The sequence below is a fragment of the Accipiter gentilis genome, chromosome 3 (genome assembly GCF_929443795.1).
Source record: "Accipiter gentilis chromosome 3, bAccGen1.1, whole genome shotgun sequence".
Classification (NCBI taxonomy): domain Eukaryota; kingdom Metazoa; phylum Chordata; class Aves; order Accipitriformes; family Accipitridae; genus Astur; species Astur gentilis.
This window is the reverse complement of record NC_064882.1, coordinates 38,051,536-38,154,948: the sequence shown is the minus strand read 5'-3', so window position 1 is coordinate 38,154,948 and position 103,413 is coordinate 38,051,536. Positions and strand designations below refer to the sequence as shown.

The window sequence follows — 103,413 nt, the reverse complement described above, 5'->3', positions numbered from 1 at the left end:
GAAGCTCATCCTCCATATTTTTCTCCTCCCTTTAAGTGCTTATCGCTTTGGTTAAAATGAAAATCCAACTTCAATTTACTAGTGAAATTTTATCTGATATTTTTCCTAACATTTATATTGAAATTGAATTAGAATGCAAAGCCAGTTGAACAAACACATCCCTAATTCATTATGAAACGCACTTAAAGATGGTTTTATTAAATTATATGTTATTCCATGCAAACTGACCAATTCAAAGGGAAGAAAACGCAAACATCTCAAAAAGCCCTTCTATTATGCTATTGAAAGAAAAAATGTGCCGTGGTGCTGTTTAAAAAAAGCTGAAGAACTAATTACCATCAAATAAGATACGGTAGGAGTATTTTTAGAACAATGGACTCTAATTAGCCCGTTGCTCGTTGAAATAAATCTGAGGACATCATTAACGCATCTTATTCCATTAATTGTAGCTGCTCCGGGTTTGGTGTAAGTGGGTTGTTATCCTGTGACAGTTGCCTTGCAGAGAAAGGAAAAAAAAAAAAAAAAAAAAAAAGAGTATTTTTATCCGGGGTTGTTGGCTGTATGTCTTCTGGGAGCCGATGGGAGCAGTAATTACACTTTTTGAAAGAGAAGTTTGAGCGTTACAAGGAAGCCGCCGGTCCAGGGGCGCGGGGAAGGGGCTCTTGCGGCCCGCCGGCGCCAGGCCCCGCTCCGCAAGGGCAGAGATCCGTTCCGGGCTTTCCCTCCGCCCCGGGTCGCAGGGCTGCCTCGGCGGTCAGCCGTAAAGCCCGGAGCGGGATCGGGGCGGCGCCCGGAGGAGACCCGCTGGGGCGGCTCGCGCGGGGCTGGGGGGCTGCTGCGGGCGGCGCGGCTCGCGCCTCCCGCCACCGAAAACCTGAAGGGAAAAAAAAGCCAACCCCAAAAACCAAACAAAAACCCCCAAACACAACATCCACCCCAACAGCGCGATAAACGACGTGAACAAAGAACCAGTGCAGAGCTTCCCGGGACCCCCTTTCCCCTCAGCCGGAAGGCGCCCCGGCCACTGCCCGGCCCCCTGCCCTGCCCGGCCCGGCCCTGCCCGGCTCGTCCCGTCCCGGTGGGGCAGGGGGTGCCGGGGAGGGCCGGGCCGCGCTGGCCGCTCGCCCGCGTCGCTGCCTGTGCCCGTGCGGGGACCTAATAAAGCTATTTTGAAAGTGACCCCTTCGGGCAGAGCGCGGGGAGGGAAGCGGCGAGCCGGGTGCAGCTGTCCGGAATCATGACTGAAGATGACGGATTCCGTGGTGGTGGAGGGTCACGTCAAGTTGAGAGATGGAAAAAAGGTCCCCGCTCCCGGCGCCCCTTCGGCCCGGCCCCGCGGTGGGCCGGGGGTCCCTGACCAACGGCCCCCCCCCCCCCCCCCCGCTCCCCAGGAGGGGAGAGAGCCCGCTCTTCCCTCCTCCGGCCCTGGCTAACCCCTCTCCTTTTGCCTCTCGTTGCAGTGGAAGAGTAGGTGGCTGGTGCTGCGCAAGCCCTCCCCGGTGGCAGGTGAGAGGGGGGCCCGTTCTGTGTGTGTGTATGTGTGTGTGTGTGTGGAGGGGGGGGAAGGCAGGCGCCGGGGCGTCCCTCCGTCCTCCGCCCGGGGACAGGGCTTGGGGCCCGGGGGGCAGGGAGCTTACAGGGCTCCCCTCCAGGGTGGCAGCCGCTGGAGATCACCCTCGGCGGGGCTCACCTCAAGCCGTCGCTGCTCTTTCATTTTAATTTTTTTTTTTTTTTTTTTTTTAATCGGGGTAGCGGGCCATAAATTATCTGGCAAGAGAGCAGGCGGCCAAAAATAGGAGGCGGCCTCTGCCGGAGCCCCCCGAAGCGAACTGGAGAGCGCGGAGAGGAGCTTGCGGGGGCTTCGCGTCTCCTCACGGCCCCGGGCTGGCGGCCGTTAACGGCTTTAACGGCTCGGGGCCGCTTTCTCCTCAGCGGAGGCGAGGGCGGTCACGGGCCCGCCGCCCCCTCAGCGTCTGGCGGCGGCCTGGCGCCTAACGCCGAGGCCCTTAGGCCGGTCCCCGGGCGCCGTGTCCGGCGTCGGAGCGAAGGCTTCGAGTAGCTTGATACCAGGCGCTGACTAAAACTGGTGGGAAAGGTGACTTCTCAAGGCGCAGCTAGGTGGTTTTGGTTCCCGTTTAAAATGCAATTTCTTTCCTTCCCCCCCCCCCCCCCCCCCCTTTTCCCCTGAAAATTATTATTATTTCTTCAGGGTGATTGGTGGCTGTAAAAAAAAAGCTGGCACTGTAAGCTCAGTAGTTATTTTTGATCAGTGTTTTGACATAAGATATCGCTTCAATTTAAAAATAAAATGACATTTTGAATTAAAAAAAAAAAATCATTTCTGTGCTTCTGAAGAGGAAATTGAAAATGTTATTCAGAGTTGATGTTTTACTGCTGGAGAGGGAAAAGTAGATTTTGGGTTGCTCCATCTATTCCTAACAGGGAAAACATTTGGGCCCCAAAGTGTTTCTTTCCAGGGCTAAATGTTGCCTACACACAGAAGACGTGAATCTGTCTTGCTGCAGAATGGATCATGGCATCTTTTCTCGGTTGTTGCTGGTAGATGAAAGGATTCTTATCAGTTGAAGCTTTTCAGACCTAACTCTTTGTTACTTCAGTTGTTACAGTTATGTGTTAGTGTCTTAGATGCCTGTATCTAGGCTGAATCTCTTAAACTTCTCTGAGTGAATGGGCATCTGTTGATCCTATAGCTAGTACCTAGACATGTGAATATGGGCCTGGATTTCTAATATGAGTAAGTGAGGTTTGAAGGAGGAAGATGAAGGAGCTTGCTTTGAAAACTTACTGAGAATGTAGCTTATTCCTCAAAAATAGTATTTTTATTCTAGCTAAATTAGTCAGGTTTACTAGAAAAAAGGCCCCAGTGATTTGCTTTTCTTGGTCTGTAAACCATAACTGTTCTTTCTTCAGACACACAACTCTATTGTGGAATGCTTAAATATCATAGTTGCAGCTGTTTTTGCTAACAGGTGCACAAAAACAATTGAGAGTCCATGCAGAGCTCTGCTTTAGTTAGCAGACAGTTCAGTCTTTCAGTCATTTTTCACCTCCTTGGAGATTTGCCAGTCCTTTGCCCAGCTGAGAGCCACAGGGCACCTTGCCAGGCCTCAGAGCACCACACCCCAACATTCATAAAATGGTGCACAGGGGGCTTTCTCCTTTGTGGTATGTAGGTCAGCTTAAGCTGTGGATGTTGCAGCTTTGATATTGACCATTAATTTCATTTACAACTGAGTGCTATGTGATAGGAAGGGAATGTGGGGGAAGAGGAGTGCTCTTGTTATAAATGCAAAAGGTGGGAGAGGTATCTCCCCTCTTTCTTGTCTTTTGGGTTTGCTTGTGAAACCTGCTTTTCCCATGGGACTGTGGCACCTGAATTACTTTCTTCCCTTGCATAGTTACTGTGTAATAAACACCTCTAGGAAGCGGTTAAAAACAAAAGGTGACAAAGGCAAATATTTTTTTTTTAAAAAAATGTGTGGCAGATAATGATTATTTAGCAATGGCTACTGTGTAACATTTAACTAGGAAACCTGAGCTGACACTAACAGTCTGGCAGTGCAGTCTGCTCACCATTTAGTAGTTGAGTAATCTGTGAACTACTGTAAGAATTTAATTTGTGGTTCAGTATGTTCTAATGGAAATATAGATGACAATAGCCTCTCAGTCTTTAGTGTTTGTAATGTGAACAGCTATCATAGTGTAACTCCTAATGTTCAGAATTAATGAGTCAGTCCTTTCCAGACCCGTAAGAGTATCTGAAAAACCACTGGATTTTTGAAAAGTAAAACAGGGAAGACTTTTTACTTACCTACTTATTTCTGAGCCTGCAGATTACCCTTGAAACATGCCTTCCAATGTTTGCTCCCTGAAAACAAGGATTGCAAACTACCCAGGGGTGGGATGGGAAAAGGAAACTGAGTTCTTACATTATACTTGATCAGACTGACCCTGCAGTTGTCTAAAGCACCTTTGTGTTGAATCTGAGTACTGAGAAATGTGTTACGTTCTATGTTCTGCCTCATCATCTCTGACAGTTTTGCTTCTTTTAGACTGTTTGCTCATGCTGGTATACAAGGATAAATCTGAACGAGCAAAAGGGCATAAGGAGAGGAGCAGCATGACCTTAGAAGACATCTGTGGCTTGGATCCTGGGCTCTCCTATGAGGGCTTGAATCACACGCTTGCAATCATCTGTCTCTCTCAAGTTGTGATGCTGGGATTTGAGAACAAGGAAACAATGTATGCGTGGGATGTACGAATCCGCTACAGTCTGGGGGAAGGTAACCTTTGTCTTCTCACACTTTTTTTTTTTTTTTTCCCAGGGCAAAAAAAGCAGAGAAAAGCATAGCTAAAATGCAAATAACAAAGTACAGTTAAGGAAAAGACTGTCACTCATTTGAGATGAAGAGACTGGTCTTTCCCTTACATCTTGAAGCAGGTGTCCCTTATGATAAGTTTTGATTACAGTACTGCCCAGTACTGATGGCTAACTGTGAGAGCTCTTAACTTAGTTTTTGATTTTGGCAATGAAAGTGTGTAGCTTTGAAACAAAGTGATCAGACTTACACTTCTGTTCCTGCAGTTTATTTGGGGATTTTGACAACAGCATTCAGAGGGAGCCTGAATTAAGAGAAGCAGAGTCCTGAGTAGAACTTGAGTAGTTCAATCCCAGTTTTCTGAGCTGCCTACTAGGTGTTGCATTGATACTGCTTATTGCTGCTGGTGTCCCCTTTCAGGAAGAGACATCTTGCAATAAGGAGTGTCATCAGACACAGTCTTTCCAGCTAACTTCAGTTTTCCAGCTAACTTCAGTTTTTTTCCTTTTATTTTATTTTCTTGCTTGGCAGCTCTAAAACATACAGAGGTGAACAAAGACAGATAATATTGGTAATCTATAGTATCTGTCTTATGTTTGTTTAGTTGTAACTAGGAAAGGAGGGTAGGTGTGTGGGAGACGCACATTAGCCATCTTAATCATTTGTTACATATGCTTTGCCATCTGTTGCATTTGTGCACTCGTTCCTTCGCAGTACATACATAGAAAGATGGCCTGGGAATTTTACAGTATAAAAGGTAGAAGTATCAGAAGAGAGATGTATGGATGTACCACTTGGAGCTATCAAATATGAAGCCTTGCATAAGGGGGAAAGGTTAGAGGGGGTTTCTGAACAATACAGGCATGAGTAGCTGGAGTAGGTACGCTTTGATGATGCAGCTGTATTGTGTTCTGGTTCTATTTTTTTTACTAGATTTGGGATCTATATACAGCATAGACTTGTCCTAGAACCTGAAGGAGAATTTGAATTTGATAGGGTAGGTCTGGTTTTCATGATCTTGCACTGATGCAGTGCTGGGATGGAAAGAGTATTAAACCTCACATCCAGACTGAGATTAATGGTTGTGGTAGGAGGAAACGCAGAAGCAGGGAAGAGTTGGTTTTTGTTTTTTTTTGTTTTGTTTTTTTTAAAGGAAAGCTGTGAGTGAGGTAGGAATAGAGCCTATTGGATGATGATATCTGCAGCCATGGAGTAAAGATGGAGTGGGAGAGAATGTGTGTGGAGGTGAAGAAATGACAGAGTAAGAAAACCAGTATAATTGGTTGTACTGGCAATAATTTGTAGAATGGTAACTGCAAAAAGCTTAGGGGAAGGAGGATAGACCAGAGTATAGAAATTTTTTTCAGGATTTTATCTTTCAGAGCAGGTTCAGTTAGGAGAAAAAAGTCAAATAAAAGTGAATCTAGTTTGAGTAGACAGCAAAGAACGGAGACTTAGATGAAGAGAGGATGGTGACTGGTGGGTTTTGGTTTTTGGTTTGTTTTTTTTTTTTAAAGTGTAGTAAGGGTGCCTTTGTGTGCCTTGGAAGTAAGGTGGCTGGATGATAAAAATAGACTATGGGTAGATGACCTCAGAGTCTGGGAAGCAAAAAAAAAAAATAAATGAAAGCAGTTGATGCTGTTCATGAATGAGGCCCACAGAATGGAGGCATTTGCACTGGAGTTCCCAGTGTTTTCTCTCCATTTTTAGCAGATGAGGTGGATGTGTTTCCTGGAATAAAAGAACCAGGATTAAAGAAAACAGTGGAATTAAGTGAGTTGAGGTATAGGTCAGGTATGAGAAGAGTGCTTGAGCCCATAACTCATTCTGAGGAAGTTAGCATTCTGCAGGTCAGGGAATAGCTGTGAAGAGGAAAATATTAGCTAAAGGAAATGATGAACTTAAATAGTACCTTTTGTTCATGGGTATATTCAGCTCTGTATCTTATTAATTTTTTTTTTCCAGAGCAGGAGAAGTAGATGGCTGGGGAGAATTTTGAAAAAAAATTCCAATTTACCAAGAAGGCAGCACATGGCAAAAGCTTCATGTCCAGATCTGGTTTTTCCTCTACTTTGGCTTTGTTCAGATTTGGCTATGCTTTTTTTTAAAAACTAGAATCTGAGCTGCAGCTCTCTGTTTTTGGCAACTGTTGTAGCTTGCAACTGATTGTGTGGAGTGTGTGCTCCATTCCTCAGTTATGAGGCAGAAAGAACCCTGATGTTTCCACTCCTGTGGTTTAATTGCCAGCAAAGTACTGGGCAGAGAGGGGTCCAAATGATGTTAAAGATTCCTTACTGAATGTTATTCATCAAGATGGTTTTGGTATCTTTTTCATAGTTTATGTTTAAGCAGGTTGTGTAACAACTGTGTGCCCAAAAGGGGACATCGTGTGACTGTTGATTTGCTCCCTAGCAGTACCACTGGCAAAGCTGTAAGTAGAGCTGTGGTTAGTTAGATCTATCTCTGTCTCCTTGCACATTTCACTTGAATGACTTTGTGGCTAATTCTGCTGGAGCCTTAAGGAACTTACCAAATGCACGTCATAGATGAGGAGTTGACTTACAGCTAAGATGGTAACTAAGAATATAGCCAAGTATTTAGATGAGAAGCAAGACTCGGACCTAGCTGAAATTCATGATGCTTGAAGAAGCATAGGCAAGAAACAGGGAAGAGTGGCTGTAAGAAGTGAGACTACCTGGAAGTTACCCTGTAGATTTCATAGGCAGGTAGCTGTTTGTATAATCTTTGATGGATAACCAAAAGCTAAATCTATGTGCTTCTTGATAAATGCTCCACTGAAAACCGCTGACTGGAAATGTAACAGTCCTGATGCTTCTCTCTGCCAAGACAGATTTTTTTTTTTTTCTTTTTTTGTCTAATCACAAGATGAAAGAAACTAGAGGAGTAGTAGAGGTCAAAACAGTTGTTTGAGGATTAGGTGCTTGCTCACTTAAATTGCTCCCTTTGAAACACTGTGAGATTTGAGCCCTTGAAGTGTTCCCAATAGCTTATTATTCAGAATGCAACAGCTCTGGAGGAGAAGGTGGGACATCAGCCTAGAATAGCTGCTACTTTAGGTAAAGACCTTTGCAGTATAGGGGATATTGGATTTGGGATTTGAACCTGAATTTTGTAAACTTGAATGAGACAGGCATTCCCTGCCCCCCCACTCCCCCCCCCGGCCTTTCTGAAGTTTAGGCTGTGAAATATGAAGAAATAACTGACATTTAAGAGTGTTTACTACCTACAAATCACTTAATTTCTTAGTCATTTTATATGTCTGGGCATCTACCATCACCAACTCCCAAAAGATTCACAAAGGTGGGAAAATGTAATTTTCCCCATTTTACTTATAGGGAAGAAGTGAAGCAGTTTATTAAAGGTTGCAAATGAGTCAGTGACAGAGCTCTGGTTAGAACTTGCCTACTTCTTTGAGCCTTGGCTTTTGGTCTTCTTGGGCACTGTGTTATATGTGTGTATGTGCTTGCACGTGGGAAAGGAGAGGCACAGGGTATTTAGAGGAGGAGACAGAAAGAAACCCATGTAGTAATGCAAGGATGGAAGAGGTAACTGAAGTGTGGGCTGAATAACTAATTTGAGATAGGGAGTAGCCTGGAAGACTTAGGATAAATTAATGTAGCGTTACAACTTAATCATTTGTAGCATTAAGCCAAGATATGTTTTCCCAAACCTAAACTGGCATAATAGAATGTAATGAGCTTATAGCTACTCACAGGGGGCTGTCTGGGCTCGACATAGACTCTTTATGCTAGAGCCTCATGGTGTGGGCAGGTGTAGGTCCACATACTATGGCTGAACAGAATGACTTATGTAATATAAGTCATGGTACCTTACTTCTATTTTCTATAGTAATTTTTGTTTCTTCCTTATCTGATAGTTCATAGATTTCAAGTTTTTGTAGCACCTGGCACTAAACTAGAGAGTGGGCCTGCTACCCTGCATTTCTGCAATGACATTCTCGTCCTTGTAAAAGACCTTCCTCCTAGTGTCATGGGGCAATGGAAGCTCTCAGATCTGCGTCGGTATGGAGCTGTCCCAAATGGATTCATCTTTGAAGGGGGTACCAGGTGCGGCTTCTGTAAGTACAAATGGAACCTGTCTTCTAAAAGTCATTTGAAACCTTTTGTAGAAATGTAAATGCTAGCTTCATTCAAAGTGGAGATTGCAGAACCAGCTGTGCTGCTTTGTCATACAGGCAGCCTCATATCAGAGGGTCTGTTCTACTGAGTAGATTTCTGCAGGCTTCAACCCTGACGTTCGGTAAAAAAGTGACTATGTGGAGTCCTGACTGAACATTGCCCTGTGGCTTTCCAGAAGATATTTACTCAAATGCTGTGATAGGACACAGAGCAAAAATAAAGGAATGAAATTTTATGGCTTGTGTCATGCAAGAGATGAGGCAAAATGGTTTAATATTCAGATTATTAAATTATGATTAATTATTTTGTTGTTTCCAGAGGGGAAAATGATATGGAGCTTTGAAGTTACAGGCGGCATCAAGGCTCTCATAGTGTAAATGCTAATGTCTAAATCCCATACAGGACTTCTAGCTCCTAAAAGTTAGGAACTTCTGTCTGTTCCTTTCCCTGTTAGTAGATTTGTCACTTTCTGGGACTATGAAATGTATAGAGTCACAATGCAAGCAAGCAAGCTGAAGCTAGTTGCTGTAGCCTAGTAGCCAAGATGCACCTTTAGATGGAGAGAAATCTCTTGATCCAATGTCCAGTTTAGGACTTCTCACATTCTCACTTCAGATAAAATGCAAAGCTCCTATGCAAGTGCTGAAAAGGAAAGATAATTAATGCAGTGGTATAATATCATATACATCATTAGAAAACATAAGGTTTTAACTTCAAAAGCAGAGTTTGAAGCCATGCTGAATTGATGACCTGTGAGTGCAAGTGGGCATGCAGATTGACGGTTTGGATGTGAAGTTGTTTGACTTGCATACTGAAATGTGAAAGTAATGGATTTCTTCAATTACCAAACTGAAAAAACAGAAGGTTTCACAGCCGATCCAAATCCAAAGATATTGTTCCTTGGGACTTGTGGCAAAATTTGGGGAGGAAGGGGAAAGAGATTATTTTGACTGTTTTACTCTAGTGAGGGATTTTTGTTTTGTCTATGGAAAATTATAAAGCTGAGTTACAAAGATGGTAAGTATGGACTCAACTGATTCCTGATTTAAGACACTTGTTTTCAATGTGGAAGATTCTGGTTCAAATCTTTCCCTTCCTAATTCAGTGGTTGGGGTTAAAGAAGGGTTTTCACCATCTGAAGGAATGGGTTATAGGTACAGCCTGTGAGGAAACAAATCCATTTTCTTTTAAGGTTATTCTGTTTCAGTTAAAAACTGGCATGTGAACACAAGTGTCTTGTTTCCTATTGGTGTGGTTTAGACTGTGAGCTACGTAACTGGTTATAGAGTATAAGAGGGAGTCAGCACAGTCACCTTTTCCCTCTCTCTTGTAAATAGTGCAATTGATGCAGGCTAAACTTGAATCTGCAGCTTAGTGTAGGTCTGCCAACACCTGCAGTTTTGGTCTGAACAGCTTTTTTCTCCATGCAGAATAAAGCAATTGTTCGTTCCTGTCTCTGTGTGCTAGTACCACTTTAAATGCAAGTGGCACTTATAATAAATGTGTGTACTGCTATGCTGACATAATTTGGGTCTGCTTTTTGAATTATTAACTGAAAATAGAAAACTTAATTTTGAACTATACACTTCAGAATGCATACAATGAGAGAATTTCCCAAAGTTGAACCACAGTGTGTTTTTTCCCATTTAAAAAGCTGCTACTCTTTCTGGAAAGCTTGTGTAGAGTACTAGTTTTTGAACTAATGAAATCTGAAATAATTTAACTATGGAAAACTTATATTTAAAAAAAATATAGAGAGAAATCTGAATATAGCATCTCCACAGGCACTCTTTTGATGTCACCTAACTTCCAAGTATTCAGCAACAAGGCACTTAAGATATAAGCGTAAAGAATGGAGGTATATTTCAGTAGGATCTAGCTAACATTTTATCCTAAATTATTGTGCTTAATAAAACCTATCTGTCTGCTTCATTTTGTTTTGTAATGAAATGTATCTATATTATTGACTATGTACTGTTATGATCTGTATTTACAATTGGAATGGAATATATTAGATTACTAGTATATCACCCTACAGTTCTATGTATTCCTCATGTTATGTTGTTAGATATATACTTCCCCAAATAAAATCGGACCAGTAAGTAATATGAACTGTTTTTATGGGATATAAAAAATATTCAGTAGCCCGTATGGTGAATATAGACCACCTCAGTTTGTGCATTACACTTCCATTACAGTGTTTAGGCAATAACACTTTCAGTCTTTTTATTCTTAATTAGGTTTCATACTAAATGCTAACATATGTTATAACATTACTAATATACTAGGAACTTTGATTTACTGTTAATTGATTTAAAAGAAAACGTTATGCTTTAATATATGGAATATCACCAGTTCACACTAATGCTCAAATTTTGAAAGCTAGCAAGAAAATGAACAAAAATATTAATCTGAAATAACGTTCTGTCAGTTTTTCCGTAGTAGTTTGGTAGTACAAATGAATGGTTTAATTTATTTTGAAAGATTAGTGGTGCTTTAGTATAGAGAATTTGCTGTAGCAGTTGTGTTATTTAAGTGTTGATGAGACACTGCTAATCTGGTTATGCAGCAGCGTTATAGAATGCTAATTATTAAGTTTCTACAATATAGTAAGAAGCCAATTTTTTTAGAATGAGATCAGAAAGAAACTTCCAGTTTGGATGTCACAAATGCCTAAATATAACAGAATGCTTGAGGTTAGGAGGGACTTCTGGAGGTTACCTTGTCCAACTCCCCTGTTCAAAGTAGGGTCAGCTACAACAGTTTTCCCAGGACCATATCCAGTCAGGTTTTGAATATCCCCAAGAATGGGCACTCTGCAACCTCTGTGAGCAACTTCTTCCCATATTCTGGTGTATCAGCTGCTCCTCCCAATTTTGTATCTTCTGCAAGCTTGCTGCGGGTACACTCTTGTCCCATCATCCAGATCCTTATTGAAGATGTTAAACAGCATTAGCCCCAATGTTGAACACTTGCGTATACCAGTAGTGATTGGCCTCCAGCTGGACTTCCCACTGCCAATCGTAACTCTTTCAGCCTGGCAGTTCAGCCAGTTTTCAGTCTACCTCACTGTTCACTAATCTAGTCTGTACTCGATCAGTTTGTCAATGAATATATTATAGGAGCTGGTGCTGAAATCCTTGCTAAAGTCAAAGCAAACAGTATTTACTGCTTCATCTACTAAGCCAGTCATTTTATCAAAGACTATCAGATTGTTTAGGCATTATTTCCTTTCTGTAAATCTACACTGACTACTCTCAGTCAGCACCTTGGAAATGGCTTCTAGGATTATTTGCACTATCATCTTCCCTGGTCTGTGGTTCCCTGAATCCGCCTTCTTGTCCTTCTTGAAGATAGAAGTGACGACTGTTTCCCCCCATCCCTGTCCGCCTGGCTCCAGACCTCAGGCATGCCATTCCACCTCCCAGTCTCCATGACCTTTCAAAGATAATAAAAAGTGTCCTTGCAATGACACTAACCAACTCCCTCAGCACCTGTGAATGTATCCCTTAAGGCCCCACGGGCTTGAGTGTGTTCAATTTATTTAAATGTTCCTTAACCTGGTCTTCTTCCAGCAAGGGAAAGTTGTTGTTTTTCTAGATTTTTTCCAACAAGTCTCAAGGGCCTGGGATTCGTGATGAGGGAATTGAATCTTGTGAGTAAAGACCAACGTGAAGAAAACCTTGACTACCTCAGACTTTTTCATGTCCTTTGTCAACAGGTCCACCATTTCATTTAGCAGTAGGCTGAAGTTTTCTCTAGTTTTCCTTTTGCTGCTGATATGGTTGCAGAAGCCCTTCTTGTTGCCTTTCACATCTCTCCCCAGACTCAACTTCAGGTAGAGTTAGGCTTTCCTAACCCTATTCCTGTATGCTTTTACAGTGTGTCTGTATTCCTCCTGTGTCATCTTGGTCACCCTACTTCTACCCTATGTATGCTTTCTTTTTATGTTTGAATTTTGTACGGAGTCCCATGTTCATCGATGCAGGCTTTCCTGCCACATTTGCTTGACTGGAACTTGCAGGAGGTCATCCTTGAAAATCAGCCAGCTCTCCTGGATCCCAGGACTCGCCAAGACTGTATCACATGGGATTTTTCTAAGTAAATTCATGAACAGGCCAAAGTCTGCTCCTGCAGACCGATTCTAGGAAGTGGGAGTGAAGATATTATGGGTCCTTAGGTAAGCAGTTATAAAACACAAAATGGGAATCTTTTTCCAAGTGTGTTGCCTAACTCGAGAGGACACTCTAAAACACTACTAGAAAAGATGAAGTGGTGGTAGTGTTACTCTTCATGTCTTTTCTGGTTGCCATACTTCTGTGAAGTGGGAAACCTGGGTTCCTGGCCTACTTCAGCTTGCAGGGCTTCGCATCTTTGTTTTCCTCCTGAGGAGTAGTTGGTGCCCACAGAAAAACAGCCCACTACAAGGCCTGGAGGCTGCCTCACTGGGTAACCAGGCATGCAAATACCACTGTGATCAGAAGAGAAAAATGGATTATGTGTCTGTAGCCTTGAGACTTGGAGCACAACTGCAGGGACAGACCCTAGATGCTGGTCACTGCTCCTAAGCTTAAATATTTAGTTCCCAAACTTAGACCTTAGTTGTAAAAGAAAGCCCAGAAATAATGGGGCATATAAATAGTCCTTCATTTATGTTCTTTAGTTAGATTTTGACATTTCTTCTGTAGCTTGTTCCAGATTTGATGCAATTGCTGTGCTCCAAGAATTTAAACTGATTTGGGCTTAATGAGTGTTGCTATATCTTATCTCCGCATTGCAGAAAACCTTAGTGGTTCAATCCATAGGCTAGTGTGTCAGGTGCATAAGGAACGTGTAGTATGACATGTGGATGGATGATACAAATGTGAAACTGTAGGTGATGGAGCTTGAAGCATCTGAATTACTTATGTTATGCTTCCCCCTCACCCCTTAAACTTACGCTAATTTCTGGTGCAAAATGATACAGGTGTAAAAAGGAACAAATATGATCCCCTATCTTTCAAGGGGAACTTTGCTGGTTCCAGGAAGATATTCTACATTTCTTGATATACCATTAATTAAAATGGCCTTTGAAGTTGTGGTGAGGCATATACAAATAAAGAATCTGACTTCTGAATGACTGTCAACTGTTTCTGAAGGTCCAGCACTGTTTTGAACACTGGTGTTGTCATGACTCTCTAATCCTTTAAAAAGAATCAAAGTGTGATTACGCTTAAACTCTGGTCTTGAGTTTTGTAGATCCTTTTATATCTATGATCTTTTTGATCTTTTTAAAATTCCAATCTAAATTTATGTGTTCTTTTATCCTAGATTGCTGTTGTACCAACATTGTTTTTTAGTATAATGTTTTTTCTCTCTCCGTCATGCTTACCTCCCTAAATATTTATAGAGCATTTATTTATGCTGTCATTTTTGCTATGTTAAACTCAGCTGTTTATCTTCCCGGTAAGACACAGGAGGTCACCAGTAGCTATCCTGTATATCTGTTTTTTAAGTATGAATTAATTATTTTTTTTTTAGTTATAGGCAACCAGAATTAATGACAAGTACTTTGGAAAGGGTCCCACTACATTGTTGAGCATTATATTAATGTTGTGGGCTTTTTCTAAAAAAATGTCTTGAGAGCTGAGAACCTTCAGTTGCCATGAAAGGGTGTTTTTGCCTCTTACCCCACATGTGTTTGTTCAAAGGGAAGAACAGCATATTCATTTTGGTACAAAATAGCCTGCCACGATTGGAAACTCTTTACATACCAAGTTCAAGCTTATCTTGTTAAAGGAGCTGTTGCTCTTAACTGAGCACTTAGACATATCTGCAAGCATAAAAATATTTAAATATGTTTAGTCTAAATATTTAGTACTGCCAATAGAAGAAATTGCTTTTGTAAATGGGACCTAAATAAAAATATAAGTCTGATTATTCTTACTAGAAAAGTGTTGGTAAAGGGAAGGATCATCTTTCTTCAGCTGATTCTTTTACCTCATTCCTCTGAAATTCTTGAGGAGCAGGACAAACAAGTAGTGTTCAGGAAAAAACCCTGATATTATTACATGAAGTGTTTTAATCCCTAAATGAAAGAACTCTCCATTACCTTGTTGTAGAAACATCAAATAATATTATGCAGACTCTATTATTAATGTTACTTCCTATAGGTTAAACCATGTCTTTGCTCACATTCTTCCTGTGAAGCTCTGAATGCAGATGATTAGTGAGTTGAAGTTTTAAATACCACTGTAGTAAATACCTTACTAAAAGGAATTGATGAGCTTGTGGTTAGATTACCTTTCCTCTCCATAAAAAAACCCATGAAGGCCCAAACACAAGCAGACCTTATTTTTGGATATTTCTCTGGTATAACTGAAGTCTAAAAGGATGTGAATGTTACAGCTTTCTGTTCCTTGCTTTCTCATAATTTTTTTCATAAATATAAAATACTTAATTAAGTTATGTTTTTGAATTAGTTGCGCAGTACAGGTTTTGTTCAACTTTGAAGGTTTTTGTGCTCAATCCAAGTAGAGGGAAACCATCTGAGATAATGCTGAGATTTTGAACATTAAATCTAGGTGCATTTTCAAGACAGTTAATACTAGTTTATTCTTAAATAGGAAAAATCATTTACATTTTAACTTCTCTTGCTCTTAACATCACAATTGTACTGCTAGAGATAAGAAAATTCTTTCTTCGGCTTTTGACAGCTGCAAATAAGTTACTCTCTGGGACAAAATTTGGCTCCTCCTGCCCCAGCCTCTCTGTACTGAAGCTTAATCACACATACCATTTGCAAAAAAAAAAAAAAAAAAGGCATTGGGGCCTAGGACTCAATTGAGAGGTTTACTTACAGGAACAGGCTGGAAAAGAGGAGCCTCTTGCTTTCCGAAGTTGCTAGCTCAATTAGTGTACACTGACTAAAACGACCAGTTGCCAGGAGAATCTTGACTTGGAGGTCAGTGTGAAAAAATTAAAGTAGGGTAATAAGAGGGCATGTTAAGGCTGTGAGAATTCAGGCTCTCCAATATTCAAGTACTTCAGGATTAGCTTCCAGAGCCTGGTTTGAAGCTGCCTCATGTTTTCTTACAGTGTCTCCTGGAAGAGAGCAGCTTGTAGGACACATGAAGCCCTTTGAAAGAACAAATGATACTGCTGCTGCTAGTTGAAGGATAAGCGGGAGTATTTCTGTGATCGTTTTGATGCAATTATGTGCTTCTTTCTGTCTGTCTCTTCTGTAAGTGACTCTTAAAAATCATTCTGAAATAGTGGAAATGGCTATCAGCATATCTGGAAGGGCCAAAGGAGGAGAGGAGGAGCCCTATAACAAATGGAAATTTATTTGAAAATTAGAAGTAGTAGAGGTAGTTGAACTGGGACAATACCAGGAATTTCTTGAAAGCTTCTGGCTTGCATAGATTAAAACTTCTGTTTATGTACAGATACTGTTCTGTTGCTGCCTCCTACTTAGGCCTACTACAGAATACATTCTGACCTTTTTAGTAGTCGTGCCAATGTCTTAGTTGCCAATAATAGGAGCACCAGATGTTGTTTTCACCAGAGAGAAGAGCACCCTGAGCCATGTAGCCTGAGATACCTTCTAAAGGGTGTTGCTCAAGGCCAGGATTGAGACATATTGGTTGGACAACATGATGATTGCCATGAACTGAACTGCCATGGTTTGTACCTGTCCTGTAGCTAAAAGTCTTCAGGCTCTAGCCTTGTCTGGCACCTGTTAGGAGTAATAATTCATGGGAAGGGACTGACTCTTCCTCCCTGCTTTCACACACGGTACGGAGATTTAAGTAATTTTTGGTTATTGTGCATTTTGAGGATGTGTTTGCCCATGGGTTTACTTTTTTATGATGAATTAAAATCAAACATTAGCAAGATTTAATAATACTTGGAAATTTTATGAAATTGGCAACTTCTCTTTAATGTTTGGGAGATGGTACAATGCTTTACTGCTAACTGCCACAGAGGACTGGCTTAGTGTTTCAGCCTTGTGCAAGTGGTTGCAGGCTGCTTTTCACCAAGTCTCTTATCCTGTGGAGAGAGCGAGTGAGTGAGCGAGCTCTTCAGTCTAGTAAACAGCTGCATGGTATTACAGTGATGCATACCACATATTCCTTGGCTTCCAAATGCTTGTGCACCAAATCTGTTCCAACACATGACTGAGAACCGTAATTTCTAGTAGTGAATTTGCCAGCTTTCTCAAGAAAGCAGAAAAGAAATCTAATTGCTGGCTCTTACGTATGCTTTTAAAACATAACTTAGTTAAGCTTATCTATTCATTCATCTCACCTGATGGCTTTTGCGAGGACCCCCAGACTTCTTCCTTCCCTTGCAATCTAGTTCTTACTAGCAAAACAAGAAAGAAAACGTTTCCTGTGAGAGTCGATCAGCGATTACAGTGATCATGTAAATAATAGAATCTACAAAGAAATGTTTTACACATATGTGTATATTGGATTCATATCTATATGCACATGTGCGTACACTGTTTGCATTAGTTATATAAAGGCCATCACGTTTGTTTTGGGGATTTACAAGTGTGTGATAGTTCTTTGCAGAAATCATCCTTTCAGTTAAGCAGCCAGCTTGCATGCACACATTTACTTTTTTGTTTCCATTAAAGTAAAAGGCTTGTAGAGCCTCTTAGGAGTTTAAGACTCTTGACAATAGCGATAAAAGAACAAAGTGGTCCAGATGTACTCTTTATGTACAGAAATATTTGAGGAATCTTCTTTCCCTGAATGGCAACATGGGTGTGTATGATTCTGCTGAATTATCAAGCCACATAGTATATCACTGTGCTTGAGATATCAATGTCCTCTGTTGTGTTGTCTCTATATCCCGCTTGCTTATTGTGCATGGGATGGGAATGTCAAGTGCTCAGAGTCCAGCAAAACCTTGCTCCCTCAAGAAAGGCATGGCTTCTGACATCAGTGTGATTCATGGGGAAAGAGTCATATCATCTAAGATGAGGCAAACTGATTTCCCTAGACTCCCTCTACTCTATGGGGGGGAAGGAGAAGGCAGCTCAAAGGAAGAGCTGAATTTCAAATCATTCCTGAATACATACTTCGCACCCAGCTTTTTCTAATACAGTGTTCTCTGACTCTTTAAAATCTCTTGGGGAGGGGAAATGGGACAAGACTGTGAGTGGGTTGCCACCAGAAACATTCATACCTGTCAGACTGATTAGTGTTGTAATCTCATAGATGGTCTTTGATCTTGAAGCCAGGGTGTGTGTATGTGCCATGAGGAAACATGGCATAAACATGTTTTTGAAAAACAGTAATAGAAAACAGTACTATAGAAGTGTGGAGTTAAGTAGGCTTTACTCTGGTTTATGTTTCATGAGCTAGTGTGTGTCCATCTTCTCTGTTGCTTAAACATAGCTTAGTGTTTTAATATTTCTCTATCCTGAGTCTCAAGTAATATATTTGAGACCTTGTACTCTAGAAATGATTGGCAATCCAGCCCTTAAGTATAAATTTAACTTCTACCAGTGAGTGAATGCTAATTCCAGTTGAATTTATAGCAGTTCACCAAATGAAATAAACTGTACCAGAAACAGGATTTCTGTTTCTTTGGCTGAAGAAGTTTTGATCAGTGAGATCTGAAGAGGAACAAATGTGGTGGAGTGACAGATCAAGTTACAAAGATGCTGCTAACAATGTTGTCTTGAATAGATTTAAGCAGAGCAGGCAGACACTTAGATGTGATGTAAATTGAGAATGACAAAAGTGTATGGACCAGTATATGCTTTTCCTAGAGTGATCAGTTGACTACTTGCTGGCTATATCTAATTTACTAAAATAGTTAATTTGGTTTGCAGTCCACTCCTTATCCCCTTTGTTTGAATTCCATAGCCCTTTGTCAAGAGTCAAAAGTGGATCCATTGCTTAAGTGAAACGTGAATATACTGTTGGATATGACAGGGCATATGTGTGGAAAGTGGTGGTGATGCAGACATTCTGGTCAAGACGAGCTCTGCTGCTTTGAGTATAATTGGCAAAAATACATATCCAACTCAGAATTGGCTAGAGACATACAGAAGTCAAACTTAAGTCCAGATTAGGGGCCCAAGTCCCCAGGAAAGTAATATGCAAACCCCTACTGCAGGTCTAAGATTTGTTATTGTGGTTTTCTAGTGTGCATGGCTCTGGTGAACTGGTAGCACTTCTTCAAGACCTATATATTAATTTAATCTCCTTTTATGTCTGGTTACTGTATTTTTTTTTCCTGAAATCACTGGTTACCGGGGTGGTCTTTTGCCTGATGTTTTAAGATCATAATTTTTTTTTTTCCTGATGTGAGTAATATTTGGACTGATAATTCTCAGATAAAATGTTCTATGGAGCACTTCTGGTCTTGTGTGTTGTCCATGTAGCCATATATCATGCAGCTCAGAACTTGTTTGTTTATTTAGTGATTCTCCTTCTAATTTTGCTTGGGGCTATTCTTAATGAGTGGAAAGCAAAATATCAGAATAGAGCAAAGGGTAAAGATCTGATGACAACCTATGGAGTTGTGTTACGTTCTGTTAATAATAGACCATAGGACTTAGTCTAGGAAAATTTATACTATAATCTAGCATTATAACCAAATCCTAATTCATTGGGATATAAAAAGCTGCTCTTGGTTAAAATTGGGTAGAAGTAGAATTAACTTAGTTCATTTTGATGAAGACACTTTCAGTATCCCTGCCACGTGCATAGCTAAGATTTGATCTACAAAATTTTAGGGGCAAATAAGAATAAAACACTCAGACAGCTGTTCAGAATATAGCTTGTATTTTGGCATTGCTCTAAGTGCCTGAATCTCAGGGAATTAGCATAAATGATGAGGTAGCTATTGAATTTATGTGTATGTTTGTGATATAGTGGGTGTGTGCTGACCTGAATTTTTTCTTCTTATTTCTCTCTGGAGAATGTGTCTTGTTGATTTCTTTTCGTGGCTTGCACTTAGTACTCCTTTGATTGCTATATTATAAATAGCTTCAGCTAAATATATTTTTAATGTGTCCAGGTGCAAAACTCATATTTATGTTGTGCTTTCTTGCAGGGGCTGGTGTTTTTTTCCTTTCTTGTGCTGAAGGAGAGCAGATCAGCTTTCTTTTCGACTGTATCGTCCGTGGCATCTCCCCGACGAAAGGCCCTTTTGGTTTGCGTCCAGTCCTACCAGGTTAATATAGGAAGTATAGAGTAACTGAGCAAAGTAGGAACTTGTCATGTCTAGCACTTATTGCTGTGACTGTAAGAACAGCTTGCAGACACTAAGGGTGTAGAAAGTGCAAAGTGGTTTTCATTCTGAAATGTCACAGTACAGATTTATCAGTTGAATGTACCCAGTTTTCCTCTGCTGCTCTGGCTCATTCATATTTCTGGTGATATTGCTAACTTTAGCCTTCTTTTATTTAACAGTACTAAAATGTGGCAATTTGAATTGAAAGGAACCCTAACCTTTAGTTTTAATCTTATACAGTTCAACTTGAATCCATGTCTGCATTACTATTTTGATAGTTCAATGGAAAACTAACTTCTGGGGCATTTTGAGTTCATCCAAAACACTTAGAACTAAGTCTTGCCAAACAGAAAACTTTGTTAGACCTCCACACCACACTTCAATTTTGCAGCTTGAGCTTCTTTTCTGATGTGCAAGGATTAAGTTCCTTTTCCTATTTCATAGTAAATGCTGCATGCACTGTAATGTTGAGAGACGAAATTAGACGGCCTCATAGTAAGCCCTGTTGCCTTTTGACTTTAGCAGACGAAGAAATATAATATTGAGTTGGAATGACTGTGTCAAACAGGGCAAGAGTGTGGAAATGAGATTGCAGAAAAATATCTGTGAATTGTCAGTGGGATATAGTGGGAAGAGGTTGCAAGAATGATGAAGGATGAGGTGGGATTTGTGGGAAATACAGATCAGTTTCTGTTTAAGTGTTAGGCAGATAATAGGTGTTTGACAGGGTTTTATTGCCGTTATAAGATTAAGATAATTGCAGGAAGGAAATGTGATAGAAAAGATTAGATCTGAATGCGAAACTTGTGAAAATAAATTATTAGAAGTTAGTTAAGGTAAATGCAGTAGACATAAGGCTCAGTTTATCTCTTCTTTCCCATAGCTGTAAATAAAGTAAATAAAATAATCAAGCAGAATAGTGGGCAGTAAAACCTCATTCTTCTTATAAGATGATCTGTGTTTGCATTCAACTAAGTGGAGTGTTAAAAAAAATCCCAAACAACAAAAAAATAACTACAGAACCCCCCAAAATAGTGCCAATACTTAAAGCTTTTCTATTGAAGGCATATTTTCTGCATATCTAAAACTGTATTACGCATACACAGCTCCTAAATCATTAATCTAACAATAATTTATGTCCAGAAAAATTAAGCCTACAAGTAACTATTCTGTTGTCTTTTTGAAAAATAATTGTTGGGGTGTTTGTTTGGTTTTTTGTTTGTTTGTTTTAAATTTTAATTTTAGATGTCACATTCTTCGAAAAATCTTTTTTTAGAGGCATGTAGAAGTAAATCTACTTTCGCATCCTAGTTATCAACTCTGGCATTTGTGGGTTGTTGTACATAGCGCATTCCCTTCCCTCCTTCAAGAGCTTTGACCTCACTGAAATGTGTAAAGTGGATGTGGAATATCCTAGGGAATCATTTGGTGATTTTTGTAAGGGAAGACATTTTTTCTGAAGTCCTTTTCATTTGTCTTCTGTGCTTGATGGACTTGCCGCTAAAATGAGGTGAAGATGTACTCAACCACTCAATTTCACCTTGTTTCCCTGGGCAGGGGCAGTGTTCTGTAGGGAACTGTGCTCACATTCTTTGCAGTCTCTTCTGCAGTCCTTTTCCAAGCTATTTTGACCCCTCTAACTTACATTTCCCTGTATCTCTACTCTTGTCTCTTCCAGTTTGTCGTCACCCCCTATGTACACATCCCTTCATAGAAAATTTTTATTTTTTTATATTCTTCTTCATTTATTATCCCATGCAGAATCTTGCACAGACCTGTTTAAGGCATATGCACTGGCATGTGCAATACCAGTGATTCATCCATAACCTAATTTTCCTTATCAAGTATGCTGTTACACAGAATATACTGTATTGCTGGAAAAGGTCAAGTCTCTACCAGCTGCTTAAAGTATCTGGCAAGAGTATTGAAATTCGCTCAACCTTTTGAAAGGGTTAGTTATTAAATAGATTAATCATCTGCACACCTCAGGTAACTAGATCTAAACTTCCAGATTGGGGATTCTACCAAGAAACATCTAGTTAATGTTTTTCATATTTACTGCAGTGCAGAATGCTACACAGCCTCAACTGTGCTTTAGATATGCAATGTTCTGCTTTTGTGTAATTTAAAAGCTTTGTTGGGAAGCTTCTGTCCACAGTTTGCTATTTGAATTTGGCTTCTTGCTGTTGCCAGTAGCTTTCCAACTTCAACATGAAATGTGCTTCAATAACTCTTGGGTATTTTCAAGAAAGAAAACACACAAAGGGCACCTGTACAGGGAAAAGAACGTAATGTGGTGAAAAAATGTCACATTGACAGTGTTCTTGGACACCAACGTCCACAGCACAAATATAATCTAAAGATGTTATGCAGTCACCATCTGCTTAGTATGTCTTTGGAAAAAGGGAAATGAATGAAGCCAGTAGCTTCATGTACAAATATCTCAACCATATGGTTAAATGGAGTGCTGAGATACTGGCATGAAATTATTAGGAAATGGTAGAGACTGGTTTGAAGAGGACTGGGAAATGACCGGTTTCCTTACTTTTCCTTGCCATAGTGATTCTTTAAACAAATGTAAAATGCCCAGTATCCAAAATGAGTTAAACTGCATGTGCAAGGGATATGTGCTCAAGTATAATATTCACATCTTTTCAGAGCTGTAGTTCAAGAAAATATACCTTACTTCCTTAAAACCTTGCTGCTCTTATAGATAAATGATTAGTGTATGTATTTTATTATGTCATCTATAAAATATGTAATGAAAATGCAGTGCAGTGGAGCTCATAAACTTGACTGACCTTTGCAAGGTATCAAAATCTGGTCTCATGTCTTATAGATGACCTGCTTTGAGCAGCAGGTTAGACTAGAGAACTCCTGACATCCCTTTCAACCTGAATTATTCTGTGGCTTTTTGGAACTGTGTATCAAATGAATATGAATATTCTCATGATAAAAATAATTCTATTGTGTGTACATCCAAAATAAAATGGAAAAGAAAAAGAATATTCGATGTTTTACAGTTTACTACTATGTGGTACTTATTTTGGGAGTCCATTAATTCTGCAAAACTGTACCAAAATACTCCTATTGGTAGCTCCATTAGCAGATTGGAGGCTTTGATTTCTTAGAGGTTGCATGATCAGGTCTCAAATTTAAGACATATGGCATTGAGGGGCAATGCAAAGGTAGTGCAGTGTTTTAAATAAAGGACTCAAATGAGTGACAGGATGTCTTTGGATGGCTTGTTTTCCCCAGCTACTAGTTGGAAGATAATTGCTGTAATTGGCTACTTGCATAGTACCCCCCCCCCCCTTTTTTTTTTCTTAAGTAGGTATTTAGAAAACAGACCAGAGAATTTTATGTTCTTTTCTTGACAGAAGTCTAGGTATTTACATAGTAATTAATCACTGATTGCATGGTTTGTAATCTATACTGAATTTGCATGCATATTATTTGAGAAATGTTTGTTTATCAGGTGTGTGTTGAATTCCTTCTTTTCACTAGCAAGATTCATCTTGAACATCAAACATAAACACAGCAAAGGCCCAACAGCCAATCAGTGATGTCTTTGATCAGTGGGTAGATCAATACTCTCTAAATCTGGCTAAGGCTATGCGACAGTCTAGTCCTGCAGGCTGGAAAGACCCCAAACGTAATGTTGATAGTCTTGATGCTCTCTTTTAATTTTGGAAGCTTTTTCAGGCTGCTTTGTGACTGACTGGAGAGTGTGCAGTGCTGCTTGCTGAGGATCTATCTGATGCTTTTTCTTTTTGTTGAAGCTTGATACACCTTTGGCCATTGCAAGACAGCTCTGTGGCTGCCTTCTGCAGTATCTGTACCAAGTGGATCCTCCTCAAACTTTTAGGACATCTTTTCATTCCTCCAGACATCTTACAAGGTGTGGAGATGTTAGCATGAAGGTGAGGGTCCAGGCCTGATTTGCAAATATGCCTACAGTTACAAAGGAAGAAAGGAGAGATGTTCAGCGTAATTTATCTAACTTTGTTTAATGAAGTAATTAACCAATGTTGCATTTTAAAGATGCATATAATCAAGCATATCTTAGGTAGCTGCTGACTTAACTTGATACAATACATTTTTTCCTGACAGGTGCTTACTGAACAACCCTGGAGCTTTGAATTACTGTGACACTTTATTCGTATGTTACCAAAGTACTCAAAATCTCCCACGATGAGCAGCTGATGTGGCTTTAATGAATATCCACCAACGTAATATAAAAATAAAATCTCCATCGAGGCATTTTTAGTCTTGCCAAATTTGATGTAATCCTTCCCCTTTGCCCTAAAGCAGCATTTAAGAATTCAGTGATTGCCTCACACAAAAGGCTTTTCTTCATAGTAAGGGATCCATTTTTTGTTTGGAAAATGATAAAATACTTTCTTATTTGAAGGACCTGAGTGACTCTAACTGCCTAGATTCCATGGGAGTAAATCACATTATAGGATACATTTGCTAAGAGTTTGGGAAATTAAGGTACTAATTGCTCTTAGAGTTGTTGGAGCTCCTGTAGGATGTTGTGTGGGCAGAGCTGTCTGAACCTCCTTGGATAGCTGTCTCAGTACTGGTCATGCTGCTTCTGTCCTACTGAGTTAGTAATATGGCAAATTACTATACAGTTATTTAAAGTCTTTGTATTGTGCATGCACAAGGTATGGGATGATGCCGACAAATCCAACTTTATTGTTGAAAAAACCCTTGTTTTTATCATTGTTTTTAGGCCATGTTTCTACACTCATATGACAGGAACTCATAGGTTATGCCCTCCGTAAGGACTGGTCTCTAAAAGGTAGCTGCCAGTGACTTCACTCTTTAGTCTGACTTTGTAGCAAAACATCCCAATTAGTGCTTGGTAGTCTGTAACTAAAAATACTGGTATAAGAATCTGCTGCTTCTGGGGAATAGTATTGTGTGTGTTTTCCATAGAAGTCTTGCTTATTAGCAGAAAAGATTAAAGGCAAGACAAAGACTTCAGTAAGAGTGATGGACAATTATTTTTAATATCTGCCTGAGACTTGAAGTCTATGTATGTTTGGCAGGTTTTGAAACTATTTCTCTAGATATTTCCTAGTACTTGCTGAGAAAGGGTTCTTCTAATCAATTGTCCACAAAACTGGGCAATGAAGAGGTCACAGCACATAACTATGAACCCAATTTTATACACACCTTTTATACATAGGCAGTCCTTAAGGGGAAGTTTAACCAAAAAATTACCAGTCCTATTGGACAGCCAGTATGCCCAGAGTTTTCATGATATTGGGTGAAACCTGTTGTGTTCTGTAGCTGTGTAGCTGAAAGGAAATTTGGCTTCCAGAAGCAATTGAACATGTGAAATGCAAACTTACCGATTTGCTTCAACTTCCCTCCTACCTCCCCATCTTTTATTTTATTATAGGCCATTTTTGCAAGATCAGTTGTTTAACCAGTTGGGGTTTTTTTTTAATTATATCTTTTGCTGTCTGTAAGAGGGATATCAGTTACTAAAAAACTAATAGTTGTGTATGTGCCCTAGTAACATTCTGAAGATCTATATTTATCAAGTAGTCATATTCTGAGGAAAGTGGAAGGGTCTTTCCTACTGATGGTTCTTTGCTGTGGGAAGGGTTAGTGTCTGTTGCATCTTGGTTTGACTAATTTGCTGATCTGTTATGCCAAGTTTATACTCAAAAGTGCTCGTAGAACATCTTTGTTGAACCTTTTTGGACATAAGGGCATTTAACTAGATACGGCAGAGTAACTGGAGCAGAGGACATTCAAAAATAGATTCAAGCTTGTAATGCTGTGTGCCACTGAGCAGATCCTTGCATAGACCTGTCTGGGTTGCACCATAGGTGCTGGTGGCCAAATCTTGTATCTTCCTTTGGCAGAGGTCCATATGGAAGCATTGGGAGTTTCATTTGAGTAAGTAGTTATGCAGGTTTGAACTAGTACATGCTTAATATGAGTTGTATTGCAGGGGAAATAAGAATGGAGACCTAACAAGATAATCCATACCAAACAGTCCTCTTTTCTATTCTTAAGTTTGGAAGGTGTTAGATGGTGACGTCAAACAACGTTTGAGCTGGGAGACACAGAGGTCACAGACCCTGTTTGTACAGGCATTGTTGTCTTGTCCCTGTTAGAACATCTTTGGTTTCCAACATATGCTGTTATAGAAGGACTGTGTGTGTCTGGCTTGTTCTGCTAATCTTATCCAGGCTGCAGACTGCTAAAGATGGAATTCCCCTCTACATGACAAAGAAAGTTCAGCATTGTCAGTTCTGTTCCTGTGATGTACTTGGATCTATCCAGGGCAGGTCAGAAACTGAATGTGGTTAGGGAGGAGAGATGTGGCAGCTTGTTTCTCAGGTAATTAATAACATAGGGACTCCTGTGGAACTTCAGCTCACCTGACAGTGCTCCTTCCCCTGGCTGTGAGCTTGTTTTGACTGCTGTGTTGACAACATCAAACCCAAGTATTTTAAAACTGAAAGACCTGGGATGAAAATGAATCTTTTCTTTCATCATTTCAACTGTTTTTTATCTTACTAACTCAACCACAGCAATGTATAGCCCTTTAATCCTTTTTTCCCCTCTTACTAAATGATTCAACAATTAAATATTTTTTGTGGTGTGCTACTACTACCCAGTTGATCAGATACACAAAGCAGCAGTTGTGAGGAAGCTGCTCTGTTTTATCTGTTATTAATTACTTTCCCTGTGTAATTAATAAAGGCTACTTAAACTTCTGATTATGAACAAATTAGTGGACCATATCCTTTGCAACTGCTGTACACAACATACTTGTCAGTGCTGTTTGAAGAAATCTGTAAGATTTCTCTTGGGATGATGGTTATGATTACTTCCAACATCTGGTTTTATTGTTGTGCCTGGCTGGAAACAAAATGGTCTAGAGGAAACTGGCCTGTTTTACTGATGAACGTTCTTCCACGTTCTGTGTAACTTTTGGTATTTCTCTTTCTACTGGAATAGAATGAGCCTTCTTCAGTGAAGTAATTTCAGCTGGAATGGCAAGCTCACTATAATGTATGGGGAAAATCCCTGATAGTACATTTTAGGATAGTTTTTACCATTCTAACTTGTCTTGTATTAAACATGAAGGCATGCTTATTTCATCTCTGACTTCTGAACTTAATGACCTTCTGAACATCAAGCTTGAAAACAGTGTATTTGTAAATAGATGATCTGGATTGGAAGTCATCAGATAGTTTAATCACTATGACTCCGAGTTTATGATGTAGATTTTTGAATTTGTAAGATGAAAAATTTGGTCTCTCTTGATGATAAAATTCCCATGAGTTCAGTGAAGTCAGGACACGTTTTACAGGTCACATGTTAGTTTTCAACTCCTCTAGACCTGCTGGTTGCTAATTATCTCTGCAGCTATTGCCTTTGGTGCTGTGCTTTTCAGGGTTCTGTCCCTGGTGGTAACTCTTACAGACATTGGGTATAATCCCTGAAAGCCTTGGACACTTAGAATTCTAACTTATTATGTAGCACTTCTCCAGGATGTGCTTGAAGGCAGATTGTCCCATACATTTTTCTGATCGGCATTTTACCTTCCTGTAGTAGAAGATCAAACATGAGAACCTAAGAATATCTAACGTTCTTATCTAACATAAGAATACGTCTTCTTTTTCTTTACTTCTTTTTATATATTTTCCATGTTTCTTCTTTTTTGTTTATTTATTTTCTGTTTCTTTTTAAAGATCCAAGTACAAATCCAGCCTATTCAGAAGAAAGATTGGCTCATGAAGCTTTGCAATTAGAAAAGCGCTTGAGCTTGCTGTCCCATACAAGTCGCCAGGGCAGTGGAGGTAAGAAGTATCTTTAAGTAAATAAAAATAAGTGGTATTCCTTCCCTCCCAGGCTTTAGAAATGAGAATATGTATATAATTATAAGATGCTGAGTTTAAAAGAAAAATAATAGAGAAACGGTCAAGATATTTGATTTGGCTGCTGTTGCTTGTGGGGCAGTTCTTCAACAGCATTGTCTAAAGTCCATTAACATAGATTGCAGTTTTGCAGCTGAGCAGGGTGAGTTTGGGATCAAACACTATTAACATAGGAAAATCCTTTAGTATGCTGAATCCTACTGAATTTGTGCATGTGCAACTTCAAAAGAACTGTCTGTGTCAAGTTTGATATCTCCTTAAGTACTTGACTGACTCAGGCCTGGGAGATGGACTGACTTATATACTTCACAAATCAGGCTTACAGCAGAGTTTTGTAGGAAAACATAGGACTCTGGTGCTTTGGTTGTAAGATTTATTATTCTTGCTCTTTGTGGTGCTATCTGTACATGTTCCTTCTGGAGTTCTTTATGCATCAAAGTAGAATTGGTGTCTAACACTGGATTTGTAAAAGGGCCTATGCCCTGAACTGCCATTTGAATTGTTTAATAGCAGAAGTTGGATCCTCAAAACATCTGCTTTGCTCTTGGCTCTAAAGCCTACGAGCCTAAAAATGGCCCTTTGAAGATCCTCAGGAGCTTAATTATGTACTTCTATACATGTCAATGGCTACTTTAGTCTTGACACTGCTGAGTACTGTGGTTTGTGACTAAATTCCACCGAGACTTCCTGAGGTTTTTCTTGGTTGGCATATAACTACTAGACTTGACTAGATTGATGAAAAACAAATGCAACTTGATAGAGAAGCATGCCTGTTTTTTTTAATCCAGTCAGTCTGGTTGGAAAACATAGCCCAACTTCATATACATTCTCTGCTTGAGATTACTTAAATTTATGACCTTATTCTCCTAAGAATGTTATAATCCTCAGAGAATGAGGAATCCTCAGGTAAGATTTTGATATTCTGTTATTTAAGTTTTGTATAGGAAAATTAGATATTTGTGTTTATGGGAAATAAAACACCAAGACTGTCCCTGTAGGTTTGATGGAAGGAACATTTGCCTGAATCTGGAGATCTAGGTTCTGCCACTGCCTTGGAGAATGTGTAGCTCTACAAGGTTAGAGCATTTTCTTCAAGACTGTGGAGGGCTTCCCTTCCAGAGTTCTAAAGTGCCTAAAATATTTGTCTAAGAGAAGTGATTTCAAATAAATACAACAATCTTATTTTAAAAATAAAAATAGATGTTTTTGTAAGCAGAATAACTTTTATTTAACAAGTATATTTCTTCTTCCAGACTTGTTGCTAAGAACTACACTAATATTTTTGTAGTTTGTGCCTTCCATCTAGGCAACTGTATAATTTAATCTCAGTAGTTACACTTACACAGGGGTCACAAGACAGTGTTGTGCGATGGGCACTGGGGGAAAAGAAAGAATTAGATTTCACGGGATAAACATTGCTATTTTGTGATAGTATATATAAATACTTACTCCAAGAAGAGCAGGACAATTGTTTTAAACTTCTCCCTCAAAAACTGAGAATAGAAATACCCTAGTAACACCAGAAGCTCAGGTCACAATTTGCAGTAGACCCTTCCCCTTTCTACCCTATTTGGCAACTTATGCCCAAGGTTTAAAATTAATAAAATTAATACCTACAAAATGATCCAACTGTCAGCCTTTGCTTTCACATTGGTTTTATTAAGAAGAAAGAAAATAACATTGTGGAGTGTGTGTGTCACTACAAGAAAGTGGTGTGGTTTTTTTTTTGTTGTTGGTTTTGTGTATGTGTTTGTGTGATGTTTGTGTTTTGTCCTTATGCCCTTATGGCCCTTTCATGCCAATGATTAATTTTTTTCTTCCGTATTCTGTCTTGGATAGCAGTAGTTACCTGTAAAAGTGTCCTTCTTGCAAGTATCAGTGAGAAAAAAAAATTCTTGCAAAATGTGCATAGATGAATCATGGAAGATCTTTTTGTATCTAGATATGTAAACATTTTTATAATACTAATATTCTCACTTTTTTTTTTATAGTGAGGTGTGGTCGTGTGTTGGTATGGATATAATGGAGAAGTACAGTGTAGGAGAGCTCAGAGGAGAGAACAGGACAGTCTTAACTTTGATTTTATTTTTGTTGTCTCTTTAACATTCACTTTGATATCATTCAGATAAGATTTAAATCAAGAAAAAAAGTACAAATAAGATAATAATTTGGTTGATTCAGATCAAATAGAAACATGGAAATGTTTTATGGGGCTTTGGCTTACAGTAACAAGGTTTTCTTCAGAGCAACCTCAGCTATTCTGAGTGTGGGACTTTGATTATTCCCTGTGACATAAGATAGGAGTATCTAAAATAAAACCAATTAGCTGTACAGAAGTAAAATATGGTTGAAAATGGGAGAACTTGGTGCATAAACTCTAAAAAATTTAGCCCTGAATGCATTACGTTCTGCAGCGTGGTAGGTTTATGGTAAGGTAACGTACTATTTGCATTTCGTTTTTCCCATGGGGATAGGAATTATTGCAGGAATTCTGGCTTTCTGACAGGAGTTCCCTTTACGAAAAGCAGATGGAATCTCAGGGTCCTTTCTGTTTGTACATACTTGCCATGTTTCAGTCTGTTAATTGTGTTTTAAACATAGGTTGATGTGTTTTCTTCTTTTCTAGGAGACGACAGAAGTCTTTCAAGCTCGTCTTCAGATACCAGCCACTCAGATGTTAGTGTTGGGAGCAGACTGACAATTTGGCCTGAACAGTCTTCAGCCAGCACTTCTCAAGAGAGTCATGGATTGGCAGCTGCAAAGGGCATTTATCTTGGGGAAGAAAAGACCCTTCCAGAAGGGGCACGTAGCACCACTAAACTGCCTCCAAAGCCCCTCCGATCCAGACAGCTACAGGAAATAGGTCGTCAGAGCTCTTCTGACAGTGGAATAGCTACTGGTAGTCACTCTTCTTACTCTGGAAGCTTCTCTTCCTATGCTGGCAGCTTGGACATTTGCCATGGTGATGAGTTTGGATCATTGCTAAGCTTGCCATTGAACTTTCCTTCGGATCAGAATTTATGTACTTGTCCTCACAGTGAGCCCCAGAGAGGTGCAGGATCAGAGTATCAGGTTCCCAGCTCGCTCAGACATATTTACGATATACCCAGGAGTTTGTTACAGGCAGCTTCTAAAGATGTGCAACCGAAGAGTGCAGATTCCACGCTATCCAAGGACCAGGCCCTGTCACCTCAAGGTGCTAGTGACCCAAAACTGCTACTACCATGGAGGGTACCTGAGCACAGCCAGGACAGAGGGAGGCCTTCATCCTCACTTGCAGAAGGCAGCAAGGACTCAAGTGATGAGACATATGTGGATTTTGTTTCGAGGTGGTCAGACAAAAAGCCACAAGGACAGGTGTCAGACTCCAAAAGTAGTGAGTTGTCACCACCTAGTGGGGCCTCAGCTGACCCCTATGACACATGTAGCCCCCACCTTGGGATGACAAGAGCTCTTTTTTCAGCTTGTCCAATCTGTGGTGGACTAAAGGTAAATACCTAACACTGAGCAGATGCTAACAAGCCTTGCTTAATATAGCATGATTAATTTAAAATGATTTAAGTTGCAGGTCATAAATACTATTATTTCCTTTATAATTTGAACAAGTAATAACTTTTGTGTTGTTTATGCTCAAGTTGAGAGGCTTAGCCCATGGTTTGCTCAAAATCTGTGCCTGATCAAGAAAACACTGAGCAATATAGGCCATCGATCATTACTTTTAAATTGGTCAATTTTGGCTTTGGGTGTATCTGAGTGGCTTACAGTGACAGAGACAGAAGCTTTACAGGCACTGAGAGGGCTGAATTTGTCATATAACAGTAATTTAGCATGAAGGACATTGATCTCTTGTGCTGCTGGTATTTCAAAAGAAGAAAGGAGGGATGTCAAATAGTATGTGCTGCTCTTAAGGTGACCACAGTTTATCTTTTTATTTTATTGATGTTTTTATATTCTTTATCATTGTTTGAGCATGTCTTGCACAAGAAGCCGGATTTGCAAAACTTCTCACTGGGGAAATAGAAGACAGTCAAGTCAGCATGGCAATCCATAGGAGATCAAATAATCCAGTACTATAACTGGCCAATGACAGATACTTTAGAGAAGGTATATAAAAACTCATTAGTGGTCTACTACCAGGACGGTGTATTTGCAGGAAAAATGATTTTTGATCACCAGTCACATAAAGACTTAAAACCTGAGTTATGGAGATTCATAGGCCTTTCTAAACAGATTTGCCAGTATCTGTAACTATGACTTCGATATTCTTATAAATTCTTTTTGAACCCTGCTAAATTCTTGGCTTTTTATGGCAGTAAGCTTTGTACATTAATTGTACATTGCCTGAAGAAAATGTATCTGGTTTTACCCATTCTGGAAGAGACTTTTTTTATGACTGTGTTTGCTAAACTACAAAAAGGTAAAGCTGCTTGTGTTGGTGAGTTGTTGAAAAGCTGGGAAGGTTAGAGGGAATGCTCAAATTAGGGAATGTGTGAAATAGGGATTCAGCAAGAGAGACTTTTGTTTGAGGAATTAAATACTGCCACTGAAGTGTGTACATTTTAGTTGAGCATGTGAGATTACACAATTCACTGCTATGAAAAGGGCTTGAGCATATAGTAAGTTATGAAAGAAAAATTAAAAGATTATAAACTTGAGGGATTATTTTCTTCTCATGAGGTGTTTCATGCATTGGCATCATTGACTGCCTTCACGTCTGAAAACTAGAAAATGTTGTCTGCCCGAGGTGCTTTTATAGCCTCTGTAACAGCATCTTGGGCGTTACTTTGTCATGTACTTGCACCATTTGGGAGGTAGGGAGACACTGGTGTGACAGGCCTTATAAGGTTGTGTCTACATTGATCAGTAGGATCAGTGTTCTTCCAAGACCATCCTTGCCAGCCGTCTGCACCAAAGGCCCTCCTAGCCCTCTAGCCTAATTCTGAAAGCTTGGCTGGATGCAAGGGCCTGAGATTCAGTCTCTCACTTCTGTTCTTTTTGCAGTGCAGGCAGCGGCTTCCTGTGTCTGCTGCCTGTAGTTAGAAGTTGGGAAAATTGCACAAAACTGATTCTTAGAAAAGCTCTGCTTTGGGATCAGAAAGCTCCAAGATGTATTTGTTGTAGGCAGTGAGGAAAGAATTTAAGGTACAGTTCGCTCACATGGTCCAAATGTTTCTGGGTGATGTGAATTGTCAGTTTAGACATGAATTTGTCAGATTTTCCCTGGATATCTGTGGCAGACAAGAAGCTGAAGATGAGTATTCCATTGTATATCTTCAAAACCATTAAAGACTAAATTATGTCACTACTTCTTTAATTGCCTGTTGACCCCAACAACATACACCCCCACATTTTTTATTGCAAAGTGCTGTCAGGTTTCATGCTGTTTCTGGTTGCCCTGAAAATATCAGTTGGCAAGAATGTCAGGGATTGTCAATATTTAAACAAATTTAGTGAGAGAAACACTGGTGCAGCCCTCTTACTAACTCTTGTTTTAGCATGAGATACACACATCTTATCTTTTTTTTTTCAACCCATTTGTAAGCAGTCAGGAAAGAAGTCTCATTAAATGGAATGATTCATGGGTTTGTTTTTACTTCTGAAAGAAAAATTAACCTTTTGATACATTGTCCCAAACTGTCAAGATGAGTTATTTTAGCAATATTTAATGTACGCTGTCTTTGGCTTTTCTCATGATGAATATGGTGAAAGCACAAATCCATATGCTGTAACTAAAAAATAATTCTTATCTTTGTGCTCTAAACAGAATATGCTTAAGATGCAGTTAGGGCCAGGAGGAGTTGATTTATGGATTAATGAAGACACCAGGTTTTCACATTTATTCAAATTCATGTACAAAAGGCTTTAGTGTGCCAGTGTTTGGAGTTCCTTTGCAATTTCAAGTTAAGCTGTTAATTAAATTGTGTTGAAGGTTTTTAAATGCCTACTATTTAAAGTGAGTGAGTGACCTGAGTAGAGGAGAGTCTACAGCAGTAATAAAGGATATAAGCATTGGTTTGTTTTCTGCCCTGTATGTAAACTTTGGCAAATTGAGGTTAGATTTGGACATGTTGTCTGTGTGTCTTGGTTGTTCAGCATGTGAAGAGTTGGAGACAGGTTGCAGGATGAAGACATGCATATGTGGAAGGCATGGTGGCGTTCATGATTGGGATTGACTTGGTTAAGAACCACCTGCTCCACTAATGACAAGGATGATGATGAACATAGGGAGAACATACCGTGGGAAAGTGCCAAGTTTCAAACAGAAAATAGGGCAAGGAAGCCTTTCTGCTTCACTCTGGATGAAGAATAGAACCAGCATGAAGAAAGTCACTAAATATTGCTTCTATTTTTTCTATATTATATTTCATATTAGACATTGGGGATTAATAAGCAAGCATGCAGGGTGTTTTGCTTTCTGTTGTATGTTATTGTAGTGTGCTCAAGATGTCCTTCTCTACAAACTTCACAAGGTGTGCCTTTGCTATGTAATTTTTGCCTAGGTGATTTCAGTGCTGTAGATGATTGCAGAGATATTCTTTGTGTATTGTAAGTATATTTTAAGCTTGGAATGTTGGATTGTTATGGGATTTCTGCGTAAGCTATAGAGATTTATTTATTATTAGACTTTACTTAATACATTTTCAGCTACTTAGCTAATACTAATTTGATGAATAGAATTTCACTGTATGCTTGTTGCTCTGTAACTTCATTTGATGCTATAGTTTGAGAAATTATGTCAACCTTTTTTATAGGGTGTTTTTTTTTTTTACACCACCATTGTTTGTAAATTTTATTAGAAGTCTGAAAAATAAAATTATTTTCCAACTCTTTTTGTCCTTTTCCATCTGACAAGTACTGGTTTTAGTTTTGCTTTGCTTTTTGTCCCCTGACCACCTTCTTCTTGCAAGTTGAATTAATATGGAATGATTATGGCTGTCCCTTCACACTACTTAGTTTTCTATTCAAATCACTGTTGACAGCTTGAAATATGTGTATTAGTAGGAATGACTTTTATGTATGTCTAGCTCAGCCTAAACTCATATTTATGTCAGTGGGAGTTCTTATGTATGTAGAAATATAGTCTTGATTACTGCTTTGGTTGTTAATTTGCCACTATAGAGGAGAAAAGAAAGTGTCAGTTTGTGTGTGTCTGTTATCATCAATTCTGTATTGGTGTTCAGCTATCTACTTTAGTTGCTCATTTAACAATACCAAAACCTCCTTGGTGACAATGGTCCCAAATTAGGAGCTGGTCTACCCAAATCCTCTGCGAGGTATTTGTATAGTTCCTGCAACCACAGTAACTGTATGACTCAAACTTGGAATCTCCCAGCATATCTGTAGTAAGCGGAAATATGGGAATGCTGTGGTCATGATGCAGAAAAGAGGTTAGGGGTTTTGTCAGGTAGCAGGATCCACAGTGCTGAGTGGCTAAGAACCCTTCCCTACATAGAATAGGGAGATCTGGTACCTGCCTTGGGGGGATGTGGATCTCTGTTTAAGTGGAGAGTTGCTTTGATAAGCTGATGGGAAATTTACCTCTTTTAGTCTGTTCTGTAGGAACTGCTTTATTTTGCATTACAACTGTGAGGGAAGGCATGCGCATGCCTGTACTGTGATCCTTGAGCAGGCACTTTACTCAGTTTATTTAATCATGTGGCACCATGTCCCTGCAGGGCTTGTTAATCACATGCAGCCTTTTGTGAGTACAGACTCTCTGAGTAGATCTAGAGCTACTACGAATATCTGTGTTTCCATTGTGCATTGTAGACCAGGGAGAGACTAAGCCTAGAGAAAAGCAAGGCTAATGTGTCCTCAGGCAGAGAAGGGGCTTGAACTCTAAAGAACATCTTGCACTGAAGTCTGTTTTGTGTTCTCGCCTGGACTGATTTAACCAAAGTCATGAACAGCCTGTAACTGGGTTGGGAATATAGCCTTTATCTTCCAAATCCTGTACTTCCCCCTTAACCCTGGATTTAGCTGGTGTGTCTCCTTTCACTGTAGACACTGCTTTTGAAAGTGGTAAAAGAGATGGTCTATAAGGTGTAAACTTGTGTAGTGACATTCAAGAAATAGCAGCCGCAGACTACGTTGTCACATCTATGTAACTGAGAATGTTTTCAATTTTTTTGTCTTTTAATCAGGTACTTTTCTAATGTAGTATTAAAATAGATATTAAAGAAATCACAGTATATCGTTATATACCACTTTAATGTAGCTTTTTTTTTTCTGTTGGAGCCATTACCTCTTTCCCCATGAGACTGAACACCTTATGTGTTTATCCTGTAGCGTGTTTATTTCCCATCTTTCTCTGAAAGTATGGGAACATGATTATTTGTAATTACATGCCTTTTACATCTCTTTTCAAAGATTTTTTTTCTTTTCTTTTACAGTATTGATGTGTGATGCTGTAACATTTTATGCTTCCTCCCACCTTCAGAAAAGCTACAGGCTGTCTAAATTTTCGGTTGAGAAGGATGCATTTGTAAGCTTCTACAGCATTGTTCCTACTTATATTTCTGCTCTAATCTCAGAGCTCTGGGCAGTTAGGCAACACACACACCTTCAAAACTCTAACAGGAACAGTTGGCACCTCAGAGGAATCTGGAAGTCAGTCATCAGTATTATTGACCTGAGTGACAGTGTGTTTGTGAGTCTCATATGCTTTGATGACCATTGATTCTGGGTAATATTGGCTTTTGGCATGAATTAGAAAACTTGCATTTGTGCTCTCTTTGAAGATTTAATTCCAATTGTTTTTCTTTAAGTCCTGACTGTGATACATTAACCTGCAGTGAGGTGCATCTTCCATAACATTTAACACCACTAAATGAGGTGACTGGACTGGACCATAATTTGGCAATCTGGCACTTTACATACATTACTGTTGAGATGTTGCTTATCAGCAGTTCACAGGGGAAGGAAGATTTTTTTTTTTTCTTCTCAGTTTGCCGCTGTTATTTTGTACAATATTATAATGCTTCTTGGCAATAGGCTTCAGTCCCAAGTAATCAAGAAGAGACCCAGCTTCCTTTTACTTTGTTGTTGCTGGTAAGGGCTCATGTGAGTGACATGGCTCTTCCAAAGCTTTGCTTGGAGGATGTCACTTAGTAGGTATGTCTCTAGATTTGAGATAGCACAGTAAAATACAAGACATGCCAACCATACCAGAACTGTGCAGATCTGACTTGCTTTTGGCCCTGTAGGAGGCTGCCTTACCTCTTATCTGAAAAATAATACAGAAGATACTCTCCATCTGTCGTGAAAGAATCCCCACAGCATTTGTGCTAAGAATAAAGGTTCTAATCTGAATTCAGAATAATAAGAATTAAGCTCTTGGCACTTCTTGGGATCAGGCAGTAAGTGGAATAGATAGCCTGTGGTCTGTAATTGGAAAAGAAGTGCCTGCCACAGAAGCACTGCTAAGTGAGATGACATTAATAATGTCAAGAGAAGACAGCATCTTTCCTATATGAGGGAATGTAGACAACATAGCTTAATGGAATTCATTCTTCTGTACTAAATAGAAGTGTTGCTGGATTGCTGTTCTGTCAGAGAACCAGTGAAGATATTGATAAACCACGGTATTGACCTTTTATACTCATCAGAATGAACAAATGGGAAAATCTACTTCCTCCCCTAAATACAATCAAGCTGGATAATAGCTTTTATTATTACTACAACTGATAGCTACTTCTTCCTCTGTTGGGAGCAATAGCTTTTCTGAAGAGAGAGAAAAAAACGTTTTGAAGGAGGAGGAGTCTTACAATAAAAGCTGGAAAAAATTACTCTCTTTGGAATGTAGGATTTGTGGGGGTTGGTTTTTTTTGACCTAGTTGTAAAGAGACTGATCAGATTGCTTGGAACGTGGCCACAATGGGAAAATGGAAAGCTTTTTTTCTAAATAGAAATCCATTTCTTTCTGGAAAAATTCTACAGAATCCTATAAAGTGTTAGCAGACACTTTCTATCTTCATTTTCTAAAAGGGAGAAAGTAGAATTCACCTGCAGAGGAAGAAACCACAAAAAGAGATTAGGAAAGCATGGATTACATTGAGCTGAACTCAGAGGGAAGCAAATAACTCCAGTGGCAGCCTTGGATTAAGTTTCCTAGGTTTGATTCCCATGTGGTTCATCTCTTTCTGGAAGAGCATGAACAAAGTTGCTTTAAAAAACCCTCAGTTCCTTGACTTGCATTTCTGCAAAATGTTTGTAATGTCTACTAACATATTTTTAAGATCATGGATTAAAGAATGCTGTGCAGAAAATACTCTGTTTTGATTAACAGTCACCGATATCAAAGTAATTGCGTGGTTCAGAAGGAACTGGCGAGTATCAGTAGGATAGCAATCATTTGGATGGGATGTCTGGAGGGTTGACAGCAGCTCACTGTGAGTAGATGAGCGAATTGAAAATAGATGCTCGGTGGGGGTGTGACCTTTCCTACCAACCATTTTGACAGAGCCACTTAAAACTGGAAGTATGCAAATTGGAAGGATGAAATGTGTTCCAGCAATATTACACAAACTGTGCTTAAACTTGTCCACAACTCATGACAAGACATGTGATTGGAATTAGTTTTGGTAATTCATGATGCCCAATTACTTCAAGATATCTATGGAAATACCTTCAGTCTGGCTGATAATATCCCATATGGATTTGTAATCAGATTAGAGCCTTAAGGTGTCAGTTGTGTAGAGGTTGTGATGTAGGCAAATTCTTACTGTTTCTATAATTGTGCAACCCTATGCCAAGCTGTATTACTTCGTTCATAAAGAGCAAATACTTTTTTCTAATATTGGCTTAGTAAAGTTAATAATATGGTAACAACACCTTCAAATGGGTAATGTGATTTTGGCATTTGTTAGCAAGAAAATGGCAAGCGTGGCAACAATTTCACTGAATAGAAAATTGTTTATTACCTGCTCCACAAAAAACCCACACTGAAACCAATTTGAGGAATGAATCACTGAAGAATATTTATATGTTCAGAACAGAATGAATACTTCCCATAGGTAGAAGGGTTAGAAAACGTGGGTAATCCATTCTGGTATAGAAATGCCTGCCAAACAGTTTTCAGGATGGACTGTTTTAGTTGCCTTGTGATTTTATGTATTGCTTTATTATGCATAGTTGTGAATGCTTCTGCTGAAATGCTAGGGAACTTGTCTACAGAAGAAAAGAAAGGGAATTCTTTGAAAGTCCACATAGTAGATGGGACTGCCAAATTTACCTCTCATGCAATTGTACAGTCCTGATGAAAATGTCCTGCTGAGGTCAGCAGACGCTTTTTTGCAGATTTCAGGGGGCTTTCCTCTGACATTTTTAAAAGAAGGGCCACTGAAATCAGTGTAATTAAAACACTTGCTTCGTAAGAGAATTGGGCTGTGTGTGAGTTAAAAGAAATAAGGTGGATCTTTGATATCTAAGAGAGACAGATTTCAATCCCCGCCCCATAAGTAGAAGAGTGGGGTTGATTGCTCTGGACCTCAGGAAATACAGAAAGAATCCATACTAAACTTTGATGTTCTTTCCCTGCCTGGTGTAGTCTTGGATGCATTTTACAAACCTGCATGTTATGCTATAAAGCTAGTTGTCTGCTGCAGACTCCTGGCAGGAATTTGTGATGGCAAAGTGCAGATGATGGTGTTTTGGGCACTGTTTCTCTTTAAATAGGAGAGGAATTGCCCACCCCAGGGTGTGCAAGAGATATAAGAAGCTTGAGATTTGGACTGATCTAGGAATTTTGTGTTATGGTTTTATTATTGTGGCTCTGACCAGCTTACCCCAGTCCATCTAGTTGTGTAATATCTGTATCTGGATAATGTTTACTTCCCAAGGCTATTGTCAGGACAGATGGGATGGTGTTTGTACAGTACTTTGGATGTGGACAAGTCAATCCAAGTGCTAAAGATTGTATTAAATGTGATGTTTTTCAGACTATAGTGAGAGACAGAAAGTTGTTTGCCTTTCATGTGAACTGTGGACGGAAAAGGAACTCATTAATAAGAGTTACTAAAGAAGAAATCCACCTGCCAGGATGGAGCAGCTGCTCTACAGTTTGGGTTTTTTTTAAATGCTGGGAACTCTATCACTAGTTTTTATAACTGCAACAAATAGTTCAAAGCCATTTTCTATTTAATGAAAGATCACAGAGCAGTGGCACTGAATACATTATTTCAACAGAATTTTTTTTGTGTGTGTGAAATTGAGCCTGAAGAATGGTGTCTTTCAAGAACTGCAGAGTTACTGGAAAGATGTTATTAATGCAGGAACCTTTACACTCAGTGGATTCAGAAAGTCTACAGCTGAGAGCATGGCAGTTAAAAATCAGTTCTTTCTAAGAATGGGATTAGCCTGAGGGTTGAGCAATCTTTTAGCATTTAGAAAGGAGCATGATACCAAGAACACGCTTGAGGATATGGCTGAAATTCAAGCCAAGTTGTAGCAACAGAGGAAGAAAAGAAAAACTTAATTGTATTACGTTTTCTTCATGTATTCTTTTCTTAAATCCTTATGAAGAGGCATATTGCATCAAATCTTTTTGATGCAATGATTTTTTTATTTTATTTTGTTTTTTATGTCAAAAGCAATTTTGCCTGAATAGGGATTAGGTAAAACTCTGAGCAATTCCCCAGTAAGAGGTGTGAGAGCAGATGACCACAGGGAATTTCTGGAGCAGTTCAAGCTATCTGAGGATCTGCAGTTAAATATTTCAGCTAGTCAATTTTCCCATCTTAAGTAAGTAGATACTTAGCATTGAGTTTCCTTGGTGCTGGCTAAACTCAGCTTGAAGTGTAGGACTTCTGGGTCAGAACCAAGGTGACAAAATGATACCTTAAAGTTACTGCACCTGACCAACTCGGCAAATCTTTTTCAGTGTAAAAAATGCTCTTTAACCCACTTTTTATCAGTTGCACACAATCTTTTCTGTTCTGTTCCTAAATGAGAGTGTGGAGGGAAGGACTTGCTTGAATTCTCGCCATCCTTGCTAGTGCGGTAACATTTTGAATCTCGAAGGCTCGCTTGAAAAACTAATTTGCTTCAGGGAGTAATGTAACCCATGGGTGTAGGACAGATGTGTGGGGAAAAATGTTATGTGGAGCCACTGTTGTTTTTCCATCCACTCTCCTTCAGCTCCAGTTTGATGCATCAATATGTCTGTAAGAACACATAAGTTTTGTGTGTGTGTAAAAGTTGGGCGGGATGGGGATGTTAAGATCAAAACAATCAAAACAAGTGACTGTTAATGTGATCCATGTGATAAATGACAGCCAGGATGGGGTGAGTGAATACCAGTCTTACACAGAGATTCTAGGCTGCAGTAAAGTCCCTTCACGGCATACAAGCTCTGCTTGGTATGTCTTCCTTGGCATTATTTTTTATGTATTTCCATGTTTCCTTTCCTAAAGCAGGGTAGATGAAAGAAAGCCATCCTCGAGACTTTCTCTGAAGCAGTTCAGTCCCACACAAGTCCAAAAGGTAGATGGAAAAGGGGCTTTAAATTTGACTTTGTGCTCCTAAATCTTGTCACATGAGGATATTGGGCTATTCGCAGTATAAACTGCAGCAGCCAGCTGTCAATCAACTGAAATGACTGTTTCAACAGCTGGGAATCAGTAGGACATGAACTCTGGCTGTGTTCCCTCTCCTCTAGCCACATCCTCTGCAGTAGTCTGGATTCTGTGGAATCCTCTGCTAATTCAATGCTGATTGGAAGCAATTTTGAATGTACAAGAAACTTGAGCCTGGAAAATATTAAGGAAATATAAACCTTTTCCAGATCTGGTTTATTACAAGGACAGAGAAGTGCTAAGTGGGCTATATCAGGGTTAGTAACTGTATACTTGAATCCTCTGTAGCACGAGGAAAACATTTCCAGATTAAGTTTGCCAATTCATCTCATTCCTTGAAACGCAAAGTCAAGCAGAACCACACGTGCTATGGAGATAACTGCTATAGAAAGCTTTGGAAAACTACAGAAATAATTATACCTACTAATTCATAGCAGTGCTCTCCGATATAGGAGAAGCCTGTGAGCAGCCCCCATGCATAGTTAAGTATCTGTATCCTTTGAAGCTGTGCAGTTTAATTATAGTTTCATTACCTTTGACAAACCATAATTTCAGTGATGGGCTGCGGATAAAGGAAAACACTTGCCTTAAGATTGCTATTTTGAGCTTTCTCTCCCTTATTTGTCCTTCTGTCCATTTCTTTCTAATAATGATCATTGATTAATAAATTTTTTTGTGGGAGAAATTGAGTAACCTTAGCTGTAAATGTGAGGTTGAAAAAGAAGGAAAATGAATGCAAAGATCATGTTGCAAGGCTTTCATTTTTATTCTTCATAGACTCATAATTAAGCCTACTCTAGTTCTCTCTCTGTGTGGAGCAGGATGCACAGGTTATAACAAGGATTCTTTTCTTCGTGTCTTTATGTGGAATGGGCTGGAAGGAAGGAATCAAATAACTAGACTAATGTAAATTGGCATAGCTCCATCGGCTACAAAACAGGCCCAAGTGTATTTTTAGTGCAAGCACAAGCTAAGCTCACACTGTGGAACAACATTCTTTGGGGGAAGTAGAAGGAGGAAAAGACTTTTCTTAGGGCAGTCCCTAGGTGAATGTGTCAAAATGGTAATTACAGCTTAACATAAAATTTCTCCTTCTCTAAGAATCTGTAGAGGTAGATTTAATTTGTCTTCAACATCTGAGATTTTACTTTGCCAGGTTTTGAAATATTTTCACAGTTGAGCCCTTCTTTATTTATTGTTTGTCACTGTAACTGTAGAGTTGTAGTTAAACTCTTTATTTGCAGAAAAGAATCCCTTTTCTTTATGGATAGATGACTTGGATTTTAAATCTTGCTGCAAGCAGAAAACTTGAGTAGAAGGGATACTTATGCACTTTGGAATTAATTTTCTGTTAATCAAACTTTTTGACAAGAAAAGTTGTGATAAGTTAGGATAATTCTCAGTGCAGTGGCATAAGAGGTATGGCTCACTGAAAAGTGTAAAATATCTCTTATGCATGTTGGTTGAAGCATCCCCTTTCCTCATCAGAGAAGGAATGTCTCAGTGTCAAGAAATGAATGAGTTATCGGACCTTTTGTCTTACATGTCTCTTCTGGTGTAAATTTGCCATAAATTGCTCCTTTGCTAATCAAGAGAGCAAGGCTATTTGAATCCCTTTGTAAGTGTGTGCATATGTGTATATGTTAATGATTGTTCTTTTAATTTGAGTCTCTCCAAGCTTCCGGCTAAACAGTACTTTTGTATTGACTTTTAAAATCTTGAAATGGGCTAATGCTCCTACTGCAGTAGAACTCTGTTGTTTCTACTGGGATGTGCTATTCTAAGAAAATGTAGAACACCACCTCCCATTTGTCAAGCCCTCCTAATTTCACAGGTATTTCTGTAGTACTGAGATACAGTTAGTCTTGTGAACTTCAAAATATAAACGAAATGGATCATGTGAGGTGTTGGATCCAGTCTATGTGCACTTTGCCTCTCCTGTTTCTTTTACATGCTGAGCAAGAAGAATGAGATGAGAACACCACACTGCTTATTATCTGCACAGTAGAGTCAAGTCTGCTGTTATTCATACCTGTTTGGGCCCCGTCTGAGCCTCATTTTCAGTGGTATGGTAGTTTTGCTGGAGTCTCTGCCTTCTTGATGCAGAATGAGTGGAAATTAACAGATCTATTGTACAAGGAAGCTCAGACTAGCAAATGTGGGGAAACTAAGTGTATTTTAAATATCAAATATTCTTGTAGTAGTGTAATGCTACCCCCTATTGGAAATTTGAATATATGGAATATAAACCAGAACCCATGGAACTGAAGCCTCTTTGACTTCGTGTACATTACTTTGTTTCCATTGGACTTGATAGGACTTTAGAAGTGCCATTCTCCATTAAAAAAAAAAAAAAAAAAAAAAAAGAAAAAGAAAAAGATTTTTTTGGCATAAATAGGAAAGATGTTTTCTCCCCAGTTACCAGAACTGAATTCAGTTTAAAATAATCTTCTTTTATGTTAAAATGCAGCTGTAGGCACAGATGCCTGCAATTTTACTGTCTTTCTATAAGAATACAAATAGATAACCTATGTTGATTTTTATTGTTCATAAACATCTATATATTCATAAAGGCCTTACCACTTCTAAAAGAAACACATCCTGTCTTTTTGCATAGCTACAGCTACTGTATACGCTGTTACTCAGCTGTATCCTGAGTAACAGCACTTGTGTTCACCTGTGAAAATGTGAATGGTTAAAGCAATGCTGTGCGTGCACTGCTGAACCTTCAACAGTCAGGACAAATGTGTGTTTGAACTCTTTTGCTTAAGCATTACACCAGGAGTTTCTGTATGTACCTTAGGAGAGAGGTGGTTTAACTAACAGCAGGCTAGCTGAACAAGTTTCTGAAAATGGGAAAAGGGAATGTAATGTTGCTCTGAAAACATCTCTAAAAAGTTGACAACACTATCCTGAATTGGAAAATCTGCTGGGTGTCTTATGCCTAAACTAAAAAATTTTCCTTTTCATAAAATTCCAGAACAGATCTGCTGCTGTAAACCATGACAGCTCAAATGAGGAGTTAGGGGGAACAATGTAGCTGATTATTATTACCTGGAGGAATTGGCCGTCTTTATTTTGACCCTAAGAATATATGATATGCTGAGCTTTAGAGTGTATCAGGGGTATATGCCTTGGATCTTAGACCTCATGGTTGGAGAAAAAGAAGTTGTAATTTCTGAGCTGAGTGTATTTGATGGTTTATTTTAATGGCAATTGTGTCAGGAGTCTTTCATGTCCTGAATGGCAGAATGATTGTTATGAGATACATCTGGTGAAAGATGATGCTAATATATTTTGTTATGTATCTAGCATCAATTCACAGATGTATTTGTTCAGGCTTCTGTGCTCTGAAATCAGGAGATGCTGTGCCCCAGTAGTCAAATTTGATGAATATACTCTATGATATTTGCATATGGTGTTTTTATTTTTTGTGAAGAATTGTTTTTTGTTCCTGCCTTCTAACTCCTGCACCAAACCATGTCTGTCCATGTTTATCAAATACATTGAATTAAAATTGGTCTCAGAGGCAACTTGCTATGTCTGGTCTAGCCATTTCTTCTGGCTGGCTGAATTCCTCAGCCTAGTCCTGGCTCCTGCTATGAAAGTCCTCCTGTATCATGAACTGGGAATGAAATGTGTTCTGATCATGCTCCTGTGTCTTTGTGCTGTGAGGTCTGTCAGGAAGTTTAGATGAGATCATCTGTTCAGCAGCATTCATAATCATTAGTGTCCACCTTTTCATTTGAGTTGCTTATACAGATCTACAGAATCTCTCTCTGCAGCTTGTCACTGTATCTGTCCTTACAAAACTTCCATGAAATAATGCAGTGCTTCTACCTGTATAGAAACCAGTGCTTCTGATTTTTGCCTGTGGTTAAGTAGGACAGACTCTCAAATTCACAGAAGTATTTAGTAATCTTGTTTGATCTGGAACCATCATACCAATTTTTTTGAAGGACCATGAGAAACTCAAACCTTATGAAATTAGTTTAAAAAATTGTAAGGCAAACCCAAAATCTGTGTTTGAGGGAGGTGGCAGAGTGTCTTTATTTTATTTATGTTTCTTAAGTTGTTGTGGTTTTGGGCATTTCTCTAACCACAGACTGTCTAGCTGATATTGGTGTTAGGGCAGTTTATGATGGTTTGGTGTTGTGTGCCTTCAGACTTTGCTATCTACTTGGAGTGAGTGTTATTGCTTTGGGTCAGTTGTACATGCTCTTGGCTTTGTTTTCTGTCTAGCAAGTATGCAAGCTTGACTTGTAGTAGTGCCTGGAAACACACACAAACTTCACTGATGTGTTTACACCAGGTATTTTTATATGCATTGGGTGGTATTGCACAGCTGTTTTCTCTAGAATTCTGTCTAAATACTTTTGCACATAATGAGATATGTATGTGATGTTAAAAGGATGTTATTTAGGTTGAAAAGTTAAGCCCCTTACTGTTAAGGAATTGACAGATTTACAGTTGCTCATGCCATCTTGGTTTCACCCACACGTGTCCCTCTTGTGCAGTGAATGAGGCAGATGTCCCCTGGAAAAAATGGTATGTGACCACATAATTGCATTACAGTTCAGTTGTTCAGCACACTCCTAGTGTGACTTTTCGGTATGTAGGTTTTTTTCGGTCTGTTTTTGAAAAGTAAAAGACAAGAGCAAATCAAGTGCTTTGCTGTGTCACCTTCCCCATGCCCATATATTATCAGTAGCAGAGCTTGAAATTTGACCCTTCAGCATTGCGACCAAGACTCCAACCATCCGAATTTCAGGGCTGTTGCTGCTAGCTGGCAGCTGGAGTTGGCTTTTGTCTCAGGATAGAGGCTTGGCAGCTCGATCTGGATACTGGCTTTTGTGGTAGCTGTGGCAGAGGACTCAGCCCAGCTTTTCTTTCTCTCCCTTGAGTGGACAGTTTCAGAGCATGCTTAAGGCAAGGTGTGTCATTTTTGGAGCTAATGGTCATATTCTGATGCTGATGGTCGTATTCTGGATTGGGTGGCAAATGGCTCATGGCTGCAGGTGGCTGGGAAGCCCACAGCAAGAAGCAGAATGCCCCTCTCAGCAGAAGCATATTAAAATCACAACTGAAGAGTTCCTCTGTAAAAACACGAGAGAGAGAGAGAGAGAAGATGGGTACACAAATCTGGACCAGAACTAAACAATACTTTTCATTCTTTCTCATGTCTTGTTGTTTAAACAACACCTGTAACTTGTAGATGAGTTGAGCTGTGATTATCCCACAGGCTTTAGGAGGCATATTTTAATGTGACACAGCATGGCTTGCCAGTGCCACTGAAATCGCCAGCTTCATGCTTCAGAAAATAGCTGATGTTTGGGCTTGGCTGAGCAAACTGAGATGTTTCTGAACTGACTTCAGCAATCTTTCTGTAAGCCGACAGTTGGCTTGCGACAGATGAAGCTGAGTAATCAAAGTTTGTGGCTGAAATTGGAGCCCTGCACCTGAAGCATGCCATGGGCAGGAGTTTCTGTTTAATTAGTAGTTGCTACAAAGGATGGTAGAGTTTAGTAATTTTGTATCTTTTGTTCAGAACCTCATCGACTGCTGGGCACTGTGAAACAGCCCATCAAAGCAGATGACCTTTAAAGGTTGCTCCATGTGTCTATTTATTGACCTTTCCTGCAAACTTTTTTTCTCCTGTCGCAGTCTAAGCATTCCAGCTTTAAACTTTTCTGGTGATTTACTCCAAGAGTAAGTCATAGTCTTTAATCCTCATGAGGAAAGTACCTTAACTCTCAGTTTCATTAGGTACTGGTTTCTTTTTGCTGAAATACCTGAGCTTTGCAGAACTTCAGACATGTTCAAGAGTTTTTCTTTTCCATTTTCTGAAAGCAATTGACACGTTTCCATTTTTGTGATTCTGATTTCAAAATCTTCAGTCAGGATTTCTCATTGAGTCCTTTGCTCCTTTGTGAAGTTGCTGACAGTTCAAGATACTGTTGTAATAAACTATATAATGTAACTGTAATCTGCTGTCTCCCTCTACGTGCAAACTACATGAAGCAGTGAGAGGGATTGTGATGAAGGGCCACCAGCTATATACAGCAGGCACAAGAGTGTTCATTGTTAGAGAAGTCTGCTTTACAGTTTCTGCTTTTCAGGGACCATCCTCTGGATTTTGAGTCATGACTTTGATGGTTTTCTCTTGAAAAACTGGATGTTTGGCATGGCCTTGATACTGCACAATAGCTTTAAAATAAAGGGAGAGAGAGGAGAAAAAAACCTAGATCATATTTTCCATGAAAATGAAGCAGCTGACCAATGTTGCATTCTCTCTGTTTGAGTGCATTTTTGGTATGTGCTGAATAAAAATCTCACAGTGCAAATAGTTGCTTCTGTTTCTGTTGAGTATGAATTCCTCTTTCCTAACAAGAAGCATCTGGGAGCCTCTCAATTATGTTGAGCCTTTCTTCTTCTAGTCTGAGGACCCAGACTGGGGCAAAAGTTCATACATGTGCTTAGACTAAAGCAAATGACACCTAAAAATCATAGAATCATAGAATAGTTTGGGTTGGAAGGGACCTTTGAAGGTCATCTAGTCCAACCCCCCTGCAATGAGCAGGGACATCTTCCACTAAATCAGGTTGCTCAGAGCCCCGTCCAACCTGACCTTGAGTGTTGCCAGGGATGGGGCACCTACCACCTCTCTGGGCAACCTGTTCCAGTGTTTCGCCACCCCCATTGTAAAAAATTTATTTCTTATATCTAGTCTGAATCTACCTTCTTTTAGTTTAAAGCCATTACCTCTTGTCCTATCGCAACAGGGCCTGCTAAAATGTTTGTCCCCATCTTTCTTATAAGCCCCCTTTAGGTATTAAAATAAGGTCTTCCTGGAGTCTTCTCTTCTCCAGGCTGAATGACCCCATCTCTCAGCCTGCCCTCATAGGAGAGGTACTCCAGCTCTCTGATCGTCTTCATGGCCTTTCTCTGGACCTGCTCCAACACACTCATGTCTTTCCTGTGCTGAGAACTCCCTTACTAGGTTCAGAATAATGGAGCTATAATAAGCTGCCAAACTTAGATGAGCTGAAAGAAAAGCTTTATTTCTAAAGATACACAAAGGGAATTACATAAGCTGTGACTGATGAGGTGTGTCTGAAATGTTGACAGTTATCAGGCAAATGGCATTTCATTCCTCTTGCCAGTGATGATGGAGCCCAGCTCAGCATTACAATCTACCGAAGCTGATCTACTTTTTCTTGGAAGTGTGGTTTCCTCCTTTTTAGGAGGAAAAAAAATGAAACAAAATTGTTTTGATTCTTTGAAAATACATGCTTTATATGCAACAGCTATCTATCAGTTCCTACTCTTAGAGCCAGTAATGGGAAGCATTAGCCTTAAGGCAATATTTTCCTTCTTTCTTTTCTGCCCATCTGACTCTCATTCTCCTGGCTGCCTTTTACACCACAGAGATGAGCTTACAAAGCCTTTTGTCACTATGAATCTGGCAAAACTTCTTCCAGAAAGAGGAAATTGTGCAGTACAGTATCTTTGCTCCTTGCTGTGGAGCTTATACTGGAAGATCTGGACTTTGGGACTTATCTTGTGTCCAAAGACTAAAAATCCCATTAGCAGAAGCGGAGCAGGATTGGGTATGTAGTCCATGGAAAGTGGTTTGAGTATAAAGAGAAGGATAGGCATACTGCTCTTTATAGACAGTATTTGTGTCTGATAATTTTTTAAAATGAGAGCTGATCTGGTAAATCATATATTTCATGAAATTTAAAGTGAATGAAACTTTGAATGAAATAAAATGAAACTAAAAGAAAAAAGAGGGAGAGAAAGACAAAGATATACCAAATATACAGCTAGGGGAAAAAAGTAATCTCATTTTGATTGTAAAAAGGATTATGTACTACGATGGTTATTTGCACACACAGAAATAAATGCCAAGGCTTAGGTTCTGTTTAGCTGTTTAGGGCAACAGAGCTAATCTTTCAATAATGATCCAGCATATCAAACTAGTGGGTTCTCCTAACATCTATCATTGAACTCTACCCAAGATATTTGGAAGCAGAACATAAAAAATGAATGTCATCTGACAGCAGCCAGATCACTACCAGAGTTAAAATAGCCCTGGACATGTAGTCCATGATGTGTGACATATAAGTGGTACATATCCGTTTACTGTGGGTGTTGTAGTGATGAGGTTGTTTGAACTAACAACCATGCATCACATACTTCAGCATTCAGCTCTTGGGTCACAGATAAAAGAATCTACATTAGAAAGATATTTAACTTATATTTATGAGTAATATTATGAGATATGCAGGATTTAGATACTTGCTTTGTTGGTTATTGTCTGAATATCGTAGCAGGCATAACAAAAGCATATTATTTGAGTGAGGTCACTTACCACTTTTTTTCTTTAGTGCAATCATATGGTAGGTTGAGACAAGTGTTATACTTTGTATTTGAAAACCATGCATTTACATTTGTACGTTATGCCATAATAATTTAAAAAGTTTCTTCTACAGACAAAAGCATGTTTTGTCTGAGTTTTGTAGAATTAAAAAAAGATAGCTTTTAAGTCTCTGATGCTGTTCTTTGTACTGAGTTGCCTTAGCGGTAGCCATTGTAAGTTAGTGAAGTCTCTGCCTTACAGAGCATTGCAGCAGGAGGCCTCAGAGTTGCAGAAATAATAGAATATGATGTATTGAAATGGAAATGAAGACAACAATCTTACAGGCTGGAAAAATCACTTGATAACAAAAGACTGGTTTTATTTTTATTATCTCAGACTCACTTTTTTATCTAATCACATATAATTCTTTTAGTTACTTGGTGCCTTTCATCTGCTCCCTAAAATTTCAATGATATTTTATCAGTGTTCCACATCTGATGTAATTTCACACATCTAACTTCTGTGTGCCTTTTTGCATCTTTCTTTGTCAAGTATAATCTAATCTTCTAATAATGACTTTAAAAGTATATTTATTTGATGTTATCTGTCTAGCCTTTATCAATTTTCTTATCTAATTTGTACATTTATATGAAAAACTTTTTAGAATTTATTTTATAAGAGTGACTAGGAGTTCCAGGCATGAAATAAGACTCCATTGTTGAACAAACTGTACCTATGTTAACAAATGGTCTCTCTTTAATTTTCAGTTATTTCCATGTCATATATGATATGCACAATAAAAGGCAAATGATGGTTTGAATTCTCACTCACATTCAGAGGTCAGAAAGCCCCAATGATTCATTTTAACTTGCATTAAGCAGCACATCACCAAAACAAAAAAGTTTCTGTAACTGAAAGGTTTTTAACAGTTTGGCATTGCCAACTTTTTAATCCTCATTCTTGCAGAAGTGCTATACTTGTGCAACACTGAGAGGAGGGAAAAATGGTAAAACTTCATTTGCAAGTAAATCAAGTTATAACTTGAATTTACAGGGGGAGCAGAGCTGTTTAGCAAGTAGGACTGTATGCTATTTTGCAAATAACAACTTTGCTATAAGGTGAGAAGAAAACCAATCATTATAAAAATATTCAGTTTATTCTTTGTTTCCTTACATTACTGTTGCTTGTAACATTTGCAATGATGAAAGAGGACTCCTCTCAGGGAGATTATGTATAAACAAAGAACCAAAATGCCGTTCTTTCTTCAATGAGCTTTCAATCTCATTTCAGGTTTTCTGCTTTCTATACTTTATTTCTAACCATGTTTTTGCCATAATTTAGGATATTCTGATGTGTAATGCATTTATGGAAAGAGAGTTAAAAATATTTTTCCAACTTGCTATCTAGTTTCATGCATCAAGCCCATGACCTGAATGACAGCAAGGCTGTGCAGATTAATGAATTTAGAGGCAAAGGTGAGGAAGGTAAAGAAAATTTTTTTCCCCCTCCCAAAACAATTTTTGATTGACTTTGTGAACTAAGTAACATCCAGTTCCCCCCGACAAGTTACCAGAAAAAAAAGCTTTGTTTTTAAAAGCATGAAAGTTGCCAGAAAGTTGAGAGATCCTTTCTTATTAGCAAGATTTGCTTTTCATGCATCTCAACACTGTAGTCTGCCACTTTTTATTTCATTAAGTAAGCTAGCAGTTGCTACCTTCAGAGGCAGCATAATCTGCTTTACATCCATAGATGTAACCAAAGTCAGGGAAATTATTTTTTGGTATTCTGTATTAGTAAACCCTTAATAAGTTACGGGGAACAGGAAAACCAGCATTTTTCAAGTCTGCTATAAATAGTAGTGACAAAAAAAATCATAGAAATTCTACTGTAATGGAAAAAAATGTTACCTAAATATACAGAATTCTGCTTGTAATGGACTCCAAAGTCCTCTGCCCTTTATCTGTGCATACAGACTTCTGCATATTCCCCGACTGAAAGCAGCAACTTCTGTGGTGGCATGCAGTAACTATAGAAACAAATAACATCCACTGTGGTTGAATTAATAAAATGCTATTTTTTCTGAAATGCTGTGGGATGGTTTTTCTCTGTCAGAAGTGAAATCTTGGCCATGCTTCTGATTTCCTCCCTGTCTACTCTAAAGAGTTGCTCAAATTCAGTGTTTCATATATTAAAATATACAGCTAGCACAAAAGCTCAAGTATATACTGAAGCTGTACATTCCATGTTTGCAATAGGATCAGGCAGAAACATCTTACATGTTGTGTGTTGAAAGTTGTTCTGTGTTGCAGATTTCAAAACTGTATTTAAAATTTTTTTTAAAAACCTTACCCATCCCCAGTTGATCCAAGTAAGCTCTTTTAATGTATATGATATTGGCAGAAACAGAATCAATGTAATATTTTCTAATCTTTTTCTGGTTCATTGAAAGGTGCATCAAACCCAAGGAAACCCTTCCCACTTAACTTTAAGTGAGTTTGGATCTAGTTGCTAGCTCTGGCAGTTTTTTGTGATGGGCATAGGTAATGAGCTTTATATCTTATTATGTTTACCTTAAGAAAATATTGTGCAGGAATTAGTATGACTTGAACTTCTACATGGATAATAAGTAAATAATCTATTTTGGTTTCTGTTGAGGAATTTTGGGAAGTCAACACAGTGCCTGTATGCGGGGAAGATATATGTAAAGTATATGTAAAGTCCTAAGTGCGTCTAAAAAGCCACCACTTTGTAAGAAAGTATAGGAAATGGACCGTTATTACAGGTCACAAGTCTGTGTATTTAGGTGAAGGAAATTACTGTCAGGTGTCAATATAAAATGGAATTTTACTGCTTTGAAATTGAGCAGTGTTATTGCCCAGCTCCAATAGGTATATAATCTTTTTCCACTTCAAAGTCCAGAAGACACGTTCATTTATCAAAAAGAATGGATCATGATGATGAATTCTTCTTCTTATCAAGGTGACAGAAATAAAAGATCTCTTTGACAGAGTGGTGGTCAGTAGCACAGGCTGGACTGACTTCACAGCCTACCTTGATGATGTTGTGCAGGAGCAGCCTTGGTACCACCTAGAGATGGAAGTGCCAGAGCATCCTCCGGATCAGCTTTAAATGACAGAGATAGTATAGCTGGAGAGAAGCCTGGCCTGCAAGCGTGTTTTGGAACATGCTTACTCTTAAGTGTGAATGGGCACTGGTACTCTTCGCCTGACTGCTTTGATGTGCCCCAGCTGCCATTGTACCACCACGGTACAAACAATGTGAAACATCTGAGATGGCCAAAAGCTTTTCTAGAAAGATCCTGATGTCACAGGTGGGATTTGTAGGCAGTCTGAAGTCAGTTTAAGCTCTGGGTTGGTTTTATGGAGCTGAGTCAGAAGCACACCAGGCTTCAGTCTGCTTGCAGCACCTACCATTTTAAGTGAATATAGGCATGGCCTTAATTTACGTCTGTTAAGCCTGTTACTCCAACTTGATATCATCTTCCTCTGACTAGAAAATTTTCTTGCTTTTTGCTGTTTAAATCAGGACTGATTCAAGAGTGCTAGGTTTCACTGTGCCTGCTACAGTTGTTGCAAAGCATCCAAAGCCAAGTTAGTTAGTTAGCCTTCACTAAGGTACACGAAGGTTTTGCAACTTACATGTTTTGAACACCTTCAGGTCTGGGCACCTTTGTGTCTGTTCTGGATTTTAAAACCACTTGTTAAACTTTTGTGATGGTGAAGTCTTCCTATATTTTGTGAAGTTTCTATTTCTTGTAAAGATTTTTTTATTCTAAAATTTTCTGTTTTCTTTAGGGAACAGCAATATTACAGTCTGGAGTCTTACCAGCTATACCAGGTAGGAGCCATTTAGTTATTTCTTTTGTTAAAGAACAATGTTTAAGTCTCAAATTGTGATTTATGGAAGCAGAACTAAAAACTATATTAAGAGGTATCCTGTTCGTGGTTGGTTTTGCTGCTGCAATTCATGACTGACAGTTATGAAATACCTTGTAATCTGTAGTATCTTTGTTTGCAAAGATTAATATATTTGGTTTTCCCTTCCTTTTGTAATCTAAAGAGGTTTAAAGTCAGTTTCCATATGAAGTTGTTTAGTGCTTTTTCCACTTAGGTAGTCGAAGAATGACAAGAAAGCGTTCTTTTTAGGATATATTAACACCAAGGGGAAACTTAATGTATATGTTCAGTGTGTATACCCAGTTTTCTAAAGAACACAAAACCACAGGAATGGGTCCTTATCAGAGACCACCTGGAGATGCTTCTGTCATGTCAGTGGAACTACTGATCGACCAACAAAATGAGTAAAGGGAGGAAGCTGAGTATCTGGCCTGGAAAGATTATTTAGGCAAAGGTAACACACTGACCAACTTTTCATTGTAAATCTACCTATCAGCAGAATGTGTTAGTTATCTGGAGTTCTGTAGCGTAGCCAGACTGATCTGGCACCTTTTCTACCATCATTTTATTTCAAAGGTAACATTTCATAAGCACTTGGTTTTGTGTACTGTTTCCATCTTTCCATCTTGGAAAGATCTGTGCAAAGAAGTTGTTTAGTATCTTAAACATCTTCATATTCCTTAAATTCTTTACCTGATAACTCAGTAGATCCATTAAATTTCTCAGGTTGCCCGCTTCCAATAGACATAGAACAGCTCTTTGTGCTTGGTTTTCTTTATTACTTTTAAAAACCTTGGCAAATACATAAAGAAGTATAGCTGATTGATACTTGTGTGAACAAATCCAGTAAGATACCTAGGATCAGGATGTGTCTCTGGAGAAGGTTATAAGTAACTGTATTCTTTTGTCTGTCTTAGCAGGAGACAATCCAGAAGCATTTAGCAGATCTTGTTCCTAGTTGTTCCACTCGAGTCAGTGGAATTACTCTTGATTTATAGAGGTGTAAGTAGAAACACAAATTGGATCATTAATTTTATCTTTCCTTCTGGTACTCAGGTTTCTAATCCTCTAATCAACCCAAGGAAACCAGAGTGCTTATGATTAAAGAGTGTGTAAATACAGGGGAACTTGGGACTACAGCTGCATGTGGTGGGCACAATATTATTTCTGCATTAATTTCAGTGGCAAAATCATTGTGGATGCAAACAATATCTGACAAAAACTTAATCTCAGACTATTGATGCAGATGAAGGAGTCAGCTGTTTTGATAATGCCTATCATTAAGCAAATTGGAAATGTAGAAACACAGGACAGATTTTTAGATCAACAGGAAGGGAAGATACAAGACTGAAGAAATTTGGGTGGGTGGGTTTTCATGTCTGGTACACTGGGAAAATATTGTTTAACAAAAGAACCGAATACTTCCTGGAATAAGTATAAATGCTTTAGGCAAATGCAGCATCTAAAGCCAATGACTGAAGTTTTTAGCTATCTTTGTGGGGTTTTGTCTCTCAAATGATCTCATTATATACATATAGAACTTTATTCTTCAATACTTTTCAGAATACAAAAGAAACCCATGTTGTCTCTGTCTCGTCACATTTTTATTGTCCTCAGATATTTCATTTTAAAATATTGTTTTTATATATGTGAACATTTCAAGTATAATTGAACTTGGCATTTCAAAGCTTTCAAAATAACATTGTAGCCTTTGAATGTTTTGTTTCCACCATCTTTAATCCAAGCCATTAACTGAAGGTCCCTGGGTGCTGACCAGTCATTCAAACAGTTCTGTTGAACTAAAGGAACACCATTAGAACTTTTCTGTGTTCTCTATTATGATCTTTTAATCCATTGTTGAGGATAACATAAGGGCACACTAATTTGAGGTAACTACTTTCAAAACGTATCTTGCGCATGTACATGGCAAGATACCTCTACTAGCATGAATGAATGTACAATGAGCCAATACACAGTTACAATGTTTGCTAGTGTAGCTGTCTACCTAGTCATAAACACATTTCTTTTTTATCACAGAAAGGACTGTATTGTATTTTCATTCAAATACACTGTATAAATGCAAACCCACTTCTTCCAGCGCTACAGGTTCCCACATGTTCTGTACAATATTTTTGCTCTTGAATGTCTCAGTTCTATAGCAAGAAATGGAGTTAGAGTCAGGATCAATTGTTTAAATATTTTTCAGTTTATTGGTAGTGAATGTGGGTGAAGATATTCTTTTTCTACTGTTAGTTACATATGCTGAGCAACAGACTCAGCAACTTCAGAGAAATGTGTCTAATTCTAATGGCAAGGTCATAAATGTGGCAACAATTCTGAATTGTATTGGGGTGAATCATTTAATTCTGGTTTAAATGATTTGGTTGTCTTTGTTATAAATAACTTTGTAAAGATTGATTAGAAAGAGACTGAATTAGATTGCTTGCATTTGTAGGAGGAAAGTGTTCCCATTGTTATCATAGCTTTGTACTAGAGATCAAGGTAAGGGATTCTCTGGAGTTCTATGATGTGGGAATGCCTGCTCTTAAGTATAATAGACTGCATTTCTGGTTATTATGGACCTTAAAATACCAGGACAGGATAGAGGTTCAAAAATGTGATTCAGATTTCCTGATTTCTGAGACTGCTGGATTCTGGAGGCACCTGGCTTTAGTACGTTTGGTCTAAGAAGTTCTCATGGGACCTATACAGAGTTTCTCATCAATGCTTATGAAATTCTGTAGCATGATCTAGTGGATGCAGTTTAAGAGATATGTATGTAGGTCTTTTTTTCAGGAGCTGCTTATGTGTTTTGAATTAAGGGGTCATGAATGAGATGCACATTTAGTGTTGAGAGGTGGAACCAAAAGACAGCACTTTCCTTCACAGAATGGTGAGCTGAAGAGCTTGTCATTATCTTGATTATCCTTCTGGTACTATAAATCAAAGTACTGTAGGAAAAACAGGGCTGAAGGGGTTGTCTGGCTCAAGCCTCTGCCCTGAGGTTAGGATGTACTTCTCTGTGTATGTCTGACAAGTGTTTGTTTAGCGTGTTCTGCAATGAGAATCCTTAATCCACCTTAAATCATCTGAAGTCCTTTGCTATTCTAACTTGCTGATATTTATGCCTGTTATTTAAACCTTGTGCTTCTTTCTAGTTCATTGCAGCAGCTTAGATAGGAACCTCCAGCTCTTACTTGTAATGCTCTCCTTCAAAATCTTTGGATTTTCTCGGTTGAGTAGAACTGTCACAGTTCTCCTGTTTTAAACCATGAGGTTGTTTTGTGGGGGGAAAAAAGTGCCACTATTTCTGTCCTTAGTTGCCAACCCTTCCAAGTGAACGGAGCAGTCTGAATCCCAAGACTCCTATTTAGAGAAGCTAAGTTGAGAGCTGGAATGGGTTTGCAGAATTGCTTAGGGACCCTCTGCAACCCCTGGAGAAGGCTTTTCATGCAGGGTCTATACACCTTATTTCAGAAACTTTCGTCCCTTTTCATTAGGTGCAGGGAAACTGATTGCATAGACATTCCCAGCAGCCAGACCAAGCCTTGGGCATTTCAACACTCACATTAAACTTCTATAGTGGGAGGTCTGATCTCCCTGTACTTCTGTGCCGCAGGCTCTGGCATTACAAAAATCAATAGCTGAATGGGAAAATAAGTTAACAAATATCCTCCCATGGAAGCAGTGTACTTTAATATCATTAAGTTTTGTGACTCTTAAATTCTCTGTTATTTTTCTTGTCTGTACAGTTCCATATTTCCCATATTCCACAGAGGCAAATTCATCAGCATTGCAACAGACACTCTTGCTATCTGACAGCCTCTTTGCTTGTAATACCAAATCTATACAATGCTTGGTGGGAAATGTTCTGAGATGATGAATTAAGGAATAAATATAAAACAGTGCTGTGGATTGGAATTCAGCTGAAATGTCAGCTGAATGCTGATTATGGACATTGTATATTTATTAAATTGTTCTTAGGTAGATAGGGAGTCAAGGTAGGGAGATAAAAAGAAAAAATAAAATTAAGTATATAACAGGTGATGGGTGCTGAAAATGAACTCAGCTGTCTGACAGCTTAGCTTTTATGATGGAATAATAGGCTTTCTTTCATACATTTTTAAAATTTTTATTGCGAACCTATGCAACCTGATACTTCTATTCCAAGCTTAGGAGTAAGCTTTCAAGGAATTAATTGAGAGTAGTGAGAAAGAAGAATCTGGGCCATACTGTGTTGGTTGTTGTTGCTTAGGTTGAAAATAATTTATAATTCACAAATTTTTTTTCAAGAAATATGCTGTCAGCTCTTCAGATGTAGGAAGACAAAGTACGCTATGATGCTTTTGTTGAGCCGGTAAAGGACTGTGTGCTGAACAGTGTCCACCATAAATATGTCATAACTCATAGGGCTAAACACTGTAATAGAAGAGCATTATTATAATGGGAAATTGATTAATAAACCCCTGCCATAATATGGCATGCTCTTTCTTGATTGTGCTTTATTTTATAAGGGCACTCAAAATAATTCTGTAGGGGAAGAAAAATAGGAGCTAAGAAAAAGTAAGCTGATTGAAATACATATTACATTTACAGGCTAAACCTTGGCCTTAGCAACTATCTGAACTACTAGAGGCCTGACAGGAGGTGAAAAAACCCCAAAGTCACTGTGGTGAAACCATATGCTAGTGAATGATCCAAATGCTGCTGCTTCATCCTGTGGGCTAAGTAGATCCAGCAGGTTCCTATTCCCTGTTTTGGGGATGACAGAAGGTGGTAAGACCATGCTGCAGTGACCCTCTAGTCCTGCCTTTTCTGTATTCCTGATTTGCTTCCCCATGCCTTCTCTAATGCTGAAATCTGGGGAAATGACATATTCCAGCCTTCTAGAACACAAAGGTGAGGAATCTTATTTGCAAACATAGTGATTATTTCAGGTTTTTAAAATTTTTCTATTAAGGAAACACATTATGTGACCTTCATTCTTGACCAATATAGATCCTGAACTTCAGATTCATCAAGATTTTTTGGAGTAAATATATGTAAAGCATCAAAAAATAGACACTGGGTTTCCTGGTACAGGAAAATGGTAATGATTCTAGCTTAACACTTCTGTGTTTTTAAGGATGGGAGGCTGGGCTGGAGTGGCCATACAGGACAGGAAGATGAAAAATAGCTAGAGGTAGTTAGATCCTCTGTGATTTTTTTTGGACACACTAAACAGACATCTTTGGGCAGCAATATTTGAACAGTCAGTGTGCTTGAATGCATTTTTAATTTTGAGTGATTCTACTACTTCTGAAGTTGACTTAGAGAGACAGGAGGCATTTCTGAATATAGTGAAATCTGTAGAGCAAGTAAGCATTTTTAAGCATCCCTTTCAGCTTTTATGTATTGCAGATAGTGCCATTTGTATAGCAGAAAATGTATGAAATCACTTTGAAAATTGAAGAGTTAACAAACTGAGGGAAGTTTTACAGGGCAATTATACAGCACCAGGAACTCTTTTATTACATTTACATGAAAAAACCTCCTGGTGTACTTGCAATATTTCTCCTGTCAGTCAGTACCTCTAGCCTTTGGATGCTCTTTTAAGCAAGGTATCTGTTTTCAAAGGAGGAGATGGAAATGTTGCTAGGCTGAGTGGATCAAAGTACTTCATAATAAAGGTAGTTTTAATTCAACAAGAAGCAAGAATTTATCATAGAGCATAGTGTTTTCTTCTGTCCTGACTCCTTGTCAGCAAATTTAATAGCCCAGACCTGTGGAATCTGTGACCTGCCCCGTGAAGGCAAAGTAGAGGCCAGTCAGTAAGAAGTGATCACTTGGTAAAACCAGTGTAGTGTTGCATGTGTCTACTCACTGGCCATGTAATGACAGATGACAGGATTTGAAAATGTAAACTGTCTGGGCTCAGTTTATAGCATGTATTCCAGCTTCCCTCTTGTTTGTTAATTTTTTTTCATGGCTCTTCCTAGTAGCACATGTGCTGTAAACTGTGCTTATCTTTGAAGAGTGGGCATAAAAAAATGACTATAAAGTTAGCAAAAATGTTTCAAATAGTTGTCTTCATTGAGCTACAACACACGTTTGAGTCTAATCATATGTAGGAATGCAAAATATTCTGCAGCTTATTTTCATTTTATCACATTTTGAATATCTTCTTCCTCTTACACACTGAGGAAAGTAGAACAGAAATAACTCTCTTGAGCTACTCAGTTTTAACAAAGACTTGAGTGAGTCAGCCACACAGAACTGGATGGCAGGGGAAACTGAAAAAATTATTCTTAACTTGGATTTGTAAGTCGAAAAGAATGATGGAAAGGAGTGTCTGTCTCCTGCTGGATGCTTTATATGTTCAGAAATTTATCTTGCTAACTTGCTTTTTCCATTCCTGCAACTGTTATCCTAGGATTCATAAATGAGAAACAAACCAGTTTATATGGTAGCTGTAAAGAAGAAGGAAGAAAATATCTAGGTCAATCTCTCTTGACATATGTTTATACAACACAGTTCAAAGCTCCAAAAAAATTCCATGAGAGATTTGACTATGTAAATATTTGTTAGTTGCCAGATTTGAAAATGAGGAAAATGAAACAGGTCAAATTCTGAAGCATTAACAGTGTTCTTTTAAATGAGCTCCAAATGGGAAAACTTCAACTTGACCATAAATGGATTGGAATATCTTATTGTTTTAAATCTCCTTTCCTGTCCTGTCTGCTTTTCACAAATCCTAAGTGTTCCTTAAAAATCCATGTTTCCTCTGGAATGATTTCTGCTGAATTACATTAAGTTTTTGAGGGAGAGAAAAAATACAACCCCACACTAGTTTGTGATGAAGCTGCAATTAGCATGAAGCTGTAGTCTTTCTTCAAAGTAAGGTAAGGCTTTCAGCTGCATAAAGTATGTTCTGATATTCTTAATAATGCAGAGACAGGATGCTCTGAGGTGAGAAACATGAAAATCAGTTACAGTGAAAATATAAGTAAATCAGCTAGGCCAGGGCTGTCCTATTTTTGCATTTATTTTTATCAGCAGTCTTGTAAAAAACAAAATTTCAAATAACATTTAGTGGTTAAGTCCTCACCAGAGTATATAAAGGTTCTAAAATCTGATCTCATTTGTTAAAGTACAAAATCAGTTTCTCGGTATGGTATGCTTGAAAACTGTTTTTGTAGCCTTGGATTACCCTATACATGCTTTTGTGTACACAAAAACTACAAAACTAAAGGTTTTAGTTCAGTTGTGCACTTCTGAAATAGGCGTTTATTATTTTTTTTAATCCATTGTCCTCATTAGATCACATAATCTGTGGGTTTTGTTTAGATTTATTTTATAAAAGTGTAGCAATAATTTTATAAGCTTGGAAATTATTAGATTTAGGAAAAAAAGTTGTATGAGTGTTTACTTTATGCAGGGGAAAAAATTAAGAAATTGCCATTTTCTTTAGGTTCCTAGGTCATGCAGTTTTCTTTGGTATTTGAGACTGCTATTTATCTTACAGAATTTCTTCATGTTGCATAAAAATTACGGTAAGTTTTGGATGCTATTTTAAAAACAATTTGCAGAGAAGTGTCTCACCTGCTCAGAGACTATTCATCAGCTTAGAAGAGTGTTAATTTTATCTGATCCCGAACACAGAGCAGCACATGGCACAGCTGCCCTGTCACCAGTGACAGGGTTACTCATAAGCACAGCCTCCTACCTTATTTCTGTTAAATACCATTTACTTGCACAAGTTCCTTCAAAATTATTCATGTGAGGAAGTAAATGCCACTCATCTTAAGATGCCCGCAGTGACAACAGTAGAGACAAGACATTCACAGCTGGATAGGAATAATGCTAACCAAACAAGTGGGTATAATGCTGATTAGTTTGCTGGTTAAATAAAGAAGGGATGCGTGTATGTAGACGAACCACACTACATGTGTACCACTCTGTAGGTTTCCGAGTTGCTAGCTCTTGTTTCCTCAAACTTCCGTATCAAATACTATACCTGGGACAGCTTCCTGCTGATCTGAATTGGGCTGGGGAAGGGAGACCGACTGTGACATCTGACATGCCCTTGGTAAAGCTTTCCAGGCTGTAACACTCGGAATGGTATTTCACAAGAACTGGCTATGACCTGGATTCAAACCTCATGGAAGCTAGATCCTTTGCCTACCCTTCACGCTCCCCATTATGCATGTCTAAAACTGGGTGGTGGACTACTGAAGTGCGTGATTGTCCTGGTTTCAGCTGGGATAGAGTTAATTGTCTTCCTAGTAGCTGGTACGGTGTTGAGTTCAGTATGGGAAGAATGTTGATAACACTGATGTTTTCAGTTGTTGCTCAGTAGTGTTTAGTCTAAAGTCAAGGAGTTTTCAGCTTCTGATGCCCAGCCAGCAAGAAGGCTGGAGGGGCACAAGAAGTTGGGAGGGGACACAGCCAGGGCGACTGACCCAAACTGGCCAAGGGGGTATTCCAGACCATGGGACGTCACTGGGGGCAGTGGGGGCAGGGGATCGCCACCTGGGGACTAACTGTGTGTCAATCGGCGGGCGGTGAGCAATTGCCCTGTGCATCATTTGTACATTCCAATCCTTTTATTATTGCTGTTGTCATTTTATTAGTGTTATCATTATCATTATTAGTTTCTTCTTTCCTGTTCTATTAAACCATTCTTATCTCAACCCAGGAGTTTTACTACTTTTCCCAATTCTCTCCCCCATCCCACTGAGTGGGGGGGGGGGGAGTGAGTGAGCGGCTGCGTGGTGCTTAGTGGCTGGCTGGGGTTAAACCATGACACTGATACAGTTCTTCCCATTGACTTCAATAGGTTTTTGGATCCAGTTGGATGAGATTTTAATGAACACTTTAAACTTTGTTGTTGCCAAAGCTACATTATGGATTGCAAAGGCAACTCCCCACTCAGTTTTCATTGCCATTTTACTTCTTAGTTCAAGACTGTCTCTGTGAGTGAGGTAGTACTCACCACAACCAGGGAGGCCAGTATCCTGAAGTTTTATAGAAGGCATCCTTTCTTTCTAAAGAAAGAAAACAACAAAATTAGATTATAGTGCCACAACCTCAGGATAAAGAATTTACCGAAACAAAAAGGAATGTTGCTTAAATGAAGAACAATGACTTGCAATTCTTACTGAAATTTTTCTTGATGTTTCAGAATCATCTACTAAAAATGCTGATGCACAGCAGATATCTAATAATAGCAACAGGTATTTAGATTTAATGTGAATATCTCTCTTTGAAAACAGGTGGTGCTTCTGTCATGGCAGCTTCTGGGTCTTCGAAAGTACACAGAGGGCACAGCCTCCAAGCTGGTAAGTGTAAGTGGTTATGAGGTACGTGTATGCATGTAAATTTAAATTAATTTAAACAAATTATTTTAAACTTCAGAAAAAGTTAAAGGTAATATATGACTCGATACCCTATTGTAAGACTTGCGTATTTCTTTGGGATTTTTTTGCTTTGCAGGGTTTTTGTTAGAAAGGCATTGACAGATGGGATAAGTTTAGAAGAGGCAGTGACAGATGAGATAAGTGTCAGAGCATAGGCAGCAATCTTATTCACAGCAGTAAAATGCTGCCAGCACTTTAACAAAGGGCACCCATCAAAAAAACCCCACCTCGGGCCATGAGAAATCCTGTACCTTAGCAATGACATGGTGGGGAAAAACCCCCACCACATTTAAAGATACTTCTTCATGATGATGGAGAAAGGAACACCAGCAGATAAAATTATGAGTGTTTGTCATTCAAAATTAATCCCAATATGTTCATTCTATGGGCACAGCTTTTTAGCTTGGCTTGTTTGAACTGGGGTGGAGTCGGAGATCACAGGGCAACCTGGGCATCTTTTTTCAGCTTAGTGGTCTGGAAGCATTGGTGGTGTTGTGCAACCTGGCTTCTTGCAAAGATGATGATTTGCACTTGGAAAGCAAAGTTATATTTGGAAGGGCTAGTTTAAGCATTTTTTACAGAGCTTTGTCAGAAATCAAGAAGTTATCCATCATGCTGGAGGTGGAATTTTAACAAGAGTCTTCCAGATGCTCCTAAGATCTCCCACGCACTTCTCCCTGATTCATGTTTTCAAGACAGCTTTGCTCCCTCATTGATGTATAGCAAAACATGCTGTTGACTTCAGTGGCCTTCAGTGTGAATACCTGTAAAAATGTCTAACGTTTATTTCCTTGCTGTTGCACTCATTAGAAAATGCTGGCATCACCACCACAGGAAAGTCAACACTAGCCACTGTTTACACTTTCTGAGATTTTTTTCAGTATGATTATTCAGATTAGAAGGTTACAGGTAAAAATCAGAAAATCGTATGCTTTGTTTTCATTGTGCAATTTCTAAATCCAAAGCTGTTGATGGTGTTCCTGTATTCTAGGTCCTAAAGGTGGTTATGAGATGCTGACACTTCCTGCAGAACCTGGAACTCCTACTAGCCCTGAGGAACCTGGTGAGTACAGGTCTTTGCAGCCAGTTGCATTAGAGGACACTAAGATCTCCTGTTTCTTTTTCCTTTTCCTTTTTTTTGTTGTGATGGCTTCTAAATGTTTATTTTTGAGATGTTGCCCTTTGAACATGTCAGCTTTACATGTATGCTCACACATGTGTGCATGCACACACTTATCCCAGGGCTGTGTTTATGGTGTTGGTTTTCTTTCTGCGTTATTTATCACATATTTCTGAGAATGGTGCCTACATAGGGTAGAAAATATGGATAACTAACACTTGCTGAAAGAAAGGCTAAACCAGCAGTTTCAAATATAATTTTCTTCTTCCCTCCACATTTATACTATCTTTTTCTGTCTTTTCCCCATCATTTCAGTGCCATTGTATTTTCCCTTTTACTCTTCTCCTGTTACTTGCTTACCTATCTTTTTTTTTCTTCCTACATTTTCCTCCTTTCTCTTCAAGCAATCATGATATTCTACCAATTCTTTTAGAATGTTGTAACCAAACATTTTGGTCTGTTGTTCTCTCAAATTCTCCTTCCATAATGATCTCAAATACTGGTCCTCTGACCCCTCTTGTAATCATCTTCTACCTTTGTCGACCCAGAACGGACTGCTGAAACCACTGTCTTTGTCCACAGCTCTCTGTGTGTGCTTTGTTTTCTTAGTAGGAGCTTTTGGCTGTCTTGTGCTTTTCAAATAAACCCTTCTCTTCAGACATATATAAGTCAGTTTGTAGTGTCTAATGAGGTGTTTTGTTGTTTTTTTTTTATTTGAAGGAAAAATGAAAAGCCAAGTATCTCTATGTTTACAAAGAAAAGCACAGTTTCTATTAAGACAGCACTGACTAAACAACAGAAGGCTTTTCCTTTCCTTCCATTCCAGTTTGCCCACTTTGTTCTTGGTTTGTTTTTTTCCTTTGAAAAGAATACTTGACTGTTGCCAGGGGTTTCATTGTTCTGTGTGTTTCTTTTGGTTTTTGTGCACAAAGCCCTACCAATTAATATATTATTCTCCGTGTGTGTTTTTTTAGTTCTCAGGAAAATTACTTGGCTTTTCTGCATCAGGTATGACATTCAGCTTCCTGAAACCTTTCAACTATTTAGCTCTGTAAAGAAGTTTGCTGGTTTTCATGCTAGCCAGCTTTGAGGACACTTCACTTAAACTCCTGCTATGTCACTTTAACAGCATATAGAAAGACTTCAAAAATTATCTTTTCCTTCATGACTGTTCATGGCTGTATCAGTCCTTAATATTGGCATTTGCTTACAACTTTAACTATTTGGGATGCAGATTTTCAATGCTATGGTTCTGCTGAATCCCTTTTGGCACAGTCAGGCCAAGTTCCTTTGAAATACTTTAGACAGAATAATTGAGAATAATTTCTGAGAATGATGTTTGATGAAGATACAGGAATTTCGAATTTCTTTAATTTTTTTTTTTTAATTTTTTTTTTTCCTTTTCATTTGTTCCTAACAACTGGCTTTGGGACAACAACTTGAAGTCTGACTGTCAGAAAAATGTTTGGTTATTTTGTGGATGTTCCTATGTTTTCTTTACGAAAATCTGTCAGAAAATTGGCCAAGTTTCCAGGCTTTTAAAATTTTGGACTGCATGGTAGACTCCTTTGATTTAAATAGCTTAAGCCTGGAGACATTCCATTATCCTGGAAGCTGCTGTAGCCTCTGACAATTCTCACTGTTGCCCAACTTTGTATGAGCTCTCTCTGCTATTCATAATACACTCCAAGAAGAAAAAGTTCCCTTTAATGGTTATTCACAGCTGCTGTTGGTTGCATATAAGTTCTTTCCTGTCCTCTAAAGGGCCTTGATCACCTACAGCCTCTCCATTCACATCTCAACAGTGTCTGAATGGGCAGAAAAGAAAAGCAGTGATTTGGAGAAATAAAGTTTTGATACCAGTTTTATGTGGGGACAAGGAAGGGCTTAATGGGAGAACTTCAGGGAAAGGGAAAACCTGAAAGTGATACCATTTTTCCTCTGCACTCCTCTGTCCCAGATTAACTTAACAGCAGAAGGTGTTTAAGGGTAAGAACTTCAACTGGACTGGACAGGCAGGTGATTACTATCCTGCTGCATAGGATAGTAATGAGAATGTGACTCAAAGCTTTGCCCAAGCACAGAGGGAATACAGATTTGTATTTGGGTCTCCTGTAGCCCAGGTAATTCTGGGAAGTACCTTGATGTTCATGGATTGAAAAACTAGATGTAGGTACCTGATATCAGGAAGGGATTGAAAGCTGGAATGCCTGGTGGCCAGTGAATGGAACATTAACTTACTACCTTCTCTCTTAGTTTAACTTCTGACAAGATTAGAATAATTGAAAGTAGGACTAGAAGAGGTCTTGAGAATTCATCCAGTAGACAAAAAAAAAAGGTATCTTTAAGTCAGAATCGCTTCACAGAGAATTGTTTCCTAGTAGGTGTTAGTCTATCTCTTTTTTAGAAATTTCTAAATGCAGAAATTCTTCAGCCTCTGTGGGATTTCCTCTAGTGTTCTTGTGATATTTACTATTAGAAAGGTTTTCCCACTGTCTAATCTTCTACTTTTGTCCTGCAATTAAAGTATTTTATTACTTGATCTGTTCCCACTTAGTATCGTTCCTATCTTTTTCAACTCAGTACAGGGAAGCTGTTGACATTGTCTCCTCAAGCTTGCTTGAAACAGTTCTTCACTCCCTATTTTCTGGACATACTTTCTGAACTTCTAGTGATTTTGGTTGCTCTCTTGCAGATGATATAATAGTTCCCAACTTCCTAGAACAGATTGCTTCATATAAGGCTTTACTAACCTGAGTTAGAGCTGAAAGCCTTGTGAGGTAGTGTTGCATATATTACTTCTGTTTGAAAATTTCTGCATAGTGTTTGCTTTCTGTCACAACATAGTGAGATCACTGGCTGTGGTCTGTGGTCTTCTGACTTGATCAGCCTCTGAGGATCTTTTCTTCAGAAACCTTAGTCTTCTCATGTCCTGTCTACAACTGAGGAGCGTACTGTTTGGCAAGCTGAGTTGTTGCTGCTGGATGTTTGCTTTCAGAACATTTGATGGAACAGTATATTTTTATTAAATGGGTCATTGGTCATTGTAAACTGTCTATAATAAAATATTACTTATTTTAGAAGGAGCAGTAGGTTATTCAGCTGATGTTTCTGCATCAGATCGACCCCACAGTGAGACAGCCACCTATGTTAATATTCCTGTCAGCCCTACTTCTAAAAAACAGCTTCATTACATGGAATTGGAACTTCAAGAACATAGCACAGGCATAAGAGGTAAGGAAGTCTACAATACTGTTTAAACAGCGAAGGATGCAGTAATGCAGAATGTGTGGTGCATATAGAATCTTAATTTCTCATCTACCCAGAGGCTTTTGCTAACAGAGGTGTTGAACCCTGGTATGTTTGTGAGGCAGTTCTTGTAATTGCCAACTCTTTTGGAAAAGATTTTGAAGTAATGAGGTTCTATAAGATGTTGCATCCTTCTGACAGGTGCTTTGTATATGCACTCTTTCTAAAGTGAACATTTTTGTGTCTGTGGAGTTTGACAGACAGTAATTTGCTTCGTGTTCTCAAGATTTTCATTGCACATATTAGGACTACACTTACTTAATTTTTCTTGCTTGGCTTCAGAAACAAGGCTGTGAGTGTAGGTGTACAGGGCTTGCTCCTGAAGATAGTGACTTTGGAGCCATGCAGTAAATGCTTAAGAATAGAACATAGTGTTCTTCTATCTGCTGCCCATGAGGATGTGTAGAAGTTCTACAGAGACAAAGTCAGCCCAAGTATTTGATATTTTTTTTAAATTATTTTTTTTTTAATTCTTTAGTCTGAGTCTGGGTATTTTACTTCTAATGCTTAACTTGGACAATTAGCACATAAATATGAAATATAGCTACCATGCATTGTCATTTAAAGATGCATTCCTCCTTATAGAAAGCCCCTAATCAGGATCTGGCTCACTTTGGTATTGATGGGTCGTCCATATGTAGTTTTCAACTATTGAGATTTTAATTTTTATACTTTTAATTTCAGCTATTTTATTAACTTTGAAATGCTAGCACTTTCCCCATTGTTTTTTTTGTGGATGTCTATATGGCTCTAGTTAAGTAATTCAAAGCTTCTCCCAGACTTTAATGTAGTTCTCTGTACAACATCCTATTGAGATGGAAATCTGATGTGTTATCTTAATTTTAAAGACAGTGAACCAAGGCATTAAGAATGAAGAGCCGAATTTCATAAACTGACATAAACTTTCCTAAATGTCAGCTACCCTCCCGAGCTCAACTTGTATAACATTGAAGGTGCCTTTGATGACCATAAATATTTTTTCACACTAAAGTTTTCCCAGCCTCTGGAGTTGTATGTTTGCACCTATACAGAACTATTTTACTCCTGAACAGACTGAGCAGCTTTTATCTCCCTTATTGCCAATTATTGGACTAAATTGTCATTCTCTCTGAGGCAGAGGGTGGTAGATCTGGTAAACATTCACAGAGTGCCTAATCCAGAGAAAGAAGAATCCCTGCCAACTGCCCTACCAAAGGTGTTTTATTTTCAAATACTAGATGTTGTTCATTTACTGACTAGTAGCCTGCTGATGAGGCCTCACAGAAGTAGGAGAACAGAGTTCCACTTTGTCTTCTATTGGGAGGAGTAGGGGTGGAGATTCAAACCTGGGGGCAGAAATACAAGTGGTTCATTTGCTTATTTGAAGAAAAACAGATAGCTAAAATATGTAGATAACAAAGCTTTTGAGGTGTTTTTTTTTTTTGTTGTTGTTGTTGTTGTGGTTATCATCTTACTCCCTTTATAGAGCTTGCTTTAAGACCAGACCAAGATCATCTAGGAACTCTGTGGAAGTGTCTCAGTAGCTTAACCCTGAGTCAGTTTTTCCCAGGAATATATGAGGGGTGTAGCCTTTTACAGGATTACATTTGGTATTTCAGGTAGTGGATCATCCCGATATGCACAGATTGACATTGCAGCCACCGAGACAGCCCACAAAGTGGGAACGCAGCATGCTCAGTGCCGGGAGGAACGCTTGCAGGAGCTAGAGCAGAAGAAGAAAGGGGCTCAACAGTGACCTGTCTAGGAAAGAACTTTTTGCTCACCATAAATTGGTACTAAATTATCTTCCAAAAGATTCACATCTGTTGTAAAAAATACTCACGCAAAATGCTGCCATTGCTTATTGCATTTATACCAGATTCATTCCAATGTCTTGATTCCGAATTGGAAAGCTGGTAGCATGAGGGGTGTGTGGTCCTTCTTTTTATTTTAATTTAGTTGTAAAGTTCAGATTTTTTTTCATATGCAATGACAGATGTAAGTAACCTTTTTCTATAATTCTAAAATCCTGGAAAACGTGGAATCAATTTCAGTGTTTATTAAATGGTGGCATTTTCTTTAAAAATAAAGAACTTGAATGTGTGCAGATAAGGAAATGTGAGTGTGTGAGTGGTAAGTGTACACATATGTTTGCATGTGTGCATATGTATATGTGTAAGCACACATTACTGATAAAATATATGTATATATCTGTATAAAATATGTAAAACCTCTATTAATATATTAATGGACTCTTACAAAAGCAAGAAAATTCAGTGCCTGATTTTTTGCAGGCACAGTTTTGTTCACTTTATATGCTTATTTATGGACATGCTTAACTTTACCTATGGGTAGTTCAGTTTTATACCTCACCAAGAGTTCTGCAGCTTTGACTAAAGTTGCTCAGATTTTAAAAGCTGCCGTGTCAGGGATGCACATGTGTATGCATACAGACAAGAGCACACACAAACAAATTATTTAGTTTAATTATGTCTATAAACCAAAGTAATGTGAAGGGACATTTTGAGTGCTTTTGTTCTTAAAAACCTTGTGTCAGACCATAGGCTTTGATTTCATAGTTGCTGAGTACCTGTAATTCTTAGCAATTTTGCTGGAGTTGAACGTATGTATTGCTTAGAAAATCAGGTCTCAGGTTTCTCATACAGAATACCTTAAAATCAAGGTACTCAAACATTCACTTTTGAAAATGGAGTCCCTTATTTGTATCTCCAAAACTACCCCTAATGTAAACCAGCGTCAAAAGCAGATCATCCACCTTCAATCTAATACTTTCACTGACTAATTCTCTGCTGTCCCTAAGTAGCAAAAAACCAGTTCTTTGTAAGAGGATGATGTCTTCAGAGATGCTACAGAATTGAGGCACAACAGGATGTTATGTTGTAATATAGGTTTATCCACAAGTATGTGACATCTTGCTTTTGTACAGTGAGATTGTATGATTCAAAACTTGACTTAGCTTCTTGTGTTGCATCGTCTACATAATTCTTCTGTTCTATGTATTTGTTGTGATACAAAATGTTATTTAAATAAAATGTTATGGCAGTGACACTAGACTAACAAGGCAATGTACTTATGAAGAAAACAAAATTTTGGCCTGAGATAACATTCCGCTTTGGCTTCCAGAAGTTATCCAGAGTGATATCTTGGGTATTATGATTTTTTGATTGTGTCCTCTTAAGATACAATATCACAGCCCAATTTTGTTTTTCAGATACGCATTATAATTTATATTGGTGAGTGGAAGTTTTGTGCCAGTGAGGGTTTCACTAAGTGACATAGAATTAGAGGTGGGTGTTTGTTTTTTGAGGCAGAATTTAACCTATAAATTTGTTTGAATGTAGCCTTAATAATAATGTAGAATATCAGAAATCTCTCAAATAAATCAAAATGTGTTTGAGAGTTGACAATTGCCATTGTCACCTGTCCTGTGCTAAGATGTACTTTTCTGTTTACCAGCCTAGCATACTTCTGAAGGGAAAGGAAATATTTCTTATGAGATTCCCCGTTTAAAAGACTTTTCTCATTTGACAAATGGCAGTGGTGATCTGCTTTGTAAACGCATATTCAGTACAACTGGAATGGCTTGGACTTAGAGCTCCTTGGGACCAGGTTTATCTAACTGAATGGCTATTCAATTAAGGATCCTCTATTGGAGAAATTGCAGGGTTAAATCTCTTGCTATGTGTCTATTTATATTTAGTATTTAAAGTGAGCGTAGCTTGCCTGATGCAGTGAAAGGCAGTGTTTTCCATCATGTTATATAATGAAGCTGCCATATTTCTACTGTAAAAATATATTTACCAGGAAAATATATCACCCAGGTTCTCTGCAAAGGCTGCCTTTTGGTATGTTGCTCAAAATTGCTTGCGTTGAATCTGGGACTTGCAGCACGGGTAAAGATTTGACACAGTAGTAAAGGTCATCATATTGCTGCTGACCTTACAGGAGGAGTCACAATTTTAAAAATATGTTTTTCACCTTGAACAGGGCTGTGAATCCATGCATGCACATGGTTCTCTGTGCACACGTATTTGTGTATGTCATAGTAACTTCAGCTAGGATTAGCTAGATGGCTGGATATAAATTTGTACTTAAGCCTTTGTTAATGTCAACATAATTATCCTATAAGGCTTTCCACAAATTAAATATTTTACTTTTTAGGCTTCTGTTTCTCTTTCTTTACTTCACTTGAATAGGACAAAGAGAATAGATGACTTTAGCTTATTTTTTAAATTCTCTTCATATTCCCATGCACTAAATTATGTTTAGGATGGTGAAGTAGGAGGCCAAACCTTACTGTTGCATCTGGTAAAAACTGGTTGGTTGTTGTTTTTGTAGTACTTTGCAAGCCTTCCTGTCAAGTTATAGGCCTGACATTTCTGTTGAAGAAACTAAAGTTTTCTCGTTTGAGCAACAGGAGCTCACAGAAATGAAAACCTTTTTCCTAAATAAATAAAATAACATGCCTTCAACTTCCAGTAGTGAACTGGGGAAAATGGAAGTCAAACCATAACCCTATGAGCAGGCTTGTGCTCACCATGTAGCTTCCATGAGTTAACTCTAGTACTGCTGTTAATGTACAAATAGTTAAGGGTTTATTCAGATGCCCTGCATAAAACTTGTGCGCAAGTGATATAAAATACAGTTTGTGATTGCTATAGGATGATTCCAGATTCAGAGCTCTTTACAAAAAAACCAAAAGATAAACATGACTTGTAACTTCTGCTGGTAAAAACGAAGACTTTTCTCGCTTTTAATATAGGATTCTACCAGAGTCAGGTCTCCTCCTGCCGTTACCAGGAGTATGAGGAATCATTTACCAGAAGAACAAAACAATGTGATGTGGCTGATGCTTCTGTAAGATGTTCTTGAAGTACTTCAACATGGCAGAAGTGCCAGTTTGGGGGCAGGGCTCTCAGTGATAAGAAAACACGCTGTCAGCAAGTGCAGTGTTTGGGCATAACCACTGCTGTGTTGCATACGTACCTCTTTCTTTCTGGTAGCCCTACTCAGTAGGTTACTGCCAAACGTAACTACTACTTCAGTGGGTTTTATGGCGTTGTTCATAAGCTGTTATGGAACATTTTTATATGCAAGTATTTGGGTGATGGAATTTCTCCAAGTTAACATGTGTTGCAGGATGGATGGCTGGAGTTTGGAGGCATTTAATTGCCCAACAATGCAAATAGTTGTCTGGGTTTTAATAGCACTCCGCACCTAATTGTGGAAAATGCCAGTAGGTGTCTTTAGGCATCTAAATGTGTGTGAAAATCTGCCCCAAGAGTTGTTTTTAGCAAATAGCTTGGAAAAATTTCTCATTTTCCTCTCTGCTGTAAACAAAACAGTTCTAATTAGTGTAGCTTGGAAAACTATACTCGACTTTGAATTATGAGTGATTACATTTTTTTATGAGATGCTGAAACATGCACCCTTTGGTAAGTACCTTTTCTAGTTTGTCTGGGATAACACATATGCTGTTGCTAAAATGACCACAGGAAGAAGACACAGAATTTTATGGGTGGCTAGCCGCTCATTTCTGTTAAAATTGTGCATTTTTTTCAGATGACAGTGCTGTTATATTTTTATGTCACCTTTTATCTGGCAAGATCCTCAGCTCTCATTTGGCCAGTCGTACAAACATTATTTTGCAATCTAGGTTGAAAGGAAATGTTAATATAACATCATACAGCAGTAAGAACAAACAAAGCAGAGTAAGGATGGAAGAATTAGAAGTTATCAAAGGGAAATTCCTAAGGAACAGCTCTGCAAACATGTATTTTCAGTGTAGGTGAGTAGAATTAAGGAAAAGTGCCATTTTTAAAAAATTTGGATGGGTTCTGATGAGTTCAGTTTTATGCTTTCCTTGACCAGGTGTATCACCTGAATGTTCACGAGTCCCTGGCGCCTGATGGGATTCATCCCAGAGTACTGAAGGAGCTAGCGGATGTTACGGCAGGACCCCTCGATCACCTGCCAAAGGTCTTGGGAGTCTGGGGAGGTCCCCGCTGACTGGAAGCTAGCCAGTGTTATTATTCCAAACTCAAAAAGGGCACGAGGGAAGCCCCAGGGAACTACAGACCTGTTAGTCTAACCTCAGTTCCTGGAAAAATGATGGCGATTGAAAGGCATTTAAAGAACAATGCAATCATCAGGCACAGTCAACACGGGTTCACAAAGGGAAGGTCCTGTTTAACCAATTCGATATTCTTCTATGATAAGGTCACCCGCCTCGTGGATGAAGGGAAGGGAAGGCAGCGGATGTAGTTTCCTGGATTTTAGTAAGGCTTGTGATACCGTCCCTCACAGCGCCCTTCTGGACCAGTTGTCCAGCTGTGGGATGAGCAGGTTCGTGGTGCGCTGGGTGAAGAACTGGCTGAAGGGCAGAGCACAAAGGGTTGTAGCGAATGGGGCTACATCTGGCTGGCGACCGGTCACCAGCGGTGTTCCTCGGGGCTCAGTCCTAGGGCCGGTTCTGGTAAATGTATTTATCAACGACCCGGGTGCGGGAGTTGAACGCACCGTTAGCAGGTTTGGTGATGACACCAAACGGGGAGGTGCTGTTGACCCTCTTGAGGGACAAGAGGCCTTGCGGAGGGATCTACCTAGATCGGAGCACTGGGCTATGGTTAATGGGATGAAATGTACCAAGTCCAGCAGGAATGCTGGATTGTGCACCTAGGATGGAGTAACGCCAAGGGGCACAAGTATAAATGGGGAGAGGAGTGGCCGGAGAGCAGCCCTGCAGAAAGGGATCTGGGGGTGCTGGCCGACAGCAGCGTGCCCCGGCAGGCGAGAGGGCAAACCCCATCCTGGGGTGCATCAAACACCGTATATATAACCAGCCGCTCAAAAGAGGCGATTGTCCCGCTGTATTCGGCGTTGGCGCGGCCTCACCTCGAGCACTGCGTGCTGTTGTGGGCTCCACAATTTAAGAAGGATGTGAAGGTCCTTGAATGTGTTCCGAAAAGAGCAACAAAGCTGGTGAAAGGGCTGGAAGGAAGGTGCAGTGAGGAGCGGCCGAGGACACCGAGTCTGTCTAGTTTGGAGAAAAGGAGGCTGAGGGGCGACCTCCTTGCTCTCTGCAGCTTCGGACGTGGAGAAGGAGGTGCTGAGCTCTTCTCCCTGGGGTGCAGGGACAGGACGCCTGGGAACGGCTCAAAACTGCACGAGGGCAGGTTTAGACTGGACATCAGGCAGCATTTCTTTACCGAGAGGGTGGTCAAACCCTGGAACAGGCTTCCTGGAGAGGTGGCCGCTGCCCCAAGCCTGTCAGTGTTTAAGAGGCATCTGGACAATGCCCTTCACAACATGCTTTCACTTTTGGTCAGCCCTGAAGTGGTCAGGCAGTTGGACTACATGATCGTTGTAGGTCTCTTCCAACTGAAATAGTCTAGTCTATTCTGTTCTAAAGATAACAGGTTTCAGGGTAGCCTCACACTGAGGCTTAGAACAGTTATGACCAGTTGGTTACATACTAAAAACGACTCTCCTAAGGACTTTTCTTTGAAAGGCTGGAATGGAGTGACAGGAAAGTACATGTAATTCACGTCCTGGATTCTCACACAATAAGCAGCTTTAGAAGACAGTGTGCAGGTTTAGGAAAGTGTAACTGCCAAGTAAACTTTGAGTTTAGTAAAAACTTTAGGGTGAGTGAAAGTTAACTTTAAAACCTACTTGCTTTCAAACATTTGTCTGCATCAGAGCATCTAGAAATAATTCAAATTTATTATCCTACTGTGTACACAGAGGCGTATGTAACATCACCGTTTTACCGAAATAATAAGTGTCAACTTATTTGAGGAATGCACAGTGGGGGGTGGGATCAGAAAGCCAATTTAGCATGACAGTAATTTGTCTCTACATTACATTATACTGTTGTGAAATCCCTAAAAAAAAAAAAAAAAAAAAAGCCATAGCATCTGCTATTGTATAAGTTAAATTTTAGTCATCTGTGGGCTGAGCTGCCAATTTATGGATAGTTCATATACAGAAAATAGAGCAGATTGCATGCTCGGGAAGGAATCTGGCCTTTGGATACCGAAGTTTTATTATGTAATGAATTGCTCAATTAATCACACATCCACATCTCTGCTACAGTTGGAAGCCGTACCCTGTGGCCTGCCTTTGGCTGCTGTAACACTGTGTCCTTTCACTACCAACGCTCAGCACTACTGGACATAGATTGTGAAGCACAGGAAAAATTCATATTGGGAATTTGATGGAGAAGTAGGTAGGTGTCAGCAGAGAGCTGGAAAGCAACAGTTGTCCTTTGCCAGCTATTGTACTGACAGAAGAAGGGCAGCGACAGGGTGGCAGAAGTGTATGAGTCTGGAAAATATAGTTTGGGCCAGTGCTGGAGACCTGCTGGCCGGATTGGTGCTTCTGGTACACAGTGTGCTTGTAGCAAGGAAGGGGAGTTTCCTGGAACAGGCTGAGGTTGCAGTTGTGTCCTTGGTCAAGCAGAAGATGAGCTGGCACTGTCTCTACCGGGAACGAGTGGTAACTGTGGGATGGTTAAATGCCGGCGTCCACTCTAAAGCAGCAGTCTGTTGTGCTCCATGCGTGCCAGCCCGTGTCTCGTTGTCTTTGCATCAAGTCATGCAAATGGTTCAAGCTTGTACTTTATATATGGTCCAGACCTTGGGCAGAATTATTCTCCATGTCTGGTTTTTCTCCTCTCTGGAAAGTATATGAAAGCTTAGTATGTACGTTGGGTGAGGGGTGGTGGGAGCTGGGCCCTGCTATGAAACAGAGACCGCCCTAACTTGACATGAAGATGCACCTAATTCTGCATTTAGCTATACCAGTGTTATTTACAATAGCTGGGAGATTTGCTAAAGATGGATCAGGTCTGTTGAAAGCCCAGGAACAGGTCTTAGATGAATTTTTGCCATCTCTGTGCTTTTTATGGTGAATACATGATACTAGTGACCACAAGTGACAGCTGTGAGAATGCGTGTCCTGCCGTGACTGGATTTGAAGTCCTGGGTGGGCTGCTTTGGAGCTTTGCTGACACCAGATACTCTTTCCAGTGTATGCACCTCTGGCCAAGCCCTCCTTTACACTGACAACGTTTAACGTGTTTAGACCCTCTCACTGCTGTCGGTCTGGTTGGGGAACTGTGACGGTGCAGGACGTTACAGCCTGCAGCTGGCCACACCTTTGGCTTGGGCTGTGACGGTGCCCCTGTCTCTCTGTCTATCAGCATGCTGCTTGCCCTCAGCAGTGCAGGAAGAGCCAGAAGTAACTGGATAAAACAAAACCTGGAGGCCAAGGTTGTCAACGTGAAAACGCCAAACTACCTACCCCTGCTCTCGGTCTCCACTGTGTCACTGGAAAGCAGTAAGTGGTCAAAACTGAATAGGATGAGTTGCTCTCTTCCTTGGTTTGAAGGAGCTCAAGAGAATTCGTGTTTATTCTCACTGTATGCTTGTGGCTAAATATGCTCTCTCCTCTTTCTTCTGTAATCCTAGATATGTACCGCAGCAGTACTTTGATTTGGACTTCTGAGTGTCTGATTGGGTTATGCTGGCTGGTTTTTTTTCTTTCAAAACTTCTTGCATAGCTGTTTATACAGATGGCAATAAAACAAGAAGGAAAACAATTCCTAAGAACGTCTCTGGAAAACTGTGTTCTTACCCTGAATTAATAACTAATCATGAATGAAAACTGTTTTGCAGGTCTGCAAAGCTCATTCCTCTGCAGAGCGAGGGTCAGTATGCACAAGACCTGAAACAATCAATCGGTGGTAAGGGTTAGGCGACACCAGCAAACTGAGGCTAATGCAAACACTGTCCAAGACATATGTATGCTGTACAGATTGTGGTTATGAGCTGCTTGAGGAAAGGCTTTGGGAAGGGTAACTTGAGCGCTTCAGGCTGCATTTACCTGTGTGGAAGGTGTTCACGCTGTTGGAATGTGGGTTTTGTTTAAGAATTTGTGTCAGTTTGGTATAGGTTAGGAAAAAGGTCTAACCTGAAAAATTCCTAACAAAAATCAGGAGAAACGTGGTGCGTTTCCCACTGCCAGTGGTCTGCTGCTGAACTGAAATGAGCAGTAACCCGATTGCTGAGCTCTTGCCATGGAAGTCTCTTCTTTTGGAGATGGCACTTTTTACACATAGTTCTCACTCTGCTTTGTTTTCTTGAACTTGAAAACAGAACAAATACTAGATCATCTGAAGGCCCCAGGAACTGGTGTGAATGAAGAATCTTTACACTGTGACTGGGCATATTTGGAATTGTAAACAAGAGTCCCAGAACTTGAATCTAAATTGAGGTTGGAGAATGGACTCTTTCCGCATTGAAGGACCATTTAATTAATGGTTCTGGTTCAAATGTCTTCTTGAATTAGAAACTGAGATTTGAATTTTGAAGTTAGACTCCCGGATCTAATACCAAGCACTGCAAATTATTGGGTTTCATATGCAGGTTTCCAGTTCTCAGTGTTTTTCTTCTTAAAATAATGAAGCTCCCTTCCCTCTTTAAAGCAAGTTGCCTGGAAAATTATAACTGCAGAACATTAAATAGCATTTTATTTTAGTAGGAGGCTTATTTCAAAGTGATTCAGCACTCACTTTGCCCTATAGAAATCACCAGGTTTAGTTACAGCAGACCAGTTATTGACAGGCAACTGAAAAGGATTACTTTTATTAAAATGGACGTGTGCAGCTTTCTGATAAGTTAACACATCAGTGACAGAAGAAAATATCTACATGTTGTACTAGCGTACCCATTGTTTTTATGTTCACATGTTAAGCACGAATATTTATGTAGTTTTATTTTTGATTCAGGAGAGTGCTCTTTTGTTGAGTGGTAGGATAACATACATGAAGATTTGGATATGAAAGTGCATTAAGGGCTAGTGATAAAAGCATTTGGGTTACAATCGTTCTGTACCAAATATGGCTCAACTTGAAATATGTACTGTGGAAGAAAGTTTATAAATTTATTTTGGCTCAAGTGGACAGTTTTTATGAACGCTTCCATTTTATGACTGTGGATACAAGTAAAAGAAATCCATACAGTCTTTCTTTTCTGTAGATTGACAATCTGCTTCCCAAAAGGTGCTAAGTGAATGGCCTGAAATACATGTTAACTGCGTGTTGTATTTGGAAATGTTGATTCTGGTAGTTGGAAGCTGTTTGTTAGATAAGATAGCATATATGGAAAATGCCGTCTTTTGTAGCTACCTGTTCTCTGTCACAAGGGTTGGTACTGAAAGCAATGGTCTATTCTATTTATTGACTTGTATTTCATGACTTTTTTATTTATTTCTTGTATTCTGATTAAATGCTATGGAAAGCAATATTATATTTAAAAATTATTTTAGAACTGCCTGTGTACTGGTAGATTTTTGTATGTAAAATGGCACCTTTTTAAACAAACCAATCCCAACCCCAAATACCTCTCCAAAGCCGTGCCAAATGACGACAGGGAAGGTCTGTGGATGTTGGGTATGTTGTGAACCGTGTGTTACCTCTGTCTGGGTTAGTCCGGAGCTGAACGCTGTCCTGGGGCTTTTGACACGTGGTCCGGGGTTAGGGCCAGCAGAGGAGCTCTCAGCAGCCTGGGTCCCAGTGCAATGCTCTGGTTTCTGGGCACCGTGGCATGCTGGATCCTGGCTGGGGACCTACGTTCTTTCATGGAATGTAACTGCAACAATTCACCTAAACTCACGTATTGAGAAAATTGCAGAACTGAAAATAAGATGTTAGGGCCCCCTGCCAGCGCCCTAGGCTGGGCCTAGGGCCAGCAGGGCGAGATGCCTGCTTAAGCAGAGCTGCAGAACCTGTGTGCTGGGGTCCAGGCAGCGTACACACAGGCTTGCTTTGTGTCCTTGAGCTGGGAGCTTGGGAGCTGCCTTCTGCTCCCCAATCAGGGCTTGAAGACCGTCTAAATGCTCAGCCAAGATCGGCTGTCGAGGCAGACACATCCTGGAAGCTAACCCGTCACCTTTTGTGCAAAAGCCGCATTCCCCTGGTTAGAGGGAGCCCTGCAGAGGGAACCTGGCACACAGCAAGCAGGAGAGCCCTTCCGAGGGTTCTGCTTCCTTCAGCTCCTGAGCACCGAGATCCACACCTGCAGCAACTGGGTCACTACTGGCAGGTGGGGCTGGAAAGTCAGACTGCACCTCAGCTTACAAAATTTAAATGATCTCTACTTGATGAAGTTAGATACTCTGGCTATTGCCTGATTCATTAGGCATCAAAATCCCTTGGGAGGGTAGAGGGGAAATCATGACTGCAATGCATCTGCCAGAGTGGCTGTTCCTTATTTGTCTGGGTAGAATGATGCGACCTGAGCTCCTCTACCAGCATGTAGGACATAGTGTTTATTTTAAGAAAGACTTAGTTATTTTTGTTCTATTTAATGCCTTGAGTATTTATTTCCCTCTCATTTCCACCCCCAACCTGTTCAATAAATAAAATCTGTCCTATGTGAAATCACTGACATGTTTATTTAAATTGAGGTTCTTTTTCAGGGCAGGATTTTACAGACCATATTAAGCATAAAATGTTCTGATCTTCCCCCCCGCCCCCCAGTAAATACAGTTCTTTCCTCCTTCTTCTGCTCCCACTTTTGTATTTCAAATTGTTTCTCCGCATGGCTTAAAAAACTTGGTAATCTGAGTAATTACAAAAGGATCAGATAAAATACCAGTTAAGGAAGAGGAGAAGGTTCAACCACTGTTTAAAAGCTGTTAGTTCCTTCCTATTCAGAGGTCTCTTCCATGCAGTCTCACCTATGAACTCCATTACTCGCCTTTCACTAGGTATAGGAGTGCAGTCATATTTCATTTATACCCTTTCTCTTGGCTTTGAATTTTTGTAGCTATGTACAGAAACACAAGAGTGGTGACTCAAGCTATTTAATCTTTAATGTCTCAAAACCAACCCACTCTTGTTATTTTGGCCACATGAATTATCTTTGGAGGCTTAAAAACTGCAATAATTAACTGACTTGTACAAATACTGATGTGTGTAAGGTGAAGACTACAGAAACAGGAGTGAAATCAGACTTTGTGCACTGTTTTCTCTGTGCTGTTTCACACTCTCAGCTATACTCTTTCCAGAGGAAGTTGGATTCAAGGGCAGCAACCACTGCTGTTTAGTATTTTTTCTTCTCTAGGTTTGCATGAACAATCTTTGGGCCTGATGACTCATTAACAGCTATGTTAAATAACTAATGTGAGGTGACTGTGGTGACCTCCGTTTCCAACCTTTGCCACTGATTATCTGTGACTTGTTCCTAATGTAAAATTACCGTGACATATAAATATTTTGTCAGTCTCTTGTACATTGAAGTGCTTGCCAAGCGCTCTCTCTCTGCTGGAGCCGACCTGGCCTTTGAGCCCGATTACTGTCATGGTGTGGTGGGTAAAGAAGTGGTACGGCCATCACCGCACAGTACAGCCATCACCTGTTTACTGTGCACAGAGCCTGTGCCGAAGCAGCTCTGCACTTGGAAACAACCATTACTACTGCTGATCTGACCCTGGTGATGTGTTCTGTGAATCCGGCACCCTGTACTATGCCCTCTTGTGTGGAGCATACAGCTACTCTGCCCGTGTTTATTGTAGGCTGATATACTCACGTTGCTTTCCCTTGTGCAACAGAATTCCCCCAGCAGCAGTATCTGAACGTGCTCAGTTAAAGCTTTTCCATTCTCGTACTACCCAGCTAGGATTGCTGAGCAGGAACTCCTCAGCGCTTTGCTTCGTTCCTTCTGCTGATGTCTTTAGTGCATGTGTTCAAATTCTTCACCCCGCAGCCAGTGGCGTGGGCCTCTTCGCATCCAAGCTCCAGCCACTGAACACCAAACTGACCTGTGGCACATGGATTTCTTTCTTACTCTACCGCAGGGAAAACCGAAAGACATAGCGAAGTCTGCACCTTCCACACATAGTGCAGAATACATTTCTATTCTGCATTCACCTCAAAAATTGAAAAAAATACAATGATGAAGATAAACCTGTAAGACTATGCAGCTATTGGTGTGTTAAAGAAGGCCGACCAGACCTTAAAGTGATAGTCTGGGGAAGAAAAGGTGTGTAGCATCTACGAAAAAAAGCAAACCAGTTTTCTCATAAACGGGTTTTAACTGTCTTTGGGTTTACTTTTTCTAGCTTACTAAACAAAGGGGATGTACACTATAAACTAGATGAACTAAACCATCTCTAAGGTGACTGCTAATATCAATGGTAGCCTGTGTTTCTTGTGATGGACTGATGCTCTGGAATATAAGTAAAAGTTAGCTTACATTAATATAAAAATGTAAAAAAGAAAAACAACCCCAAAACTTGCTGCTTCAAAGTATCTCAAAGAAGCAAGACTGCTACCACAGTCTTGGTTCCGATCACTTGCACAGTATGAAACAGTCTTTACGTACAGATTCATACTGCTTTTCACCCAACACGGACCCAGGAACTGGATAAATAATATATAGAGTGGCTGCTTCTGACTGAATGGATCTCTTCAGTATTTCTCATGGAATAGGTATAGCAAGTGAGGCTCGAGGACAGCTTCCTCATGCAGCACACTACAGTGCTGCAATGTGTGAGAGCCAGCTTCTTAACCAAGCAGCTGTAATGATTTACCTACACTGGACCTCTGCCTTAACCTTGTTCCTGGAACAGTTTCATGTGAAACACTCCTTAGAAACAAAGGGTTGGCATTATTATTACAGAAAATTTCAACCCGGATGGCTAATGTTTGCCAAAGTTCTGACACAGAACAGAAAAATCTGGTCTTGAAAGGGAAAGTGATAATCATCTTTACTGGGGATTGTATTGGAATACATGCTCAGAGAGAAGCTGCTTTAGAAAGCCTTCCGTCTAGTCGGAACATAAGAGACATTCTTGTCATGCAAAACTACCCTTCCCGTCTTAAAAACTAATGTGTGAGTGAACTTTAGTTTAAAGGAATAAGCAACATGCTCAAAAAACAGGTCTTGTTACTTCTCACTAAATGAGAAGGAATTAAAAAAAAGCCTCAACAGTATCTTGTTTTGATTTTTTTAATGACTAAGTGTAACAAAACCAAGCAACCATGAGCAAGATAATTGTACATGTACATTCAGTAACTTCTGATGTGTTAGTCTACAACAAAATTGTGTGAATTGACCTCAATACTTGTGCCCTCCTTAATCTTCCTCACCCTCTCACACGAAAGATTCATATACAGTGCAGCTCTGAGCCACTGCTCAAAGTCAGTAGAAATATTTTTGTTACCTTCAGTAGGAACAGTAGGAAATGTAATAGGCCAGGCATTGAAATAAAAGACTTCTCTGGCCTCTGTTTTAACTTTCTATACCTCAGTGTTTGCTTTCATTGACCAGAGTAACTTTCCTGACTATCAGATTAATATTTTTTTTACTAGCAGCAATCCTCTGAGAGTTCACATATTTTTCCTTTTGACATGACTGCTTATTTCAAAGGCTGTTACTTGATTCTGATGTAAGAGTTATATGATCCAAGATGTGCAACTTAAATTCATAATCTAATCATTTAATTTGATAGTGCAAATACAAACCTGGCAATTAAGCAGACCAAAACAGTTTTCTTACAGGACAACCCTGTTCAATCCTTACTATTTCAGAAGCACTCCTTGGTAAATCCTATTCAAAAAACACATTATCTGTTTAGTGTTAATAGATTGATCCCATGAAGGAGAACAAATTTTTATAATTCATTGTGTTGAAGACCTTGAGAGATTCTGCTGGATAAGTCTTGCAAGTGCTTCTTTACCTAGCAGGAAAACAAAACATATCAAATAAATTTTAGTAAGACAATGAAATTATCAATATCATGTATTCAGATTTTGCTATCAGTATATGTGTCAACAGGAAGAGCAGAGACCAGGGAGATTTCAGGCATTTTAGAATTAGGTCTATAAAAACCAATTACACGTATCCTGTACTAAACATGGAGCACAGGCATGCCTTAAACTCCCTGTCTGGAAGTAATTCAAATTGCATGAAAAGCAGCACTGGATAATCTACACACCCTCTACTACCGAGTTAAGCTTTCAACATGTATGTACACTGGACTTATACAGACCTTATATCCTAGTTCTTTTGTCTTTTCTTCAAGCATAGCATATTTCTCTTTGTTTCTGTTCAGATGATCCTTATCTCCAGTTCCCTCTACATGTTTCAGTTTCTGGTGTGAAATCTCTAATTGTTTCTGATAATGATGGTGTTTTTCAATTTTTGCTTCAAAGTGTTTCAGCTCCTCCTACAAGAACAAATACACAGAGCTTCACAGGATTTTCCTTCTTTCCAAGGCTTCCTCTCTTTTCTTGCCAAGACATTACTAATGCAATTTTACTAAGTCAAGCACAGAAAGCTTTTTCAGTTCCCTGCTTCTTAACCATGTCCAGACAATACACTATCATCACTACCCAGACACCCAGTCTTGAAGGCAGATGCTGAAAATGTCCCATTGCAGAGTCCTCAAAAGGAGACTGTGAGGTGCTAGGAGAAGATAGCAGTGAATACCAAATAAAAGTTTATACATAAGAATAGTGGACTGAGGGAAAGGAGACAATTTTTAAGAGAAGCCTCTTTTCAAAATCAGGTCCTGGATTTGCTAATTTCTGCTCAAACTTAAACGTCTTCTAGGTTTGCAGTCTGCTATGATCAATCTGGAATAGGATCAATTAATTAACAAACAAAAAGCCCTCTTAGTTTGCCCTACAGACAGTGGCCAGTGGTGTTCAGGGACATATGAGAGACAGTCCTCAGATAACCTGGTACAATGCAAGGGGGACCAAAGAATGAGTAATGTCTCTACCCACCAAAGCATGCTCTTGTTTTGCTACTTGAAGGCAGTAAATTCAGTTTCTCTGTGTCTTAGGACACGTCCTCTGTGAAGAGGATATGAACAGTTCAAACTGTTATGCCACTTCTGGCAGCAGTTCTATGCATTACACCCAGAAAAACTCAAGACAAACCCTACAGTGAAAACCCAGTTTGACAGAGCCCGCTTAATTTTGGTCACTGGTGTGTTTCAGTCCTGGTGACTGACAAAATTCCTCTCATTTCAAGACAATTTAAAATTATAAAAAAATCCATCACTGTAATAGATCTTCAGTTTTTAAAGGAAAGGGGTTTTGTTTTCAACATTTCTGACTAGAAAATAGCTTCCTTTTGTTGTAGAACATTCCAGTCTGTTTTACATAATCCGTTCAGGACCTTAGTTTGGGGTTTTACTGCTCTGATAAATTATTTTAGCTGCTCCTCTCAGATGAGGTACCAGGAGAGCAGCACTTGCGTCCTTCATTATGAAACCCTTATGAAGGTTGGTACTGTGGCCAGTCGGGAGAAGACAAAACTTCAGCTGCTCAAATAAGGCTGAATGGAGTCAGCACGACTTCTTTAATTCTGCTTTCATGGACTCTTTACATAGGCAGATGTTTCACCGTGATTCTTACTGTCTTAATTTTGTTAGGATGTTCCAGCATTCACAGTAACAAGACAGGTTTGGTCTTGTGAAGAGGGTTTGCAGGAATGAAGATTACTACTAAAACAGTAAAATTAATAAGCAGATATGTGTTCTTGCTTACGGAATTGGGTTGTCCTTTTTCACTGGGGCAGATATGAAGGCCAAATTTACCTCTCATGCAATTGTACAGTCCTGATGAAAATGTCCCACTGAGGTCAGGAGAAGCCTTGTCGCAGACTTCAGGGGGCTTTCCTCTGACACCCTTAAAAGCAGGGCCACTGAAATCAGTGTAATTAAAATGTTTTCTTCATAAAAGAATCGGGCTGCATATGAGTTAAAAGAAATAAGATGGATCTTTGATATCTAAGAGTGACAGGTTTCAATCCCTGCCCCAGGCAGTTAAAACTCTCTGATTACCTTATCCAGAATAGAAGCTCAAGGTGTCCCTAGCCACGTCTTGGAGGGCAAGACAACATCGTAAATACATGCAACTCCATGAAGAAGCCCTGAAGAGTTGCTTCTCCAGGCTATCAATCAAAATCTATTCTGACAAACAGGCAGAGTTAGATGAAAAAAACCCCAAATGAACATTTTCTCAGCGTAATTTGAATTAAATAAAACCAGTGTGAAACCCACAGGAATTAATTTCTGTAATATTTCCTTGAAAAGTGGTCTTTATCATGGCACTTTTGGGTCAGCTTAACACAGCTCCAACAGGAGAAGTCAGAAGTGCAAGAGGTGGGCACGAGAGGGAAATTGTTGGATATAGAGTACACTGCTTCTCAAAGAAGTAATTACATTAAGACATTGGGTAAGAGAGGTAAATCTGGTGTACTGGAAACAAACAAGCAGGGCCTGATCTTTCAGAGATTTAAAATATGCAACACTTGCTTTCACAGGATTCAGAATTTTAATTTTGCTGATGATAACAGAACCATGCATATGACTAGTTACATACATGTTTATATATTTGAACTATTAAGAAAGAAACATGACTCTATTTTATGGTGTCTGTAGAGCAATATAGAAGTGGCTGCACTCAGAGTAACATTGACTGTTTCTTTATGTGGGAAAATATCTTTCCATAAGAGCTCTAACTGGAATTTCACTTACCCGAAAAGATTCAAGTTCTTTCTCAGTGAAATTAGCAGATTTGGCCATGTCCCACAGATCAATCACTCTTGGTTCTTCAAATTCTAAACAAACAAATACCACTAAATGAAAATCTGGACACAATACTTTTATACCCAGCTGCTATGAAAGATGAGCTTGCTTTCTCACATACACACACACACAGATATATTAAGCACTGCATTACTAATAGGTCTATTTAGATGAAAATGGAGAGAAAAATCCAAGTACTTAACTTAAAACTATAGTATTGCTGTAGCAAGTATTTTTTAAAAAGCAAAAGGAACTCTAGGAACTGAATAATGGCATTGCTTACCCTGCATGTTGTCTCACTTACCTGCCCTCCTGGGGCTGAAGGCGTAATATCCTTTCTCATGTGGGCATGGAAGACAGCATTATCCTCTTTACAGGCTGCCCCTATCCTTTCATTAGGCTTCTAGTGTTGGCTTCTAAATAGAATAGCCTGGCTGTATCTCTTCAGCCCATTGTGGTCACACCATATACTGCGATACTATGACTACAACTTATTACTAGCCCACTGATTCTTAATTTTTTTAAAATTAAATTAATCCCAAATAAGCACAAAAACCATTGTATCATACCACTGGTCGTGTCATATCCTTGGTGACTGACTTTACGCAAACGTTCAAACCCCTGATTGATGCTTCTTAGCTTTTCTTTGAGTTCTCTGTGTTTGTTATGCAAAATTTCCTCTTTCACCAGGTTCTCTTCAGATGGGTTGATAACATTTTTGTGGATATCTGTTGAAGGAGAAAAGTGTTATTGATTGTGGGCCAAATCCTGATAGGTCAAAAGCTCTAGAAATCCCCCAAATCTGAGGCGAATAAAAGATGGTAAGTTCTTAGCGTTTGAGCTGAGTGTAAATAAAGCATCCACACCATACTTTAAGAAGCAGTAATTCTGTTTGCAGGTCAATATTAAGATCAATGCCATTCAGTGCTCTGGAGGGTGATATTACAGAAATGCCTTTTAACTCCTACTGGCCACCAGCTGAGATATTAGTAAGGAAACGTTCTGATTTTCCTAGGTTAGCAATATCCCAAGGAAATGGGATAGAGATGGTTGATGAGTCCTGTGATGTTGAAATGACTTCCAGCAGCTTCCAGCTTGGACTTTACAATGCAAACATCAAACTGCCTATAAGCTTTAGAATATTTTGGCTCTAGCAATTTTAGCTAGCATTAGTACAGCAAGCTGGATTCAGATCCTCGATGCTTCAATACACCCCAGGCTCATTGCCGAAGATACTCAAGTATATCCTCTTGGGCTCCCAGCTGGTGAGATAAAGCATGCATGTTCTGCAGACTTTAGGACCACATTTTGCAGCAGTGGATCTATGCTTGCTGCATAATTTCCAGTAAACTACTATGGCCATCGTTGCTAATCTGATGGTATCTTCCCTGCTTGAAATGCAGGCAGAATCAGAAAACTGAAATGGCAACACATTCATTAGCTGGCAAGATTTTTGGCAGCTAATGCAGAACTAAATCCAGCAAGTATCTGGAAATGTCAGCATCTGCAAGCAGTTCTGACAGAAATGTCAGACTTTAGGAGTTTCAAAGAAACTTGGAAACAATGGAGGTGATGGGCAGAGAAAAGAGTCGTACTGATCTTGAAACATCAGAGAAATGTTCAGGCACCTTCTGTTCTGCTCACGGTCTCCAGCAGAATATTGTATTCACGAATCTTTTCTTTGTGATGCTTAAATTCTCGCCAAAGCTTATCCAACTCCTCATCAGAGAACTTCCCAGAGGTCTTGGCCTAAAAGAAACATGAGCTCATTATGCTTTCCAGGCCAAGTGCTTTTAAGTGCACTCAACTGCCAAATCTTCTCCCCACTTCCCACTGCATTTAGAAAGTTATTAAGTCCAACTTTTCCTTATGATCTTTTGTTTTAAATCCCTTTATACTAGTGTGAGGTCAGGATTTAGGCATCGACGGATATGGTGGCTTTAGTCATATCGAAAGGAAGTTTCCTTCAGACTTTAAAAGCTAGACTTGCTATGGACTACCCAGTGAAAAGCGTCTGTCATTTCTATTCCATGGGAAACAATTTAATACAGAAATAAGGGCCATGCAGCTCCACATGCAACTGTAAGGGGACTGTTTGCATGAAGAATGCAGCCTGATACCAAACACAGTGTTTACTTAATCTTACTCTACTGGCAAGTGAAGATTTTATCACTGCTGTGCACTTGCTCTGCAGTTATTTCTTCCTCACTGGACTACTTTTTAGCAATTAGGGAAGCACTGGTCAGACAGCTGGAGCACTACCCACAAATCTGGTGACTTATTTGCTGCAATGCATGATCAAAAGTGAATGTTTTTGATACCTAATCAGCCCAAACTCTTTTTTTGCTTAGGGAATATTTCTATCTAATGCACTTTACGGTTCCCCAAAGCACATGACATCATGTTCCTCGCCAGAGCTGTATCTAATTACAGTAACATTTTAAACCCCAGCAAATCTTTTTCTCTGCTTTACCATCACTGCTCTAGACTGGTGTAAGATTTCTCTGCTTTACCTGCGTACTTGAGTTATTTAATTTTTGAAGATTATGACTTCGCCAGTTTTAACTGCCCAGACTGACAGTACACCTTCTATTTTTTATGCATTAATGCAAATCCTGGAAATATTCACTTGAATACCAGGTTGGGAAAGTCCTTATTTAACACTCCCCACTATACATTTCACTTTTAAACAGTCTATGAAATGGTTCTATTTTAAATGCATCTTTTTATAAAAGCCCAGAAACTACAATAAGAAAACCAGGAAGAACACCACAGGAATACTACCACACAGTGTAACAGTCACAAAAAGGGAAATCTGTTTCCCCTCGGTGGACCCAGGACCCTACCCTCCATGCAGACTGATGTGGGGGTTGTCTTTGGCAAAGAGAACCTGCCACACCTGGTGACCTGGATATAGGTGGGATGCCCTCAGGGCACAAAGATGAGAGCTACAGAGCACAGCAGCTTGGCCACTACTTAGAAACAGAGTAATAAAGCTATTCAATTCCAAGTCTGGGGGCTCTCAGAAGACACAGACAATAGTTCAATGAAGAAACACTGATTTCTTTCTCTGGTTCCTGGAAGGAAACCCTACTCACCTTGCTCCATAATTTTTCCAGTCTTGGATCATCTAGTGTATCACTTTCTGTACCGTCTTTAATGTAGTTGGTATCAACCAGTTGAGAGTCCTTCTTTCCATTCATTCCATATTTAGTCATAATGACTGCAAGGGAATAGAAGATAGAGAAACATTAGAACTAACTATGGGTGTATGGAAGATGAGAGATTGGCTACATCCTTGACTGGCTGAGCTGGGTTTTGCAGGTCGCAGTGCAAAAGCTAACAGTTTAAGACACAGACCTCCCATGTTTAATGGCCTCTTCTGAAAACACCAAGAACAAAGGAATCTGTTAGCTTCCTGCAGCTCCCTACTAACCTCCAAAGATCTCTTGTGTGCTCAGTGTCTGGAAAGACAACCTGTTATTTAATGGTTCAAAAACAAACACAGGTGTCTAACCATGCATGTGTCTGATACAAAGTTTAAACTCCTTCTGCAAAGATATACCTTACCATTTACGTTACATCTAAGTTTGGCTTCTTTCAAAGATATACTTTACCATTTAAGTTGCGTCTCAGTTTGGCTTCTTTCTCTCCATCTTCATCTAGCCCTTCAGCCTTCAGTTTTTTCCAGCTTAGCTCATCCTTTTCTTGTATTTTTAGATCACTGTGCAACTCTGCCAGTTTCACAGCAGAGAGCTGAAGCTAACAAGAAGAAAGAAAGGTTTGTATTCAGTTATGTGGAGTCATCTCGTGCTGCAGTGTTACCTCAGAAGCCAGTATAGAGGTGTAGCCAGTATAGCACAGCATTTTTTTCTTTTACTGTAATGCTATGTATCCATCTGAATTTAAGGGCCTTGAAGTATGAGCCACTGCATATATAATATCTCTTGCCTATGTACACGGCTATGCCCCCCAGCATGCTAGTGTTAACAGGGAGTGATCATGTAGCCTTCTCTCTCAGCTTTTCAGCTACTTGGACAACAGCGAAATTATGTAAGGGTTAAAAGTTTGTGTCTTTCTTTGGTGTTCCTTCAAGTAATATTTAAATGGGATTTTTCCCCCCACTTTTAACGGGACCGCCTTCTAAAAATTATTCTACCGTAAAAATGTCCAGTACCCATAACAAAGAATGTAAAAAAAATAAAATTGATTAAATCAATTCAGTTTCACTAATTCACAAAAGGCAGTGACGACCAAATCTCTCAAACATGTCATTGCCACCACATGTGCTTTCTTGTGGACCACCCTCCACTAGTTGTATTGAGTCAGTAAATTTTATTTGTCAGTATGGTTTTGCACACTACCACGACACTGAGGATGGCCTTGCAGGTCAAAGAGCCACCTCATCAGCAATTTTTACTATGATCAAAGTGCAAAATTTTCTAAGATAACTTCTTAACATGGTTTATGTGCATTAAAAACATACAAAACCTAGAGGTATTCCTGTCCCACATAACAGAACAAAAAGATAAGATATTGAGGCTGAAGCTATGGGGAAAAAAAATAATTAAAAATTAAATGAATGATAGGTAAGCTTGAAACTTTGTGAAATACAGAGAAAACAGGAACAGAGACAATGACTAATATGCAGTTGGCTAAGCAGCACTGCTCTAAGTTGAGCCTGAACTTCTGAACTTCCAGATTTTAGACACTTCAGTTTAAAACAGGGAAATGTAACAAATCATATTAATGCTTCTGAACTTCTTTTGTGTGTGTGTGCGTGCATGTTAATAACAAGAAGGTGAGGTAAGGAAAAGCCCAAAGAGAGATCAAAAAACATGAGCAGTGTGACTTCTAATACAGTTCTGCCTGAGCTGTCTGAGTCCTACCTCCAACCACTGAGCAGCTAGCTCCTGGGAGCTCAGATCCAGCTCTGAACCACCTGGGCTTTTATGTCCTAGGACAAGCTTATTTGCTGAAAGGGGGTGTGTGTGTGTGTGTGAAGGGTATCATTAAAATCAGATTACAGATTATAAAAATTCTCATTTTCAGTGAGGAAGGAGTATGTTTAATAAACACAGACTCAGAACTCAGTATTATTTTTAAACATCAGAATGATACTGAAAAGATTAAGCCATTCATTTGAGTGTCAGGAGGTTATTCGACAGTAACTAGGAAAAATGTCATTACTTTGAGCTAATGCACTAAATTCCTATTGACAGGAATTCAGGAACCTATGCAGGTTATTGTTTCTGTTTTCAGCTTAGGCTGTGCTATTAATTAGTCTTGTGCTACTGAATATAATTATTTTAATTTTTAAACTAAGTTTTTTCCTGTATCTTGCACTTGGCTTACTGATATAATTTACTAAAATCTAGAGTAGTTAGAATCACAGGTAAATATAAAATGTATAGAACACATTAAAACTTCTGATCCCTCTAATATTAAAGCAAAGGAGCATCCCTATTGTCTTCTTTACTATCTGCTTTTGGGGAACAACTTGATAAAAGCTAAGCACTTAGAAGGAACCACTTTATTTACGATTTTTAGTATGTGCTAAAGTCAAAAAACCTTAATCATGTACTTATTTGCTTTTCTGGAGCAGTAAGACCTGGACAGCCAGAGTGTCACTGCAGCAGTGGTTCCAAATAACAATGTGCTGCTCAGCAAGAATTACGCCCTGGTGCTTCAGGAGGAAGACTGAGTGAAAAGTTTGCTATAAATTGTGAAGGAAATTATGATTATCTCAGTAGTTCTGTACTCTTATGTTAGCATTCAAGTAGCGTGGACTTAATATGCAGTTAGGCTGAACAAATCCAGGAAAAAAAATCACTGGCAATAACTTAGATAACAATTAATTCAGCTCCTAACTACTGCAAAACTAGGAAAATACAAACTTTTAAAAGTATGACTTTATCATCAGAGACACACTATTGTATAAAAGATTATACAATGCAGCTTCTGTTAGATACTCTCTCCAGTTAGTGCTACCTCATAAACACATACAGTTTTGTGTTTTCTAAAAGTTACAGAGAAGAATATCAGAAGTTCTAAACATAACATTTGGAGATATCTCATTATCAATCAAACTTTTTAAACTCTTAATAAAAACTAAGGAACTACATTAAGCCCATTGGTCCGTAAGGGAAAAAAGAAAGATTCTATTCAAACTTCTCCCAATTCCAATAATATTTTTCTGATTCTCATTATAATTTAGTATAAAACTCAAGTAACTGTCCTTTTAAACATTATAAATCCTTTGAAACCTGTTGGAAGCCACCTGCCTGTCCCATTTATATAACACAGAAGTGAATACATAGGCTAATTTAAAGTATATAGTTCAAGAACTGCTTCCTTCAAAGTGATCTCATGTAGGACACTGAATGACAACAGGTAAAAAATGTCAACAGGTAAGACTCCACATCACTTTACTACATCAGTCATATGTTGCAATAACTAACTAGAAGCAGAGCTGAAAAGCTAAGTTTAATGATTAAATAACAAAGCCCCAAGTGCCTTACGCTCATTCCTTATTCCTCATTCCTTATGCTGCCTGGACATTAACATCCAAGATAGGTACCTGGCAATTCTGGGAACAAGCACTGGAAATCTGTGAAACATTACAACAATTAAGTAATTTGCTGTTCGCCTGGCTACAATCATTACCTGCAATATCATTACCTACACCCTGAGAGGAAAGGGTCCTTTTACCACATATTTTTTACGTGTAACGTGCCCTAGATTCTGGAGTCCACTGCTGCTTTGGGATGGCCAGGAAGCCCCGATAACAAGCGATGCTAGAACTACACCAATGGCAACAACCACAGCCCAGTAGATTGTTAGAGACTAGCAGGCCGAACCACATACCTCGTGAAACCTACATAATATTTGTCATTGGTTCAAATAATTATAGAATTAGGGTCTGACTAAGAACTCTTGTATTAAAATAACTTTTTAGAGTTTTTATATAAAACATGTACCTACGAAAAGAGATGCTGGAGAAAGATCAAACCCTCCTTCCCTCCCTCCCTTCCTCGGGGAAACAGGAAGGAATTCTAGCTTGCCAGCTCCTGCTTCCCACTGAGGAACATATTGGGGCTTTCTGAAGGGCTGCTCATCCAGCTGTGTATGGCAATGCTGAACTGTAGTATCTATCTTTTATGTCAAAACAAAGGAGTTCCCTATTTTCGGTACTATCTCCACCACTACCAAAATGAAGGAATGAGTTCAGCATTGGTACACACAAATATTTCAAAGCAGGTCTAACACACAGGCATAGTTTTCCACTTATTTCAGACCTTGCCCAGACATACTGAAAAAACACTTTCTAGAACACAGGCTGGGTGTCAATTGTACTCAAAAGTGAAATTTAGGTGGTGGCAAATTTAGTTCAAGTAGTCGTTGCCTCTTTAAAATCTGGCTCACACATACAGACTTTACTAAAGCTTAGCTCTTTACTCTGACAGAGTTAACTTCATTTTACATTTTAGCATCTTAACGTAGATGATGTAAAGCATCTCAAATTCGAATTCCAGAAGATCCAGGTATGAAAATGAAAAAAGACTGTAATTGGAAAAATAAGGGGAAACTAACAATACTATAGTTATAGTTTATTTCTAGCCTCTGTGTTGTTTCTTTTTCAGCTGTCAGTTCACAGCTGGAGTTTCATTATCACACATGGCCCTATCCCCCATCCCATCCTTCTCCCATTGAAGGAAGGAGTATTTTTGATACCTTCTTTTGGCATGCTGGGAGGTAGCATTATGGCAGGGGTTCTATTTTTTGACTAAACCCAGGGATGTCCTGCCTCTAATTCAATAGTTTAGGCTGGGGAACATCTATCCTGGATACAGGAAATCCAGAATTAATATTAACTACATTCTTTGCCTTAAAGAACCGATCCTTTACCAGCCATGATCCTAACTTCCATGCTCCACAATATTTAGGGGATGAATATGGGTGTGCAGTGCACTCCTCCCCTCCTGTTGGAGCTGTTCTGCTTAGCTGTAATTAAATATTTCCACTGTAATTAAATATTTTGACAGTTTTTCATTTTAATTATTTTTTTAGCTCAGAGTGAGAGGAACTCAAGTATCACTGTCAAAATTAAGGCTCTCATCTGGGAATGGTGCTACCCACTTGCTGGTCTTCCTGCATGTGACTACATCACTTGGTGTAAATGAAGGTGACATAACCACCAAGGTGGAGGGTTTCTTACTCTCCTGTGCAGTATGCTCCTGCCCTGTGCAAAGTAGGAACCAAGGCCACCGCCTTCAGACAGACGAGAGCACCACAACCCTTAACAAAAGGGCTACAGCATTCAACCGGCGAGTGCAGGAGCCAGTCTCAGATCCTCCGTGGTACCAGAGGGACTTCACTCTCTCTTCCACTTCCCGGGCATGTGGTTTAACTGCTGGATGTAAACATGGGAAGATCAACACTTCCCATGACACAGATACATACGGCAGAAGAGGGGAAGGAGACACCACCTGAGAGAAGGCCTTACACAGCACCGCTGTTCCCTGCGGCCTGGGACACCCCCAGGGAGCGGGGCTGTGTGGGTCCTGCTCTGAGCTGCCACTCAGGGGCAGCCAGGCCTGAAAACCACACAAAAGCCACCGCAGCCCAGAGGCCCAGCATCAAGCCGGGGCCTGTCGAGGCGACGCCGGGCCGGACAGCCTCCGTTTCTCCTCACACACGAGTCCCCCGCTCCAGCCGCCGCCCGCGCCGCCTCTCCCGCCGTACCCCATCCCCTGAGGCGGCTGACAGGGAAGCAGTGTCCGAAGCGGCCAAGCCCGACCCTGGGTCCCCCTCAGAGCGCCGCCATCGTCCCCGCTCCTCCCGCACCGCCGCACTCACCCGCTGCGCCTTCTCCCAGACCTGGTTCAGCCTCACCACCCGGAACTCCCCGCTCTCCCGCCGCTTGGCGCCGGCGGCCGCCAAGCCCTCATTAGCCTCCCGGGAATACTTGCTGGCCTGGACGCCAGCGGCAAGGAGGAGCGCTGCACCGAGAGCCGCCAGACCCCGCGGCGCCGCCATGTCGCGCTGGGCGGAGAACTACAAGTCCCGAGATGCCGTGCGGCTTCCCGCCCTCAGGTCCCCGGGCGGGCGGTCGCTGAGGTGCGGGCTCCGCGCCCTTCTCGGAGAGGGGAAGGGGTGTTTGTGTAGGAAAACAGGCTGAAAATGCAGTTTAGGTCGAAAACCTAGGGTCTGGTTTGGGTAGCGTGAGAAGAATTAGGTTTGGGCTGTTTCTCTTCAAGCGGCTTCGTGTCATTCTCCTGAGTGTTTGCTTCACAAAATGTGGAAATAGGCTGAATGCGGCAGATTTTGTGAGTGGTTTTTTTCACAGCCGGTAGTAACTACAGGGAATGCTCTCCTGCACACTGTCTGTCGTTCAGCAAGGGGTTGCTATCAGCTGTGCGGGGAAGAGGGGACACGATGGGTCTAAACACCACCTCTTTGATCAAACAAAGTTTTCAGACATTAGCACGGTGTTCAAGAGTATACAGAAAAAGAAGAGGCAGCTCAGGAAGGGGTGGAAGGCAAGAATGAGGACCAGTTCCCCGCTACTCCCTGTGAGGGGAAGAAGGACTCTGTCCTTTGGAGGTGGTGGTGGAGGACACCTCTGCCCAGGACAGCATATAGGGTTTGATGGTGTGGGGAGAAGGAGGATTGTGAGAAATGTAATCACGAGTAGATTGGGTTGTTACTGAGGGGTGGACTATGGGAATGGCCCTGAGGTCAGTAGTGTGTGCTGAGAGTGGAGCTCTTGGGCAGGAGTGCCCAGTTCTGCGTGGCACCAACCTCCCTTTGCAGTGCTTCCTCCTCGGGGAGGCTGCCAAGAAGTGCAGTAGGCAATGGGAAATCTTTGGAGGGGATTAAGTCAAACAGTATTAAGAGAAAAAAACATGATGCTGTGAAAATGCCCAATTGTTAATCCAGGGTTGGTGTATATCCCCCACAGTTTTTTTAAAAAATATGCTAACATTGAATGCTGCTATGAAAGAAGTGCAGGAGATACAGAGCACACTCCGTGTGGGTGTTTCTGAGGGCAAGGCAGTGAAGAAAACTGTTCCTTCTCTTGTGTTCTTGTTGAATCCTCTTCTGCACACTGCAAAGCTTGTGTAGTATGGGGCGTTTGGCACAGCTGGGCATTTCTGTGTTGAGTTTGTTTAGCAAGGTAGCGGTGTGGTTACTTTCCTTAGCCTAGCTGGTGGTGGAGGCAAAAGTTCACTTCATAAATTCCTTTCAGATCTCATATGTGACCTTGAGCAAATTAAAGCGTAGCTCTGTAGTACTGTCAACATCAAGCCTTCACGCATTATAAATCAGTCCTATGAAAACAAATAAATTTCCTAAACTATAATGAGATTTCTGAAAACTGTGCCTTGGAGAGGATTTTTACTGGACTCTCATTTTTGCCTTGTAAGCAATATAAACATCTTGTCTTTTCTCTTCCACATTTTCCTAAGTCAATGCAGAGATTCTCAGTCATATGAACCTAGAAGCTGTGGCTACAAGTCTAAATTACAGAAGCAGGCAAAGGTATTGCAGTGTATGTTGCATTGAAGAGCAATTGAAGCGAGCATTGAAGTACACATTGAAGTAAAGCGAAATGATGATGAGAAAAGAAGACCATCAGCCTTTCCCAAATCTTGCAGAGCTCTCCACATCGATTTTAGGACTTAGAACTTGTTTTAGTCTCATTATTACAGTGTATATCTGTATTGTTGAGTCATTTTGGAACAGATGGTTTCGTCTTGTCTGTCATTTGAAGTATTGGTTGAGTTTTCAGGCGCTCTGCAAATAAATTCAACCTCCATGCTATATAAACTCTTGCAGGTTCCCACTCTTTTTCTTGTATTGAGCGTGGTTGTGCATAGCTTTATGCATTTGTTTGCTTGAGTTTTTGAGCTACACTGGGAAAATTTTTAGAAATAAGTAAGGGATGCAAAACCATTAGTTTGTTTATGCTGGTTTGTTGGATCTCATTCTCGAGTACCCTTACATCTGTGTCAAGTGACCACTGCTTGGTATTGTTCTGTATGTCCTGGCTCAAGTGCTCCACTTCCACAAGTAAAAAGCCAGAATAACGCTATGGACTTCTGTGTAGAGACTTTAGATTTACGTTGGTGTTGATGAGGCCAAACTCATCATAAAGCGTACCTTAGTGTAAGTAAGAAACATGCAGTGGGAGGTAATGGGAAATCAACTCCATTGTTTCCCTTTCCTGTGCACTTCAGGTCAAATTCTCCCTTCATTTTTCCCTAGCAGAGTTGAAAAGTGCTCAACTGAATCCCTGGGACTGTGCCAAAACTAATATAAGCAGTGGAAGTGTTAAGCTATTGCAGACTCTATTGTTTGCATTGTTCCAGAGGGCTGTAGCTGAGCTGATGGACCATGGCTTTTTCTGTATTCATTCTTTAGTATGCTTATTAAAAAAAGAAACTTTAACAAAACATGATGTAAATCACATTCAGAAGTCTGTCTTCTGCCCTCTGCTCACTTGAAAAACGAAATTAGAGAAATTTGGAATGAGGATGACATTGCAAAGCAGTAAAAAGATCAGAGAAAGTCAGAAGAAAATCTAATGGCACTTATGGAACAGTGCAGGGTTCCTGGTAGAATAAAAGAGAGGAGGACTTTGAAGCTTATATTCGGAGGCTTGAATGTGATTTAAATTATATTCTGAGTACAGAGTCAGGAGATCTTTTCCTTTAAGAGTCAGTGTAAGAGCTGGACCAGCTGCTTCTGGCTTCTTCAGTTTTACCAGAACCAGTTAACCATTGAATTTGCACCTTCACGTATTCTATATACACCTAAATTTTTTGAGACTGCTAGAAACTGCCCAGCATTTCAAATGCTCTGTTGCAGAGCTCTGGAAAAGAGAGCAGTTGCTGCCTTTCTCATCTCCATCTTCTATCCTAGCAATATGGTGTGGTTTAACCCCAGCCGGCAACTAAGCACCACGCAGCCGCTTGCTCACTCCCTGCCACTGGGATGGGGGAGAGAGTCAGAAGGGTAACAGTGAGAAAACTCGTGGGCTGTGATAAAGGCAGTTTAATGGGTAAAGCAAAAGCCACACGCACAAGCAAAGCAAACCAAGGAATTCATTCACCACTTCCCATGGTAGGCAGGTGTCCAGCCATCTCCAGGAAAGCAGGGCTCCATTGCACCTAATGGTGAGTTAGGAAGACAAATGCCATCACTCTGAATGTCCCCCCCTTCTTCCCCGAGCTTTCCCTGCTAAGCATGATGTCCTATGGTCTGGAATATCCCTGTGGTCAGTTGGGGTCAGCTGTCCTGGCTGTGTCACCTCCCAACTCCTTGTGCTTCCCCAGCCTCCTCGCTGGTGGGGAGGTGTAAGAAGCAGAAAAGGCCATCGCTCTGTATAAGCACTTCTCAGCGATCATGAAAATATCTCTGGATTATCAATACTGTTTTCAGCACAAATCCAAAACATATCCTCATACTAGCTACTATGGAGAAAATTAACTCTATCACAGCCAAAGTCAGCACATATGGTCTGCAGGCTGAGCCTAGCCAGCCAAAATGCAGGGCAGGTAGGATAAGCATGGTGGGTTTGCAAGAGTGCTGCTGGCTTTGTCCAAATATGCTCTCACTCAGCCTCCCCAGGACCATGCTGAGGGTGTACTGGAGTGATGTCTGTGAACCTTTCGCAAAACAATAACCTTAGCCAAAAATCTGCCCCAGCTAGAAAGTGACATGTTAGATGTTTCCCAGGGTGCCATTCCCTTCCCTGTGGGAAACCACAGATATCTCCATGTAGTAACATGGAGTAACAAGTTTTAGGATTTTTCCAATGCCCTGCTCCTGGCCAAACTAAGTTTTAGCAAAGAACACCACTGTTGCATATCTTTTATTCCATCCGTGTAAGACTGGCAAGGTGAAATATAAAATCTTCTTTTTATGACCCTCAGTCCTCTTTGTAATGAATGATTTTCTTAATACTCGATCGTTGGTAAAATTCCGACCAAAACCATCTCCTCTTCCCAACCACAACCCTCATCCCATGTATGAAAAAACAGTTCTACAGGCAGTGGGCTAACCTTTCTACCTTTCATTTTTCAAATCCTGGTCCTTATTCTAGCTGTGCCAAGAACAGCATGCAAGTGAATCAAATCTGTATCAAAGTTTTAGGAGAGCTGCTTGCTCTTCCTGTCCAGTTCTTTCATATTTCCTCTGTATGGCTCACTATCCTATAACAAATGCACTTCAACCTTTCATTCTCCAAAATCTAGCCCAAATCTTAACTTTGATAATATTCAGGTCACTGGGAGACATACCTCTCCCAAAGTACTTCTGCATCTTTGTCCCACTGCATTTCATCTTTCAAAGCCCAATTTGATACGTAATAAACTGACCTGCCTAAGTCTTTGCGGAAAGTTCTCCTTCTCCAAACCCTAATCCCAATTGTTCTCCCAGCCAGAATATAACCTAAGACAGGTTTATCTATATTAAAACAAAAACCATATTGTTTCCAGCTAGCTCCCTCATTCTACTTGTCTGTGCAGCTTGCGGTAAACATTCTTTAGGTCTCTACTTCCAGAAGTGTAAACCTAACCATAACAATAACACTGTACAGAAACAGACTGTAGTTGTATTTTGCAAAAATACCCCCCCCCCCCCAACCTAATTTCTCTTCTAAGCCATGTTTCTCACTCTACTTCTCCAAAGTCAACAGTTAAGAGTTTCTAAGTTGTAATGTACATTGAGTCATAGAATTCTACAGTCCTAGAATGGTTTGGCTTGGAAGGGACCTTCAAGTGAAGGAGTTGGCTGGGTGTGGGGATGTTGGTTTGGTTGAAGGCTGTCTGATCCTCCAGTGTTTGAGAGAAACACATCACTGAGCTGCTGGCAGAAGCCCAGCGGGGCGGCCCAGCCTGTGGGTTTGTGACTCAGCTCAGCACATGCTGTGCAGGGAGGGCCCCAAGAAATGGGCAACCCTCGGGCGAGATGCTGGCATCACCCCACAGGGACATCTGGGTCATGCTGGGGAGCAGGAGCTGAGCCTGGCCTGGGGAGGGAGAAGTACCATGGGAGCTGCTGTGGGGCCGAGGCTGCCCTGCCCGGGGGAAGCAGTGAAACCAGGGCATGGGGAAGGCAAGGTGGTCCCCATGGGTCCATTCTCTAGCGTCAGGGCTCCAGCAGGGACTTCAGAGACACCCAAAGTGTTTGATGATCCATGCACTTTATTTAAGCATCAAAAAAACAGACTCCTCATTAACAGGCATGTTGATACCTTTTAAATTGTTTTTGTATTTTCACTTTCTTAGCAAAAGAAATTTAGTTTATGTATGCCAATTACAATAAATTTTCCTGTTGAAGAAGGATGCAGCTCAAGCAGTCTGTTGTGTGTCTGGTGCCAGGGGCCAAGCCCACTGCACTGGAGTGGCAGCAGGGAAGGGTCAGGACTCCTGCCTCTGGAAGTACTTCAGCTATGCCTGCACCCATTTCACCTGGGGGTCTGCGCACAGCATCTTCCCCTTCTTGGTGACCAGGCTGCCGGGAGAAAACCAACATTGGGGTGCTTGGTCCCAGGGAGTGGGGTGCCAGCGCTGGTTCCTGCTGGAAGCACTCCAGGTGTCCCTGGCTGTGCCCTCTTACCCTTCCTGGCCACCCTCGAACACGCTTGGTTCACTGCCCTGGCTGTCGCACCCTGACCCCTGGCAGTGTTGGGTACTCACATCACCCCTGGCTGGCTGCACGTGCTGCTGGTCATGGAGGCAGAGGTGATCAAGCTGGGTGGGATGCGGCGTTGCTGGTAGCTGTAGCAGCAGCTGGGGAACACACCGCCTTTGGGGGCAGAGACAGCCCCAGTGAGACCCCACACTGCAGCAGAGGCACTGCCTGAGGCTCTCAGGGGATTTGCCGTCACCTGTGCTGTATCACCTGGGGACACCCCCTGGAAGCCTCCATCCCCAAGGCTCAGTCCCAGCACTGGTGATGACCACCCATTCCCAGCCCTCTACATGGACACAGGGGTCCCATCAGTGGGGACGGGGGCTTTCTCCCAGGGAGGGATGGCAAACCTGGCATCTTGGAGGACGCAGCAACGCTGGAGTCACCAAGATGGGCCTCAGCCAGGGAGCAGATGGCCATGAGGAGCAGAGTGGCCAGGGTGGCTGCAGGGACCTTCATGGTGTTGCAGGGACCAAAGGAACCACGAGCAGGGCTGGAGCTGGGGTGGCTGCAGGGCTCTCCTCTGCACGATGCTCGGCCCCTGCTGCCGCTGCCCTCCTTTTATCCTCCAGCTGCTAGGTGCACACAGGGTTTCAAGGAAAGAAAATGAGCACACCATACTGGGGAAATTATGTCAGGATCCCCCAGTTTTGCTGAGCTGGAGAAAGCAAGGAAACCACAGAAGGGGAAGTGCTGGCCGTGGTGCTGTGACTTTTAGATTCAAGAGAGAATAAGCCTTATGAGGAGCAGCTGAGGGAACTGGGATTGTTTAGTCGAGAAAAGGAGGCTGAGGGGAGACCTTGTCATTCTGTAGGACCACCTGAAAGGAGGCTGTAGCGAGGTGGGTGTTGGTCTCTTTTCCCAATTAACAAGTGACAGGATGAGAGGAAAGGGCCTCAAGTTGCACTGTTTAGGGGAGGTTTAGATTGGATATTAGGAAAAATTTCTTCACCAAAAGGGTTGTCAAGCATTGGAACAGGCTGCCCAGGGAAGTGGTTGAGTCACCATTCCTGGAGGTATTTAGAAGACATGGTGTTAAGGGACATGGTTTAGTGGTGGACTTGGTAGTGTTAGGTTAACAGTTGGACTCGATGATCTTAAGGGTCTTTTCCAACCTAAATGATTCTATGATTTTATTCTATGACCTTCATGGTGCTTGCGGGGACCGAGGGAACCACGAGCAGGGCTGGAGCTGGGGTAGCTACAGGGGTCTCCCCTGCATGATGCTCGGCCCCTGCTGCCACTGCCCTCCTTTTATCCCCCCCAGAGTTTCAAGGAGAGAAAAGGAGTGCATCATTCCAAGGAAATTATGTCAGGATTACCCAGTTTTGCTGAGGTGGAGAAGAGGAAGAAACTGCAGAAGGGGAAGCGCTGGCTACAGGGCTGTGACTTTCAGATTCCATTTGGGTACCCAGCAGGGACTGGCCAGAGCCTGAACCCCTGCGACACCAAGCCTGCCGCTGCTGCAATGACCCCACCAGCCAAGAGCCAAGCTGGGGCACAAAGCTCCATAACCAGAGCCTTGAGGAAAATCAGGGCAAGGCCAGAAAAATGAAAAAAAAAAGGAGGAAGCAGCAAGTTTTGCAACTTTCTTTTGAAGTGTGCACTGTTGGGGGTGTTTAGGAATTACCCTCTGGGACTGCAAATGCTACCCCTTTTCAGTCATGCTACAACCTCCTCCAGGTTTCATCTGCAAGGCTGCAGTGAGCTGATCTCAGTGGGTGCCAGCAGAATCCTCTCCTCCCTCTAGCTCCTAATCTTAATGCCCTATCTCCTCCCTAACACCAGTGTATTTGCTTCTTTTGGGCTAAGCCAGTAGAGAGAGCCTAAATTGGATGAAGTTATTCTGCTTGGGAAGAAGTAGGCAAGCAGTAATTAGAACAACTTGACTGTCAAGAGGCTGCAGACCACAGCCAAAACAAAAATCCTTAGACAGAGGTGTAAATCTGTTCACCCTGGGGATGGGGAGGGTGGCAGGCCAGGCTGCAGCCTGAGACCACTGCTCCAGCCCTGGAGCAGGACAACAGAGTCCAGTCATAGAGTCGTAGAATCCTAGAATGGTTTGGGTTGGAAGGGACCTTAAAGATCATCTAGTCCAACCCCCTGCCATGGCCAGGGACACCTTCCACAAAACAAGGTTGCTCAAAGCCCCATCCAACCTGGCCTTGAACACTGCCAGGGAGGGGGCATCCACAGCTTCTTGGGCAACCTGTGCCAGTGTCTCACCACCCTCCCAGTAAAGAATTTCTTCCTAATATCTACTTTAAATCTACCCTCTTTCAGTTTGAAACCATTACGCCTCATCCTGTCACTACACTCCCTGATCAAGAGTTCCTCCCCATCTTTCCTGTAGGCCCCCTTTAGGTACTGGAAGGCTGCTATATAGTCTCCCCAGAGCCTTCTCTTCTCTAGGCTAAACAATCCCAACGCTCTCAGCCTGTCCTCATAGGGGAGGTGTTCCAGCCCCCAGTCATCTTTGTGGACCTCCTCTGGACTCTCTCCAACACGTCCATGTCTTTCTTCTGCTGGGGGCCTGTGGTGGGTTAACCCTAGCTGGAAGCCAGGTGCCCACCAGAGCCGTTCTATCACCCCCCCCCACCTCAGCTGGACAGGGGAGAGAAAATATAACAAAGGGCTTCTGGGTCAAGATAAGGACAGGGAGAGATCACTCAACCAATTACCATCATGGGCAAAACAGACTCAACTTGGGGAAAATGAATTTATTGCCAGTCAACCAGAGTAGGGTAATGAGAAATAAAATCAAATC

The 103,413-nt window shown here is 40.2% G+C and overlaps 3 protein-coding genes across 6 annotated transcripts; 1 reads left to right on the top strand and 2 right to left on the bottom strand.

Annotated features, from left to right (window-relative positions):
• The first annotated feature begins 1,132 nt into the window (after positions 1-1,132).
• DOK7 (docking protein 7) lies at positions 1,133-69,575 on the top strand. 4 transcript variants are annotated; one of them, XM_049797912.1, is made up of 12 exons: positions 1,133-1,301; positions 1,461-1,506; positions 4,074-4,304; positions 8,239-8,439; positions 19,559-19,678; positions 27,469-27,576; positions 30,281-31,143; positions 53,406-53,448; positions 62,762-62,827; positions 63,897-63,968; positions 67,107-67,259; positions 68,933-69,575. In XM_049797912.1, the coding sequence occupies exons 1-12, from the start codon at positions 1,248-1,250 to the stop codon at positions 69,067-69,069; spliced, it is 2,094 nt and encodes a 697-aa protein (XP_049653869.1). In that variant the 5' UTR covers positions 1,133-1,247; the 3' UTR covers positions 69,070-69,575. The 4 variants fall into 4 exon arrangements, with proteins under 4 accessions (XP_049653869.1, XP_049653871.1, XP_049653872.1 ...); XM_049797914.1 differs by lacking the exons at positions 1,133-1,301; positions 1,461-1,506 and adding an exon at positions 6,678-6,771 and having other exon boundaries at positions 4,243-4,304; positions 8,335-8,439; XM_049797915.1 differs by lacking the exons at positions 1,133-1,301; positions 1,461-1,506 and adding an exon at positions 6,678-6,771 and having other exon boundaries at positions 4,243-4,304; positions 8,239-8,428.
• A 12,762-nt stretch (positions 69,576-82,337) lies between these two features.
• LRPAP1 (LDL receptor related protein associated protein 1) lies at positions 82,338-95,006 on the bottom strand. Its single transcript, XM_049793029.1, has 8 exons — positions 94,803-95,006; positions 89,561-89,705; positions 89,042-89,166; positions 87,572-87,692; positions 86,513-86,671; positions 85,893-85,975; positions 83,394-83,570; positions 82,338-83,081 (listed from the first exon to the last, which is right to left on the bottom strand). The coding sequence occupies exons 1-8, from the start codon at positions 94,980-94,982 to the stop codon at positions 83,016-83,018; spliced, it is 1,056 nt and encodes a 351-aa protein (XP_049648986.1). The 5' UTR covers positions 94,983-95,006; the 3' UTR covers positions 82,338-83,015.
• Positions 95,007-100,234: 5,228 nt separating this feature from the next.
• Positions 100,235-101,210, bottom strand: LOC126034570 (C-C motif chemokine 3-like). Its single transcript, XM_049792419.1, has 3 exons — positions 101,033-101,210; positions 100,652-100,760; positions 100,235-100,466 (listed from the first exon to the last, which is right to left on the bottom strand). The coding sequence occupies exons 1-3, from the start codon at positions 101,103-101,105 to the stop codon at positions 100,403-100,405; spliced, it is 246 nt and encodes an 81-aa protein (XP_049648376.1). The 5' UTR covers positions 101,106-101,210; the 3' UTR covers positions 100,235-100,402.
• Between the last annotated feature and the right edge of the window lie 2,203 nt (positions 101,211-103,413).

What these genes read in the sequence shown, in the direction of transcription:
- DOK7 (XM_049797912.1), top strand. Translation starts at nt 1,248, where the DNA reads ATGACGGATTCCGTGGTGGTGGAGGGTCACGTCAAGTTGAGAGATGGA. An exon ending in AGTTGAGAGATGGAAAAAAG is followed by an intron (nt 1,302 to 1,460) that starts GTCCCCGCTCCC and finishes CTCTCGTTGCAG; the next exon opens with TGGAAGAGTAGGTGGCTGGT. An exon ending in CCGCTACAGTCTGGGGGAAG is followed by an intron (nt 4,305 to 8,238) that starts GTAACCTTTGTC and finishes CTTATCTGATAG; the next exon opens with TTCATAGATTTCAAGTTTTT.
- LRPAP1 (XM_049793029.1), bottom strand. Translation starts at nt 94,982, where the DNA reads ATGGCGGCGCCGCGGGGTCTGGCGGCTCTCGGTGCAGCGCTCCTCCTT. An exon ending in ACTGAGACGCAACTTAAATG is followed by an intron (nt 89,167 to 89,560) that starts GTAAAGTATATC and finishes ATTCCCTTGCAG; the next exon opens with TCATTATGACTAAATATGGA. An exon ending in TGGAAAAATTATGGAGCAAG is followed by an intron (nt 87,693 to 89,041) that starts GTGAGTAGGGTT and finishes TGTTTCTTTTAG; the next exon opens with GCCAAGACCTCTGGGAAGTT.
- LOC126034570 (XM_049792419.1), bottom strand. Translation starts at nt 101,105, where the DNA reads ATGAAGGTCCCTGCAGCCACCCTGGCCACTCTGCTCCTCATGGCCATC. An exon ending in CCTGGCTGAGGCCCATCTTG is followed by an intron (nt 100,761 to 101,032) that starts GTGACTCCAGCG and finishes CTGCCCCCAAAG; the next exon opens with GCGGTGTGTTCCCCAGCTGC. An exon ending in TGCAGCCAGCCAGGGGTGAT is followed by an intron (nt 100,467 to 100,651) that starts GTGAGTACCCAA and finishes TTCTCCCGGCAG; the next exon opens with CCTGGTCACCAAGAAGGGGA.